Raw genomic sequence first — 144,179 nt, forward strand, 5'->3', positions numbered from 1 at the left:
GCGTTACGGAATGCTTGCTTACGTTGGACACACCACATGACATCAGGGATGCCAGCTGATTGGCCGTGAAGTTTGGCAGCTGATTGTGAGACGGGTCAAAAGGTCAGTCAATCTTAAATCAGCAAAGAGTAGAATTAAAAAAAAAAAAAAAGAGTCACCTACCTTTGCACAAGCATATTCCTCCAGGGTGAAGTCGCAGGGGACGTCCGATGATGTGTCAAAGTGCAATTGAAGCTCAGAGCTGCGAGAATAGCATGTTAGCACAACAACAACAACATGGCATGCAGCATTGAGAAATATGAGTTTTATCTTACCTGTTGATTCCTTTGCAGACGTCAGTAGCTGCGAAATTGCATACAGTTAAAATTATTTTTGTATGGTGGCCAGGTGGTGCGTTTTTTTCAAAGTATTTCTTCAAATTGTGAGTCTTGAGAGTGTTTATTTACCTAACTGCAGATAGTCCTAAGTGCTAATGAGGCACTTTTATTATTGGAAAACATAATCATTATGATTCATTACCTTAATACGCATCCTAATAAATATCTAAAATATATATTTTTAGGACTATCAATATTAACACAAACATTATAGCATTAATTGTGTACAAACGCATGTTAATCACAGAGTTTATTTTGACCGCACAAGCTCCTTTACCTTAACCACGGTTGGTTACCTGAAAGGCAGCGAGGGTTGTTATACAGTCAGTGATCAGGTTAACTCATACAAAGATGAGTGAGGAGACTCTAACTGGTGTGCTAGGTGGCAAATATGACTTCAAAACACACTTTAGATAATTACCTAAATTTGAACCTAAAATGACTAGCATTGAATTTAGCCTTTAAAAATGTTTGTGTATTACCTTCTGACAATACAATTGCTTTTGTGTCAAAATATTGGGGTCTTTTTTAAGTTGATTTAAATTATGCAAGCGAGTAATAACCTGTGATTAATCATGAATAATCCAAATTCAAACGTGTGATTAATCCATCCATCCATTTTCTAAAATATATCATTTGACAGCACTAATGTTAATATATGATTAAAGGGGAACTGCACTTACTTTGGAATTTTGCTTAACGTTCACAATCATTATGAGAGACAAGAACACACATATCTTTTATATTTTTAAGGATTATAAAAATGATTTAAAAAAAACCTTGCAAGATGCGGCTAATGGGAGTCACCGTTGTAGCCTTCAAAGCCCTCTAAAACAACTTCAAAACCTTCCAACTTTTTACATACACACTGCAAATATGTCTACAATGTAGTAACAGACACGTTCATAAAAATATGTAATATGTACAATAATCACCATATTTTGGCCCTTTTAAGCATTACCAGAATGTATTTCATCAGTGCATTTATTTCCGTTCCCATAGTAAAGTACTTCCAACTTTCGGCAACAAAAGTGTGTTCCTACTTCCAGGAAAAAAAACGTGTGTGTGTGTTTAAATCATGGCAGACTTGATAATAGACGACAAAGATGGCTATTTTTTGACAAATTAGGATTCACAACCTTATCTTTTTGAACCTGAATATAAGAACTTCTGGTTATAGAAGCAAGCACGAAGAGAGGTTTAAACTTTGGAGCAGGTGAAAGCCAAGAGAGCTGACTTGAAGTAAGACTTGGAGTCAAGCTCTGTCGACATAAATGGAGTGCCCACCCAAAATAAACCGGAAAAAAACCTCCCTGGTCGCTAAAGCTTGGTTATTGTACAGGTTACAGAACGTAAATGAAGTATTGTATGCGTTTTCTGCATTGCCAGCCACCGAGAACAAGCCGATTATTAAATAAAATTGGAATGCTAAAAAAACAACTAAAAAAAAATGTTGTCTTCTTGTCTCTCATATGGATTGTGAACGATAGGAAAAGTTACAAAAAAGTGCAATTTACCTTTAATGCAATATTTTTATGTAAATAATCTCGTTATTTTTGAGTGCATTTATAAATAATACAAAACATTCAGGCAATACTTGTATTTGAAAGTGTTTCAACTTTGATCCAAAATGTTTCTTCTGTTTAATGAAAAGTTAAATAAAACTGACTAGGAGAATGAAGTTGTAAACTTACAAAAAAGGTATATATATTTTTTGTCAAAAACATTGACACTAAAGGGGAACTGCAAATGTTAGCCTGAACAATTCTGTAGAGCTACAGCGCATTTTAGTGTCTGGTAGGTAGTTAAAACAATTTTCTAGTTGTGGTGTTTTATCATGAAACTCATCATTCGGGTTGTTTAATTTATAATAGAAGAAGTTCACAGCTTACCATTGACGATGTTCAGATTGCACTGTGGATAAAACAATATGGTATCAATTTTACTTAGATTTAGATTTCCATCAGCTAAAGTCACTGTGTTGATGGAGTAAATCTTACCAGAATTTCTTTCGGCAGACAATCTGGAATAAAAACATAAATGTTCAGCTACAGATTACATCACATGGACAAAGATAAGACCTTCTGGAGAAAAGTTCTGTGGTCAAATGAAACAAAAATTGAGCTGTTTGGCCACAATACCCAGCAATATGTTTGGAGGAGAAAAGGTGAGGCCAGTAATCCCAGGAACACAATGCCTACCGTCAAGCATGGTGGTGGTAGTATTTTGCTCTGGGCCTGTTTTGCTGCCAATGGAACTGGTGCTTTACAGAGAGTGAATTGGACAACGAAAAAGCTCAGTCTCAGGCAGCATTACTATATTAGATTAAAAGATTGTAAAGGTGACTTAAGGGTATTATTTCATGCCAAGAGGTCCCTCACAATATGCAAAAACGTATTTAAAAAGTCGTAAATAGATTTTGTATGCTCTTTCTATGAAAATATTTCATTTATAATTTGTGTTTTCTACTTTGTGGAAATTAATTTATCGCGCTCATGTATTTTTTATTCAAAAGTACTATCTATCTAATCCGGTGTTTCCCAAGCATTGTCCCGGGCACATTGTGGGCTGCGAAAAAAATATCTGTTTCTCAGCTGTGGTCCGTATGGGCCGCAGCGGTACTCAGTTGTAATACACTTTTCCACCACATGTGGCAGTAATGACAATCTCAAACAAACAGAAGAAGTCTGGAGCTAAAGTCATACAGACGTTTCTTAAACGCATAAATTATAACTAAAGTGGTGAAGCTGTATTTTCATTTGCACTTTGATTTATTATAATCTAGTTTATGTATTTTAGCACAATACTTGTCAGTCATTTATGAGTCCCTTCTTAAGCAGGATATTTGGTTAGTAATTATTTTTCAGCCTGACCTAAGTCTAAGGTTTACGTGTTAGATAAATATTAACCTTTGGGAGTAACACATGGTTTCATATAATTTCACATGGTTGTAAACAGTAAATAGGTTAGATTAATTGAGTGCAATTACAATCAAGAGTAAGATTACTAATTCAGTCTTAATATTTGTGTGGGCCCCTCAGTAGTGAAACAGTTGGGCTCTCCTGTCAAAAAAGTAAAGAACCCTTGATCTAATCCAATGGTGTCAAACTAATTTTAACTCAAGGGCCGCATGGAAGAAAATCTGTGCACACACTGGCCGGACTATTAAAATCATGGCATTAAAACTAAAAAAATAAAGACAACTTCAGATTGTTTTCTTTGTCTTACTTTGGCCAAAAATAGAACAAACACATTCTGAAAATATAGAAAAAAATACCGGCAGCGGTAAAGTTTAGATCCATTAAAGAAAGAAGAAAGTGAATGAATGTTTATAACTGAATACATTTACAAATGCATAAAAATTGTGTTTTCTTTTGTATTTTTTTTTTTATGAATTAAGTAACATTTATGACAACCTTTTTCCAAAACACAATACAGAATGTGAGATATAACAGGATAATCCATACATTTATCATTTGTTTTCAAAACGGTTACAAAAAAGTGGGACCTTAACAATTTACTGTGGGACCCCAATTTTATGACTTGATGGGATCCCTGGGACCCCATTTTGAAAATTCCTAGCACCAACACTGACGGAGTATTGGTGCATGCAAAACGGCAGCAGGCGGCTGTGGCCTGCGGGCCGCTTCTAATACTAATCAAATATCATCCTGGGGGCCATAGATCATTCCTTCAAGGGCATGACCTGGCCTGCGGGCCTTGACTTTGACACCACTGATCTAATCTAAACATGATAAAAAAAGTATTTTTGTGTTTAAAAAAATATATGTTTTAAAAAGATTATTCAGGTCAATTAAATAACACAAATGTTTGTTGAGCTTTGTTTACCTCGTGGGGCAATTCGGATAAATATGTCCACTGCGGCCCTGATGTGTGGCTCCAAGTCAGGAGGAACGGACCCAATGATGCTTTGAAGACGCTCCAAACTGCACAAACATACCAAAAAAATCCAATAACAATAGCACTTGTTCCTTCAATGTAAAATCCTTTGATTTACATGTTGAAGTAATAACAGCAGCCACTTCCATTTGCTGTAGATTATTCCGATATTTATCAATAATGTATACTCACATAGCTATGTAGGTAGTACAGGGAGGATTGGTCTGCCGAATAAAAAATGTCATAGTTTACCATACTGATGGTTCAATTCTGCCGAGTCATCACCATCGGGCCATCAGAGCAGCAGTTACCATTTCAGCCAATGAGATCATGAATCCAATGACGTGGAGTAGCTTTCTCTCTCTGGGGTACTCCAGCAGGAAGTCAAACACCTCCTCGATGACCACCTCCTTCTCGGGTGGCGTTGGAAGAGGTAGGATCATCATCTGGGCCATCTGTTGCGGAGAAAGGAGATCCAAAACGTCCAGCTAGAAAGGAGAAGAGGTGATGAAGGTTAACTGATGAGCGTTTACTTCATTAAAAGGTCAGATCCGACTCACTCCTGAGAAGTATTGGTTGAGGTTATGGAAGTCTGTCACGTTTGCGAACTGCGAGAAGGAACCGAAATTCTTCAACAGCCACTCTCTGCTGTTATTGGCTGAGAAACAAACATCTGAAACATACATACAAGTCATTCAAATTATAATTAATCTGTTTAGAACAGGGGTTTATATATGATTTAGATTTTTTTTTTATCTTGATGGATTGAAAATGAACACCAATGTGAAAAAAAACAACAACATTATGATTTGTACAATTTCAGAATGTGCTTGTTCTATTTTTAAACAAAGAAAATAATTTGAAGTTGTCTTTATTTGTAAGCTATTGTGCCGTGATTTTACCAGTCCGGCCCACTTGGGAGTACATTTTTCTCCATGTGGACCCCGATATAAAATTAGTTTGACACCCCAGGTTTAGAATGAGAACATTTGTATGTGCTGGTGGCATTGAAAAATGTGGAATAATTACCTCGCGACAATATTAGGAAAACATTGTCTTATTGTTACAAACGTGTATTTGCAATGCTAATTTGCCTCATTGCGCAAATGAAAGCATCATTTTTGAAAAGATGTACATTGGATCAAAGTCGTAATTAGTTGAAGTAGTAATAGTTTCTTAACTGTTGTATTGTTTTTAATGTGTCGTATTGAGGTAAATTCCTACATCTTCACCTTTATCCAGATGCTCACCAACATCGAATACCTTTTTTCCTTGCAGTACTACAAACTTGAATGGAAATTGTCTTTATATCCTTTATCTTATTTTTTACCAATTTCAAATAGATTCATAATTTTCAAAACTCGATTAAAAAATTGTTTTAAACCAAAATTACCATTATTTTTCTTTTTATAAGAATTCATTTTTAAAAAGACATTTTTAAGCCATCTTTATTCAACACAAATGATGACTGTTTTTTCCTGATGAAGCTTAGGTCCTTTAATGTGTGCAGCAATCTGTTGGAGATCTTTTTTCAGTCTGTTGTGGCCAGTGCCCTGTACTTTGCAGTGGTTTGTTGGGGGAGCAGCACCAGCAAAAGGGACTTAAACCGGATTGACAAACTGATCTGGCAAACAGCAAGCTTACACTTGCATCGCATCTCATAAGCTTGACAACACACTGTGTCCAATATTTTCACAAAGATAAAATAAGTTGCAACAGTTGCAGTGATAACATAACATTTATAGTAAACAGGCTGCTTAGCTTCCGAGATCGGATGAGATCGAGTGTGTTCAGGGTAGTATGGCCGAAAGCCGACCAATTTTGCAAAATGTACCTACTTAAATCCAACAGTGGGTAACATTATTGTTTAGCCTACAGCCTAGCACGCATGCGCACACTAATGTTCTGTTGAAGCCGGCCAAACTATTTGCACGCAGTTGGAGGCGTTTGTGTCAGTGAGGGACAGGAGGACACTGGAAAAACTGCTCGCCGTCATGGACAATCCTGCCCACCCACTAATTGAGGGACAGCGGAGCTCATACTCCAACAGGCTCCTTCAGCTTCGTTCCCACAGTGTTTGATTCAAGAACTCGTTCATTCCGCACTCTATCCAGCTGTATAATCACTCACCATACAGCGAATAGATGATATCTGTCTATTACCTGACTGCTTCTGTTAGCTACCTCTCTTTGTTTATAATGTATATTTTCTGCTGGATCTATTCTCTATTTCATGCTGCCCTTTTTTCTTTTTTGCTGCAGTTGTTACATATACTGTAATATTGTACATGGTAATTGGGATTTGTTACATATTGTATATATTATATAGAAATATAATATAATATAATAATATACTATATCAGTATATATTATATGTTACTATATCAGTATATGTTATATGTTATATTTTATAATGCTACTATAGTACATTTTTAGTGTACTTACTACTTGCATTATCCTTTCCATCCTTTGAAACTGAGCTACTGTGTGGAACAATTTCCCTTGTGGATCAATAAAGTTTGTCTAAGTCTAAGTCACAATGGAGCTTTTCTTATCTATAACCGGTTTTGAAATAAGGTTTATTTATTATAATTATTATATGAAATAATACGTTGCGAGAATTGGTTTGAATCCAAAATCGTGTTCAATTGAGAATCGATTCTGAATCGAATCATCACCCCAGGAATCTGAATTGGATGATTCGGATCGAATCGTTAGGTATTCAAAGAGTCACACACACTCCTAATATCCTTTGCATAATCTGTATTGTTCCTGGGTTTTTTTTTTTACCATATCAAAATAAGCACAGAACATTTGTTTTGTTTACCAACCGGACATGTTGTGATGAAGTCCAGAAGATCTCTTCATGAAGCGGTAGATGAAGGTACTGTAGATGTTTTGGCGGTACTCTGAATCGGAATGGTACACTGAATCGGGATGGTACACTGAACTGGATTCCCAGTCACTCATGTGTTGGCTAAGGAGAGCAACACTGCACAAATAGAGCAGAATATTCCACATTATTATTTATTACTAATATTAGTGAGCCATCTATGTACAGTATATTGGATCTGTCCTTGGTCAAGTGTTATCATAGGGCAAATTTTCAAATAGCTCTTCGTCAATGTTTCATCACAGTAAGGAAAAAATCTGTCAACTCACATAGTTTGGTAGGCAGGACACGAGAAGTTCTTGTTGCTGAGGCAGAAAAGCAAGTCATTGGGAATTTTGGGCAGGAGGGGCATCAACTTTACATAGAACCACATGGTAATGAACTCCGGGTCTTCCAGGTTTTCCATGACAGCGTTAGCTTCTTCAAAGATATGCCTGAAGTCATACGACACCTCTGCGAAGTTCTGCAAACACAAAAAGAATCAGTGATATGTCTCATATTTGGCCATAATCTGCATGGAAATCACTTGTATAGAGTTTTTTAGACTCACTGCTGTGGCAAACTCATTGATCAGTAAGTTGAGGCGGTTCGTCAACTCCAAAATCAGCCTCATAATGTTCCCCTCAGTCAGAGTCAGGTTGGTTTTAGCGGCACAGTGCATAATGTGGGCCACGTTTTCTACCGCGTCCGTCATCTGCAGGCGACAATGACGACACAGGGATGAGGAATACAATACAAGAACTTTCGGTTCTGTGACCATTAATACGAGTTAATGAAATGCTACGTAATACGACTGTAGTTGTGCTAACAGATGTCTACTAAAAGCGGCTGTACGCACCACATTAGAGCAAAACCATCACCTCAGACTAGAGCTGTCCTATCTAAGTTTGTAAGCATGAACTGATGAAGCCTGTTCATATGAGAGACAAACGTCTTCTAAAACAATATGAATAGTCCTGTTGCAATCGATTCAATGCCCTGAGAATACAATGGCCTTGATTAATGATACACAGCAGGTACATTCAAATGGCGGCCCACCAAAGCTTTTAATTTGGCCCGCCGAACAACACACAAATATGCTTGATAAAACCATTCAAAATAGGGTTTATCACGTATGCAGTACTCCCGCGACTAAGCATATAACAATAATAATAATAATTAGCTTTATTGTCTCCGGGGAGAAATTTGTCTTGGACATCAAGACACAGCGTTTTACATACATACATACATACATACAGTGACGACAGTGAACAGTGCGCAGGTATATCAGTTAGGTATGAGATCACACATTACACTCCCCCCGTGTTGCACACCTCCCGTATTGCACTATCCCAATATTGCACTATCCCAATATTGCACTCCTTATTATTGCATCCGGTTATTACAGTAGTTCTCTGTTGTGAAGTGCTTTGATTGCCAGCAAGACTAAGGAAAATGTATACCTGTTGAGTTTGTATGTTGCTGTTCTGTACCATTTACCATTTGGCATCAACACAATTTCACTATGAAGTATATGGTGTGGGTCATGGGTGATTTTAAGATCCTGCTTGCTCACGGTCTTGTCGAAAATATTTCTTGAAGGGAACAAGGGGGCATGCCAATTATTTTACCAGCCCTCTTGATAAGGTTGTGAAGTTGGGTTTTGAGTTTGACAGACATATTTCCAAACCAAGTGAGTGGTTGAAGTAGCACGTCATTCAAGATAACGGACAAGTGGTTTATCCAGTCACAAACAATGATTTTTTTTACAAGGCCCCGCCTTCCTTGTCTCCCCTAGAGGGGGGGTGGGGGGTGGGGTGGGGGGGTGGGGGGGGGGGGGGTTACCCACATATGCGGTCCTCTCCAAGGTTTCTCATAGTCATTCACATCGACGTCCCACTGGGGTGACTTTTTCCTTGCCCTTATGTGGGCTCTGTACCAAGGATGTCGTTGTGGCTTGTGCAGCCCTTTGAGACACTTGTGATTTAGGGCTATATAAATAAAAATTGATTGATTGATTGATTGATTGATTCTGAAATACATCTCCTATTGAGAAGTCCCAGATCCTTGTGTGGAGCTCAGCAAACTACAAGGATCTGGCGAGAGTCAGGTTAGAGATGACATAACGGACGACAGATTCAATGCTTGCCTTATAAAACAACATCATGATATTGCGTCACATTGAAGTGGCAGTGGGTGAGTAGAAGATGGCACTATCGACCCTGAAAATCTGACTTTTAACAGTGACTGGACAAGTATGAATCTATTGAAATTGCTGACTTTGTGACGCTTTTGTATTTGTGGTCTTGTTGTTTTTGGCTTTTTAACTCTGGCGATCAAAACTGGTGAATTTGACCAGCAGAGGGCGATAAAGCTACACTTTAGGTTTAATCATGGTAAACCAAATGTGTGCAATGTTTGCTGTGTATATTAACACTAAACCTTCTATTTTATTTATGTCACATACACAATGGACATTATGTATGTAAATACACAATGGACGTTATACTTTTGTAATGTTTATATTTTCAGTCTTACAAACCTAAATAAAGGGTGATGTATAAAGAAATAAAACTGAGGAAGAAAAATATTTCCAAAGAAGGAATATCGATCATCAACAAAAATGTTTCTTCATAGGTCTCGCTGCACACGCTGGAAACAAGTAGCGAGGGCAGAATAATTAATTTATTGACAGTGCAGTGTGAAGGCTGATGTGTTTACCTTGTAAAAAAGTAAACACAGTCTCAAAGGAACATAACCTGCAGAGGCACTTTCTAAAGAAACATCCACATTTTGATGTCTGCCCCCTGAGACTTTGGGCTCTTGAAACCGCGGCCCTCTTCATTATATAGTTGAATAGCCCTGGTATACTGTAAAGTATAATAAGAAAACAATGTTTTACCCCACAAGGATTCCCATTGAGAGTGACACTGCACACATCCTGGACTTCATCAATTTCATAGTCAATATGGTGATCCATTTTGCTGCAAGACAAGATAAAGTATAACTTATTAAAGATACCTTGTGGAGGCCAAAGACCTTATGACACCATTTCAGGTGACTACCTCTTAAAGCTCATCCAGAGAATGCCAAGAGTGTGCAAAGCAGTAATCAGAGCAAAGGGTGGCTATTTTGTAGAAACTAGCGACCCCGCGACCCCAAAGGGAATAAGCGGTAGAAAATGGATGGATGGATAGAATAGACAACATGTTTTCAGTTATTTCAGCTTTTTTTGTAAAGTACATAACTCCACATGTGTTCATTCATAGTTTTGATGCCTTCAGTGACAATCTCCAATGTAAATTGTCATGCAAATAAAGAAAACACATTGAATGAGAATGTGTGTCCAAACTATTGGCCTGTACCTCTAGAATTACAATATACGATCATTTTACAACAGCAAAAATTGCAACATTATTCTTACTATATAGCAAATATTTTTTGACAATAGTCAAAATATGACTAGTAAAGTGTTAATATTTTATGAGAACGCTTTGAAAATACTGCAAAGAGTCACTCATTTTACAAAAATAAAGTCGTATCATAACAAAAATACAGGTGCAATACAAATAAAAAAAGACGTCATTTTACGCGTATGAAATACTGTTACAAGAAAGAAGTCAATATGTTACAAAAGGATATGTTGCAATTTTACAAGAACGGTGTCAGGAAAATTATTAAAAAGGTATAAACTAAATTAAACGTTGCAGTTTAACAGTTTAAAATTCTCTCTAGAATCAAAGATCTAAAAGATAGTTACAATGATTATGTTTCTAGGCTCCAGGTGGCGCTAATAAAAGCTGGACTTACTACATGTAACAGAAGGCGAGCTTGAGGCGGGGACTCCTCAGGGACTGGTCGTCCTTGGAGAACCTCCGCAGAACGGGCATCACCACACGTAGGTACCAGTCCTCTATCTCTGTCGTGTTGCATTCCGGCGTCTCCACGGGATCAAGTGGTTGCGGAGGATCCCTTGGTTTGTAAATACTGGCCATCTCCGCCAGTGTCCAATTGAGAAAGAACTGCGTCATAGTGCTGCCTCTTATTTCAGACACGTTCCTCTGGAAGATGAACATTTATATTTTTGTACGAATGTAGGAATGATACATTTATTGGGTAAGAAAAATCATTGATAACCTTTATTTATTTATTATCATTATTATAAACATTATTGTTATATTCAAATCCGTCATTACAAATAATAATCGTAATAAAGTTACTTAAATACAGTGGTAACTCAATTTAAGCGTTCCCCAACCTAAGAGTGTCTTCAGATAAGAGCTGTCTGTGGGCTAATTGTTGTGCTTTCAGTTGCAAGGAAACATTTGAGATACAAGCATCCCCACCATTAGTTGGCGTGGAAAAAATGTCACAGTGAATACCGTAAGATCTGTCGAAAACATCCACTCTTACTTACATGCGATAGCTTATAGCTAGATATTAACTTTGTTTTCCAACCATGGGAAGGAAGAAAGTGTGTGTGAAGGACAGTGCTGAGAGGAAGAAGCTACGCTGATTTGAGATACAAGGGTTTGAGTTGAGAGCTCTGTTAAGCTTACTAAAAAAGTATTGTTTACCATATATTCTTATCAATACATCCTTTTACTTATTTATTTAATTATTTTGTATTACTTATACGAGTAAGATACGCTATATACAAACCAATACATTCACATCCATAATTTTTTGGGGGGAAATTATAATACTTCAAAATCTTTTTGTGTTTATATGGCCCGAGAAAGTCTGTAAATAATAAGCGTCAATTAAGTACTTCGTCTTCTCTCACTAAATGTACTGCATTTTGACAGTAAAAAAAAAAAACATGGACTGCATGCATTTGCGTAACTTCTGAATATTGCAACAAATATTGTATTATGTTTTTGTTAAGATACAAATAAATGCTTAAATAATTGCTTGACTCGTGATTTTAAAGCAAGATATCCTTTAAATTGTTTACTGTAAATATGACAATAGATTTTACTGTAAAAATAAGTAGCTCAGTTGCCAGAAATACCTTTTTTTTTTAAAGTGTACCTTAAAGGGCAACATTATCACCAGACCTATGTAAGCATCAATATATACTTTGATGTTGCAGAAAAAAGACCATATATTTTTTTAACCGATTTCCGAACTCTAAATGGGTGAATTTTGGCGAATTAAACGCCTTTCTAATATTCGCTCACGGAGCGATGACGTCACAACGTGGTGTCACATCGGGACGCAATCCGCCATTTTCTCAAACACCGAGTCAAATCAGCTCTGTTATTTTCCGTTTTTTCGACTGTTTTCCGTACCTTGGAGACATCATGCCTCGTCGGTGTGTTGTCGGAGGGTGCAACAACACGAACAGGGACGGATTCAAGTTGCACCAGTGGCCCAAAGATGCGAAAGTGGCAAGAAATTGGACGTTTGTTCCGCACACTTTACCGACGAAAGCTATGCTACGACAGAGATGGCAAGAATGTGTGGATATCCTGCGACACTCAAAGCAGATGCATTTCCAACGATAAAGTCAAAGAAATCTGCCGCCAGACCCCCATTGAATCTGCCGGAGTGTGTGAGCAATTCAGGGACAAAGGACCTCGGTAGCACGGCAAGCAATGGCGGCAGTTTGTTCCCGCAGACGATCGAGCTAAACCCCCTATCGACCCTAGCTTCCCTGGCCTGCTGACATCAACTCCAAAACTGGACAGATCAGCTTTCAGGAAAAGAGCGCGGATGAGGGTATGTCTCCAGAATATATTAATTGATGAAAATTGGGCTGTCTGCACTCTCAAAGTGCATGTTGTTGCCAAATGTATTTTATATGCTGTAAACCTAGTTCATAGTTGTTAGTTTCCTTTAATGCCAAACAAACACATACCAATCGTTGGTTAGAAGGCGATCGCCGAATTCGTCCTCGCTTTCTCTCGTGTCGCTGGCTGTCGTGTCGTTTTCGTCGGTTTCGCTTGCATACGGTTCAAACCGATATGGCTCAATAGCTTCAGTTTCTTCTTCAATTTCGTTTTCGCTACCTGCCTCCACACTACAACCATCCGTTTCAATACATTCTTAATCTGTTGAATCGCTTAAGCCGCTGAAATCCGAGTCTGAATCCGAGCTAATGTCGCTACCTGCCTCCACACTACAACCATCCGTTTCAATACATTCGTAATCTGTTTAATCGCTTAAGCCGCTGAAATCCGAGTCTGAATCCGAGCTAATGTCTCTATAGCTTGCTGTTCTTTCCACCATGTTTGTTTGTGTTGGCTTCACTATGTGACGTCACAGGAAAATGGACGGGTGGTTAAAATCGGGCACTTTGAAGCTTTTTTTAGGGATATTGCGTGATGGGTAAAATTTTGAAAAAAACTTCGAAAAATATAATAAGCCACTGGGAACTGATTTTTAATGGTTTTAACAATTCTGAAATTGTGATAATGTTCCCCTTTAAAAAAAAATCAAATGCATAAACAATTTTGTAATACTATCATGGGCAGCCATACAGTAACGGCCCTTAATTAAAAAGCTTTAAAGTTTTGTTATAGTACTTATTACTAAGTAAAGTATCCTGATGTGACTTACTGTATGTATTACTAAAAAAATAGTTTTCAAAATTTAAAATTGAGTATGCTACAATCATAATGAATGAATGTTTGTACCTGTTTGGTGAACCACACAAAATCATGAACGAAGCTGCCGATGGGTTTGACAGCCATCATGATGCCTCTGATCACCTGGTGGTGGGAGAGCATCAACAGTTATGCAAACAAACAGTTTTATTGAGAGTAGCAGTGCTAGACCGTAGTAGAGCAGACCTCCCCCAGGCTGTTGTGAGGGGATGCTGGTAAATATGGGCTGTCAGTGGGCGGGGGAGGATACGAATGCCCGGGCCCGGTCCGGTTGTGGTTTCCTCCATAGATGCCCGGTGGGCCATCTGCCATCAAACTGTGGAATACGAGGTGAAGAGAGCCGTTGCTCAAACCTCCCACCTCGGGCCTCAAAAGCAGCTCGGCCTTCTGCTGCGAGGACAGCAGGTTAAGAACTTCCAGCTGTGTGCAGAAAAGAGATGGAGGCATGAAGGATGGAAATAAGTAAACCCAAAGCGAAAGGACGGACAACAGGACTCACGCCATCGAAGATGATGTTGATTGTCGAGAGGTCGTTCATTCTGGCCATAACACTGAAGGCACCAAAATTCTTCAACAGCCAGTCTTCACTGCTCTCGTTTGGATGTACACAACCTGCATGGAAAGGCAACAAAAACTGATGAAAAAAATCTGCCTTTAAAGGTAACCTGTAATGCAAAACCAATTGTTTGTTGTACCTGCTTTTGTGTATTTGGCATCTGCATAAGTCCCAAAAATGTGAAAATAAACCATGGAGGCATGGTGGAAATATTTATAAAAAAATCTTGCCTTCCTTCATACTTTCTCTAAACGGGTCGTTTGTGATGTTTTTTCCAGTTGTGACGTCAATAGATATCTCCATAAATGAGGATGTCGTTGTGGCTTGTGCAGCCCTTTGAGACACTTGTGATTAAGGGCTATATAAATAAACTTTGATTGATTGATTGAGATACCGCAAAATTGCCACACAGCGTGAAAAACCTTAAAGTTGTCCACCCTTCTACAGGTTGATGCTTTTTAAAAAAAAGAACGTAAAAAAAGTTTTACAGCTTTTACAGATAGTTAAAAGGCCCTCCCACACAGATCACACACAATTTGTACATGCTGTTTGTTAAAAAGCCGAACTTTCTCCACTCCTTTTTCAGTGTTGACACCTTTTTAGACAGAACAATGCAAAGGCAGAAAAACGGTGGCTTTTCCCGACATTCATGGACAGTTTAAACGCTCTTTTTTACAGAGAGATTCCATATCATAGCCGTGACAAAACCACAAACATTTATCTACTTTTGCCTTTGCCTAGCGTGACGTATAAAATACACTGCAGAAAGATTGTTTTTAACACAACAGTAAGAAAAAGTGAGTGTTTATCTTTACACTCCTGCCCCATCTTTGTGGAACACCCTTACACACAGCAGCCATGCTTTGACTGTACCATCTGTGTCAATATTATCTATAGAAGACAGAATAGATGAAAAAAGTTGATAAAATAAAAACATTTTTTAATCTTCTTTAAAATTTTACGTACAATTTATTTTAAATTTAACCTGTTCATGATGCTTGTATTAGGTTAAAGAGAAAGAAGTTAGATCAGGTGTTCTGGCGACATGTATTCCCTCGTGCAGTGGTTCTCAACCTTTTCAGTGATGTACCCCCTGTGAAATGTTTTTAAATTCAAGTACCCCCTAATCAGAGCAAAGCATTTTTGGTTGAAAAAAAGAGATAAAGAAGTAAAATACAGTACTATGTCATCAGTTTCTGATTTATTAAATTGTATAACAGTGCAAAATATTGCTCATTTGTAGTGGTCTTTCTTGAACTATTTGGAAAAAAAGATAGGTTTTTATTTATATTTATAAAGGATTTTTGAATTGTTGCTATTTTTAGAATATTTAAAAAAAATCTCACGTACCCCTTGGCATACCTTCAAGTACCCCCAGGGGTACGCGTACCCCCATTTGAGAACCACTGCCCTAGTGGAATTCATGCATCTGCACATGCATATGAATCCAAGGAATGGGGAACTGTAGTCGCGCATTGAAATAATCTTACATGTGAGTACAATCGTTATGCTAAATAAGGCTACATTTGTTTTTATTTTGCCATTTAACGAACAGTGGAACGTCAATTTACGAACCCATCTAATTGCAAACTTTTCGATTCATGAACTTTTCGATCGAGCCAAATGTGCCTCCGTGTGCAAACCATGTCTCTGTGTACAAAAGTTTCATTCATTTTGTGTCCCGCCGAAAGACAAAAAGCAGGTCGCAGCCAAGTTTGTGGGGAGGCGGCGCCATCTACATTTTGTCCATTTTGCCAACTATGAGTCCCAAAAAGACAACAGACCAGCGTGGAATAAAGAAGGGAATCGCTGTAGCGTTAACAAAAAAATATATATATATATTTGCAAGGAGTACTTGAATGGCGCTCACAAGTATAAAGCAGGCTTCGTGGCACAGCAAGTTTTAATTGTGACGAGACCGGACTTTTCTGGAAAGAAATGCCAAAGCAGACTCATTTTACACAAACAGCCCTTCACCCCTGATCTCTTTTTTCCCCTCTGTCATTCTGCTCCTTTCTCGTCAGCTCCTCCTTTGCCGATGTTAATGTAAGTGGATTTTATTGTAGCAATATGGTTGTTAAAGTTAAGGATTTCTGTGATTTCTGATTGATTGTAAGGGCACCATAGGGACTTATTTGTGTGCGCGCGTGTTGGAAGAGCAGCTCATATGAAGGACAGGGGGGGGGGGGGGGGGGCGAATGTCCCGGCAAGAAATCTGCGTTCAAAGAACTCCGGCTTATTGGTGATTCCCAGAGCCCAAAAAAAGTCTGCGGGCTATAGAGCGTTTTCTATTGGGGCTCCAGTACTATGGAATGCCCTCCTGGTAACAGTTAGAGATGCTACCTCAGTAGAAGCATTTAAGTCCCATCTTAAAACTCATTTGTATACTCTAGCCTTTAAATAGACCCCCTTTTTAGACCAGTTGATCTGCCGTTTCTTTTCTTTTCTCCTCTGCCCCCCTCTCCCTTGTGGAGGGGGGGACACAGGTCCGGTGGCCATGGATGAAGTGCTGGCTGTCCAGAGTCGGGACCCGGGGTGGACTGCTCGCCTGTGCATCGGTTGGGGACATCTCTGCGCTGCTGACCCGTCTCCGCTCGAGATGGTCTCCTGCTGGCCCCACTATGGACTGGACTCTCACTATTATGTTAGATCCACTATGGACTGGACTTTCACAATATTATGTCAGACCCACTCGACGTCCATTTCATCCGGTCTCCCCTAGAGGGGCGGGGGTTACCCACATATGCGGTCCTCTCCAAGGTTTCTCATAGTCATTCACATCGACGTCCCATTGGGGTTGTGAGTTTTTCCTTGCCCTTATGTAGGCTCTGTACCGAGGATGTCGTTGTGGCTTGTGCAGCCCTTTGAGACACTTGTGATTTAGGGCTATATAAATAAACATTGATTGATTGATTGATTGAATGATGGGCGACGGGGGGCGTTGATTGTTATGAATTAATAATAAACGTGAATCCACTGTGTACTTAGCCCATTACGTACATACACAATCACGTGGAAAAATATATAAATGACAAGAACCAGCAATTCCACACTACTTTCTTTATAAATGTTATTTTTCAACAGCTGAAATAAAGTTGCCCTTTTGAAAAATCAGATAAGCCTCCTGCATGTTTGTGTGCCCCAGACTCTCAAGCTCTCCTCTCCCCCCTCTGTTGTCGACCACTGTAACGCTCTCTGATTTTGGTTGCTATGGTAACGTTTACATGCCTTCAAAATAAAATGCAGATACAACATTAAAAAACGAATATAAAGTGCATGAGAAGTTTAACTCACCGTAACGCTAAATCAATGGGAGCCCTGAGCTTGTTTCTCTGCAACGATACGGTCCTAACTGGGGGTAATGGGAGACAAAGACACCCCCAAGTGTGTCGCTTATGTCCAGTCTGCTCCGCTGTTTTGTTTTGGTGGCTGTCAACTGCAGAAAATCCCGCTTTACACAGATGGGATGTCGGAAATGGCAACAGGGTTTTTCAGTGCTGTGGTGGCGATCTCGGGGTATTCTGCCATGACTTTAATCCAGAATATTGTTGTTTTAAACACACTTTTAAGGCTGCCGTCATTTGCGATCTCCAGCAGTTGATCTCCTTCGTGCACAGACACGCTGGATTCACCTGCTTTGTCGACAAATGGGTCGCGGATCCATTCTTTGGCAGTTCGTGGGTCCTTTGAAGTTGGGAAATATAGTGCTCGAACTCTTTTAAAAGCACAGACAGGTGATGGTGCACCAGCTTGGTGAATGAAGGCGCAGGCTCAGTCTCACACAAAATCCCCGCTAATGTTTGCTGAGCGGGCTTGTTCACCTGTTGCGATAAATCCATATTTCAAGTATGGCTCCTGGTATTGTCTATTAAAAGCTTTCTTTTTGTTGGAAGTCGTAGGCTGTTCTTCTCTCTCTTCGCCGTGCCTTTTCCCCTTCGCAAAGAAACTTTCCAAAGACGTCTGTTTTTTACTCATTTTGCTAGCTGGGTTAAATTTTGGCGCTTAAATGACCAAGATATAACTGAGAGAATCCGGTCATTTTTCAAAATAAAAAAGTATTTTCAAAATAAAACATCGTTTTTGATTGATTGATTGAAACTTTGATTAGTAGATTGCACAGTTCAGTACATATTTCGTACAATCGACCACTAAATGGTAACACCCGAATAAGTTTTTCAACTTGTTCAAGTCGGGGTCCACGTAAATCGATTCATGGTAAAAAGTAAGCGTTCCTGGGTGGGCTCGGATAATGAATAAAAAGGAAATAACAAATTATTTCTTGTGCAGCCCAGTACCGATCGATCCACGGACCGGTACCGGGCCGCGGCCTGGGGGTTGGGGACCACTGCTCTAAAGCACTTTATATTGTGTCCAAAGTGTACAAACCTTCACTAAAATAGGAATTTTGTCGAGGCTGGAATCCATTATTCACATTCAGATTCATTTGACATCCTCGCGTGAAACCGTATGCTAATAAATCATACATTCCATCGTTCAAAAGTCTGGAGTGTGAAACATGTACAAACCCCGTTTCCATATGAGTTGGGAAATTGTGTTACATGTAAATATAAACGGAATACAATGATTTGCAAATCATTTTCAACCCATATTCAATTGAATATGCTACAAAGACAACATATTTGATGTTCAAACTGATAAACATTTTTTTTTTTTGCAAATAATCATTAACTTTAGAATTTGATGCCAGCAACACGTGACCAAGAAGTTGGGAAAAGTGGCAATAAATACTGATAAAGTTGAGGAATGCTCATCAAACACTTATTTGGAACATCCCACAGGTGAACAGGCAAATTGGGAACAGGTGGGTGCCATGATTGAGTATAAAAGTAGATTCCATGAAACGCTCAGTCATTCACAAACAAGGATGGGGCGAGGCTCACCACTTTGTCAACAAATGCGTGAGCAAATTGTTGAACAGTTTATGAAAAACCTTTCTCAACCAGCTATTGCAAGGAATGTAGGGATTTCACCATCTACGGTCTGTAATATCATCAAAGGGTTCAGAGAATCTGGAGAAATCACTGCACGTAAGCAGCTAAGCCTGTGACCTTCGATCCCTCAGGCTGTACTGCATCAACAAGCGACATCAGTGTGTAAAGGATATCACCACATGGGCTCAGGAACACTTCAGAAACCCACTGTCATTAACTACAGTTGGTCGCTACATCTGTAAGTGCAAGTTAAAACTCTCCTATACAAGGCGAAAACCGTTTATCAACAACACCCAGAAACGCTGTCGGCTTCGCTGGGCCTGAGCTCATCTAAGATGGACTGATACAAAGTGGAAAAGTGTTCTGTGGTCTGACGAGTCCACATTTCAAATTATTTTTGGAAACTGTGGACGTCGTGTCCTCCGGGCCAAAGAGGAAAAGAACCATCCGGATTGTTATAGGCGCAAAGTTGAAAAGCCAGCATCTGTGATGGTATGGGGGTGTATTAGTGCCCAGGGCATGGGTAACTTACACATCTGTGAAGGCGCCATTAATGCTGAAAGGTACATACAACATATGTTGCCATCCAAGCAACGTTACCATGGACGCCCCTGCTTATTTCAGCAAGACAATGCCAAGCCATCAACGTGGCTTCATAGTAAAAGAGTGCGAGTACTAGACTGGCCTGCCTGTAGACCAGACCTGTCTCTAGTTGAAAATGTGTGGCGCATTATGAAGCCTAAAATACCACAACAGAGACCCCCGGACTGTTGAACAACTTAAGCTGTACATCAAGCAAGAATGGGAAAAAATTCCACCTGAGAAGCTTAAAAAATGTGTCTCCTCAGTTCCCAAACGTTTACTGAGTGTTGTTAAAAGGAAAGGCCATGTAACACAGTGGTGAACATGCCCTTTCCCAACTACTTTGGCACGTGTTGCAGCCATGAAATTCTAAGTTAATTATTGTTTGCAAAAAAAAATAAAGTTTATGAGTTTGAACATCAAATATCTTGTCTTTGTAGTGCATTCAATTGAATATGGGTTGAAAAGGATTTGCAAATCATTGTATTCCGTTTATATTTACATCTAACACAATTTTCCAACTCATGGAAACGGGGTTTGTACATTAATGACAAAATGTAACAATATAGCGTTAGAGAAAGTCCCTAATTGTGCAGTTAAATATCCACATTCCTTGGATGTATAAAGTCATTTATCCATCACTTTAATTGCTTGTTTGTACAAGATTTCCAATGTTTTTTTGTTTTTTTTTAACTCTGACCAGCCTCAGACCAGCTGGTAAGGCAATAGTTTAAGTGGCTGAAAATCATCGAATGCAAATACAATTTTGCAGCTTCAGTTGAAATTTCATTTCGAATTGCACGAACATTTGTGAGATTAAACTTGATTATTTTACACAATTTGCCAATATGGGCTTTAAAAGGAAAGCTCTGGAACTATTATTAACCCAAGATATTTATATTGGCTGACAATTTCCATCAATCAATTAATCAATGTTTATTTATATAGCCCTAAATCACAAGTGTCTCAAAGGGCTGCATAAACCACAACGACATCCTCGGTACAGAGCCCACATAAGGGCAATGAAAAACTCACCCCAGTGGGACGTGGAATTTGTATTCTTTCTCAATTGATATGTATGTTGGGGTCAGATGATATTTTTTTTGTTTTAGTTACATACATGCCTACACTTTTAGAAAGGCTTAGCTACAGACAGCACTCCTGCAAGCAAGTTGTAACATAATCAGGGGCGCCGCTAGGGATTTTGGGCCCCATGAAAATAATCTTTACAGGGCCCCCAACACAGCGGCAACATTTTTTGATGCTATTTTACATACAATTATGCATTTTAATGGTATTTTTGACTATCATTACCATATTTTTGAAAGAAGAACAGCATCACAGTTGACATGTACAGTAGGGGAAGAACTGAGCACTCTGAATACAATGGAATTCATTTTGAGTCATTTATTTGCTGCACCACAGGGGCCGTATTTATCAAGCGTCTTAGAGTGCCATTTTACACTTAAGTCCTGAGAATTTGCTAAATTTAGTCCTACTCTCAAACTTAAGAATAAAAGCTATTTATCAACTTTCTTAAGTCTAAGAATCACTCCTACTCTCCACAATATTTAAAATAATATTAAATAATATTAAAATAAAACAAATAAAGGTATTGTTACCAGGACATGGAAAATAAAACATATGTGATTATAAGTTAGTTAATAACTTAGTGTCATTATTTTTCTGTATTATAATTTCATCATCATTAGGGGCCTCTCTGGGCCCCCCTCCATCATGGGCCCCTAGAATCCGACTCCTTTACCCCCCCTTTTCGGCGCCCCTGATCATAATACATTGTTTTAGTGAGTTTAGCAGCAACAATGTCTTTGGTGTGACCATGAACGAAGAACACTGTGTCATCTGCGTACATTAAGCATTCAGCTTCAGGACAAATAGTGGGCAAATCATTAAAATAGAGGCTAAATAAAAGAGGGCCTAATATTGACCCCTGAGGGACGCCGGAGGTTAGCCTTAGAGAGTCAGATCTGCAATTGTTAACTGATACAGATTGTTTCCGATCATGCAGATTTGATTCAATCCAGCTCACAGCATTTTGAGAGAAGTTACATTTTGAGAGCTTGGTAAGAAGAACAGAATGATTTACTGTATTAAATGCTTTCCTGAAGTCCAAAAACACCGCCCCTACAACTCCACCCTTATCAAGAAATAATTATATTTTCTCAATAAGGAGGCATGTATCCATTTCGGTGGATTGCTTGGATCTGAAACCAAACTGCATGGCGTGGAGAGAGGGGGTGCTGCCGTTTAAGTGATGAACAATCTGCTGTACCGACCATTTTTCAGCGATTTTTGAAATGGACGGAAGAATGAATTTGAATGATTTATGCTTTCATATAACCCCACAGTGGATTAGAAATAAAAACAATCAACATGTTGGAAGTGTGGACTCTCAGCTTAGAGTTGAAAGAAATGAACTAAAAGGCATTACTGTACCAGCTACTCCATTTCCCGACAGGAACGGGTACATGAAGAATGAGTAGACCCATTGTTGTCTCTCAGGAATCATCTCAGAGAAATGGTGGCTGAGCTCCTTCACGCTGCAAGAAAATGCAGATGATTCAGAAGGCAGTCGGCATGAAAGAAGGAGTCACAGCGTGGACGGCGACATACACGGTCTGGTAGGCGGAGCAGCTGAAGTTCTTGGTGCTGAGACAGGCCAGCATGTGCCTGTTAATGGATTTCAACAATGGTTTCATCTTGACCTCCAGCCACATCTTCACCAGGGCCTCGTTATGGAGGGGGTCTGCTTCGGGGTCCAAAGTCATATTTGCCAGCAGGTGGAAAAGTGGCACTCTTTCTGTGCTGGACCTCTGCAAAATGATGATAAAGTTGAAAAGAGATTGGCAGAAAAAAAGAGTAAGGCATATTGGGTGACATTAATTGAAGTCAAGATGGACATTACATAAGGCAGCTGAAGATTGTGATTTATACCAGCCAATCAGAGATCACAGGTAAAGGATCACACAGGAAAAAAATATATACCGTATTTTCAGGACAATAAGCCGCACCAGCTAAATTTTAGATGAAAAAAGTTAAATTAGTTGCATCGGACTATAAGCCTCAGTTATATAAATGTTTATACCTTTATTGTCTCCAAATTGTGCCTTTGGCACGGCAGTAAAACAGCTGATAAAACAGAAAAGTAATTGATGCGTTTATTCATATTTAATGACATCAGTAAGATTTTGTCCTTTTTTAAATAAAGTTCAAAATGTTTATCAGGATTCATCTTCCTTGCACTTTGTGAACACGTCGCGTTTGAACAGTTTGATTTCTTTGGTTAATTCATTCCATAATATTATCCGTTAGAGGAGAAGTATTCATGGATTAGCCGCATTTTTCAATAAACCACAGTTCAAAGCTTGGGAAAAAAGTACTGGATTGTAGTTAGGAAAATACGGTAATAAAATATACTGAAAGCAACTGTATTTTATAGTGGTAACAAACAATTTTAAATAATCTAACAATTATTTGTTGGATTTGTTCCAATGTTTTAAGTATTACAAGAGTGCTCTGTAAGGGTTAAAATGGTAGGTTAGAATTCGGGTCTGGGTTTTGCTTTTTTCCCTTCATGGTTTATTGTTTGGCACTCCAATTTTGTAGTTTCATTCTCCTGTTTTGGACTAAATATGGTAGTTTTACTTTCTCTGTGACCTAAGTGTTATTTGTGATCAGTGCTACTATTTAGTTTTAGTAGAAGGGACTCTACTTTGTAAGTTTTGCTGCTACAGTATGTTGAACTGAATATTCCAGAGTCTTTCCGACTGATCGTCGTTATTTTCAACTGATTTTCAGTGAGGATTTTGCAGATTGACAAACATGTATAGTTCGGGGTCCGTGTACCTTCCGTTCATTCTATTTCCAATTCTTAAATGCAAATCAAACAACAAATTTTGGACCATTTTTTTCTATTTTCATTTCTGAAACAAACGTTATTTAATGACACATTATTAAAACGAAAATAAGACGCCTGCTGAACAAAGATGTTACCGTTATGCTAAAAACATGCACAGATAACCACACATTTTTGCATTTTGGATGAACAATTCTTTTTGATTTTTGTGTCCATCTGGAAAAATGTAAATCCATAAAAGGAAAACAGCACAAAATCCAATTTTATGGCAATATTTTAATGAAAATCAACCTTTTTGTGTTTGTTTTAAAATCTGCCATATAAAATAAAAATCGAAAAACAACCCAAATTTTATTTTTTGATTTGCGTTTCAGAATTGGAAATACAATGACACGGACCGTTTGTGTACCTTCCAGTTATTCATTTTTTCCAAAATTAAACCACAAATAAAAACAAGAAATAGCTAAATGTTTTTTCAATATTTGTTTTCAGACCCAAAATTAAAAAAACAGATAATAAATTATTGTTCAAATTTTTGATTTTGTGCACAATTGGAAATTGGACAAAATGGATATGGGGCATTTTCGTTTTTTGCGTATCCATTTGAGACACAAGTTTACCGGGAAGTAGATATCCGTGGACATTGGCTAATTGCAGGTAAAAAAAAAAAGTACCGCATCGGTGTTTGTCTAGGTTAAAACAAATACGGTCCATGTACCTTCCGTTCATTCTATTTCCAATTCTGAAACGCAAATCAAAAACAAAATTAGGGCCATTTTTTTTTTAAATTATATATGGCAGATTTGAAAACAAACAAAAAAGGGTTGATTTTCATTAAAATATTGCCATAAAATTGGATTTTGTGCTGTTTTACTTTTATGGATTTTTATTTTTCCAGATAAACAAAAACATCGACTATATGTTCATCCAAAATGCCAAAATGCTTGGTTATCTGTGTGATGACAAATTTGCTTTTCCTTTGCATTTAGCATGTTTTTAGCATAACGGTAGCATCTTTGTTCAGAAGGAGTCCTATTGTCGTTTTAAAAAAGTCTCATTAAATAGTTGTCCAACTTTTGTTTCAGAAATGAAAATAGAAAAAATGGCCCAAAATTAGTTTTTTGATTTGCATTTAAGAATGGGAAATACAATGAACAGAAGGTACACGGGCCTAATACATCCCATAACTTAATCTTGATTTAGACTCCATCAATCCTTTTGCTTCCTACCTCAGTAGAAGCATTTAAGTCCCATCTTAAAACTCATTTGTATACGCTTGCCTTTAAATAGACCCCCCTTTTCAGACCAGTTGATCTGCCGTCTCTTTTCTGCTCTGCCCCCCTCTCCTGCGTAGAGAGGAAATTAAGCGACCACAGATGAAGCGCTAGCTGTTCAAAGTCGGGACCCGGGGTGGACCACTCATCTGTGCATCAGTTGGGGACGTCTCTGTGCTGCTGACTTGTTTCCACTCAAGATGATCCCCTGCTGGGCCCACTATGGACTGGACTCTTACACTATTAACTAGATCCACTCGACGTCCATTGCACCGGCCGCCCAGGGGGGAGGGTCCCCACATCTGCGGTCCCCTCCAGGGTATCTCATTGTATCCCATTGGGTTGAGTTTTTCTTGCCCTGATGTGGGATCTGAGCCAAGGATGTCGTTGTGGCTTGTGCAGCCCTTTGAGACACTTGTGATTAAGGGCCATATAAATAAACTTTGGTTGATTGATTGATTGATTGATTGTGTTCTACTCTGTTGACCTACAAGTCAATGTGTACGGATATCTACTTCTGGGCAACCTTGGCATCTTGAAATGGATTTTGAAAACATTTTTATAAACGGACAATGTTTTTTTGGGTCACTGAATTTTCTTTTCATTAATGGAATTGAAAAACATAAAGCGATTTTGAAAATTGAAAAAGTGTTCTTTTTTCATTTCAAAAAGCAGAAACTCGATCAACCAAATGGTTGGATTTTCATTTTTATTTCATTTAACTAAAATGTAAATGACCAGTCATCAGAAACAAAAACAAACCTACCAATATCGTGCATGTTTCTTTCTCTGTCATTGTGGGTTAGCATGAACTACCAAACATACGATCAAAAGAAATCGTTTGCCTGCGCCATGTTATGAAATCGCAATAAAGAACAATGAACTTGTCAAGTCAGAATTTGCAACAACATTCCTTTAGTCATGTACCAAAAATTTGATTGTGCATGGGTGTGATCATTCCAGCCTACCATGAAGGTGAACACGTCCATTGCCGCTTCCAGCATTCCTTTCAGATTTCGCAAGTGATCTCGTCCGGTATCTGATGCAGGTAAGCCCACGCACTGGAGGAAGCCCGACGCTGCATCTGGTACCTAGGAGAAAATAATCATCATCATTGACCAGAAAAGAAAGATGAAACTAACATGGATTGTCCAAAAAGAGCAGATAGTCAGTATGTATTACGTGATTTTGGTCTTATCAAGAATCAAGTGAAAGGGAAAAAAACCAGAAAAGACAGCATTCCACTCAATGTTTCATTACTGCAAAATGCTCTGCTTCACTCACGGAGCAGGGTGCTGTTGAGTTGCAGGTTTCATCTCTGCATCCGTGTTGCAAGGCAATGAACACACAAACAAAAAGGATGATGTAACATTTTAATTATGGAAAAAATAAACATGCAACAGATTAGTTCTCATCTTACCTTTGTTGACTTGATGGCTCTGTTCAGGGTAAACACACAAATACTTGATGAGATGATTATCAATCAGTGCATTTAGGATTCATAGAAAAATATGTATGTACGGTTTGCATGATTAAATCTGTTAGATTTAAAACTTTTGTTGCCATCAATAGAGTGAGCACAAACTCAGCACAGTATACATCCTGTGTCACGATTTATTTGTGTTTTTTATGCTATTGTTTACCCACCAGGTAAAAGAGCAGATACGGCAATGCATTGATCTTAGAGTCTAAGTCGCCAAACCAGTCTCAGTGAATCCACCCAAAACATAGACATTGAAAAACTGCACTATAAAAGTTACGTAAATCAGGTTTTACTTTATACATTTTACTTATGATCATCAACGATTATCATTTTTATACTGTAAACTCAAAAGTGTCTGTATTTGCTTGAAAATCAGTTTTTACCTTGAAAATCAGTTTTTACCTTAAAATTTAGTTTTTACCTTGAAAATAATTTTTTACCTTGAAAATCATCTTTTACCTTCAAAATCATTTTTTACCTTGAAAATCAGTTTTTGCCTTGAAAATCAACTTTTGCCTTAAAAATCAGTTTTTACCTTGAAAATCAGTTTTTACCTTGAAAATCAGTTTTTACCTTGAAATTGTATTCGTATACATGTATAATGTTAAATGTTAACACGCTGCTTAAAAAATACCTTTTTAAAAAGGGTTGAAACAGATTATTTCCATGAGGTTTTATGGGAAACTGTATTAAATTTGAACCAATTGCTCAAATCAGTGTTTATTGAGCAGGAAAAGCAACCGATCACAAAGAAGCTGATCTTCTCTTACCAAAGCAGCCCCACAGGAAGTAGAGGAGCAGGAAAATGTAGAGTGATTTCATGATGCCACTGCTCTCATGAGGATGGCGGGGCGCAAATCTCTGGGGAGAATATCAGAGACGTCAGATGAATCACTCAACATCAAACTTAATTACTGATCAATAAAGTGTATTTACTGTAAATCCATTCTCATCTGCTTATGCTGTCTGTGTTTCATTGAAGTTAGATTGTGTCTAGACTTATAAGATAGTTGGTAATGTGAGCGAGCGGCTGATACTAATCAGGGAGCGGCCAGTCAGATACTTCTCTAGTACCATCCGTGACCTTCATCATGTTGTGACACAAAGAGTTTCAGATATTGTTTTGCATCACTGAGAAGAATGCTGAAATTCAACACTGTCCATTTCTATACAATCAACACAAAGAGTGTGATGCTACTTTTAAACAACAAAATACAGGTCATCAGTGGAAAAACAATTTGTTAGTAAGGGAACATGATGTGTTTTCTGTCTTTTCTGTGTAATGTTAAGCTTTATTCCTCTGTTAAATAGAGCTTAACATTACATTTTGCTGTGTCACCAGCTTCTCAATCTCATCGCCTCTCCTACTTAATAATAATAATAATAATAACTGGAATTTATATAGCGCTTTTCTAAGTACCCAAAGTCGCTTTACATGTAGAACCCATCAATCATTCACACCTGGTGGTGGAAAGCTACTTTCATGGCCACAGCTGCCCTGGGGTAGACTGACGGAACCGTGGCTGCAATTTGCGCCAACGGCCCCTCCGACCACCACCTATCATTCATCATTCAATTTACTGGTGTGACTGGCACCGGGGGCAAAGGGTGAAGTGTCCCGCCCAAGGACACAACGGCAGGGATTTTTGGATGGTAAGAGGCGGGGAGCGAACCTGCAACCCTCAGGTTTCTGGCACGGTTGCTCTACCCACTACGCCATGCCCCAACTTACCCTAAATAACATTTTCATGTAGCAGGCTACTTGAATATTTGTATTTGGTTCAGTCCCTGCATTGTGTTCCATCCGGGTGTCAAATCTGGATCGTCTGGCATGAGAGACGAGAGTGCTATCTACCGATCTAAAAACCTGAACTATCAACCCAATAGCCAGCACAGCTTTTCAGGTTGTCAGGTAGTGCGGTTTACCAACGTACACATGGTCCAGCCATACTGGCTTGTGTGTGTATGTATGTATATATAGAGAGAGTGTATGTATATATATATATACAGTATATATATATATATATATATATATATATAGTTCTGAGTGTGAATGTTGTCTGTCTATCTGTGTTGGCCCCGTAATGAGGTGGCGACTTGTCCAGGGTGTACTCCGCCTTCCGCCCGAATGCAGCTGAGATAGGCTCCAGCACCCCCCGCAAACCCCGAAAGGGAAAAGCGGCAGAAAATGGATGTATGGATGGGTTCTGCCCTATTGCAATGCAAAAGAGCAACCCTTCTGTCAATGCCATCGACATTTGTTAAAATGGAATTTTCCCTCGTAAGCATTGAGGTATTTGATGGCAAAACGATCACTGTGGAATGACCACTTCCTTGCCCAAAATCAGTCGTTTTACATATTTTTTGACTCACACCACCCACATACACAAACTGGGCATAATTAGAACCCTACCACTCAGAGTGGATAACATACCACAGGCCCACAGGCCAAAGAGAAAGAACATAAGTTATGTTTTTAACGTAACCTTGCTGCTGCCCTCTTGGCCAGGTCTCCCTTGGAAAAGAGATCTTAGATCTCAATGGGATTTTACCTGGTTAAATAAAAGCTAATAATAATAATAATAAATAAAAACTTGAGGGAAATCCTCAAAACCTGTGGTTGACCCAGGTGGTCATTTGTGTAAATTATATTCAGTTCGAGAAGGAACATGAACCAATTTTCAACCAACACAACATCTCAGTGCACTTTAAACCGGGTAACACCCTGAGAAAGACTAGTACATCCCAAAGACCGGACACTCCACACCCACAAAAATAATCTGGTGTATGCTGTCCAGTGTAATGATGAATGCACTGATTTATACATTGGGGAAACAAACCAACCACTAGGTCAATGTATGGCACAGCATAAACAGGCAAAGTTTCCAGGCCAAAATTCAGCCGTCTACCTGCACCTCAAGGAGAAACAGCACTCCCTAGAGAACAAAAATGTACAGATTCTGGACAGAGAAGACAGATGGTACGGAAGGGGAATGAGGGAAAACATCAATGTCAAGGTTGAAAAACCATCCCTGAACTGGTCTGCGACACCACCTATCAACTCTGTCCTTTCAATCATTCCAAAAAGACTCAACTGGTTTTTGATTGATTGATTGAGACGTGTATTAGTAGATTGCACAGTACAGTACATATTCCATACAATTGACCACTAAATGGTAACACCCGAATAAGTTTTTCAACTTGTTTAAGTCGGGGTTCACGTTAATCAATTCATGGTAGCCTCCAACAAATAACAGGAGTTAGAAACGTTTCGGTCACAGATGCTCCTTTTGTGCCATTTTTACAACTAAATGGGCCGATATAGCTCGGTTGGTAGAGCGGCCGTGCCAGCAACTTGAGGGTTGCAGGTTCGATCCCCGCTTCCGCCATCCTAGTCCCTGCTGTTGTGTCCTTGGGCAAGACACTTTACCCACCTGCTCCCAGTGCCACCCACACTGGTTTAAATGTAACTTAGATATTGGGTTTCACAATGTAAAGCGCTTTGAGTCACTTGAGAAAAAGCGCTATATAAATGTATTTCACTTCAATGGAATGCAAACATTGGTGATTCCAGTCAAGGCCGTAACCGGGATTTGACAAATACCGTGGTCAAAAGTTGGTGATCCAAGAGGAGCTTTGAAAGGCTAAAACCGTGGGTATACCACAACCATATAAACTATACATCACCTTGAACAACACGATACTATGCTGAAGTTTGACGTGTTTAACAATTTTAACATCATTCAAATATAAGTTTAAAAACTTTACAACATTTCATCTCCGACATGGATTTGAACCGAAGACCTTGTGTTTAGAATTTCAAGTACGAGTGACTCACGCCACGAGAGGGACTGGAAGTTTGACGGGAAATCTGTCTTTGCATTCTGATAAGTAACAGCATGATATGGCCAGGAATACATTTGGGGTACAATTTCATATGAAGCGCCTTTTCATTCAATAATTTCCATTTGACATGCGCTTCTTCACACAAAACGGGGCGCCCCCTGGACAGCGAAGCCCTACACACAGCGCGGGTTCTGCGTTTAGGGCGAGGTGGCACCTGACTAAAATGACATCAAAATACCGACAGTTTCGTATCAATTTCATTCAGGTGACCGTGAAACCAGCATTAGTGACGTCAGTATAATTTCATGTTGACGTTATGTTGACAGCACATTTCCGATCGTATAACGTTTCAAGTAAAACTGGACTTAATTGGGTGACGTCAGGAGTTGTAGCGGGCTGTGCATACCTAAAGATCGTATATAGAGAGAGGATGATCCACCGCATGGTGATGTACAGCGCACACATCAGTCATATCATATTATTTTTGTCACTGAAAAGTTAAGGCCATGATTTCAGTCCAAATATTGATTTTGGGCCGCAAGGGGTCGTTCCACAGCGATAGTTTTGCCACAATGCCAATAAGGGGGAAATTAAATTTTAACAAATGTTCTTGGCATTGACAGAAGGGTTGCTATTTTGCATTGCAACATCTTTTATTTTTATTATACAAAACCCAAAACCAGTGAATTTGGCACGTTGTGTAAATTGTAAATAAAAACAGAATACAATGATTTGCAAATCCTTTTCAACCTATATTCAATTGAATAGACTGCAAAGACAAGATACTTAACTTTGTTATTTTTCGCAAATATTAGCTCATTTGGAATTTGATGCCTGCAACATGTTTAAAAAAAAGCTAGCACAAATGGCAAAAAAGACTGGGAAAGTTGAGGAATGTTCATAAAACACTTATTTGGAACATCCCACTGTGAACAGGCTAATTGGGAACGGGTGGGTGCCATGATTGGGTATAAAAGCAGCTTCTATGAAATGCTCAGTCATTCACAAACAAGGATGGGGCGAGGGTCACCACTTTGTGAAAAAATGCGTCAGCAAATTGTCGAACATTTTAAGAACAACATTTCTCAACGAGCTATTGCAAGGAATTTAGGGATTTCACAATCTACCGTCCGTAGTATCATCAAACGGTTCAGAGAATCTGGAGAAATCACTGCACTTAAGTGATGATATTACAGACCTTCGATCCCTCAGGCGGTACTGCATCAAAAAGCGACATCAGAGTGTGAAGGATATTACCACGTGGGCTCAGGAACACTTCAGGAAGCCACTGTAAGTAATTATAGTTTGTCGCTACATCTGTAAGTGCAATTTAAAACTGTACTATGCAAAGCAAAAGCCATTTATCAACAACACCCAGAAAGGCCGCCGGCCTCACTGGGCCCAAGCTCATCTAAGCAGGACTGATGCAAAGTGTTCTGTGGTCTGACGAGTCCACATTGCAAATTGTTTTTTGGAAACTGTGGACGTCGTGTCCTCCGGAACAAAGAGGAAACGAACCATCCGGATTGTTCTAGGCGCAAAGTTCAATGTTCAAAAGTTTTTATTTACAAATTACACAACGTGCCAACTTCCCTGGTTTTGGGTTTTTTATTACGTTACATTTACATTAGGGTTTTGGCACCAGTTTCTTGACTAGATCCGACCAATCGAAGTCTAAGACTAGATCTGACCAGTCTAAGTCTATGAGCATTAACACATGAAGGCTACATTGATGAAAGGCGAAACATCTTCTAAGACAAACTCCGGTTGTGATTGACTGCCCTGAAAATACAATGACCTGAATGAAAGAGAACATCCATAGACATATAATAATACAAAGGAAAAACATGTAAATGACACCATGCACAGCAGTTTTGCCCTAATTGTAAAAGTTCCCCTATTGCAACATTCATCTATGTGTGGACCAGTCAATAGCAATCTCAAGTGTTTGTTCAAGCTATTTCTAGCAGGATTAAATAAACACAGTATGTGATGTTTACTAAAGCCGGACCTTTGTTGAAGTGCTTTGAAAACGTTCCTGTTCTTTTTCCCCCCCTTTTTGTATTCCTTATTTATTACTGTACTACAGTATCACTTTTGAAACTGGGTTGATCAAACCCTTTTCAGATCAAGACTGGAAATACAAATGTGGTTCTTCCCTAAAACCCAAATGTATGTTAATGTACATATAATTGGGGCTGCAAAAATAATCAATTAAATCGTTTAATTTGATTAGAAAAAAACTTCTTATGCTTCTATTGATAAGTTGATAAGTGTAACTAATACAAATTGATCAAATCCGGACCGCAAGTAGTGCTCGGATAGAGCTTACATGAGAGCGGTGGTGTGCGGGTGCTGTGATCTGTGTGGCAGCAAACACTGGAGTTTATATTTTATTTTTAAAATGAATGCTGACGTGTTAAAATTGCAATTTCAATGTTGATTGTATGCATTTATTGAAAATGAAAAAAGAATGAAGGCTATGGCAAGCAGAAAAATCGTCAGCAATTTCCCCTGAAATACGCATTGAGGTTATAAAGTGTGCTTTATCCGATTATTCGATTAATCGAACAAACTAATCGATAGATTACTAAATACTAAAATTATCGATAGCTGCAGACCTACACATGTTAAAATGTATTCATTCTTTTTTTAAACAATTTTAATCGTAATCATTGATATTTAACAACTTTAAAAAAGTGTAGGTCTCAATACGGTAATAATATTAATAATACTATTACATTAATTGCACACTTTAATGCATTGGTTCAATAAATAGTCAATTGATTGTAAGAAATTAACTGCTACAGTGTATGTACACAATATATTGATATTTATCCAATATTTAAAAGCATATTTCATTATCCATCCATCCATTTTCTACCACTTATTCCCTTTGGGGTCGCGGGGGGCGCTGGAGCCTATCTCAGCTACAATTGGGCGGAAGGCGGGGTACACCCTGGACAAGTCGCCACTTCATCGCAGATATTTCGTTATAATATTTATTGATTCATATTTTGTTAGAACACTTTGATAAATTCCTGACAAATAAAAACGAGGTGCCTCAGTCTGAAAAAGGCGAATTCGATCAAATAATAAACAGTAAATTGCAAAATATTGCCAATGGAATTCAAGCATTATTATTTAAACCAACAACCTGGAAATTAATTATTTACTTTGCTGCAATTTGGGGAATTACGGCCACTTTTTAATGCATTGCAATCACACATAAATATACTTATGTCATACATACAGACATATTATACTGTATACACTTTCATTCAGTACTAAAACAAGCATTGATTTAAATAAAAATAAATGCCTGAATGCAATATATTATGAATCTAAATAACATTGGTCAATTATAATTGTTTGATGATGTTAATAAAGGAACTATTTAATAATAATATGAAACACCACAAATGGTAATAAATTTAAAAAAAAGGCACGGTATAAACAATGCAAATATTTTACAATTGTATTTTTACATGTCGGCGATATACAATAATTCCAAAGACAATAAAAGTGATTGATCACCTTAAACTCCTTCTTCTCACTGCGAATTAACGTTGTTTCCGCTGTTGATTGCAGGAGAAAATGTCCTAATGAGGTACATCACATGTTCAGATCCCCACTGTACAATTTCCCAACAGACATGATGTTGCCAGGGATACGCAACAGGCTCACACAGCAAAAGCATGTTTGGTTCAACTCAATTCTAAAGATGATATTTTTCAATGATCACAATTTTTCACAATAATTCTGACTGTGAGGAGCCATACAAATATGTTGGAAAGTAATGGAATTGGTCTTACCAAATCACGTCGTTGCAAAGTTCAGCGTCTTTGTGTGTGTGTGAGTGTGTGTGTGTGTGTGTGTGGGTGTGTGTGTGTGTATATAAGTGTTGACACCTGAGACACAGGTGTATTAGTGAGGTCTTATGACACATATGTCACCAGTACAATGCAGGGCTTGTCAGGGGCGGTGCTCCGGAGCTTAAGAGTGCTCCAGGAGTGTTGAGATTTGTGTTTGTGCGGCTTTGAAGAGTATTCATTTCTGTATGGTAATTATGAAATATTCAAATTTTTTACAGAAGTGGTTTTCACTGGCTCACTGTTTGTTCTTCTAACTCTACAGCTTTGTTTGCAATAAGGCTGAAACATTATTCAGTGACATAAAAAGCAGATAATAAGACATGCAGACAGACATTTAAAAAAAAAAAGGTAAATAATTAAGGGGGAAGCAAATTCCCTATCTACTAGATGTCATAACCTTATTATACCACACAGTAAAGACATATTGTTTTTGATGTGGATTGCTGAACTAATTATTTACTGGAAGGAAAAATACAACTTCCGCCATATATGACCTAAGCAAAAAATGTAAAAAAAAAAAATGTGTGGGTGGTGTATGTGCACGTGCTTGCTGCTACAGATCTGGTTGAACTGGTTTTCTAGTCATCGGAGGAAATACACTATTGAATAAATATTAACGGGAACAGTTATTGCAGCTGACCATTTAGCTTGATTGTCAGTGGGGTTGCACTGTAGTGCAGCTTAGTCCTAACTTTTTCCACTGAGATGCTGGGGCCATTTTTATTATTCGGCCACATTTTTGGAAAACCTCTGTTATTAGTGGGTTTGTGATAATTAACAAGAACAGATATCTGGTTGGAAATGGCAAATTTTATTTATCTCAGATTGGGCGGAAATTCCCCTAAAGATTAAAACTGTGAATGCCCCCGCGAATGCCCCCGCGACCCGACCTCGGATAAGCGGAAGAAGATGGATGGATGGATGGAAAATATAATTACTTTTTTTTATTCTATCAAAATTACTTTACTTGACAACTAAAATGTTTTTTTATGCAATGTTGCTTATGAAATGTGCCAAATGAATAAAATGGGCTTGTCCTACAACCAGCGTGTCCCACCTAGGCCTTCAGTGATGTCAGACTTCAATGATTACCTCTCAAGATACCATAATTGATGTCACCACATGACCATTGCTGGAGAAATACTAAACAGCAGGGGTCCCCAAACTACGGCCCGCGGGCCGGTTCCGGCCCCCCAGCATCCAAAATCCGGCCCACAGGAAGTCCCAAGTAATTTTATTTTATTTATTTTATTTTTTTCTAATCCATTTTCTACCGCTTGTTACTCTTGGTGTCTCCTAGCCGCTCAGGCAAATCATATCGTCTAATAATTAATTTCCCCATTGATAACGTCCATCCATCCATCCATCTTCTTCCGCTTATCCGAGGTCAGGTCGCGGGGGCAGCAGCTTAAGCAGGGAAGCCCAGACTTCTCTCTCCCCAGCCACTTCGTCCAGCTCCTCCCGGGGGATCCCGAGGCGTTCCCAGGCCAGCCGGGAGAGATAGTCTTCCCAACGTGTCCTGGGTCTTCCCCGTGGCCTCCTACCGGTCGGACGTACCCGAAACACCTTCCTAGGGAGGCGTTCTGGTGGCATCCTGACCAGATGCCCGAACCACCTCATCTGGCTCCTCTCGATGTGGAGGAGCAGCGGCTTTACTTTGAGCTCCCCCCGAATGACAGAGCTTCTCACCCTATCTCTAAGGGAGAGCCCCGCCACTCGGCGGAGGAAACTCATTTTGGCCGCTTGTACCCGTGATCTTGTCCTTTCGGTCATGACCCAAAGCTCATGACCATAGGTGAGGATGGGAACGTAGATCGACCGGTAAATCGAGAGCTTTGCCTTCCGGCTCAGCTCCTTCTTCACCACAACGGATCGATACAGCGTCCGCATTACTGAAGATGCCGCACCGATCCGCCTGTCGATCTCACGATCCACTCTTCCCCCACTCGTGAACAAGACTCCCAGGTACTTGAACTCCTCCACTTGGGGCAAGATCTCCTCCCCAACCCGGAGATGGCACTCCACCCTTTTCCGGGAGAGAACCATGGACTCGGACTTGGAGGTGCTGATTCCCATCCCAGTCGCTTCACACTCGGCTGCGAACCGATCCAGCGAGAGCTGAAGATCTTGGCCAGAGGAAGCCATCAGGACCACATCATCTGCAAATAGCAGAGACCTAATCCTGCAGCCACCAAACCGGATCCCCTCAACACCCTGACTGCGCCTAGAAATTCTGTCCATAAAGGTTATGAACAGAATCGGTGACAAAGGGCAGCCTTGGCGGAGTCCAACCCTCACTGGAAACGTGTCTGACTTACTGCCGGCAATGCGGACCAAGCTCTGGCACTGATTATACAGGGAGCGAACTGCCACAATAAGACAGTCCGTTACCCCATACTCTCTGAGCACTCCCCACAGGACTTCCCGGGGTACACGGTCGAATGCCTTCTCCAAGTCCACAAAGCACATGTAGACTGGTTGGGCAAACTCCCATGCACCCTCAAGGACCCTGCCGAGAGTATAGAGCTGGTCCACAGTTCCACGACCAGGACGAAAACCACACTGTTCCTCCTGAATCCGAGGTTCGACTATCCGGCGTAGCCTCCTCTCCAGTACACCTGAATAGACCTTACCGGGAAGGCTGAGGAGTGTGATCCCACGATAGTTGGAACACACCCTCCGGTTCCCCTTCTTAAAGAGAGGAACCACCACCCCGGTCTGCCAATCCAGAGGTACCGCCCCCGATGTCCACGCGATGTTGCAGAGTCTTGTCAACCAAGACAGCCCCACAACATCCAGAGCCTTAAGGAACTCCGGGCGGATCTCATCCACCCCCGGGGCCTTGCCACCGAGGAGCTTTTTAACTACCTCGGCAACCTCATCCCCAGAAATAGGAGAGCCCACCACAGATTCCCCAGGCTCTGCTTCCTCATAGGAAGACGTGCTGGTAGGATTGAGGAGGTCTTCGAAGTATTCCCTCCACCGATCCACAACATCCGCAGTCGAGGTCAGCAGAGCACCATCCCCACCATACACGGTGTTGACACTGCACTGCTTCCCCTTCCTGAGGCGGCGGATGTAGGTCCAGAAATGCTTTGAAGCCGCCCGGAAGTCTTTTTCCATGGCCTCCCCGAACTCCTCCCATGTCCGAGTTTTTGCCTCCGCGACCGCTGAAGCCGCACACCGCTTGGCCTGTCGGTACCTGTCTGCTGCCTCAGGACCCGTCCCACCACCCGAAGGCGGAGGGAAGCTACCCTCTCGTCCACCGGGTTGAACTCCAACGTGCAGGCTTTGAGCCGAGGGGCAACAAGAATTGCCACTCCAGCCCGTCGCCTCTCACTGCCGGCAACGCCAGAGTGGAAGAGAGTCCAGCCCCTCTCAAGAGAAGTGGTTCCAGAGCCCTTGTTGTGCGTCGAAGTGAGTCCGATTATATCTAGCCGGAACTTCTCCACCTCACGCACTAGCTCAGGCTCCTTCCCCCCCAGCGAAGTGACGTTCCACGTCCCAAGAGCCAGCTTATGTAGCCGAGGATCGGACCGCGTGTCCGAGTTTTTGCCTCCGCGACCGCTGAAGCCGCACACCGCTTGGCCTGTCGGTACCTGTCTGCTGCCTCAGGAGTCCCATGAGCCAAAAGAACCCGATAGGACTCCTTCTTCAGCCTGACGGCATCCCTCACCTAAACATGAGACCGCAAATCCGATGACACAACTACAAAGTCGATCATGGAACTGCGGCCTAGGGTGTCCTGGCCAAGTGCACATATGGACACCCTTATGTTTGAACATGGTGTTTGTTATCGACAATCTGTGACGAGCACAAAAGTCCAATAACAGAACACCACTCGGGTTCAGATCCGGGCGGCCATTCTTCCCAATCACACCTCTACAGGTTTCACTGTCGCTGCCAACATGAGCGTTGAAGTCCCCCAGTAGAACGAGGGAATCACCCGGGGGAGCACTCTCCAGTACTCCCTCGAGTGAATCCAAAAAGGGTGGGTACTCTGAGCTGCCGTTTGGCGCGTAAACGCAAACAACAGTCAGGACCCGTCCCACCACCCGAAGGCGGAGGGAAGCTACCCTCTCGTCCACCGGGTTGAACTCCAACGTGCAGGCTTTGAGCCGAGGGGCAACAAGAATTGCCACTCCAGCCCGTCGCCTCTCACTGCCGGCAACGCCAGAGTGGAAGAGAGTCCAGCCCCTCTCAAGAGAAGTGGTTCCAGAGCCCTTGCTGTGCGTCGAAGTGAGTCCGATTATATCTAGCCGGAACTTCTCCACCTCACGCACTAGCTCAGGCTCCTTCCCCCCCAGCGAAGTGACGTTCCACGTCCCAAGAGCCAGCTTATGTAGCCGAGGATCGGACCGCCAAGCGCCCTGCCCTCGGCTTCCGCCCAGCTCACACTGCACCCGACCTCTATGGCCCCTGCTATGGGTGGTGAGCCCATTGGAGGGGGGACCCACGTTGCCTCTTCGGGCTGTGCCCGGCCGGGCCCCATGGGGACAGGCCCGGCCACCAGGCGCTCGCCATTGACATCGTGCCCCACCTCCGGGCCTGGCTCCAGAGGGGGGCCCCGGTGACCCGCGTCCGGGCGAGGGAAATCTGGGTCCTTTGTTTGTGTTCTTCATCGAGGTCTTCGATGAAGACCATCGATGTTATCCATTGATAACGTGACAATGTTAAATGTTGATGAACATCAAGGTTAATTGATGTTAAATGACAAAACGGATTATAAAGACAATGTATATGTATGTATATATATATATATATATATATATATATATATATATATATATATATATATATATATATATATATATATATATATATATATATATACATACATACATACATACATATATATATACATACATATATATATATATATATATATATATATATATATATATATATATATATATATATATATATATATAGTGGGGCAAAAAAGTATTTAGTCACCCACGATTGTGCAAGTTCTCCCACTTAAAATGATGACAGAGGTCTGTAATTTTCATCATAGGTACACTTCAACTGTGAGAGACAGAATGTGAAAAAAAATCCAAGAATTCACGTTGTAGGATTTTTAAAGAATTTATTTGTAAATTATGGTGGAAAATAAGTATTTGGTCACTTCAAACAAGGAAGATCTCTGGCTCTCACAGACCTGTAACTTCTTCTTTAAGAAGCTCTTCTGTCCTCCACTTGTTACCTGTATTAATGGCACCTGTTTGAACTTGTTATCTGTATAAAAGACACCTGTCCACAGCCTCAAACAGTCAGACTCCAAACTCCACTATGACCAAAACCAAAGAGCTGTCGAAGGACACCAGGAAAAGAATTGTAGACCTGCACCAGACTGTGAAGAGTGAATCTACAATAGGCAAGCAGCTTGGTGTGAAAAAATCAACTGTGGGAGCAATTATCAGAAAATGGAAGACATACAAGACCACTGATAATCTCCCTCGATCTGGGGCTCCACGCAAGATCTCATCCCGTGGGGTCAAAATGATCATGAGAACGGTGAGCAAAAATCCCAGAACCACACGGGGGGACCTGGTGAATGACCTGCAGAGAGCTGGGCCAAAGTAACAAAGGTTATCATCAGTAACACACTACGCCGACAGGGAATCAAATCCTGCAGTGCCAGACGTGTCCCCGTGCTTAAGCCAGTGCATGTCCAGGCCCGTCTGAAGTTTGCCAGAGAGCACATGGATGATACAGCAGAGGATTGGGAGAATGTCATGTGGTCAGATGAAACTAAAATAGAACTTTTTGGTATAAACTCAACTCGTCGTGTTTGGAGGAAGAAGAATACTGAGTTGCATCCCAAGAACACCATACCTACTGTGAAGCATGGGGGTGGAAACATCATGCTTTGGGGCTGTTTTTCTGCTAAGGGGACAGGCCGACTGATCCGTGTTAAGGAAAGAATGAACGGGGCCATGTATCGTGAGATTTTGAGCCAAAACCTCCTTCCATCAGAGAGAGCTTTGAAGATGAAACGTGGCTGGGTCTTCCAGCATGACAATGATCCCAAACACACCGCCCGGGCAACGAAGGAGTGGCTCCGTAAGAAGCATTTGAAAGTCCTGGAGTGGCCTAGCCAGTCTCCAGACCTCAACCCCATAGAGAATCTATGGAGGGAGTTGAAAGTCCATGTTGCTCGGCGACAGCCCCAAAACATCACTGCTCTCGAGAACATCTGCATGGAGGAATGGGCCAAAATACCAGCTGCTGTGTGTGCAAACCTGGTAAAGACCTATAGTAATCGTTTGACCTCTGTTATTGCCAACAAAGGTTATATTACAAAGTATTGAGTAGAATTTTTGTTATTGACCAAATACTTATTTTCCACCATAATTTACAAATAAGTTCTTTAAAAATCCTACAATGTGAATTCCTGGATTTTTTTTTCACATTCTGTCTCTCACAGTTGAAGTGTACCTATGATGAAAATGACAGACCTCTGTCATCATTTTAAGTGGGAGAACTTGCACAATTGGTGGCTGACTAAATACTTTTTTGCCCCACTGTATATATATATATACAGCCTGGCCCCCGGCCAAAATTTTTTAACCCAATGCGGCCCCCGAGTCAAAAGGTATATGGTATACAGGCACACATTTACACCCTACTGGGCATTGGATCACATCAACAGTATACAAAACGGGTTATTTTCTGGCGCATTTAAAAATCAATTAAAACGCATCAGCAATTAAAACATATACCGTAAATTTCTCTGCTTGGCTTATGCAACTTGCGGTCAATAAAGTTTGATTCAAAGTACACACTTCACAAATATATATTAACTGCTCTGACCACATGATAGCGACCAATACACATGTAACAATGTTAATTAAATGACAAGCATGACACACTTTAACAACAAGAGTTTACAACTTTTAGTTGTAGCAGAACAGCGACTGTCTACAACTTGCAATCTGATTGGCTATCGCAAATGTCTCTCAACTCTATGTTCTCAAGTTCATCCTCAAAAAGTATCGAATGCTTAAACCAAAAATAAACAAAAGCATAGTGCCGCTAAGAAAAGCCATTGAAGCTTAGAGATGGCTATGCAAAATGAAACTAAAACTGAACTGGCTGCGAAGTAAACAAAAACAGAATGCTGGACGACAGCAAAGACTTACAGCGTGTGGAGCAGCAGACGGCAACCACAAAGTACATCCGTACATGACATGACAATCAACAACAAAATAGGAGCGCAAGACAAGAACTAAAACACTACACACAGGAAAACACCAAAAAACTCAAAATAAGTCACGGCGTGATGTGACAGTACACCTACCGGTACTTTGAGACGAGCTATAGTGATGCATGGTTGGTTATGGTTTGAATTTATATCCAACAATTGCGAAAACTACTTTTTACTGTCAATACCGGCTGCTGAGTTTCATTTTTTATGTTTTCTACTTGTGGTGTGCCTCGGGATTTTTTCCATGAAAAAAATGTGCCCTGGCTCAAAAAAGGTTGAAAAACACTGGTTTACAGCGCACGGAAGCCCACATTGTTGATCTTGAAGGTGTCTGGCAGATTTGGTACAGCATGGCAACATAAGCTAGCTGAACTCTGATTGGATACAAACTAAAACTAAAAACAACAGCACTGGAAGGACCATAATATGACATGAAGAGAATATGAATAATTTTAGATATTTAGGGAAAGTAAATAAAAAAATATTGTAGCTTTAATTTTGATCATGATTTCTAGTTATGTTAGGCCAGCAGAGAAGGCCTTGCTGGCCCTGACGGCACACCACTGCCTATAACTATGTTTACTATCTCATTTACATACATGTTTATCTTATTTTCGACTGGCCGCTAAACAAAGGTGCATTGAACAACATCATGACCACACTTACATTACACACCAAAGACTATAAAAATGGAACCCATTACCTCCCTGCTTGGCACTCAGCATCAAGGGTTGGAATTGGGGGTTAAATCACCAAAAATGACTCCCGGGCGCGGCCACCGCTGCTGCTCACTGCTCCCCACACCTCCCAGGGGGTGATCAAGGGTGATTGGTCAAATGCAGAGAATAATTTCGCCACACCTGGTGTGTGTGTGACAATCATTGGTAATTTAACTTTAACTTAACTGTTCATCTTAGAATTGATTTTAAAACCTTGCTGTTTGTTTTTAAAGCTTTACACGGACTGGCACCTCAGTATATCTCGGACCTCATCCAAATTTACAATCCTGCGCGCGCTCTGAGGTCCGAGAGCCAGCTCCAGCTCGTAGTGCCCAAGACCAGACTTAAAACCAGGGGAGACAGGGCCTTCTCTGTGGTCGGCCCTAAGCTCTGGAACACTCTGCCCTTCCATGTTCGAACTGCTCCCACAGTGGAGTGTTTTAAGTCTTGTCTTAAGACCCACTTTTATTCTCTGGCTTTTAACACTACGTAAGTTGTGTGGTCCTCTGTTGTCCTCTGTGTTTTTAAAATTTTGATTTCTATTTACTGTTTTAATTGGTTTTACACTTTAAAATCGTTTTTAATCAAATTTATTTTATATTGTTTTTATATTGGTTTTATATGTATTTATTTTTTGTTTTTATTCAGTCATTGGTGGAGCTAAGGATAATATTTAAATATTGTTTTTAATATTGTTGTGCAGCATTTTGGAAGCATTTTGTTGTTTAAATGTGCTATAGTGGATTGGATTGGATTAACATACATGTTTATCTTATTTTCGACTGGCCGCTAAACAAAGCTACATTGAACAACATCATGATCACACTTACACTACACAAACACAAATCAACATGTTTAAAAATGAGTAGGAGGAAGAACGTCATACTCCAGTTTTTGTCCAAACTAGTCTTTCTATTCAGAGTCGTGGGGTGACATTGTTTGTTTAACCGCTAGATGGCAGTGTCTAAACAAAAGGTATTGTATTGTCGTCGAATAAGAACGTTATCCAATCGCATGCTAATATTTCCTCTGTGTATCCGGTATCAAATAGTTTGACATGACAATAAAGAAATGTTATGTTTATAGTCGATGCAATGTTTTATTTGAATATTTTAAAAGAAAATGACGCGTAATATAACCACATTAGTTAGGTAGCTGTTCGTCAAACTAGGTTAAAAAACACAAATCCAGCGTTCTTGGTGGTTAATCATGTCAGGGTCGTGGCTCAGAAGCTGTCGGTGTTACTTTAACTACAATGTGGCCAACCTGCGGGGTTATGTTCGTGCTGCTGCCGCCAGAAGAGTACGGATTACACGCCACCTGGACTCGGACTTCGCCAGACGCTGCTCCACCATGACTGTGGGTGAGGTGCGGGTCAGGTTTGCCCCAAGTCCGACGGGTGAGGACGCTTATGTTCTTTTTAACTGAGGTGCACACAACAACAACATATGTAAGCTCCCCTTGAATAGTGCTGCTGCTCCATACTGTCACTTCCTGAAAAAGCAATTGGCTAGGGATGTCCGATAATATCGGCCGATAAATGCGTTAAAATGTAATAGCGGAAATTATCGGTATCAGTTTTTATTATTATCGGTATCGTTTTTTTGGGGGGGGGGGGGGGGGGGGGGTTATTAAATCAACATAAAAACACAAGATACACTTACAATTAGTGCACCAACCCAAAAAACCTCCCTCCCCCATTTACATTCATTCACACAAAAGGGTTGTTTCTTTCTGTTATTAATATTCTGGTTCCTACATTATATATCAATATATATCAATACAGTCTGCAAGGGATACAGTCCGTAAGCACACATGATTGTGCGTCCATTAATAGTACTAACCTTTAACAGTTAATTTTACCAATTTTCATGAATTACTAGTTTCTATGTAACTGTTTTTATATTGTTTTACTTTCTTTTTTTATTCAAGAAAATGTTTTTAATTTCCATCCATCCATCCATCCATTTTCTACCGCTTATTCCCTTTGGGGTCGCGGGGGGGGGGGCGCTGGAGCCTATCTCAGCTACAATCGGGCGGAAGGCGGTGTACACCCTGGACAAGTCGCCACCTCATTGCAGGGCCAACACAGATAGACAGACAACATTCACACTCACATCCACACACTAGGGCCAATTTAGTATTGCCAATCAACGTATCCCCAGGTGCATGTCTTTGGAGGTGGGAGGAAGCCGGAGTACCGGGAGGGAACCCACGCAGTCACGGGGAGAACATGCAAACTCCACACAGAAAGATCCCGTGCCCGGGATTGAACCCAAGACTACTTAGGACCTTTGTATTGTGAGGCAGATGCACTAAGCCCTCTGCCACCTAAATTTGAAATGTAACCTGTAAATAAAATACATTATATGACATTGAATATTTATTAAAACTTTAATTAAATATTGTAAATAAAATTACATTATATGACATGTTTATGTAATTATTGATTTATGTTTTTTCATAGATCATACTTACCTTAGATTTATCAAAATATTTATTTCAATTCAAATTAAATGTTGAAAATAAAAATATATAATAAAATAAATGATAAATGGGTTATACTTGTATAGCGCTTTTCTACCTTCAAGGTACTCAAAGCGCTTTGACAGTACCACATTCACCCATTCACACACACATTCACACACTGATGGCGGGAGCTGCCATGCAGGAGCAAGGGTGAAGTGTCTTGCCCAAGGACACAACGGACGTGACTAGGATGGTAGAAGGTGGGGATTGAACCCCAGTAACCAGCAACACTCCGATTGCTGGCACGGCCATTCTACCAACTTCAACACGCCGTTCATTAAATATTTATAATTTTTTTTTAAAAGTACCTTATCTTCACCATACCTGGTTGTCCAAATTAGGCATAATAATGTGTTAATTCCACGACTGCATATATCTGTTGATATCGGTATCGGTTGATATCGGTATCGGTAATTAAAGAGTTGGACAATATCGGAATATCGGCAAAAAGCCATTATCGGACATCCCTAATTGATACCGTTGCAAAGACATTGGAAAACACTGTCCAATTGTACTCAAACCATTGTGATAGGTCAAATATTAAGGGAACCGCCATTTTTTGAAGTTTGATGTCTTGGATTATCCATTAAAACAGACTTGGGCAAATTAAGGCCCGGGAACCACATACGGCCCCTTAAGATTTTCAATCTGGCCCGCCGGACATTCCCAAATATTTTTTTTAGATCTTTTAGACAGAAACTGTACGGATCCCTGCACATTATGGTGTGCAGGGATGTTTTTAAATGACCGTAAGTCTTGAACTATACAAAGTAGGGGTGTGGGAAAAAATCGATTCAAAATCGAATCGCGATTCTCACGTTGTGCGATTCAGAATCGATTCTCATTTGTAAAAAATATTATTTTTTTTGTGGATTTTTTTAAAATGATTTTTATTTTTTATTTTTTATTAAACAATCCAACAAAACAATACACAGCAATACCATAACAATGCAATCCAATTCCAAAACCAAACCCGACCCAGCAACACTCAGAACTGCAATAAACAGAGCAATTGAGAGGAGACACAAACACGACACAGAACAAACCAAAAGTAGTGAAACAAAAATGAATATTATCAACAACAGTATCAATATTAGTTACAATTTCAAAATAGCAGTGATTAAAAATCCCTCATTGACATTATCATTAGACATTTATAAAAAAAAAAAAAAAAAAGAACAATAGTGTCACAGTGGCTTACACTTGCATCGCATCTCATAAGCTTGACAACACACTGTGTCCAATATTTTCACAAAGATAAAATAAGTCATATTTTTGGTTCATTTAATAGTTTATACACATCTACATTATTGCAATCAGTTGATAAAACATTGTCCTTTACAATTATAAAAGCTTTTTACAAAAATCTACTACTCTGCTTGCATGTCAGCAGACTGGGGTAGATCCTGCTAAAATCCTATGTATTGAATGAATAGAGAATCCTTTTGAATCGGAAAAAAAATCCTTTTTGAATGGAGAATCGTGTTGAATTGAAAAAAAAAGAAAAGATTTTGAATCGAATCGTGACCCCAAGAATCGATATTGAATCGAATCGTGGGACACCCAAAGATTCACAGCCCTAATACAAAGTATTTCAATGGTTGGAATCTGCGCTTTTGCATGATATACTAAGTTACTATGGTCATCTAATTAGTTACTATGGTAATATCATTAGTTACTATGGTAATGTAAGTGACAGCAGCTCAGACGAGGCACCAAGCAGTGTGGGTGGGGACCGTTTCCACAGAGTGTTTCCAGAGTGGCCAGCCTGAAATGCGGGTGTCAGGGACAGACGTGGAAGGATATTTTTACAACAAAGTTCTAAAGCTTAGTGATATATCAGATGTATCAGATTGTAGTTTTTTTTTTTTTTTTTACCCTTCGCATTCATATTTCGCTGTGTTTGTTGCATTTTTGTTGCGTTTCACTTGATTGTATAATATGTCGCTTGTGACGTTCATATGTTGTCAATATTCAGTGTTTCATCGTTCATAGTTAATATTGTAAATCCCACAGTCTTTATTTTCATGTACAGTCTGGGTGACTCATTCAGTAAAAAAATGAAAAAATTCCATTCCGTTTTTTTAAGGCGGTCTGTCATAACGTTTTTAGCATTCAATCAGACATTATTGTGAGGTTTTGTATTAGTGTTCCTAAAAATAGATATACAGGCCCCCAGACACATTTTTTTCATCTAAATCAGCCCCCCCGAGGCAAAATATTTGCCCAGTCCTGTATTAAGACATTAGAGCAGGGGTGTCAAACTCATTTTAGCTCAGGGGCCGCATGGGGGAAAATCTATTCCTAAAGTGGGCCGGAATGGTAAAATCATGGCACGATAACTTAAAAATAAAGACAACTCCAGGTTGTTTACTTTGTTTTACTGTGGCCAAAAATAGAACAAGCACATTATGAAAACGTACGAATCACAAATAATCCTCTGGACATAACACTTCAAGGTTGTTGAAATTTCTGAGGAAATCGGTGCAGTTTGAAAAACACAATGAAGAACACAATGAGTTTAGACTATCTACAAAACCAGGATTAAACATTAAATCCCAGTCTTTATGGGATCGAACAAAAAACACGACATGTAAACTCTTCGAGGTATCAAATATCTCCTTTGTCATGTCCAGGTATCATTCCAGTGCTATCTCAACAAACTGTACAAAACGGAGGTAAAAACTATAATCGAAAGGGTTAAGTTTTCTCGTTTTTGACAGAGACATTATGGGGGAGTAAGGGTGCCAAATAACGATGCGTTCGAAGCAGAAGACATAAAACGGCAGGTTTTAAGATTCATTTGGGCCGAGGGCTTTACGTTGTACCTCTTGCTAGTCCTAACAGAATTGCTATTGTGACATCCAGTGGACACATTTACAACAGCAGTTTCTTTCATTCCAAAAAAAATGCAGCTCATTTTAGATACGTTTGACACCCCTGCATTAGCGAAATGTGTGACCTATATTTGGGAAAATGAATGGATGGGTGGATGGAACGTCAAAACATCAAAGCTCCCTTATTTGTCATAAATGCATGAATAAAAAAACAAAACAGATGGTTAAGTTCAGCAACCCAAAGAAAATCACCCATCCATCCATCCATCCATTTTCTACCTCTTGTCCCTTTTGGGGTCGCGGGGGGTGCTGGAGCCTTCCTCAGCTGTATTCGGGCGGAAGGCGGGGTACACCCTGGACAAGTCGCCACCTCATCGCAATGAAATTTTTTTTAAAATCTTGATTAATTAATTCATTTATTTATTCAGTTAAGTTATTTAGTGACCTTAAAATTAACAGAAACATTTCTCTAGCTTCCATATTTTCCTGGAATTTTCGACAGATGATAAAAACAGATAATAAAAAATAAATTAATCTAAAAACAAACTATTGGGGGGGTGGGGGGGGGGGGGGGGTGCTGGAGCCTATCTCAGCTGCATTCGGGCGGAAGGCGGGGTACACCCTGGACAGATCGGGAAATTTCAAAGTCAAGACACTTCTGGGAAATTTGAACTACGTCCTAAACTTCTGTGCTCTTCAATTAGTCCCAAAATAACCCCTCCAAGCAGAACGTAATGACGCACATCGCAAGCAATGTGCAATAGGTCAGCGGCCCATTGTCATGTACCTACTTCATGTAGGTGTCTCAGTGCCTTTGGGCATACAGTGTCTTGTTTAAAGTACTTTAATCTCACGCTGCTGCAGGTTTCTTGCACCTGGGTGGTCTCCGAACTGCACTCTACAATTACATCTTTGCCAAGAAGTACAGGGGCTCCTTCATCCTGCGCTTGGAGGACACTGATCAAAGCAGGTTGGTGCCAGGAGCTGCAGAGGCCATTGAGGAGATGCTAGAGTGGGCAGGTAGGACACACGTGGTCCACACTCATCAAACTATGATATGAATATGAAATAATATGAAATCTGCCTCCACAGGTATACCTCCAGATGAGAGTCCAGGCCAAAGCGGGCCAGTGGGTCCTTATTTCCAGTCGAAGAGACTGGACCTTTACAAACAGACTGCTTCTCGGCTTGTTGAAGGTGGCCATGCCTACTACTGTTTCTGCAGCTCCCAGAGACTGGAGCTGCTCAAAAAGGAATTTTTGAGGACGGGACAGACTCCAAGGTAACAGTTTTTTAATTTAGTTTTAGTCACAGTCTTTTGACGAAAATGTTTTTTAGTTGTAGTCATACTTTTCGTCATCTAAATTGATTTGGTTTTAGTCAATTTTTAGTCGACTAAATTATTCAACATTTTAGTGGACTAAAATTACAGTAAATTTCTATCCATCCATTTTTCTACCGCTTGTCCCTTTGGGGTCACAAGCAACGTTCCCTCTAAGGTGCGCGCCTGCGCAATTGTGCACTGCTCAAGCGTCCTCTGCGCACAGCAAATATATGCCGCGCACCAAATCAAATCCCATCTGAATTATAAACAAAATAAACACATTTATTCTGTATAATTTTGCAATGCAACTCTGAGTGACAGTGACAACAAGCGGCCCTAACAGTGTTCGTCAACACCGTTCAATTGAACACCGTTCAATTATTGTAACGTCTATCGAGATGCTTCGAGGACAGGAATTATATTGATCACTTTATTGAGCAAAACTGTTTATATTCGGCCATAACCACACCAAAAACATGAGTAAAAAACTTCTATCTCGAAAAACTATTCATTTTCTGCCGTACAAACCAGGCCAAAACCAACTTGTCATTTGTCACAACACGCATACCACTAAGCTACTGGTGCGTTTATGGCCACACAAAAAGTCGGACAACTCAAACACCACACAAAGTTACACTATGACTCCTCAGTCATACGTGTGCTTATTCTACTGTCATTTATTATTAATGTTAATTTATTTATATTAATCTTGGAATGCTGTTACTAGAGAAAGTTATAGGAATGCACACTTCATCCTATGCTTACATTTCATTGTGCAACATGAGGATGTTTAAGGGGAACTAAATGTGATCTCTGAAAGGGGTAGAAATGATTTCCAAAGCAGGACCCCCACCCAGACATACCGGGTATAGTATAATACTAATCCATAGCTTATGAAAAACAAGATTTCTTTTATTTTCATTACAAGTGGGCCAAATCACTAATATTACAAAATAATCTCATGAAAATGACTCCTCTCATTTGAGTGTTACTATAAAAGATTGGTTTGAGACAGGTGTGCTGCTGGTATTGCCACGCGTGATGTTGCTCACATGTGCTCCACTGAATGCTCAGGGAGTTTTTGTGTTTGCTCAGACACATGAACAATTAGAGGGAACATTGGTCACAAGTGTGGCTGGAGCCTATATTTTGTCGACTAAAATATAAATACGAAGTTGGCCTGACACCACTTTTTTAGGGTTATTGCAGAGCATCTCAAAAACTAAATCAACAACGAGACCTGCACTCCATGAATATATCAATAAGTACATTTCACACTAACCTTACTTTGTTTTATTTTAGCTGAAATTAAGCATTAATACTTTTTTTTTTGAATAACATGACTACAATGGTCATATGAAGAAACACACGTATTCAATATTGTGTATAACTACACCGAGTATGTTTGTATGTCTGCCATTATTAGCTGAACAGTGTGCTGAGAATATCCAATAGAATTTACTGTACGTGTATTTTGCTTATTAAATTGGCGGGCAAGCTGGCCCATGGTGTACTACAAAAGTAGTAATAGAGTGAGCGGTTTTGCTCCTGCTCTACCATCTTAAATAGTATTGTATTCTGGACAATAAAGCGCACAGGTATATTAGCCGCACCTACAAACTTTTAGGGGGAAAAATATTGTTCATTATATTGGTCTGGAACAACATGGCACACAAACAACTATCAGAAATGTAGCCAATATTACGTACAGATAATGTGTCATGAAACATGGAAAAATAAACTAAATACACAAAGAACATAATTAAAGGAAATTAAATGAGCTCAAATATACCGTGCCTACAAACAAGGCATAATGATGCAATATGTACATACAGCTAGCCTAAATAGCATTTTGGCATCGATTAGCTTGCAGTCATGCACTGACCAAATATTCCTGATTAGCAATCCAACAAGTCAATAACATCAACAAAGCTCACCTTTGTGCATACACGCAAAGCATAAAACGTTTGGTGGACAAAGTGAGACAAAGACGGATTGTCATAAAACACGTCTTTCTGTGGCAGCGTCGGAGAAAGTTATACATGTAAACAAACTGTTGAGTCACAGTCCACACAACGGTGAGTTCAAGGGCCGCTGAAATTAGTAGGACAAAACGTAGCTCGCCAAATACTCTCATCAGTGAAGCATAAACACAAACATATTAAACAGTGGGCTTTCTACCAATTAGGAAGGTTTGTGTCGTGTTTGTCCTCCTACAGAAACTATCACAACAAAAAACATATTTTTCACCCCATTTTTTTTCCATTTCCATACATTTTTGAAAAAGCTACATGGAACCACCAGGGCGGTGCCAAAGAGCCGCATGTGGCTCTAGAGCCGCGGGTTGCTGACTTAGACAAAAAAATGTTGTCAACAAAATTAACACTGTTCCTTCCACAAACTCTAATTAAAACCTTCAACTCGTCTTCCTTTTTGTTTCAGGTATGACAACCGGTGTCGACACCTTCGGCCTGAGCAGGTACAGGAGAAGCTGGTGCAGGGTGCGCCTCACGTGATCAGGTTTCGACTCGAGGAGGGAGTGGAGGCCTTTCAGGATCTCATCTTTGGATGGTATCGTCACGAGGTGGCCCAGGTAGCGCTAAGAGAGATTTAAATGCCTTCGGTTTGTTTTATTTTGTGTGTAAATCATTGACTACACATTTCAATCTGGATTATAATTAATTTTAGACTTTTAGAAAGGTCAGAAATTCCTATCCATGTCAAATCCAGGTAAAATAATCCCGTTGAATTTATTGCATAATATAACAAAACAATGGAAAAACAAGTAGTCAATATCAATATCATAAAGCATTAATTAACTGTACAGGTAATGATATAAGTACACATCTAACAGTTATATTAGTGTAAAAATAAGTTCATCTTTGTATAAACAAATACATTTAAGCTACCAACGGGAGGCGATTCTCTAACAGTTATCACTAAACAGAGCTGCCAGTGTTGTGTACGTTCTATTCGTGCTGAGCAGCTGTGACAGAAACCGCTTTCCTGCGTCAGAATAACTCCATCGTTGGTTCTGTGGCTGTCATTATCACACGTTTCCTCTCTGCCATCACCTGAACTAAAATGCAAAAAGCAAAACACAAAACAAAACATAATGTCTTCTGAGGCATGCGACTTGATTTTACCAGAGCTTGCTCTCTTTGGTGCCCATATTTTTTACCATCATTCCTTCTGTTCTCCCCTATAGGTGGAGGGCGACCCTGTGATGATGAAAGCCGACGGTTTTCCTACCTATCACCTTGCCAACATAGTGGACGACCACTACATGAGGGTCAGTCACGTCCTGCGGGGCTCCGAATGGCTCATCTCCACCTCTAAGCACATCCTCATGTACCGCGCTCTCGGATGGCAACCGCCCGTTTTTGGACACCTGCCGCTCTTGACCAACAAGGACGGCAGCAAACTGTCCAAAAGACAGGGGGACATATTCATCCAGAAATTCCAGAGAGACGGTGTGCTGCCAGAGGCTCTGCTGGATATAACCACCAACTGCGGCTCGGGATTCAGCAGTGAGTGATCAGTGCGTACAGTGAGTAACGTGTATGCTTGTAATTCACTAAAAGCAGCGTCTGGTAACACTTTCCTGTCCTCCTGGTAGCCAATCGGATGGGACGGAAAATAGACGAGCTTATTTCAGAGTTTAACCCCTCAAAGATCACAACGCACTCTGCTCTTCTTGACCTGGACAAACTTCCTGAGTTCAACAAGTGAGTCCCTTTTTATTTGGTATTGTTATTGTTGCTTTTATCACTATTAATATTGTTTTTGACTTTATTAACTGTAAACCGTGTTACTTCAAGGGCCGCCAAAAATGTTTCTCCACTGTGGTCCGTATGGGCTGAAGCAGTACTCAGTTGCAATACACTTTCCCACCACTAGTGGCAGTAATGACAATATCAAACAAACAGAAGAAGTCATAGAGAAGTTTCTTAAGCGCAAAAATTATGATTAAAGTGTTGAAGCTGTATTTTCATTTGCACTTTAATTTTATTAACAGTTTATTTAAGAAACATATATATCATTATTATGTATTAATTTAGTGACAATCTATTTATTTTAGCACTATGTAATTGTATATACATTTATTTTTCATCAGTTTTATTTTGCAGTGTAGTTGATTTGTATTTATTTTTGTAAACAGCTTGACCTATAACTTGAGAATAATCTTTGTGAGTAACACATGCTTTCATATCATTTGACAAGGTTGTAAACTGTCTGTAGGTTAGATATAGTTATTGAATATGATTAAAACACTCAGTATTAATATTTGAGTGGGTCCCATGCCCCTCTGTAGTGGAAAAGTTGGGCCCCGAGGTAAAAAAGGTTAAGAACTCCTGACTTAAGCCACCAGAAAGACCTTTATTTGCTTGTATAATTTAGTATTTTGTATTGTTTGTACAATACAATACAATACAATACAATAGAATGGAGTACATTTCAGCAAACATTTAATTACAGTATATCTTCTCAAGGGACTATACTACAGAAATTAGCTTTGGGTATACCTTAGAGCAGGGGTAGGGAACCTATTGCTCTCGAGCCAGATGTGGCTCTTTTGATGACTGCATCTGGCTCTCAGATAAATCTTAGCTAACATTGCTTAACACAATAAGTAATGAATAATTTCGCTGGTAATCACAGTGTTAAAAATAACGTTCAAAATATAAAACATTCTCATGCATTTTAATCCATCCATCCGTTTTCTACCGCGCCTGTTCAAAAAGTTGCATTAATGGTAAGAAGTATTTTATTTACTATTGATTAGCTTCATAATAGCAATGTTATTAAAAAGAATAAGAGACTTATTGTACTGTAAAAATGTTGGTCTTACTTAAAAATGCACACATTTAGTTGTATTCGGTGTTAAAAAATATTATATGGCTCTCACGGAAATACATTTAAAAATATTTGGCTTTCATGGCTCTCTCAGCCAAAAAGGTTCCCGACCCCTGCCTTAGAGTAAATGTCGTTAACAGGGGGTCCGCACAGATACTGTAGGGGGTGGTTACATTTTTGGTTGATTAGACTCAATTTTAATGTATTTTTTTATATCTCCTTGCAATTTTTCCACACATTTAAATGTATTTAAATACACATTAAAATGTATCCAACACATTCTAGTGTAGTTTAGAAATGGCAGTGGCGTGGTCACCCTACTCACTGTACCTGGGTTTAAAATAAAAATTGTTATATTTCTATACTCATGTGAGTATTTAAGTTTAGCACTCTAATTGCCAGCTAGCAGAGTAAGCTGCCAGCTAGCGATTAGCAGCATTATACTGTATTATTTGGTCATCATAGTATTGCACAATAACAAGGTACAATTAGCAGCAGTTCAATTGAAAACCCATCTCAATTATTTACAGCTATATAAAGTAAGTAGGGGGTCTCCGCTATATCTTTCCCTCAGTTTGGGGGTCCTTGGCATGGAAAATGTTGAAGACCCCTGCTTTAAAGTAGTCGGTGTAGAGTTTGTATAGAAATACAGTGTTACGCCCCTTCAGACTGGCAGTCTGACATCAATGTTGTCAACATAACATGACATTATATACTCTTATCAAACAGAGTTGCTGCGGTAGTTGTATGTCTTGACAACAATGAAGCTTACGTTGGAGGTGTGTTTGGGTTAGTTGGAAAACTGCCATGAGTACCAATTTCCCAGGAATGGGATAAAGTACGCACTCATGCAGACACAGGACACAATTATCCTGCTACTCACATGTGTTGACTCATTTTCAGTGCATAGAAAATCCATACTGGTGTACACAGACTACTCCTAAAGTATATCCAAGGTTTATTTCTATTTGTGCCCTGAGAAGAAGATATTTTGTGGGACAATGGTTGCTGAAATGTGAGGGTTGTCATTTATGTATACACCTTTAAGGCTTGAGTTCTCTGCCATGATTGAGCAAACTGCACGTAATATCTCAAATTGTCTCCCCCGCAGAATCCACCTGCAGCACCGTATTGAAAGTGAGCAGCAGTGCAATTTTCTGATAAAGGAACTGCAGGGACAAATCCAGGAGGCCTATGCGGGCGAGGTGCAGCAGGATGGAGACGTCCTGCGTGAGGATTATATTAGGAGGGTTCTGCACTTACGTAAGGTAGATAGTGAAATGTAATTCAATTCAATGTATTTATTTATACAGGACTTTTAAAAACAACCCCAGGTGACCAAAGTGCTGTACAGACTATGGATGTAACGATAAGAAAGTTTCATATCTCACTTATTGTGAGCAAAATTATTACAGGTATAATTACTTTCACGGTATTGTTGAATGTGCTCAAAAAGTAGTTTTTAACCAAGTTTTATTAAAAAAAAAAAAAAAAATACACACAATATACTTTTTTTAACTATTAAATATTGTTCTTCTTAAGGGGAACAGGACTTTAAAAAAAATGTTGCTTATTTTTTACAATTGTTATGAGAGACAAGCACACATATTTTTCTTTTTATATGCATTGATTGCATTCCAACTCGTAAATAAGCGCTGGCAAGAGTCCGCTAACAATGGAGGTAATTCCATCTATTCTGCCTCTAAAGCCCTTTTAAAAACATCCAAATATCTCTATCAATTTTTATATACATCGGGGGTGTCCAAACTTTTGACTTAAGGGTCGCATTGGGCTAAAAAAATTCATGCAAAGTAACCATTTAAATATATATATATATATATATATATATATATATATATATATATATATATATATATATATATACATAGTCAAGGTTTCTGTGATTTATCCGTTATACAGTGCCCGGGTAGAGCGTAATATAAGTTAGGTCAGGAAAAAACACAGAGGCTATATCATACCTACAAGCCTGTTTCGCAGGTTTCCCTGCTCGTCATCATATAGCCTCTGTGCTTTTCCCTGACCTAACTTATATATATATATATATATATGTATGTATGTATGTATGTATGTATGTATGTATGTATGTATGTATGTATGTATGTGTGTGTATATATATATATATATATATATATATATATATATATATATATATATATATATATTTATTTATATATAGTGCTGCGATGAGGTGGCGACTTGTCCAAGGTGTACACCGCCTTCCGCCCGATTGTAGCTGAGATAGGCTCCAGCGCCCCCCCGCGACCCCGAAGGGAATAAGCGGTAGAAAATGGATGGATGGATGGATGTATATAGTGTGTGTTTACAAATTATAATCACATAATAGATATATAATTATTATTATAATTGAATATTAAGAGTTAAGTTACTCCTACTTGGTTTACACCTGTGATGACCTCTTTAAAGTTTTGTAATCAATCAGATTCAAATATGTTTAAGTGTGGAGAGAGTGCTTTTCATTTTCCCATCATGCCTTGCAGTGCATTTAAATGGTTGTAATTTAGATTTTTTTGTTATGATGATGGGACGTTTTTTTTTAAAATTATCCACAAAGTTCAGTGAGCAGGGTGTGAAATGTGTGACCATGTGTGTTGACTTTTTCTGCTGGTCGAATTTTGTTTTCTGCACCATGACTAGGAAAGGTTGTTTGGATTGGGTCAACAAGTAATTGTTGTGCTTGTAATTTAATGAAAGTACACATCGTGGTCACTGACCTGAGTTTCTCACGTTGTTCACAAATTAGTCCCACTTTTCTACCTGTAAGGCCCCTGGTTATTTACATTTAATATAAACTTGTGCCGTCGTCTCGCGGGCCTGTGTTTGGACACCCCTGATGTACATGCTGTACATATGTAATGTAATGTAACAGGCACAATCATAATAACATGTAATATTTACGTATTTTGGTAATTTTAAGCATTACGGCAGCACATTGATTTCACAGGCACATCACAACGTTTGCTATTTCATTTCAACAACAACAACCACCACTAATCACGGCAGACTTCATAAGAGCCAACGACTACTACTTTGGGACGAATGATGATCCAGAACCTTATAATTTTAGCCTAAATATACAGAGAATGAGCTACAAGGTTTAGACGCTGAGTGATAAGCAGATCCAGCTCCAATGAAACTCTAAACTTCATGTAGCAGCTTTGCTAAGTGCTAAAAAGAAATACAAACTACGAACATAAAGAAACAATCACTTACTGTACAATGTCTGCTCTCACTGGGATGCCGACTGATTGGATGTTTATATATTCCCGTTTAGATGAACAATTTATCATAATCCTAATGCAGAAAAAAAAGTTGACTAACTTTTCGGTTTATGACAACAACCTTCTACTAAACAAGTGAGGGACATTATTTATTGTACATAATTTACTTTCACCAACTCAGAGGCGATGCAGTAGTTCAGTCTGTCAATAGCTGCATTAGCTAGTTACCTCTGTGATCATGGCGCCGCTAAAAGTGGTTCCTTTGCATTTGCGCAATAACAATATCGCTAATACTTGGTTAAGATGCGGTTGATGACATTTAAGTGAAGTATTGTTGGTGCTTTTTGGATGTTGTTTTAGAGGGCTTAATGGGCGCAATAGAGTACTCCCATTTGTTGCATTGTTAGCCACCTTGTACTTGCCGCATATTACAAATTAGAATGCATAACAAAAGAAAAATATGTGTATTCTTGTCTTACATAGGGATTGTGGATGATAGGCAGCATTAAAAAAAGTACAGTTCTCCTATAAGAGCTACCGGTATATTTTTTTAGTATTAGAATACGTTTATCTTTTTCCTTTTTAATTTGTAAAGGTTTCACAATGTTTTGTATTTATAAAGAGAAAACTAGAGTTCACTTCCTGTCGTAGACACCTCCGTGTCATATTCATCTGTGTAAAAAAAAAAAAAAAAATCAGTCTGTCTTAAGAGAGAGCACACCTTGTAGGTTCAATGCTCACATCTGAATATCTAAGTTGCTCAGATAGCTATGTGTTTGTGCAAGTGTACATTGGGGTATGTCGTTTAATAGGGAAATACATTGATTTCTCATGCATTCATGTTAGCATGTATGCCATCTAGCCAGCTGAAGACCTCAAGGTTCTGTGCGGGAGAGTAAAAGGCTGCAGCAGCTCAGTTAGATAGGGCTGTTCCACTTGGTGCAAGCACTTAAAATCAGTAATTACAATTTTTAATTGAACTGGGAGCCAGTAAAGGCAGGCCAGTATGGGCATAAAGTGCTCAAGTTGCTTAGTTTTTGTTAAAAATAACATGCTGCAGTTGCCTTAGAGAGCCCTGGTCCAGCCTTACATACACAAAATTAAAGTAATTCAGATGTGACATAGCAAATGGATATATCTTTCAAAATCAGCCTTCAGAAGATACTTTTTAATTTTTGCAAGGTGTCATAGCTGAAAGAAACAAGATTTAACGACAGAAGTAATCTGTGGAGGTAAAGCAAGCCATCAAAAATTACCCCAAGGCTCCTTCCATCAGGGTGGCACTAAGAAGTTGGAGGACCAATAGCACTATAATGTCTGTGCAGAGTTTGTTTGACCCAATACCACAATTTCTGTTTTTTTGTTGCAGATTTTTTAAATCACATGGATTCTTGATGCTGAACTAGCAACAGTCATTACATTTTACAGAAGTGGTTAAATAAGAGAACATGTCTCAAGTGTGTTGTTTTTAAACCACAGGTAGACTCTGTTTGGATGCTTTAATATTGAATCAAAACTATTTTCAACCCCTCCTCAGGGTCACATATCCTCACTGAGGGAGCTTGTGAGTGCCGCCTACTCATACCTGTGGGTGCGCCCTTCCTTCTCCAGCCAACAGGTGGCAGCGCTCTCCACGGAGTCCCAACACATTGCCTCGCTGGCTCTGAGGTATTCCATTTTAATAAATACATTTTGCAAAAACACCTGAAAAGGAACATAGCTGTATTATGTATATGCACTGTAGATTAATAAAAGAACATGGAGAGGCCCCAGCAGTGGATGAGCTCAGCAGAGATTTGAAGACGCTGGCCAAGCAAACCAAATCCACCAAGTACAGAGAAGTGATGAAGCTCATTCGGCTAACTCTCAGCGGATTGCAGGTCAATGACAGCACTTGTTTACATGACAGCTTGGTTTTCTGGCATAACTCAAATAGCATGTTTAATGATGACAATAATATAACTCACATGCTGACTCAGCCACCAAATTGGCAATGTGTAATATAGAAAGAGGAAATGTGCATTTTTTTTATTCTGTACTAACTTCTTCCACTCATCCTTTGCTCTTCTTCTGGCTTTCAGCAAGGGCCCAGTGTTGGAGAAATGATGGTGGCATTGGGGCCCGCAGAAACCAGCCATCGATTCCAGAAGCTTCTGTCGCTCTCTGAGACCAGTTCAGAGATGCCATCTTCCTCGGTGTTCTTGAAAGGCTCCCAAAAAATCAGTACAACTCCTGGAATGACAGACGTCTTATAGATCCTTCCTATGGACACTAACCAATACGAGTAAAACCAACAAATCCATCCATTTTCTACCGCTTGTCCCGTTTGGGGTCGCGGGGGTGCTGGAGCCTATTCCAGCTGCACTCGGGCGGAAGGCGGGTTACACCTTGGACAAGATGCCACCTCATCACAGGGCCAACACAGATAGACCGACAACATCCACACTCATAATCACACACTAGGGCCCATATATTGTTGCCAATCAACCTATCCCCAGGTGCATGTCTATGGAGGTGGGAGGAAGCCGGAGTACCCGGAGGCAACCCACGCAGTCACGGGGAGAACATGCAAACTCCACACAGGATCGAACCCAGGACCTTCGTATTGTAAGGCACACACACTAGCCCCTGTATCACCGTGCTGCCAGTATGTATAAATATAGCACAAAAATGCAATATGCAATTAAAATCGTATATATTGTCTAATTTACCAATCATTAATCGATCAATAATGGTATAAACTTGCTAGCAGATTTTAATATTTCCAGTAAAATGTTGGCTGTCTTAGACTTTAAACAATGGCGTGCATGCAGTGTTTATTGTAAAGCGTCCCAACAGAGACGTTGATGCGCTAATGCTTTCTAAAAGGTTTATTGACAAACCGTAACAAGTCATAATCCAAGGCAGAAACAGCACACAAGCCCTAAGCAATTACGATATAATAAAAATTTTTTGGGGGGTTATTTTTATTCTCTAAAGCAGTTAAATAGAAAACAATTATTTATTGAAAACAAATATAATTTATTGGTGTGTGAAAAAGGATATTTTATATTAAATGTATCAAATATTGTTAGTCACAAAATCATGTGTTATTTAAAAAAGACTCAACTCTAAGAGATACAAATCACATATCAGATCGCCTTTGCAATATTAAGGGGAATAAAAAATTCATTGTTTTAACAAGTTAACAATCATTAACAGTGAGCTTGGAAACACTCATGTGGCAATGACGACATTCTGTGCAATCATCTAGTTGTCCAACTATTTGCAAGAATCAACCCTCTGTGTTTTTGTGTCCACGTGACTAGAGCATTTTGAAAACATGAAAATAAAACCCCTGACTTTGATTGTCAGAAGTTGGCATCTCTGCTTTAGTTGCTGTGATCATTTCACCAAGTACTCTTGCTGAAGTTCTGCTGAAGTTAACAAGCAAAAAGAAACGCTGTCATAAAAACTGTAAATATTAAACTAAAGTGTGTTGTACACTATAGCCAGTGAGTGCCATAATGAGTAGGTTTGTTTATGTCATGAGTGTGACAAGTTGATTAGTGATCTGTGTAAATAGTGTACATTACCTGCTCAGTGGCCTAGTGGTTAGAGTGTCCGCCCCGAGATTGGTAGGCCGAGTCATACCAAAGACTATAAAAATGGGACCTATTACCTCCCTGCTTGGCACTCCGCATTAAGGGTTGGAATTGGGTGTTGAATCACCAAATATGATTCCCGGGCGCAGGCACCGCTGCTGCTCACTGCTCCCCTCACCTCCCAGGGGGTGAGGGTGATGGGTCAAATGCAAAGGATAATCTCACCACACCTAGTGTGTGTGTGTGACAACCATTGGTACTTTAACTTTTAACTTTTACTTGTGTACTTGGAAGTCAGACTTTTGTATAAACAGGATTAATAGTGTAAAAGTTGCTTACAGTAAGTGTCGATGGTTAACGAGTATGACTGCGCAATTACGGTGCAAGGAGCATGACCATTGAACGCAGCATGAGTGTCACATGTTACCAACGGAAGGAGACAGTTTGACAGCCGTCCACCGACACGCCAGCCCCCTCTAAAAAAACACCCCCGGACGTGTCGCTGAAGACAGTTAGGAGCGACAATGGCGACTGATGACAACCAGGCAACTCTGGAGTCATGGCTGAGTGAGTATTGGCGGCAGCAATTTCAAAGTTATTTTTCCTTTATACTTAGCGTTTCAGTTTTGACGCAATGTCAGCGAACGCATCTCCAAATGTGCTTTTGTTGCGGTATTTAGCTTCGCGGCTCGTACGTCTTTCATATATAGGATTTTTTTGTTTGTTGACAATTTAATCCCAACTAAAACGTAAATTACTGGATTTGTTTCATCAATTTGAGCTTCACAACAAAAAATATTTGGCTAAACATGACACGTTTGTATACCAGGAAGTATGTCTCGCGCTCGCGAAAGATGACAGCAAAGTAAGTACCAAAATTATATAACTTTTTTATTTTTGAAGTATACCATATTTGTACATGGAATTATTGTACTGTGGATGATGGCAGGAAACTTAAAGTTTACAGCATAGTTGATTTAAAAGGGACATATTAATAGCCATTGGCTATATTTACATGTTAAATGTCCATTATTCCATCAAACTGATGTTAAAATTAAGCCAAGACCATTCAAAACCTAGTACACAGATTAACAATAATAAAACGTAAAATTCCAAAGTTTAGGTGCCAAATGTGCTCTTGTAGACATCACTGCCACACATTTACCTTCTACATGGCACGGCCCATCCCATCCATCCAATTGATTCCGCTTATCTGAGGTCGGGTCGCGGGTGCAGCAGCCTAAGCAGAGAAGCCCAGACGTCCCTCTCCCCAGCCACTTCGTCCAGCTCCTCCCGGGGGACCCCGAGGCGTTCCCAGGCCAGTCGGTAGACATAGTCTTCCCAACGTGTCCTGGGTCTTCCCCGTGGCCTCCTGCCGGTCGGACGTGCCCTAAACACTTCCCTGGGGAGGCGTTCGGGTGGCATCCTAACCAGATGCCTGAACCACCTCATCTGGCTCCTCTCCATGTGGAGGAGCAGCGGCTTTAGTTTGAGCTCCTCCCGGATGACAGAGCTTCTCACCCTATCTCTAAGGGAGAGCCACGCCACCCGGCGGAGGAAACTCATTTTGGCCGCTTGTACGCGTGATCTTGTCCTTTTGGTTATAACCCAAAGCTCATGACCATAGGTGAGGATGGGAACGTAGATCGACTGGTAAATTGAGAGCTTTGCCTTCCGGCTCAGCTCCTTCTTCACCACAACGGATCGATACAGCGTCCACATTACTGAAGACGCCGCACCGATCCACTCACTCATGAACAAGGCCACGCTGTCCCGTCCCAATAGTGGTTCTTTTGTCAAAACTTTGCATAGATTAAATTTTACAGACAGTTTTCAAGCCGATTTTTGACCGTCTCTTAATTCAGTATGCACTGTTTAGTGGTTGGTCTTATTTACGTGCCTCCACTTCGACTGGACGAAGGTCCTGGGTTCGATCCTGGGCTCGGAATCTTTCTGTGTGGAGTTTGCATGTTCTCCCCGTGACTGCGTGGGTTCCCTCTGGGTACTCCGGCTTCCTCCCACCTCCAAAGACATGCACCTGGGGATAGGTTGATTAACAACACTAAATGGGCCCTAGTGTGTGAATGTGAGTGTGAATGTTGTCTGTCTATCTGTGTTGGCCCTGTGATGAGGTGGCGACTTTGTCCAGGGTGTACCCCGCTTTCCGCCCGTGTGCAGCTGAGATAGGCTCCAGCACCCCCCGCAAATCCAAAAGGGACAAGCGGTAGAAAATGGATGGATGGATTACACGAATACATAAAACCATCAATAATATACATATTTCATAATATACATTTCAATACTTCCACTTTATACCAGTAGCCTATGATTACACTTCTGACTCTCAAGCCGCCTTGTTTTTTATTAAAATAATGTGTATCGTGTAACTACTCCATACATAATATGAAATACATACAGTCATGGTTCAGCATGTTAATCATGTTTGTCATATGAATCATTGTTTTGCCTAATTAACTGAGAACTGTTATTGTAATGCTTTGTAAACAACAGAAACAAATACTTTTGGAAACAAACAGTGGGCCTGGCCTATACAATGGATATTGTCATAAAACATAATTATGAAAAGTACATACTACTACATATTTCAGATGTCTTAACTATTAGTGATCTAGTTTGTTTAATTTTACAATTGCAGCATTTTCCAGAAGAAATAAGTGTGTAATTCTCAGACTCCATAGCAGAAATCTCACTGCTGTATGTGTTTTATAACTTTACCACTGTGCTCTTTTATTTTCACTTCCCTCATTGTTTTGTTTTTTTAACAATAATCAATTTTTAGTTTAGTTATTATTGCTACTTCCTCCCTGTGGTTGACACTTCCCCCCACCCCACATCTAATGTCTCAGATGGTGCCACAGACCAAAAGAACCAGGAAGACAGATGGGACTGCATCCAGGGCTTCTATCAGCTGGTCAACAAGGAGGCTGATGGGTGAGTGCGGAATTATATCATCTTTACATGCTTTAGGTTTATGGGCTTTAAGTCAACTCAAGTTTTTAGTGGAAGCGTGCTTGCGAACGTTGTTGCTTCACATCCATGTTGTGTTATTGCTGAACATCCTTTCAAACGTGTGGAGCATCCACTTCTATTATTCACTTTTGTTTTGGTTATATTAGTACAGTGGTACATCAACTTACGAACTCATTGCATTCCACGACCGAACTTGTAACTCAAAACATTCATATCTCAAAGCATTGAAATGAAAACAGCACAATTTCAACATATAACATGCCTTTCAAAATGAAAAACTAACTTTTAGACAATAAATATTGTTTGAAAAAACATTAAAATAGCATGTACTACAAACAACAGTAAGTTTATGAAATAATTAAAAACTAATTGTTCAATATTTACCTTGGGCACCAGACTAATTCGCGCCGCTTCTCTGTCCAGTGTTGCCAAGTCAGTTTATTATCCGCTTATTATAAGTGAGTTGTTTTCATAGAGTTGCTTGCTTGTTTCTCGCGTGACATCTAGCAACACTGTCTCCATCGTGTAACAACAGGAAATAGGACATTTATTTCCACACGTACGTATTTTTGTGACGAACCCGCTAAGTCAGAGTTGACAACAATCGATACGAATGTCTGTGTGCCAAAGGCCATACTCGACCGTCCAGTTTGTTGAGTCAAGACCAGACAAAACAAACTGAAACATGTCAAACACAGCATCTGCAGCTTCTCAATATTTTTATGGATAAATGTTTGTCGTGCAGCAGAGGCTACCTGCAGCTTGTATGATGTAGACTATTGCTACGGCGGGGCTTGACTCGCCAGAATAGCTGCTAACAGGTAGAAGATGTTTTTAATAGTTTGTTTCTCTGATTTGGTCGCCCGCTTCCTCTCCTTCGCACTAACTTTCTTATTTCCGATGGTTGTGGGCATAATGTCAATCTATGAGCTGTGCCCATCAACTGTTTAATCAAAACATATGTTTGTTTTTTGTGTAAACAAAGCAGGAACAACATGTAACAATATATTAACTCCTTATTGCAGTACAACCCTGTTACTAATATTACTTCAACTGACAGTGAAACTGCTCATAACTCATATTTTGCTTTCAACTTATTGCATTACAAAAAGCAGAGAGACAGCTCATATCTCAAATTACTCATTAGTTGAGGCACCACTTGAAGTTTAGCAAGGTTTCGCTCAAATTTTTTTCCAAGTTTTCAATCGTGCTTGAATTTGATCATGTAAAAATTTTTATAAGGTGTGCAAAAACCTTTCCCAACATGTCAAATTCTTCTTTTATATCTTAACTTGTGTCAGTCCACAGGTGGCGCTTAGTCTTCTTGTACATAAAATCCAGTCTCCCCAGGAAAAAGAAGCGTTGCAAGCTCTGACTGTAAGTAACTTCATATCCTCTCTGTCTGATGCACAGGTTCTTAGACTGTTGCCAAAATCTTGTTATATAATCTGAGTTTTAAGTTAATTCACATATTGTATGCACACAAGAGATCAACATTATTGGCTCCAGCTTCTCTGTGCCCCAGAAAAAGATGAGAATATAAAATGTACGGATCAACATGTATTATTAAAGGCCTACTGAAACCCACTACTACCGACCACGCAGTCTGATAGTTTATATATCAATGATGAAATCTTAACATTGCAACACATGCCAATACGGCCGGGTTAACTTATAAAGTGCAATTTTAAATTTCCCGGGAAACTTCCGGTTGAAAATGTCTCTGTATGATGACGTATGCGCGTGACGTCAATAGTTGAATCAGACATTTTGGTATAGGTCGGTCGCCAGCTTAAATCGTCTTTTTTCATCGCTAAATTCCACAGTATTCTGGACGTCTGTGTTGGTGAATCTTTTGCAATTTGTTCAATTAACAATGGAGACTGCAAAGAAGAAACCTGTAGGCGGGATCGTGTATTAGCGCGGCGGCTGCAGCAACACAACCAGGAGAACTTTGAGTTGGCTAGCAGACGCGCTACCGTGACTACAGCTTTGTCTTTCAAACATTTGATCGCTTGCCCGTACGTGCGTGCCGCTATGTGCATGTCAAGTACGTAACTTTGGGGAAATACATGTTTCTTGCCGACTCTGATGGCGGCCGGGGTGTCGTCGAAAGCTACAACGCCCGCCGCCGCACCGCTGTCCTCACCTGTCTGGGTTGACTTCCTCCTTCTCCGGGCCGCCGACCGCATCGATGATCGGGTGAAGCCCTTCGTCGCGCCGTCGATCGCTGGAACGCAGGGGAGCTCCGGTGTTGATGAGCAGATGAGAGCTGGCGTAGGTGGAGAGCTAATGTTTTTAGCATAGCTCTGTCGATGTCCCGTAGCCAAGATAGCTTCAATGGCGTCGTTAGCAACAGCATTATTAACCGTGTGGTTACAGGTCCAGAGTTTGGTAGTATTGTTGATCTTAATTCTGTCTATCCTTCCAGTCAGGGGTTTATTTCTTTTGTTTCTATCTGCATTTAAGCACGATGCTATCACGTTAGCTCCGAAGCTAAAGTGCTTCCCCGATGTATTGTCGTGGAGATAAAAGTCACTGTGAATGTCCATTTCGCGTTCTCGACTCTCATTTTCAAGAGGATATAGTATCCGAGGTGGTTTAAAATACAAATCCGTGATCCACAATAGAAAAAGGAGAGAGTGTGGAATCCAATGAGCCCTTGTACCTAAGTTACGGTCAGAGCGAAAAAAGATGTGTCCTGCACTGCACTCTTAATACTTCACTCTCACGTTCCTCATCCACGAATCTTTCATCCTGGCTCAAATTAATGGGGTAATCGTCGCTTTCTCAGTCCGAATCGCTCTCGCTGCTAGTGTAAACAATGGGGAAAAGGGAATAAGCGGTAGAAAATGGATGGATGGATGGATTTCAACTTATGACGTCACGCTACTTCCGGTACAGGTAAGGCTTTTTTTTATCAGCGACCAAAAGTTGCGAACTTTATCGTCGTTGTTCTATACTAAATCCTTTCAGCAAAAATATGGCAATATCGCGAAATTATCAATTATGACACATAGAATGGATCTGCTATCCCCGTTTAAATAAAAAAATTTCATTTCAGTAGGCCTTTAACTCATAGTAAAGTGTTAGGACACATTGTCTTTTGTTTTCTCACAGCGCGGGGCCGTAAATAATATCCGCAACTAACCTTCATCACATGCCGGCAAGAAATCACTGCATTTAAATGGAATCTATCTGGAGTCCACATTGTTGTCATTTGCGGGGTCGTCTGACATCTCATGTGATATCAAACCACACGTGCCTATGACTTGTCCCAGATTTTTGCCACGGAACATTCGCTTGCTACGCACCGCTTGTGGATGAACTGTGTGCTGAGAGCGCTTTGTTCCCAGGTTCTGGAGGCGTGCATGAGTAACTGCGGCAAAAGGTTCCACGGAGAAGCGGCAAAGTTTCGGTTCCTCAATGAACTCATCAAAGTCTTGACGCCAAAGGTAAGAATTAATGACAGTGCTCATTTTACAAAATGCACATTTTTTCAGCTCTAATTACTTGAGTGTAGTTTGAAAAAAAAAAAAGTCCTCATAAATGCATTCAGCCGCTGTCTTTGCTGCATTTTGGCCAATCAGAGGCCTAAAAAATGTTTATCAATACAGAGATATATTACGTGTACTGTACAATGGTGTGTGAAAATCGTTAAAGCTTTATTAACTCAGGAAATGTTTTTATGAATTTAAGTTGCACACATTTGTTAAAAAAAAATCCCACTCTTAAATTAATGTGAAAACAATCAAGATCCCTGATATTGAGTGATGATGCTTATGGTGATGCTGTAGTCTTCGGGCTGCTCCTTCTTTTGGCGTATTTGGCACAAACAGTTGACCAAATGAACAAAAGTTGTGTTTATGTTGCATCTCCTCTGTGCAGTACTTTGGCTCATGGACATCCCAGAAGGTTAAAGATCGACTGACTGAGGTTCTGTACGGCTGGACGCTCTGGCTGAAAGAGGAAACCAAGATTCAGGAAGCCTACTCCATGCTGAAGAAACAAGGTGCAACAGGATGTAAACTGTTTGAAACATCTCAGACACTTCACTATACTGTAAATTCTCCCAAGTCAATTAACTAGGTCTATTGTGTATGGTAAAAAAATATTGCCATTAACAGCTATGGCTGTAGGCAACCTCCTGATGTATTTTTACTTATTAACTCACCAGGTGGGCAGGAACTGTCATTGTCATCAATTGTCTGCATCCAGCAGCTTATTCTGCCTCGGTGTGTGCTTCAAAATGTTGATTGCGCTACTCAGCTGTTGATTTGAAACTTGTGTGTTTTACTTACCATGCATATACAGATGTGTTTGCATTTTCAATGTAATCTTCTTATTTAAGGCTTCATAAAGAAAGATCCAGAACGACCAGAAACTGTCATAATGGCTCCTCCACCGCAAAGAAGTACAGATTCTGTCTTTGACCAAGGAGAGAAAGCCACGGTGTGTATCTGAATGTGTGTGTGTGTGTGTGTGTGTGTGTGTGTGTGTGTCTTTAAGAAGAGGGTACCACCATCACAGCAGTAGACGTTGTACTTATTTCTGTTTTCTTTTGTAGATGTTAGCCAGGTTATTAAAAAGTGGACACCCTGAAGACCTGGAGACAGCCAACAGCCTCATAAAAAGCACAATGAAAGAGGTGAGGCCTGGTATGAAGAACACCATGCAGCACTCAGCTTATTCATGTTTAAATGTTGTGTGTGTGTGTGCGTGTGCGTGCGCGTTCGCTTCAGGAACAGGAGAAAGCTGAGAAAGTGTCCAAGCGGGAATCCATCCTGAAGGCAGTTGAAAGCAGTACTAAGCAGCTCAGAGAGATGTTGGACCAACATGCAGTCACTGGATCGTCCTTACAGCCTAGTGATGATTTAAAGGTTGTAACTTTTAGTGTTTTGTTTATTTTATTTACAAGAAAATGTGCATTTACATAAAAAAATATGGCTGCATCAGATTTAGGACCATGCTAATTTCCATATTTAGTCATTTTAAGGCACATTCAACATCCACAATTAAAATTACACTACAAGATTAAAAATACATAACAAGATTGAAATTACATGATAAAAATCTATTTAAGATACAAGTGCAGTATATACGAATATACAAAGTGCTAGTTACAAATTAGTATGCAATGTCGTAAAGTTACAGTATTTTAGCAGGATCATTTAAAGTGCAGAAGTATATAAAATGCAACAGTTTTTTTTTTTTTATCAAATTCAACCATAGAGTGTGGTAGCCATTAGATGGTACCCACAAAGGTATCATCCAATAGCTATATATCCCATAATATACATTAAATGATCCAGTACAAGAGCTATATAATGATTTCTGCTTTTACAAAGGTAATAATTATCATTGATGCTTTTTGTGCTGTGCATTGTGATCCTTTTGAAAGATTTTTTTTGATACACTTTTCTTAATGGATCTCATTAGATTGTGAAAGTGTACTTAATAAAGTGGCTGGTTAGGGTATGGTTGCATCCAAGAGGGTTCTTAAGTCAATTTTAAGTGTGACAGGGCGCTGCATGTCTCACTATATGGCAGTGGATTACTTCCAGCCAATCAACATACACTAAGAACTAGAAAGTCAATGATAATCTATTATTAAATCTAATGGAAAACATATTTATTCTAAATTGTCATTAGAACAAAAAAATTAATTAAAGTTACCTAAAAAAAGACTTAGATTGGTCAGATCGAGTCTAGCGGCTAGTGCCAAAACCCCAAATATTTATACTCCAAAACCAGGAAGGTGTGCCTGGGCAAGGATGGTTTCGCCCTATCGTAGTGAGGAAAAACAACTGTTTTAATGCAAACGAGCAATCCTACTGTCAAAGTAAACAACAGTCTTTGAAGTGTAATTTCCCCTTTTGACTTTTGCTAGAACTTTGCCTTAACACTACATACTTTCAATTCATGGGAACGTTTTACCGACAAAAACATGGTTGTGCCATGGAATTACCGTTATCATCAATTGTAGCAAACCTTTACATGGAGGACATAGAAAATGGAGCTTTGAGCTCTTTTAAGGGAACAGCGCCAAGTCATTGGTACAGATATGTGGATGACGCATGGGTAAAAATCAGAAACCAAGAAGTGCAAACCTTCGCCGAGCACATTAACTCAGTGGACAAAAACATCAAGTTCACACGTGAAGATGTCAAAGACAGTAAGTTGCCTTTTTTGGACTGTGATGTCCATATTTGAGAAATCAGGGGCCTCCATGTCGGGGTTAACCAAAAACCCACACATACCGATCAATACCGGTACGTACTTTTTGACTCACACCACCCACTGGAACCCAAAATGGGCGTTATCAAAACCCTACAACACATAGCTGATAATGTTCATACCAGCCCACAGGCCAAAGAGAAAGAGCATAGGCATTTAAGGGAAGCCCTCAAAACCTGGGTTACCCCAACTGGTCTTTTGTGAAAAGTGCATCTAGTTCCAGAAATAACAAGAACAGAGTGGATGAGGAGGAAAAAATATTGTCATTCCAAGTATCCATTTATCTTGATACATTCCATGTATCAGGTCTATCTGAGAAAATCAGAAGAATTTTTAACCAACATAACACTTCAAGATTCAAGATGATTTATTGTCAATTGTTAACATGCACAAGACTCATAAGAACTGAAAAGTATATTTTCGGCACAGTCCCACTAAGAGCAGACATACGTTACAGGGAGACAAGACAAGACCGCCGACGGAGCAGCCATTTTTACGGCGCTCCTTAAAAAAAGGTGAGAAAAAGGTGATATTGGGAAAGGGGGGAGAGTAAAAAAATATCAGTCAAAGGCTGGATCCGCAAGAGGGGGTCCAGACTGAGTCCAAGGGAAAAAAGCTCATTTGCAATGCAAACATAAACACGTTGCATTTAGTCGCAACAGAGGGAGGGGGAGTTGGAGCAAACAAGCGGTGGTGAAGGCGGTGGTTGGGGAAGGGGCGGGTAAAAGTTCAGACAGACAAAACGAAGAGAGCAAGCTGGGAAGGAGGGAGCGGAGAAAAATGCGACTGCCCTCACCAGAGGCAAGACAGAAACCTGGCAATACCCTGAGAGAGAGACTGGCTCATCCTAAAGAATGGACACCCCACACCCACAAAAACAATTTTGTGTCTGCTATCCAGTGTAATGATGATTACACTGGTATGAATTACAATATATGAATCCACTGATTCATATATTGGGGAAACAAAACAACCAAACAGAACTCCTTTGAGAACAAAAATGTACAGATTCTGGACAGGTAGGACGGATGGTACGAAAGAATAGTGAGGGCAGCCATCTGTGTCAAGGTTGAAAAAACATACATAAACACAGGAGGTGGTCTGCGACGCCACCTGTCTCCAACATACAACACCGTCCTTTCAACCATTTCTAAAAGACTCTGCAATATAGCCTCCAACAAATAACATGAGTTAAAAACATTTTGGTCACGGAAAGTGACCAGAATGCCATTTGTTTACAACTGAATGGAATGCTTACGTGGGGGATTTAGACTATTTTGGACTGGTAGTAGTTAATCAACAGCGATCATTCTGCCACATAATACCTCAATGCTAACGAGGGGAAATTACACTTCAAAGGCTGTCGTCGGCTTTGACGGTTAGGATTGCTCTTTTTGCATCAAAGCAGTTGTTTTTCTCACTGCGATAGGACAACACCATCCTTGTCCAGGCACACCCTCTTGGTTTTGGAGTATAAATATTTGGGGTTTTGGCACCAGCTGCTAGACTACATTTGACCAATCTAAGTTTATGAGCACGAACTGATGAAGGTTTCCAAGACAAACCAAACACTCGAGTTGCAATCGATTGAATACTCTGAGATGACAATGACCTGAATGACACAATTCTAGCAGTAATAATACTATAATATTTTTCTGATGTTTCCTGTGAAATTCCGTATTTTGACATGTGCAGTCTTAAAAGTTATAGTAGTTGGCCATTGATCACAAACATTTGTCATTTAATCAACAGAATACCAACTGCTGCTACATACATCAGACAATTCCATAATTCCCCATAACACCTGGACTAAACTTTTCTATTATAGGTCTTGTACGATAGCTGTGAGCGACTCAGGCCAAAGCTTTTTCGCCTGGCAAGCGACACGGTGGATGACGACGACGCTCTGACACAAATCCTGTCCGCCAACGACGATCTCACACTTGTCGTCAGTGCCTACAAAGAGCAATTGGGAAAAGGGCAGTGTAATGGAAGGAGCAAAAGTGAAGAAGCAGCGACGAATAAAAGTGAGACCACTGAACGTCCACATAGTGAATTGGCGATCTTATGTTATGTATCGTGCATTATTGTTAATGTACTGTATATGACTGAGTGCTGCTCTTGTAGCTCCTACAAGTCCCAGAGAGATTAAGAGCTACCACCTCATCGACCTCTCGGCTTTCGACTCGCCGCAGACGGACAGAAAAGCTGACTCGCCTTCTTTGTCGGAGTCTTCCTCACCCGTCTTCTTCGCTCATCTGGAAAGCACTTGCAACTCTGTGACTGAGCAGAGCGCTCCGGAATCAGGCAGTACTACACCTTCTCATTTTGAATAATTTCTCATCAAGGATGCATGAAGAAGATGTGGTCAGATGTCATTTCAATTCTTTTTTTTTTAACTTTGAGTTATTTTTCTATATTATAGAAAATACATATTGTAATATCATTGTTTTATTAGTGCATTATTTAACCATATCCACCTCAATGTATGAGCTAGCTGGGGTCAAGGGTCCTACCAGAGCGCTATTTTTAACTTGTAATGTTTAAGGCTCTGTCAAAGCAAGAACCCTGCAAATTGTGCATAATTTGTAGTCTGAGATGCATGAGAAAAAATGGCATCAAGGGTCTCATAAGTGCATTATTTCTTTTTTTTAAACTTTCAGACAGAGATTTTGTTCTGTTACAGCCTTATAGCAAGAACCTTACTGGTTTGGAATGATATCCAATTCAAACCATCTTTGGTGAAAATATCAATGCATTTATCTGCCTTTGAACATTTGGGGATTTCCATCCATCCATTTTCTACCGCTTGTCCCGTTCGGTGTCGCGGGGGGTGCTGGAGCCTATCTCCGCTGCTTCGGGCGGAAGGCGGTGTACACCCTGGACAAGTCGACACCTCATCGCAGGGCCAACACAGACAGACAGACAACATTCACACTCACATTCACACACTAGGGCCAATTTAGAGTTGCCAATCAACCTATCATTTGGGGATTTGTGTGTATTAAAACAAGAGCCCCATGCATTTTTAAAGTTCACCTTACGCTGATGAATGTACAATGGTACCTCAATTTACGAGCTTAATTGGTTCTGTAATGGAGCTCTTAACTCAAAACACTTGTATCCTAAACCAACATTAAAATCTCCATCTCCAAGGTCAGCACAATTAAAAAATGTAACATGCCTTTTTTTTTAAAACTTTTGGATAAGAAATAATGTATAAAAACAATGCAATAAAAATAGTGTAGACAACTACAGTAGTTTTATGAAGTAATGTAATGATAGTGTACAGCATTTACCTTGAAGAATAGACTTCCACAGCATCTCCTTCCAGCTGATTCTCTGTCAAATACACCATCAGCAGCTTTCCCAGATTTTCATGAACACTTGTCTGCCATTTAAATATTATTTTAACATTCTTGGCTGGCCTTATCAACTAATTCTGCTTCAGGATGGTGCAGACTAGCAGTGATTCACTCGAATTGTTTCTCCAAGTTACCAACACGCTTGGTCATGTTTTTGATGATTTTGTTCTTTAATTGATATCATCCGCTTCTTCTCAGCATTGTCCATCACACTCACTTTATGTTTGGAACAACAAAGTTATGCTATGCTATAACCTAATGCTCGCGAGTAAGACCGGATGTTTTGGGCGTATCTTACGGGCTTCACTGTGACATTTGCTAAAACTTAAAGCATAATAATTAGCCTAGAGGCAGCTCTTATCTCAAAACACTCTTAAGTTTAGGTACCACTATGATTGATTGTGTAATGTCGTGTTTTCCTTTGATTCCAGAATTGCTTCTTCTCTCTCCAAAATCATATTTTGACGACCTGGTGCAGGTAAGAATTTTTATGTGGTTTATATTAGAAACATTTCATAAAATAAAAAGTCAATATCAATTTTTGTGCCCAGTTGAACGGAGGAGTCGATGGAGAGAGTACAGAGCAGAGTGTGGAGAGTGGCCCCTCGCTGATAGCCCGTGGTTGTGGGGGTAGCAGTTGTTCATCAAATGGGACAGACATTCGGTGATCACAGCAAACCAACCCAAAAAAATGTGTCTTTTGTGTACTTAGCTGGTCTAATGTCCCTTTTTGGCCTCCTGTCAGGTCACACAATCTGACATTTACAAGCTTGGGATCATCTTCCAGTCACTGTCAACCTCCGGGACATTCAGAGGAAAGCATTTGTCCGCAGAATGTGCTTGAAAACGTCTTAGTTCCAATGGAGAGCATCAAGTCAAGTATGTGTGCATACGAGTGTGTTCTCTCTCCTGAATGGTCGCCAACATGTTGTCTTCTTCCTCCCAAGGTCAGTTGGAACCCATCACCATATACGACCAAGGTGGGGTCCACGTCTCGCTCCATTTTGCGAGAGACTCACCGCGCGGTCATCCCAGTGTTGCTGTGGTCGTCCTCTCCACTGTGAACACGTCCTCCCTGGAGGTGAAAGATTTTTTGTTTCAAGCTGCTGTGCCAAAGGTAAAAACAAACACTCACACAGTGTATGCAGTGTAAGGAGAGAAGGGTCTGTCTTAGCGTCATTTTTTGTCCTTCAGACCATGTCAGTGAAACTTCAAACTGCATCAACAACATACATGCCTTCGTACAGCCCCCTCTCGCCCCCACCTGCCATTGCACAGGTGCTCCTGTTAGCTAATCCACAGACGGTGAGTTTAAGTTTTTTTTTTAGTTATCTGATCGGTCATCTTTGTAATTTTCTTGTGTTGTGTGGACACTAGGAAGAATAGTGATGCATGGTGTAGTTAATGGGCATTAATATGTACTGATCAAATATAAAACAGGACTATTTTATGTCTTTGATTTTGTCTTAGAAATATTTGCCTAAAAACAGGTTTTGAAAGAGATTAATCAATTAATCTTCAAAGTCGAACAAAATATGATCAGAGATGCTGATTAACTTTTTTTTAGTTCTAATAAAACATGTTCGTATAGCAAATCATGTTAAGTGAACGTATTTATTTCAAGTTCAAACTGTCATCGTCATTAAAATTTAGTTTACTTTACCGGAAATGTTTTAATATGTCTTACCTTTCCGTCATTTATGTTAAAATCAAGTAAAACTATTACCCTTTTATGACTGGGAATAATTTCAGGGATAATTTCCCTTAGTGGCATAACTGGTATTTACTGTGAGCGTAATGTGTATAATAAGTGTATTTATGTTAGAATCTACTTGGTAAACAACATTTGTATACAGTATGCAACTTTATTGATCATATTGTACTGAGCAAGCAGCCCCTTTCTAATATGGCAGAACATTTTATTTTCTGTCCAATGGTTATCGTCACACTGTCCCTCTTCTTTGGCTACAGTGTAAATGAACGATACCTTTTTGATGGACCTTTTGTTGATTCATTTCAATATTATATCTTTGCTTCTCTTCAGCGTAAAGTTCGCCTTCGCTACAAACTCACACTGACACATGGACGCCAACAGTTGAACAAGACCGGAGAGATACAAAACTTCCCTGACTGGACGGCTATGATTGGCTGAAGAAAACACTCCTATACACACACACAGACACACACACATTCCTCTACATAGACACTCATGGACATTATTTTCTGTGGATAAAAATCTTTTGGCTTTGTCCCTTATTGGGCTTGTGTTGTTGTTTTCAAGTTATTGTGTTTTCACTGGCCAAGGAAAAGTATTTAATTTAATGCATTTCTGACATTCCATATTTTCTAACATGTCCCAAGGAGAATGTTTTTTTTATTAATACATAACTAAATAATTGTCGTTGGTGGTATTTTAATGCATCATGATTCAAATTTGTCAATTTTATATTTTTTTGCCGGATGATACCTTAATTAAATCTGAAGGCTGACCTGCCACAGTCAATCTGAATTAAAAAAAACCAAATGTGTTTCTTATTTGAAACGGTATGTGTCCATATGTTAACTAACAACTGTTTATAGCACTAGATAATTGTATTTGTTGGGGACGGGAGCATTCTCAGTCAATTAAGTTAAAAATAAAAAGTAAACAACTTTCATTATTTATGTCAACCAGTTTCGCACGTTCACATTTTATTGTGTGAACTTTTTTTGGTGGTTTTTTTTTTTTTTTCCAAACAAAATACAGTTGGAACTAGATGACAATAAAATAAAATCAAAGCAGTGGCTGGAAAGTGAATTACACTCAATAACCTTCAAGTTACAATTTGCAGATTGACTGATAGAAACAAAGAAAACCATCATGATTGATCATATTTATTATGACATCAGAGAAGATTAAAATACATGTTTGTTATGTACATATATGTAACAGTGGGTGATAAAGTGCCAAACCTGCCCTTTTTAAGTTTTTTTTTTAATTTTTTTTTTTACAAAAAACAGTTGATTTGTGGAAGACCATCACACCTTTAGCCTTGACCCACAATGCATTGTTTCCCTTGTTGCTGCTCGTGGCTCACTTTGGCACTGTTTGCCCTGTCACTCGACTTGGGGGTGAGTACAGGGGGTTGTCTACTTGCCTGCAAATTATTATTATTTTTGTACACTTTTCCTCTTTACAGTACTGCTTGACTTTCAAGTGTAAAAATAAGACGACAGATTTCACTGGTGTTTTTTTGCTTTTTCTTTCAGGACAAACAGAACAAGTTTTGTGGTGTGGACTGGATGTCTCGTGTGGAATCTTCCTCATAGGACGACACAGAAGACAATGGGAAATAACGTCAGTGAGCTCGGGAGAACAGGCACAAACTTATTTGCATGTTATTTTGTCACCCTGTGAAAAGGTCAATATAACGTGTTGAACCCTTTTCCTGCCTCTGCCTGCTGAGGTTCCGCCCGAGCGTCCGCTCCACTGCAGTCTGTCTGAGGCGAGCGCAAACGTCACTTTCCCCTCTCACCACGCATGGTCACAGGTGGGTGGAGCATGTGATTGACAGGCCGACTGTCCTAGTGCATCTTGACATCTTCTCTTTTCGCCCTCGTAGGCTTGGATGTCACTAACTCTCTTCTGCTTCGTTTCCTTCCCCATCCTCTTCATCTTCTTCCAACTCTTTCTCCTCAACTTCCTCTCCTTCCACTTGCTTCTCAGTCTCTGCCTCCTCTCCCTCCTCAACCTCATCTACCTTCATATCTTCTTCCACATTCTCGTCTTCCTCCTCCTCATTGTTTCCCTCAACCTCATCTACCTTCATCTCTTCTTCATCTTCCTCCTCCACGTTCCCATCTGCCTCATCATCATTCCCTTCTTCTTCAGGCTCTTTCACGTTCCCCTCTGCCTGCTCTTCATCCTCCACATTCCCTTCTGTCTCATACTCATTCAGATCCTCCTGTGCCTCCAAATTCCCTTCTGTCTCATCTTCCTCCACATTCACCGCTTCTGCTTCACTTATTTCGCCATCTACATTTTCCTCTCCTTCCTTTCCCTCCTCCTGTATCCCATCTTCAGTCCCACCTTCATCATCCTTCTCTCCCTTTGCCTCCTCATCCTCTTCTTCCTGTTCCTTTTCTCCACCGCCATTATCTCCACTTTCTTCATCTTCTAGCTGCTCCTCTGCAGTTTCTACACTCGCCTCTTCCTCCACCTTTTCTCCATCGTCACCATCATACTCATCGCAAACTCCATTCTGCTCGCTGTTGTGGTTCTTCTCATCTTCCCTCTCAGCCGGGTCGTCGTAGCTGGGGGTTCCCTCACATCCAGTGCTGCTCCCGGTGTGCACATGGTTGTGGTTGTTGTGCTCCAGGTCTTCCAGTGTGAGCTCAAACTGGAAGCGGTCGTGCTGCAGGTGTCTGTCCGGGGGCGGCGATGGCGACTGAGGCATGGTGTTTAGGTACCACTCCCGGTTCTCCTCCAATGTGTCCAGAAGTTCCTGGGCATCCGGGTGCACCAGGTCGGCCCACGTCTCCCACAACGGGTGGACAATGTAGTCAATGAAACCCACCTGCAAGGACGAGGAATGACTGTAAATACCAAGTACGCCCCTCCGGTACATTTCATCAACCATTTTTCTTGCAGTATGTTTTCTCAAGGGACAATATTACCGAAATAAAACTGGGTATACTTTACAATAGTCTGTGTACAGCATATATTTAAAATGACTCAACATGCAGTCATTATTATCCAAATCAGGGGTGTCTAACTTACAGAAAAAAGTTCAGAATGTGGGGGACGCTTTCATACATTTTGTATATGAAAAATACTAAACCCAATACAATTTATCTGAAATAAAAATAATCAAAATCTTAGCTTTGTTTTATAAGTAACAAAGCAAATTCATATTTATGTTAATAGTGCTCTAAAGTTAACTTGCCTCACCTTGCCTAATCGAACCCCCTTAAGATATTACATTACTTCTCATTATAATATTTACTAATATTGTTATTATACCGTTGACTAAAACACCTAATAAGGCTCTAGCACGCTCGAAAACATACCATATCTTGCAAGAAATTTGTACACTTTTTTTTTATCATGATAGGATGCACAGAAATCATTTAAGACTATATACAGTAAGACACGCAGGTCGTCGGCCATTCTGGTGTTCAGGTTCCATTTTTGGGAGAATTTAGTCCAGTTTAATTTTTTCATAGTTGTTTTGTGTAATTTTCTAATGTAATCCGTTACATGTTTAATTTGTCTTAAGAATGTGTTGCTGGGCATTAAAAATTGAGCTGCGCCACACTTTAGACATCCCTGGTTTAAATAGATGCCAACACAATACAAGGATAAGCTTGTCTTGACTAAAGTCAAGCATGATGTGGAGATGCATGAAAGGAAGCTGTGGCTCATTGAAGGAGACGTGAATTCCATGCTCAAGAGGATACTAAATATCAATGGTGCTCAAAATGAATATGACGTTCGCTATGAGGGGTACTCTTTTTTTTTTTTTTGCTTTGTCTTCAGCTACTTAGACAATAAGGCCGTGTGTTGACTAATTATATCTACACTGATATACAAGCTGGACACAGACTTTTCTCAAATACATCAAAGTTTCATTTTTATAGCATTGTCCTTTGGGGAAATGTACTGTAATAAAATGTTTGCTGAAAGAAATTGTATCATGATACAATAGCTAGTGACAATACCAATGCTACACCACATCATGTTACGTCAGAATAGCAGATCTTTCAAAATAAGACTGGACATTGAGCTCCACCTGGCTTTTCTCCACAGAGGCAGTGTGTTTGTCGCACATGGCGCTGATCTCCATGCCGCGCTCCCTCTCCTTGTCGCCCTGGCGAAAGAACTCCTCCATGATCCTCTCCGTCCACTGCCGGTACAGCATTAAGGTCTTGGTGGGGTTGCTCAAGTCGGCGCAGTGCACCATGTTTCTTAGGACCTGCAGCACATGAGGGCAATGGTATTTAAACCAAAAAGAAAATAGGGCAATTGTGGTTTATCAATGATGTTTTTCTTTTAGAAATTGCACACAGAAGAAATAGCCAATAATGCTTAATTCAATATCAAACGTAATGCCAGCTATTCACAGTAACATGTCCAACAACATAGGTCAACAGAATTAGTAAGTGCAACTGCAACCGGCTGCTAATTCTGTCAACTGGCTCCCAATTATCATTGAACGATTACCATACTATATGCTGGCTCATTGAAAACTACACAACAGAGTAGAGAATGGATTGGGAGAGTCCTCACACAATCACCAATCCTCACAAATGACACCAAAACTACACATGTTTTTCACAGCTTCATCTTGTGTTCCACAATCTGCTGAAAACATCACACTCTGGCAAATATGGGTGTCGAGGCGGTGGCGAAAGTGGAAATGTTGATCTAAAATAAATACAGCTGTGGAAGTTAAGAATGTCTAACACTACCAACACCCCATTTTTGAACATTTCACTCAGGAGATGGGATTTATGGCTCCCTAGAAAAACTGCTCCATTCAAAGAGCCGTTCAAAAGACTTGACGGTTATATATATATATATATATATATATATATATATATATATATATATATATATATATATATTTTTTTTTTTAGAAGTTACTCGTTTTTATGAAGGAAATAATCACTACCAGAGGTCACCGATTTATACTCTTATTTGTGGGAAATATTTAAAAATAGTATTTTATTGTACATTATGTTTTCATAGAAAAGTTTCATAAGGTTGTACCTTCTCCCAATAATTTTAAAGTGTGATCATTATTTTGAACTTTCTCCCGCTTAAGAAACTTTGTGGCACAATAAAAACTACACAGGCAACCGATAACCTTCCCAGCAGGCACAAGACATTGATACAACGTTGACTATACATACATGTCCTTTAAATATGTAAAGTATTTGAGACAAAGTTGGATCCACGTTGTTGGTTGGGAAATTTCAATGGTGAAATCAACATCACAATCTAACATTGAATAAACGTCAAAAAGCATGTTGTTTCAACGTTGCATTTGTGTTGTAAAATGACCAAAATTGGTCAAAACAAAGTCAGAACCCAACATTGATTAAACGTCGTCAAAGAGAATGTTGTTCCAACATTAGGTTTAAGTTGCTAAACGTCAGGACCTAATTCAACAAGTTCTCAACGTTGTTTTAATGTCTTGTGCCTGCTGGGTTCATGCAAATTAACTTTACAGGAACATTTTCCACACGACTATTTTAACAACGCACGGGAAAAAAATGCATGCAAATAATACATATAAAAAAATTTATAAAAATGTGCACAATCTATAAATAAAGTGCATACACCATTGTACTCCCCTTAGGTGTGTACACCTAAACGAGGCTACTTAACAAAACAATCAACCAGGAAAGTTAATCCAAATGTTGTTATTTTGCTCAGTTGTTAGGTTTTCAGGCAGTGTGACTCCAGTCCAGTCAGGTGGCACACTTTTGAAGGCAGTTTGCATTTAAAAACGACTGGCAACTGCAAATCAACTTGTTTGTTAATGTCACATCGCTGCTTCAATCAACACATATGTCATCAAAGCTCACTTTTAAGCATTCCAAATTTTTAAAACAAGAATGAGGGGGATAAAAAAAAAGGTAAACAAATAGTGCTGTCGAATGATTACCTTTGTAAATCAGATTAATCACACTTTTGAATGTGGATTAATCATGATTAATCACAGGTTATTACTCACTTGTATACTTTAAAATAACTTTAAAAATACTGGAATATTTCAACACAAATGCAATTTTATCATCAGAATGTCATACAGGAACGTTTTTTTCATGTTTAACTTCAATGTATGGTAACAGTTTTAGCTTAAAAACTGTGTGGGTGTATGTTAATGGAGTCTCCTGACTCATCTTTGCACGTATGCATTGGCCTGATCACTCTTGTCGCCTTTCCTTAAGGCAAAGGAGCATGTATAGTAAAAGTAAATTGCGACAATTTCTTGTGATTAATCACACGAATAACTCTTTATTTTTGATAACCTCAGTAAAAATATACTAAATCACTTAAAGTAGCAGCATAGGAGAAAGTCATGTTTAAGTTTCACTTTTTTATCCCATTTCCCATAACTGTGGTGCATTCAAAGACCCTCGATTAAAGTTAGAAACAGAGGTGTCACTATTTTTTTAAAGACAGGGGGAGACTTAACCCACAAGAGATGCACAAATAATAATAATAGTATTGTATTATTATAATTTGTATTATCTACTGATGACAATCTTATGTGTATCAGCTCATTTCTACTTTACACTTTGAAGTAAAGGAAAACTTGACATATTTATAATCCTATTTAAGGGAAAAATGACAGGTTATGTGATTATTTTGATTTATAATCTGGCCACTTTATATTCAATTTGTTGGCACTTTTTTGTGAAAAAACAAATTTTTTTTTTTAATTATTTTGGGGGGAGTTATCTCGATATGTATTGGATATGTAAATCCTATATTTAAAAAGTAAACAACATAATTAAGGTTTTAACATGTATTTTAAAAGGCTGGTTTCAACCAAATTAATGCAATAATTAGATTTATGGTATCAGTGGCAGGTCGTGCGCTTCCCACCTAAGCCTTCAGTGATGTCCGACTTCAATGATTACCTCTCAAAATACCATAATTGGTGTCCCCACATGACCATTGCTGGAGAAATACTAAACAGGAACACATTTACACCTTACTGCGCATTGAATCACATCAACAGTATACAAAACGGGTTATTTTCTGGCGGATTTAAAAATGTATTAAAACGCATCAGCAAATAAAACATATACCGTAATTTTCTCTGCTTGGCTTATGCAACTTCCGGTCAATAAAGTTTGATTCAAAGTACACACTTCTCAAATATACATTAAGTGCGCTGACCACATGATGGCGACAAATATACATGTAACAATGTTAATTAAATGACAAGCATGACACACTTTAACAACAAGAGTTAAGCTACAGCTACTGACAACAACTCGTGATCTGATTGGCTATCGCAACTGTCTATCAACTGTATGTGTCCCTTCACTTACAGTACACGGATGCCTGCATTGTTGAATCTGAATGCGTCTGGCAGATTTCCTACGGCATGGCAACATAAGCTAGCTGAAATCTGATTGGATACAAACTAAAACTGAAAACAACAGCACTAGAAGGAGCATAATATTAAATGAAGAGAATATGAATAAGTTTAGATATTTAGGGAAAGTAAATGAAATATTTTTTCAATCTTTTATTATGATCATGATTTCTGGTTATGTTAGGCCAGCAGAGAAGGCCTTGCTGGCCCTGACGGCACACCACTGGTATGTATACTTACCAAGTGTGTGTGTGTATGAAGCGGTGATGTTTGATTTATGGTGCGATGGGGCCCCTTTTGGAGTCTGTTTCGTAGGGACTTTGGTGCTACACCCCTGCTAGCAACTCACCTGCATGCGCTCATTGTAGTGATCCAGCAGCAACACACCAGAGCTGGTCACCTTCTTCGTTTCAACCATAGTCTTCAGGTCGGCCAGTAGGGTCATGTGTTTGGACATGTCTGTTGCCAAAACCTGAAAACAGGAAGAACATACGCTCTGTTTCTTTTCGCTCATATAACCATGATTCCTGTTTTTTTTTTCATGTCTGCCACTTAGGAATGATGAACTTACGATATCGATAACGAGCTTGCGAAGGCTTTGCCGCTGTCGCTTGGTAAGGTTCTGGAAGATGTCACAGTTGTCCTGGTGTAAGAGCTTGAAGCCCACAGCCAGGTGGTGATTCTCTAGGACCGACTCGTCATTGTACATCAGAGCCAGCTCGGAGTCTGGGCACAAGGAGGCAAGTGTAAGTAGTAGAGTTGCTGCAGACAACAACATTAACGTTTAGTTAAATTGTACACGCACTGGTGTTGATGAGAAACTGATTGGAAACTCCAGGGTGGTCGACATCGTGGATAGCGGCAGCAAAGAGGGCGGCTAAGATCTCGAGATCGGTGAAGACAGCCTAAGGACAAAGAGAGAACAAGTGAGCAGCAGAGACCTTCAAAACAAACCGCATTACTTTAGTGTGTGAATGTGTGTGTGCCATACATACATCAAGAGCAGGTGTGGAGAGCAGCACATTTGTAGACTGTGTGACATCTGCAGCATGGAGGCTGTTGTGGTAGGCCACGTTGCCATGGTAATGGTCCTCCAGGGTCATCACATAAGTGACAAACGTGTCGATGGGGATGCGAAAGGTCTTCAGCAACTCTCGTTCCTGAGGAAGTAAGGCAAAAAAAGAGGTAGTGGAGTTTCATAAATAGTCAAAAAAAAAAAAAAAACTTTCTTCATAAAGTCATTTGAGTACCTGGAAGATGGAATACATGATGCAGCTCAGAGGTCTGTTGTTGGACAATTCGGCAATTTGGAATATGTTGAAGCTCCACTTGTCCAAGTCTTCCAACTCCTGCTTCAGAATGAACACACACACAAATACACACAAAATATGAAGTTTTATTTAACAAAATAATCATTAATATAAGTCTTCTGCATTTTTTCCCTGCAAGTAAAAAATGGTAAGTTTGAGACGTCTAAGTCAAAATTGACCATGTTTATCACAAATGCTAACATATTGTAGCATTGTCTTGCCTTGATTTGATTTATTTCCAGCATTTTTAAATAAAATGCAAAACAATAATAATAATATAAATAATAAGTAATCAAATGTTTTATTTTGAATATATTAAATGTTATATGTTCAATGTTTAGAGATCAGTGTTTATGGTTTTAAGCGTTCTTTTTTGTTATCCACAAAACCCAAAACCGGTGAAGTTAGCACGTTGTGTAAATCGTAAATAAAAACAGAATACAACCTATATTCAATTGAATACATTGCAAAAAGAAGATACGTAATGTTCAAACTGGTAAACTTTGTTATATTTTGCAAATATTAGCTCATTTGGAATTTGATGCCTGCAACATGTTTCAAAAAAGCTGGAAAAAGTGGCAAAAAAGACGGAGAACGTTTAGGAATGCTCATCAAACACTTATTTGGAACATCCCACAGGTGAACAGGCTAATTGGGAACAGGTGGGTGCCATGATTGGGTATAAAAGCAGCTTCCATGAAATGCTTAGTCATTCCCAAACAAGGATGGGGTGAGGGTCACCACTTTGTGAACAAATTTGTGAGCAAATTGTCAAACAGTTTAAAAGAACAACATTTCTCAACAAGTTGTTGCAAGGAATTTAGGGATTTCACCATCTATGGTCTGTAATATCATCAAAAGGTTCAGAGAATCTGGAGAAGTCACTGCACGTAACGGCAAGCCCGTGACCTTCGATCCCGCAGGCGGTACTGCATCAAAAACCAACATCAGTGTGTAAAGGATATCACCACATGGGCTCAGGAACACTTCAGAAAACCACTGTCAGTAACTACAGTTTGTCGCTACATTTGTAAGTGCAAGTTAAAACTCTACTATGCAAAGTGAAAGCCGTTTATCAACAACACCCAGAAACGCCGCCGGCTTCGCAGGGCCTGAGCTCATCTAAGATGGACTGATGCAAAGTGGAAAAGTGTTCTGTGGTCTGACGAGTCCACATTTCAAATTGTTTTGGAAACTGTGGGCGTTGTGTCCTCCGGACCAAAGAGAAAAATAACCATCCGGACTGCCATAGGCGTAAAGTAGAAAAGCCAGCATCTGTGATGGTATGGGGGTGTATTGGTGCCCAAAGCATGGGTAACTTACACATCTATGAAGGCACCATTAATGCTGAAAGGTACATACAGGTTTGGGAGCAACATATGTTGCCATCCAAGCAACGTTAACATGGACGCCCCTGCTTATTTCAGCAAGACAATGCCAAGCCACGTGTTACAACAGCGTGGCTTTGTAGTAAAAGAGTGCGGGTACTAGACTGGCCTGCCTGTAGTCCAGACCTGTCTTCCATTGAAAATGTGTGGCCCAATATGAAGCCTAAAATACCCCAACGGAGACCCCGGAGTGTTGAACAACTTAAGCTGTACATCAAGCAAGAATGGGAAAGAATTCCACCTGAAAAGCTTAAAAAATGTGTCTCCTCAGTTCCCAAATGTTTACTGAGTGTTGTTAAAAGGAAAGGCCATGTAACACAGTGGTAAAAATGCCCCTGTGACAACTTTTTTGCAATGTGTTGCTGCCATTCTTAAGTTAATGATTATTTGCAAAAAAATATTAATTTTCTCAGTTCGAACATTAAATATCTTGTCTTTGCAGTCTATTCAATTGAATATACATTGGAAAGGATTTGCAAATCATTGTATTCTGTTTTTATTTACCATTTACACAACGTGCCAACTTCACTGGTTTTGGGTTTTGTATTTGGTAAGGTATATCTGTTTTTGTTGTTTTGTTAGTTAGCAACATAGCTCAAAAAGTTATGGGCAGATATTGATAAAACTTTTCAGGAAATGTTAGAAGAGAATAGAACAAGCTTTCTTGTCATTGCACATTAAGAACAACAAAATTGTGGAATACTGATGGAGGAAGCTGCCATGCAGTGCGCTAAACCACGACCAATCAGGAGCAGTTAGGGGTTCTGTGTCTTGCTCAAGGACACCTCAACAAGAGCTCGCTAGGCCGGGATCGAATCAGTAACCCTCCAGTTACAAGACGGCCGCTCTTTACACTTAACCTTGCCGCCCCAATGGGATAAAGAACAAGTAATTAGATTTTGTGGTTAATCCAGATCGTTTCTACCTTGTTACTTACCCTACATTTACATTTCGAGGCTGTACTTTTCTGTGACCCCACCTCCACCCACAGACACAAAGAGAGTGGATCATTCTGTTAATTTCATTACGCTATAAAACGTGCCCAGCTGCAGACAATGCTGCAAGGCGTGAACACACTTGCAGCTTGTTTGAAAGACAAACAAAACAAACATGCTCAGACATGCCAATTTAATTTACACTTAAATGGCGGAGCTAATTAATCGATTTAGTTCGTTTTTGTGTGTGTTTATTACTTAGCAACATAGTAAACAGGTTATGGGCATATTTTATTTAAACTTTTTAGGAAATGTCAGAAATGGGATAAGGACCACGTGCATCGATTTTGGGAGTGATCTGGATCAATATAAATGCAGAATTTTTTTTAAAAGATTCTGGAACGCATGATTTGAATAAATAAAAAAGTTGTAAGGTATGTTGTTGTCGTCTACAACAGTGCATTCTTTTCTTGTTATCGTTGTAAAGGCAGGATGTTTGATACAGCACTTGTACTGTGCAGCTGCGATTGTATAACTGTGTTTTACATCAAGTATCTCTCCCACAGGAAGCTTCCAAGAGCATTTAAGTGACACTTTTCTCCCCACTAAGCGGACAATGACTGAATGTACTGAACAAACGGGCGGCAAGACCTTGGCGAGCTCATCCTCGTGGTCCGTGTTGACCCCGAAGCGAGGCATGGAGGAGCTGGAGAGGCTGGAGCTGTGGGACAGCTTCCGCACGCCGCTGATATGACTCATCGGCTTGTCCTTCAGCGTCGGAGATGGGATGTCCACTTCGTCCTGCTTGTCTACAGATTTGACACAATCAGTGACTCATGGCTCGCATTGGGATGCAACGTGGCAGGATTGGTGCTGCACTCACCCAGGAAGGTGCTGGAGATGTACTCCGACACCTGGTTGCCTGAGCGACTCATCTCGGACAGGTGGGACAGCTCTCTGTTTAACATCCTCTTGAACTGTAGGACACAGCGAAGGTGCTCAAAAACACTCTTTCTTAAATAAGGTCAAGCAAGGCCCGGCTCCTACCTTGTTGGATGCCATCTCGCTGACCGAGCGGTGCGTCTGGATGGTTTCCAGCTGGTCCAAACACCAGTCCAGTTCTTCCAGCGTGTCCAAGGCGAGCTGTTGATGCTGTTGGTCCGACAGCTTGGCTCTGGGACTGACACACACGCCACTCAGCGGTGACCTCCTGAGTTCACAGAAAAAAGGTTAGCTAACAATTGTGCTTATTGTTTTTATTCTTGCCAATTACCGGTAGTCTTCAAGGTGCGCAACAATATCTTTCTTCAACTATCATATTAGAAACATGCTGGAGGGTAGAAATAAAAATATAATGATACATCATTTTAATAATAACAATATAATAGTAATAATGTAATAATAATAATAAATAATAATAATAAATGATGCAATCATTTGGTGTGTAAGGAAATAAAACAAATTTCACATGAAGTTAAATAATTGGCATGACATAAAAAAATGTGTGTAATTAATATTGTACATTAGAGCAACTGACAATAAATTAAAGAATAATACATTTTGTAATTATATTGAGCATCCATCCATCCATCCATTTTCTACCGCTTATTCCCTTTGGGGTCGCGGGGGGCGCTGGAGCCTATCTCAGCTACAATCGGGCGGAAGGCGGGGTACACCCTGGACAAGTCGCCACCTCATCGCAGGGCCAACACAGATAGACAGACAACATTCACACTCACATCCACACACTAGGGCCAATTTAGTGTTGCCAATCAACTTATCCCCAGGTGCATGTCTTTGGAGGTGGGAGGAAGCCGGAGTACCCGGAGGGAACCCACGCAGTCACGGGGAGGACATGCAAACTCCACACAGAAAGATCCCGAGCCCGGGATTGAACCCAAGACTACTCAGGACCTTCGTATTGTGAGGCAGATGCACTAACCCCTCTGCCACCGTGAAGCCATGCATAAGACATACAAATAAAATATAATTTTTTTTCTAAATGACTTCCATCCATCCATCCATTTTCCACCGCTTATTCCCTTGGGGGTCGCGGGGGGCGCTGGAACCTATCTCAGCTACAATCGGGCGGAAGGCGGGGTACACCCTGGACAAGTCGCCACCTCATCGCAGGGCCAACACAGATAGACAGACAACATTCACACTCACATTCACACACTAGGGCCAATTTTAGTGTTGCCAATCAACCTATCCCCAGGTGCATGTCTTTGGAGGTGGGAGGAAGCCGGAGTACCCGGAGGGAACCCACGCAGTCACGGGGAGAACATGCAAACTCCACACAGAAAGATCCAGAGGCCGGGATTGAACTCACGACTACTCAGGACCTTCATATTGTGAGGCAGACGCACTAACCCCTCTTCCACCGTGCTGCCCCTTTCTAAATGACTTAAGAAATAAAATAAAATACATTTTGATAAAATAAATGAGTTTAAGAATAATAAAAGTTATATCTATAGACACAAATACCGCAATATAAAACGATTAATACAATTTATAATACTATAATTTCAAAATTTGGAGCATAAGAAATACAATAAAACATCCATCCATCCATTTTCTACCACTTGTCCCTTTTTGGGGTCGCGGGGGGTGCTGGAGCCTATCTCAGCTGCATTCGGGCGGAAGGCGGGGTACACCCTGGACAAGTCGCTACCTCATCACAGGGCCAACACAGATAGACAGACAACATTCACACTCACATTCACACACTAGGGACTATTTAGTGTTGCCAATATCAAACAAAATTAATGAATAGAAGGAATACAGACATCTGGACATAACGAATTTTACATAAGCAATAAAGTTAGCATATTACAATAACATTAAAAATTAATTGTGAGAGCAAAAAATACAATTAGATAAAGCAGTATGTAAAAATAAATAAATAAATAATGGTCATTACATAATATACTGACTTGACTGTCGGAGTGGAGACGTTGGCGAGGAGGGTGAAGTTGCTTCGCACTGATCGCAGACTGGCCAGGACCTTTAATCATCATCCCATAAAATCAGTTTTAAAGTCAGATTTTTGCGTTTTTACCCCAGTGAGAACTACATTTCCACCAAGCAGTTTAGTTCCATGATCCAAATGTGTAAGCGGTACCAAAATGGCTTATTTGTACGCAGTTTGGCCTCTTCTGCAGTGGCACGAGCTAGACACATTGTAGTCTGTTGATTGGTTAAAAGAAACAACACAAATTAATTGATTGGCGAGTATTCACTATAAAAATACACACGAGCCACTGCCAGGTGGAAAAGTGTCTTATGTGGAATAAAAACAGTGGTGGTGTTCTGACCTGAGCAAAAGGAGTAACGATGAAGTCCTCTGCAGTGTGCCTAAAAAAGGAGAACCCACATGGGGACACATAGTATACAGTATGTATATTACTACAGTGTGTATCGTTCTACAGTACAGTAAGGATTCATATGGCCCCATTCGTCACGGTTTACCAGACACATGAAACGTGAAATGTGTTTTGTTGCATTTCCAACTTTAACAACAGCGTCAGTTGCTATGTGGAGTGGCACTTTCCATCGTTTTCAGCAGATTGCATTTAAATGATTAACCCCCCACTTCCTCTCACGCGAGATCCACCTAAGAATGGGGCCGTACGAATCCCTTCCCTACTGTGTGTCGTTCATCCCCTCACCCTTCGCTGGCCAAAGAGGAGTTCCGCGAGACCGTTTTGGGCGACATGTCGTAGTCCGAGTCTGAGCGGTAGAGGAAGGACTCCCTCCTCTGGCTCTGAGGGAAGGACGTGTGCAGGGTGAGCCCCGGACTCTGCGAGCCCAGTGGTGTGTGAGCGGGGGAGACGCCATTTTCTCCTTCATAACTGCAAGGTGACAAGACGCCACAGAGTCTGATCAAGGAAAGTGCATACAGAGACTCGGGGGGGCCCTGAAGTGGGCGCGCAAACCTGTCGGCGTCGGCTTGCGTGATGGAGATGCGCGGCGGGATGCGGAGGGGGAGCGTTGTGGGGCGCGGCATGTTGCCAAGGACCTCTGGCGAGCGAGTACGGTCGCGAGGGCGGAGCCAGCAGGGAACCTGTAGATGATAGACATCAGTCACTAATGCAACCATTAAGTGTAGCTTTCTAATTATGTTTAATTACTACAAACGCCTCAATTCAATTAACCGCTGAGTCTCCTATCGTGCCAAGTGTGTGTTCCACAAAAGCAAATAACTACCAAAAAAAATGATCGCTGAGGCTGTAGGTAACCTCCTGGAGTCATTTATATTATCATTAGTATCTGCATTTACCGTATTTTTCGGACTATAAGTCGCAGTTTTTTTCATAGTTTGGCCGGGCTCCAGTGCGACTTATATATGTTTTTTTCCTTTTTTATTATGCATTTTCGGCAGGTGCGACTTATACTCCGGTGCGACTTATACTCCGAAAAATACGGTAAGTGTCTTGTGTGGTCAGCTTATTTACCTCTCCATGCGCTTTATAAGGGATTGCGCTACTCAGCTGTTAATGTAAAACTCATGTGTGTTGCATTTGTCGTACTGTTGTTTACTAACTAAATACTATTCATGCTGACTGAGCATTTGTCTCTTTACCACTATTACATCATTGGTTCTGTTGCTACTACATACAATAAATGATGCTACATACATATGCTACATGTTCCTTTCCACTTTCTTCAACTGAAAATTATTACATTTAGAAAATTAAGTAATATTTTCATATTTTGGACATAACATTCAATATAACAAGCTGTCTCTAAGTGGTGGTCAATATAATTAGTGATTGTGACAAAATAAACGGTTAGTTATTAGAGCTGCGAATCTTTGGGTGTCCCGCGATTCGATTCAATATCGATTCTTGGGGTCACGATTCGATTCAAAATCGATTTTTTTCGATTCAATGCGATTCTCGATTCAAAAACGATATTTCCCCGATTCAAAACAATTCTCTATTCATTCAATACATAGGATTTCAGCAGGATCTACCCCAGTCTGCTGACATGCAAGCAGAGTAGTAGATTTTTGTAAAAAGCTTTTATAATTGTAAAGGACAATGTTTTATCAACTGATTGCAATAATGTAAATTTGTTTTAACTATTAAATGAACCAAAAATATGACTTATTTTATCTTTGTGAAAATATTAGACACAGTGTGTTGTCAAGCTTATGAGATGCGATGCAAGTGTAAGCCACTGTGACACTGTTGTTCATTTATTTTTATTTTTATAAATGTCTAATGATAATGTCAATGAAGGATTTTTAATCACTGCTATGTTGAAATTGTAACTAATATTGATACTGTTGTTGATAATATTCATTTTTGTTTCACTACTTTTGGATTGTTCTGTGTCGTGTTTGTGTCTCCTCTCAATTGCTCTGTTTATTGCAGTTCTGAGTGTTGCTGGGTCGGGTTTGGTTTTGGAATTGGATTGCATTGTTATGGTATTGCTGTTTATTGTTTTGTTGGATTGATTAATTAAAAAAATAAAAAATAGTTTTTTGAAAAATGATAATCGATTCTTAATCGCAATTCGAATTCGAATCGATTTTTTCCCACACCCCTATTAGTTATGTAAGCAAGCCGGTGGTGTTCTTGTTTTGTTTTTTGGTTTGTAAAATCTAATTGTGAGCAAGTTTCCAAAAGCCCTTTTAATTAAAGGTGGTGTTTGCAGAGGACAGGTGGCTGCCTAGAGGGCGCTCATGTTCAAACTGGCATCATGTATTAGATCCCACCCTCTTCTTGGTCTGACTATGTAAGCTACGCCCCACTGATAAAAACGGGCACACAAAAATAATAGCATGATATTAAAAAAGCGGTGTTTTGAAAAACGTATGATTTCACTCAGGGTGTACCCCGCCTTCCGCCCGATTGTAGCTGAGATAGGCTCCAGCGCTCCCCGCGACCCCGAAGGGAATAAGCGGTAGAAAATGGATGGATGGATGATTTCACTCACCAGTTCAACAGCAATATAACAACCTGCTCGTCTACATTCATTTTGTGATTTGTTTAACGTTTGACTATGACAAAGACGGACATTTATTTGTAAAATTTCTCCTCTTAAACCACTTTTGGTAACACATGATAGCCGTTAGTAGTGTTTGTATATTTTTTTTGTTTAAAAAATTAATTCTTGATCTCACTGCAAACTACATCTTTAAAGGGGAACTGCACTTTTTTGTTTTTTATTTTGCCTATCATTCGCAATCCTTATGAGAGAGACAAGAAGACAAACTTTTTTCTTTCCGTTCTAAATTGTTAAAAATCGCTCGTTCTTGGTGGCTAGCAATGCAGCTAATGGGAGTAATCCATACTGCCACTAAATCGTTTTAAAAATTGCATCCAAAAACTGCCAACAATACCGTATTTTTCGGAGTATAAGTCGCACCGGAGTATAAGTCGCACCTGCCGAAAATGCATAATAAAGAAGGACAAAAACATATATAAGTCGCACTGGAGCCCGGCCAAACTATGAAAAAAAACTGCGACTTATAGTCCGAAAAATACGGTACTTCATTTACGTCCAGTAACCAGTATAATAACCAAGCTGTAGCAACATTGTTATTGTAATAGCAAACACTGAGGAACTCTTTTTTTTTAGCGTAGTAATACATCATCTTGAGATGGCATGCTAAGGCATTAGCCGTGAGCTCGCAACGGCAAGAAATACGCTCGCTTTTGCGTTAGCAGCTGAATCGTTTTTGAGTTTGTGATACACAACACAAAGCGATAGGACACCAATCTGTACTGACTGAAAAACATGAACAATCATATTACAGTATCTGTAAAGTATTACTTCGTGTTTATATATATAGGTATAACTCGGTTGGTAGAGTGGCCGTGCCAGCAACTTGAGGGTTCCAGGTTCGATCCCCGCTTCCGCCATCCTAGTCGCTGCCGTTGTGTCCTTGGGCAAGACACTTTACCCACCTGCTCCCAGTGCCACCCATACTGGTTTAAATGTAACTGAGATATTGGGTTTCACTATGTAAAAGCGCTTTGAGTCACTAGAGAAAAGCGCTATATAAATATAATTCACTTCATTTCACTTCACTTTACTTTGTACACAGCTAGCTCAACAGTATATGTATTGTAGTTGTAATAACATGCATATTGTGGTGTGTGTATCATGATCAATACTATAGTGATTCACTGTTCGGTCCAACTGGCCGGGGAAGTTTTTACAAGTTGACTTTGGGTAAGCACGCCATATATTTTGCATAGCTTGGCTCCAAGTTCCACATTTATACTCACGAGTCACGCCAACCTCACTCTCTTGGCTTCCGTCTGCTCTACCATTTCACCCTCTCCCCATGCTTGCTTCAAGAAACAGTTCGTCCTCTGTATATTCAGCTTCGAAAAAGATAAGGTTGTGAATCTTCATTTGGCCAAAAATAGTCGTCTTCGTTGTCTGTTACAAAGTCTGCCATGATTTCAACACACTCGTGTTTGTTTACGGAAGTAGGAACACAGTTGCTGCCAGATGTTGGAAGTGCGCTGCTATGGAAACGGAAATAAATGTGCTAAGGAAAGAAGTTCCGGTAGTGTTTAAAATGACCAAACTACGGTAAATATTGTACATATTACATATTGTTATGAACATGTCTGTTACTACATTATGTATAGACTTGCGAATGTGTATACAAAACGTTGATGGAGGGTTTTTAAGTTGTTTTAGAGGGCTTTGAAGGCTACAACGGTGACTTCCATTAGCCGCATTTTGCAAGCGTTTTTTTTTAATCATCTTTACGATCTTTAAAAAAAAAAAAGACGTGTTCTTGTCTCTCATATTGATTGTGAACGATAGCCAAAATTCCCCAAAAACTGCAGTGACCCTTTAAAACTTAAAGGGGTTCAGCTCAGGATCATATCTTCCAGTAGAACTTAGTCAAACTGCACTTTTTGGGGGGAATTTTGTATATCGTACACAATCTTTATACTGTAGAACAATAACGCATATGTCTTCTTTTTTTTAATGCACTATAATTTGTAAAATATAGCAAGTACTAGGTGGCTAGCAATGCAGCTACTGTGATAGGAGTACTTTACTGCACCAATAAAGCCTTATATAATAAACCACCAACAATATTCCATTTACATGTCGAGACATGAATATTAACCAAGTAGTAGCGATATTGTTATAAGCGCTAACGCTGTGGAACTAGGTAACTAGCTTATGCAGCTATTGACATGGTGAGCTGCTGCATCGCCTCTGAGTTGGTAAAAGTTATTTCTAGATTATAAATCATGTCTCTCACTTGTATAGTAGAAAGTTGTGGCCATAAACCGAGAAGTTGGTCAACTTTGACATTTAATTTGGACCCGGACATGGCAAGAAAGACACGAAAAGATGCTCGTTATACACCCACCTTTTAATTTATTTTTTTTTACCTGCGTGAAAATTATGATACATTTTTCTCCTAAACAATAAGATATATACATTCCCTCAATCGGCATCCCACTGACAGCAGACATTGTTTTGTGATTGGTGTATTATGTTCGTAGTTTTATTTTTTGTTTAGCACTTAGCAATACTGCTGCTTGCTATATCACTCAGCATCTAATATTTGTAGCTCACCCTCCTTATATTCAGGTTAAAAATATAAGGTTGTGGATCAGCATTTGTCCCAAAGTAGTCTGTGTTTGCTCTTGTGAGGTCTGCCATGATTGGTAGTGTGGTTGTTGAAGGAATTAGCGAACGTTGTAATGTGTCGTTCAAATTAATACGCGCCGTATACAGGCCTATTCAATTTGGCCCACCGAACAACACCCAAATAGGCTTGATGAAACCATTCAAACCAGGGTTATCATGTATGCAGTATGTGTGTCACAATAAAACGACAGTGGGTCGAAGATGGCACTATCAACCTTGAAAAAAATCAAAATAAATTGCGAAAATCTGCCTTTTAACAGCGATTGGATAACAAAGTATTAATGTATTGAAATTGCTGACTTTGTGATGTATTTTGTATTCGTGGTTGTGTTGTTTTTGGCTTTTTACCTCTGGCGATCAAAACTGGTTAAATACATCCATCCATTTTCTACCGCTTGTCCCTATCGGGGAAACGGGGGGTGCTGGAGCCTATCTCAGCCGCAATTGGGCGGTAGGCGGGGTTACACCCTAGATGAGTCGCTGCCTCCGTTAAATACATGTAGCGCTGAATTTGACCAGCACAGGGCGATAAAGCTACACATTAGGTTTAATTGTGTTAAACCACATGTGTGCAATGTTTGCTGTGTGTATTAACATGCAACCTTCTATTTTATTTATGTAACATACAAAATGGAAATACACAATGGAGGTACTTTTGTCATGTTTATATTTTCAGTCTTACAAACCTAAATAAAGGAAGACTTATAAAGAAGTAAAACTGAGTAAGAAAAGTAATTCAAAAGAAGGAACATCAATCATCAACAAAACTTAGCTTCTGTTTCTTCATGCTGTTAACTATCTGTCTCGCTGCACTCGCTGGAAACGAGTAGCGATGATGGAATAATGAATTTATTGACAGGGCATTGTGAAAGCTAATGTCTTTACTTTGTAAATAAGTAAACACAGTCTCAGAGGAATACAACCTGCGGAGGCACTTTTTAAAAAAACAGATACATTTTGATGTCTGGCCCCTGAGACCTTTATGCTCTTGAAACTGCGGCCCTCTTCGTTATGTAGTTGAATAGCCCTAGCTTAAAATGACCAAACTACGTAAATATTACATGTTATTATGAATGTCCATGTTACTACGTCACATATAGGCTAGGAGCATGTATATACAGTAAAACGATGGAGTTTAAAAAAAAAAAAAAAAAAAAAAGTTTTTTAGAGCGCTTAATACATGGAATAGAGCGAATCCCATTACCTCTATTGTTAGCTGACTTTTGCAAGTGTTTTTTCCGAGTTAGAATGCATTAAAAAAAAAGAAAAACACATGTGCTTGTCTCACATAAGGATTGTGAATGATAGACAATATTTTGAAAAAGTTTAAATCCATAATGTTGAAAATAAAGTGTTTTAAACAATGCTTCCAATTGTCAGAAATTACCAAAAAATATTAGGAAAGTAGTTTTTACAATGACGACAGTATCATCCCAGCAGGTACAAGACATTGAAACAACGTTGAGAACTGGTTGAATTAGGTCCTGACGTTGAGCAACTCAAACCTAACGGTGGACCAACAAGCTAATCTAATCAATGTCGGACTGTGACGTTGATTTGACCATTGAATTTTGGTTATTTTCCAGCCAATATTCTACAACACAAATACAACGTTGAAACAACATGCTTTTTGATGACATTTATTCAATGTCAGACTGTGACGTTGATTTGACCTTTGAAATTTCCCAACCAACAACGTGGATCCAACGTTAGACGCCAACGTTGTCTCAATTTACAAATACAACTATTTTGCAAAGTTGTTTAGAAGTCAGTTTGAAAGGACATGTATGTTTAAACAACGTTGTATCAATGTCTTGTGCCCGCTGGGATGTGTTTTATTATAAAATTGTGATATTTTCGTGATTCATCTTTATAATACAATACTATGACCTCATACGATACCAAAGATACTGAGTATGGTTTTATACGCCTTTCTTCCCATTGTCAAAGATTTGTTATTTCAAAGCAACTCAAATTATTGCACGTTTACCGTATTTTTCGGACTATAAGTCGCAGTTTTTTTCATAGTTTGGCCGGGGGTGCGACTTATAGTCAGGAGCGACTCATGTGTGAAATTATTAACACATTACCGTAAAATATCAAATAATATTATTTAGCTCATTCACGTAAGAGACTAGACGTATAAGATTTCATGGGATTTAGCGATCAGGAGTGACAGATTGTTTGGTAAACATATAGCATGTTCTATATGTTATAGTTATTTGAATGACTCTTACCATAATATGTTACGTTAACATACCAGGCACGTTCTCAGTTGGTTATTTATGCCTCATATAACGTACACTTATTCAGCCTGTTGTTCACTATTCTTTATTTATTTTAAATTGCCTTTCAAATGTCTATTCTTGGTGTTGGGTTTTATCAAATAAATTTCCCCAAAAAATGCGACTTATACTCCAGTGCGACTTATGTATGTTTTTTTCCTTCTTTATTATGCATTTTCGGCCGGTGCGGCTTATACTCCGGAGCGACTTATACTCCGGAGCGACTTATACTCCGAAAAATACGGTAAATATTGGCAAGCATTCATACATTTCTAGTGTTTAGTGTCAGCGAAATATGCATTATCCTGAAGCCTGATTAATAGCATGTACATAATAAACAAGCCACATCCTTATTCTATAGGAGTGTGTGACTGCTATGTTGGCTCACTACCTGGAGACTGGATGACAGTCTCCTGCTCCTGCCCCTGCGTAGCTCCGCCCCCAGCGTGGCCCCGGACGTGTAAGATCGGCTGTAGCGCGGTGACTCTGCCTTCTCCCCGGCAACCGCTATGTCCGTGTCATCGCCCTGTGAGAATGTGAGGGCAAACAAGAGGAGCTTCATCTTTGTCTCTTCTGGAGTTCCACATCCACGCCTGCATATGTGCATCCCATGCAACAAAAGCGTAACAGTCAAATGTGTGTGTTTGTGTGTCTGGGATAAGGCCTCTACAGACGGAGGAGCTCTTGGATCTGCACTGCAGTGCCGTAGCAACAAAACACTGGGGGAACAGTACCAGTTGCTAGGCAACAGTGCCGTGTTGCTCCCATGCTGTGCTGAATGTTGTCGTCCAGACCAGATGTGGAAAGATGCTTACACATAACATAAATGTGTGTATATATATATAAATATATATATACACACTCTCACACAAACACTAACAGAAAGGCTCAGTATGATCAATAAAAAGCTGTTTGAATAATGCATGCTATCATCATGTCCTTCATCCAGGATGAAAGCATCTCAAAGGAAACGTCCTCTTCTAAGTGGATTCATGTGCACAGACCTTTGAGGACATGAACAAAGGAAGGCGGGAATGTTGTGTGTGTGTTTTGTCATGGCGGCCCTTCAACGCAAGCCAAACACGGCGGCGGCGTTTCGACGGACGTGCTCCTCACCTCTTCTCCTGTCACCGACAGCACACTGCGGCTCTTCTTCATCCTGATTGGCTCGTTCTGCGCTCCAGGGCGGAGCGTTCCGGAACCCAGGCAGCAGAGCAGGTGGAGAGCCAGGACCGGAGAGGTCAAAGGTCACTGCAAGGTCAAACCTGGGACGGCGGGGTCAGGGCAGGACGCGGTCAGACCGGGTAACCGGCGTCCATTGAGGCCGACCCAACCGACACCTCAGTGTTCAAAGTGGACCCCGCCCACAATGCATTTAGGTGTCAGGCTTCTTGTTATTGTTGTTGTTTTGATTGCTTATTTTCCACACAAGCCCCAGATAAGAGAGACAAATAGTTCACTCCATTTTGGATAAAACAAACAGTCCAGAGGGGGAAGGTCCAGGTGGTCCTGCTTGGACCAGGTGAGCCAACAGCACATCCCTGTCAGGGTCCATGACGCCAGTGCGAGGGGACGCTCGGTAAAAACATATTACCAAATCCTCTAATCCAACACGGAATCTTCTTTGCATATTTCCAACCTTGTCAATGTGTTCCTATTCCAATGTAGGAACCCAGAAGCATCATCTGTGGTCATCCTTTCAGAATGTTGAGCACCACTGGAAAGTAATCCTAGAAGGCCTGCAGTGTCTCCTCTTGTCACACCTGCAAGGACACCAAAAAAACAAGGTCAATTCATTTTTTGGTTCATTTTTAAAATTCACAGAACTCTACAACTGTGACGTAGAAGATATTATACGAACACATTAATATGGCATATTGTGGGGAGGGACATTCTGTAGAAAAACATGCAGTGTCAATGAGTCTAATTTAAGGGCCACACTGAAAATGTAAATAAAATCATTAAATTATAAGAAAAAGTAGAAATTTTACCAGAAAAAAATGTAATATGAGAATAAAGTTGTAATTTACAAGAAAAAATCCATAACATTATACAATTAAACTTAGTTTTACAGAATTCATATGTGATATTTTGAGGGGAAAAAAGGAGTAGATGGTGAGGGGCGTCATTTTTTGACAGGTCAAAGATGAAAGATGTAACAATGCAAAAATACATTAGTAAAATTATGAAAATAAAGCTTCATTTACAATTAAGTCATATTGTTTTGACAATAGAGTCATATTTTTGGCAAGAAAAAAGTTGCAACATAAGACTGCAATAAAGAAATAATATTAAAAAAATTAAGTGGGAATAATCAAAGGGAATTGAATTGTGATATGAGGAAAGAAAAGACATATTTTTATTTTATACGATGAAGTCGAAATATGAGGATGATGATGTAACATTACAAAAATACATTGGTCAAACTTTACAAATAAAGCTTTATTTACAATTCAGTCTTAATGTTTCGACAATATCCATCCATCCATATTCTACCGCTTGTACCGTTCGGGATCGCGGGTGGTGCCGGAGCCTATGTTTCGACAATAAAGTAAACTTTTGGCAAGAATAGAGTTGTAACATTGTGAGTAGACTGAATAAATCTGAGTAGACTGAATAAATCAAGTATATTACACAAATAAAGTTACAGTTTTAAATAAATAAAATTTGTGATATTGTGAAGAAAGAAAATACATCTATTTTATTTTATAGAATAACGTCAAAATATAAGGATACATATTTACCATTACAAAAATGTATTAGAAAAATTATGACAATAAATCTTATACATAATGAAGTCATAACATGGAAGATATAAAGTTGCAACATTACGGGACTAAAGTTATAGCCTGACCACAATAAAGTTGGACTCTTTCAAGCATAGATTCATAGTCTTACACAGTTGCTCCGATTGTAACTTCATTCTCTTAATAAATACGTAAAAAAATAAGTGTTAATTCTTTAGATAGAAATAGAGTAGGAATTATTCTCATAACAATACGACTTTATTCTCATATTATTATGAGAACAAAGAATATGAGAAAAAAGTAATGGTTTTACAAAACGATGCCAACATGTTCTTTCCCCAAAAACATTATTTCCCCCCCCAAAAAGGATAAGCATTTTTTATTTCTTTAATGTGATTTTTCCTGACACATTATGATTTGTATTACATTGAAACTTAAATTGTGATTATCTGATTTTATTACTGTAACATTACAGAAAAAAATTCCCATAATATTTCACCTTTACTTTTTTTGATATGACAACTTTATTCTCATAATATTTAAGGATTCAAGGAGCTTTATTGTAATATACCAGCACACATGAGATGGCATGACATTTGACTAAGATTTCTTTTAAAGACAACTAATTATTGCATCCTTATTTGCAATATTTACCTAATTCACTTTCATATTTCTAGTTGTATTTTGCTCATCTATCAAGCCAACCATGTGGCCGGATGTCTGTTTGTTATGAAAGAAATGGTTAAACATGTTGGGAACTTCAAAGCATTTTTAACTTTCATGACCAGTTGGAACCAGCCTGAACTCCAACAAACCGTTTTGCTGTTGAATTTCCCCTTTGAGGGCTCTTCACTGTGCTTTCGTACCATGAACATGAGACTCATGCACACCACAAATCACACCTAAATCAGCCATTTACGAGGGACAAAATGACAAGAGATGGCTAAAACGCCTCTAGCACAACCGTAAATATTGTTGTCATTGCGGTGGCCTTGCTCAGCTAATTCTCAGCTCATATACTGCAACACCAAATTTTTTCCTCATCTTATATAATTACTCGTAGTCGTCCGAGATGACCCATTTTTTTTTTGCATTGGGAGGGACTCGACAGTGTTTTCTGATCAGCTGGCAATCACACACACACACACACACACACACACACACACACACACACACACACAGATAGGGTCAAACAGTCTGCTTGCACACACACAAGGGTAACAAATGAACACATGCATGGTGACACAGTGACTTACTGTACATGCACAGACAATAAGCAGAGAGCAGCTCAATATGAAGATGCGGTGTGATTAAAAAAAACATGAGGGATGCTCGAGTGCACAAGAGGGACGTCTCTCTCTTACACTCACACACAGACACACACAAGTAGATGACACACGTCAGGCTGCAGCAATTCTCTCCCCCCCCCCACCCAAACAACAACACACTCACCTTGATAGCATCCACATGAAGGCGGTGGGCCGGGCCTCCTCTTCCTCTTCCTCCCCCTCCTCCTCCTCCTCCTGCTGCTTGCTGGCCGTGGTCGCTCCCTGCAGACGAGTCGTGCATGTGTCACAAACACTCTGCGTCTTCATGAAGACCAGCTTCCCGCCCGCCCTGTCTCTCTCCTCGCTCTCTCTCCTCCTCCCCTTTACCCGCCTCAGTGGTCCTAACCAACCAGCCAAGGAGCCCACCTCCTCCTCCTCCCGCACTCTGTCAAATAATCATCTCCTCCTCCCCTCCTTTTTGTGGATTAATTGGTGGTGCCCTTTTCTTTCACGTTCCAAGAGGATGATAATTCTTCATGTTTACTCATATTAGACCATTCTTCATGTTTACTCATATTAGACCATCCAAGGACATACAGTACAGTTGATTACGTAAAATAGGAATTAGCTATTCTCCTTTTTATGTTTACATATGTGCATATTCAATTGTATTATTATATATTAATATCAATCAATATATATATTGTAATTATGCATATAGTTGACATTTTTGTATCAAACTTTTATTGCAGAATCCAACGTCCAAGTAGACATACAATCACATACAGTACATTAAACAAACAAAATACAGTATAAAAGGCATTATCACATAACATTAAAAACAGTGCTTGTGTATATTCAGTAAAGGCATCTAATAAATAAATACAAGCAGCAATAATATGTTTATATATTTTTCATACTGCATGTTATGTTTGGTACAGGGGGTAATTAAGCCAATAAAACCAATAATAATTTATCAATTTTTTTTATCACTTTTCAAATGAATAAAAAAAATATTTATTTAAACTAATAAAAAGTTGAAAGTCAGTTTAATTTTTTAATTTTTATAAAATAGCATTTACATTAAATTCCAATATTAAATTTTTAAAGCAATTACTTATTGTGGGTATATATATATGTTTGGGGTAAATAGAGAAGTTATAAATACCGAATCGTTAATCGATTATAATAGTATTTAACTGTAATGAAATTAATTAATTATCTACATCTCATTGAGTTTAAATATACTATTAGCGCACCTGGTTTATATATAAATATTAATTATATAAATCACTACAGTAATCATTTATATATAAAATAAAAGTAAATAATAATGGGATGTAACTTTGTTGTTGAACTATAAATTCCATCCATCCATCTTCTTCCGCTTATCCGAGGTCGGGTCGCGGGGGCAGCACCCTAAGCAGGGAAGCCCAGACTTCCCTCTCCCCAGCCACTTCGTCCAGCTCTTCCTGTGGGACCCCGAGGCGTTCCCAGGCCAGCCGGGAGACATAGTCTTCCCAACGTGTCCTGGGTCTTCCCCGCGGCCTCCTACCGGTCGGACGTGCCCTAAACACCTCCCTAGGGAGGTGTTCGGGTGGCATCCTGACCAGATGCCCGAACCACCTCATCTGGCTCCTCTCGATGTGGAGGAGCAGCGGCTTTACTTTGAGCTCCCCCCGGATGGCAGAGCTTCTCACCCTATCTCTAAGGGAGAGCCCCGCCACCCGGCGGAGGAAACTCATTTCGGCCGCTTGTACCCGTGATCTTGTCCTTTCGGTCATAACCCAAAGCTCATGACCATAGGTGTGAGAACTATAAATTAACATAACTTAAAAATTATTATTTTATTTGGTTTTTATGTGCTGTGATGTAAACTGTTTCCAACAGTGTACCTTTTAGTTATTTTTTTTAGTTTTGATATATTATAAACGTAGGTTAAATAAGGAATTTTTTTCACCTTTGCAAAGATAATAATGCTTAATTTCCACTGTATGATCCTGACTGACAGCTTTCAACAATATGTTTAGGATAGGATCGACTTTATACATCCCACAACGAGGAAATATTGTGGTTGCAGTGCAGACACAGCAAGTCCACAAAAAAGTAAAAAGACATGAAAACAAGAGGGAAACGTCAAAGAACACAAAGGAAATAAAAGACATTAAAAGAGCAAAGAGCTGATGCAACCAGCTGCCACTTCAGCCACTGTCAATAAATTCATTCATCTGCCCTCGCTACTATTTTTAATTTATTTTTTTCGATCTTGATTCTGTACACAGCTGCTGGAATTTAAATTTTCCTGAAGGCACTCTCCTGAAGGAATCATTTAAGTACTATCTATCTATCTACTCGTTTCCAGCGTGTGCAGCTAGACCGATAGTTAACAGCATTAAGAAACAGTTTTGTTGCAGATTGATGTTTTTTCTTTTGAATTTTTTTTCTTCCTCAGTTTTATTTCTTTATACGTCTTCCTTTATTTAGGTTTGTCCATCCATCCATTTTCTACCGCTTGTCCCATTCGGGGTCGCGGGGGTGCTGGAGCCTATCTCAGCTACAATCGGGCGGAAGGCGGGGTACACCCTGGACAAGTCGCCACCTCATCGCAGGGCCAACACAGATAGACAGACAACATTCACACTCACATTCACACACTAGGGCCAATTTAGTGTTGCCAATCAACCTATACCCAGGTGCATGTTTTTGGCGGTGGGAGGAAGCCGGAGTGCCCGGAGGGAACTCACGCAGTCACGGGGAGAACATTTGTAAGAAAGAAAATATAAACATGAGAAAAGTAAAACATCCATTGTGTATTTTTCCATAAATAATGTCCAGTGTGTATGTTACATAAATAAAACGGAAGGTTTAGTGTTAATACACACAGCAAACATTGCACACATGTGGTTTAAGACAATTAAACCTAAGGTGTAGCTTTATCGTCCTCTGCTGGTCAAATTCAGTGCTACATGTATTTAACCAGTTTTGATCGCCAGAGTTAAAACAGCTGAAAAAAACCCGACCACGAATACAAAAGACATAACAAAGTCGGCAATTTCAATACCGGTACATTCATACTTTGTTGTCCAGTCGCTGTTGAAAGTCTGATTTTCGCGATTTATTTTGATTTTTTTCAGGGTCAATAGTGCCATCTTCTTCTACTCACCCACTGCCGCTTTATTGTGACACATATGCTTCGCTGTTGCCCCCTGCCGGGTGGTAGGAGTACTGCATACATTAGCAACCCTGTTTTGAATGGTTTCATCAAGCCTATTTGGGTGCTGTTAGGCGGGCCGAATTAAAAGCTTTGGTGGGCCGGATGTGGCCTGGAGGCCGCCAGTTGAATAGAAATGCTTTACATTATGTAATTTTTTTAGCTATCAGTAGTGCAAATCACAGTTCAAACTACGCCTGAATGCAGTAGAAGACAACCTGCTGCTAGACATGACAGCAATGCAATTACATCAACTAGCCGACAATACACACACACACACACACGCACACACGCACAGACACATTCTTGTATTTGTTACCTTCTCAAGACCTCTGAAAAATGCTTACTTCTTTAGGACCACCCTTTCTAGATATATAAAGATTTGTATCCACAACATTAATAATATATATATATATATATATATATATATATATATACTATACAAATGTAAAAAAGGTAAGCTTTCATTTCAGTGTTTCCCACACATTCATTTATATGTGGCGGCCCGCCACGAAAGAATTACGTCCGCCACAAATGGATTTTTCGGCTTTTGACTCGCTCGACCGCTCATAAAAGCAATGGGACTCTGTCTGTGAATGTACCTTGTAGTTACAACTCTGGTGCAGTAGGTGGCGGTAGCCTACTATGCATTGTAACTCCGCCAATAGCACTTAATTCACCTGGTGGGCCAGAAGAAGAAGAAGAAGAAGATGTAAAAAAGGTAAGCTTTCATTTCAGTGTTTCCCACACATTCATTTATTTGTGGCGGCCCACCACGAAAGAATTACGTCCGCTACAAATGGATTTTTCGGCTTTTGACTCGCTCGACCGCTCATAAAAGCAATGGGACTCTGTCTGTGAATGCACCTTGTAGTTACAACTCCGGTGCAGTAGGTGGCGGTAGCCTACTATGCATTGTAACTCCGCCAATAGCACTTAATTCACCTGGTGGGCCAGAAGAAGAAGAAGAAGAAGACGGCGGAGTAAAAGAACGGACCGACCGGATCAAAATACGAGGGTAATATAGGTTGTAGGTAGATAAGTTATAGCTGCATCGCTCGCGGCTCGTCATATATTTAACGTTAATCCGCGATTTCACCGAGCGTTTCACTCACGGTGAGCAGCCTGACGCTGCTTCATTAACACCGCCGCTGTTGTCACGTCACGTGTTGCCATACCGACGAGCTAACGTGTCCAGGTTATAACCCTGTTGTCAATAAACACACGTGGAGACGGTGCTTCAGATACTGCATTAATAATGAAGCTAAATTGTACACTGTCCACTGCAGCATGTGAATGCAATGAAAAGAATAAAATCTGAGCCAACCAGCTGTTAAAATGTTGTCCAGGTTAATGTTTTGGCCATTAAAGGCCCTTCATTTCAAGATTTCAACTGTGATCGGGCTTTAAACACGTGGCTGACCTGTTCAGATGGGTGTAACTCAGGGGTGCTCACACTTTTTCTGCAGGCGAGCTACTTTTCAATTGATCAAGTCGTGGGGATCTACCTCATTCATATATATAATTTATATTTAGTTATTTATGAAATATATGTTTTTGTTAACAAGTTAAAGGTGTTTAATGATAATGCAAGCATATTTAACACATATAGTTAATATTGTTAATAAATTAAAGGTGTTTAATGATAATACAAGTATGTTTAATACATATAGTTAATATTGTTAACAAGTTAAAGGTGTTTAAAGATAATACAAGCATGTTTAACACATATAGTTAATATTGTTAACAAGTTAAAGGTGTTTAAAGATAATACAAGCATGTTTAACACATATAGTTAATATTGTTAACAAGTTAAAGGTGTTTAAAGATAATACAAGCATGTTTAACACATATAGTTAATATTGTTAACAAGTTAAAGGTGGTTAAAAATAATACAAGTATGTTTAACACATATAGATTCCTTTCTTTCATGAAGACAAGAATATAAGTTGGTGTATTAACTGATTGTGATGACTTGCATTGATAGGAATCAGACAGTGGTGCTGATAACGTCCGCATTTTCGAATGGAGGAGAAAAAAAGTCCTCCTTTCTGTCCAATACCACATGAAAGTGGTTGGTTTTTGGCATCTTATTTGTCCAGCTTCTGTACTCCTTTGTATACACTTTACAAGAAATACATTGTCGGCAAACTCCGTAGCTTGCTAGCTTGTGCACGCCAGCTTTCTGAGACTCTTATTTTGTTAGTGCAACTGTGCAGTCGGTCTTTGGAGTTTTGACGACAGGTACGGCGCCAAAGTCTGTTGAAATAAAGTGTTTCTCGCCTTCCTGTCGGTAATTTTAATGAGCTAAATATGTACATAAAGTGTTGTACTTATATTCCAACTCCGCGTTCTTCTTGGTCATCGCCGCTGCCGCCGTCACCCCCCGCCCCCTGACCACACCACCACAAATAGATGCCTGTCCTGTGGGAAACACTGCATTTATTTATTTATTTTTTGTTTGTAATTGGTTTTTAATCCTCATTATTTACTTCAAGTTATTACAGTATGTCTCTATATAAATTTTTTTTATTTTATTTTTTTTATTAATTTTGGCCAAAGGGGGCACATTTCAATTTCTTACACACACTTGTTATTACATATGTTGGCCAGAGGGGGAGCACTGTTAGAATAATTATGTATAAGTTATCACACAACTCTTATGCTTAAAGGCCGTTGCTATAGTTATTATCAATTGTGCTGAAGTTGTACTTTTCTATCTGTGCAAAGGCACACAACGGGTAGTCTTGCTTTGCGAGTTGTCTCGTGTCAGCGGTTTGTTTCCAGACCCTGCCTGCTGACAACCAAGGACGGACATCGAGTACTTCGGCATGGACAGGACAGAGACAAGGCGAGATCACAAGTGTCAGCACATTTCCATTCTGAATAATCATGTATTGTGTCTACTGGGGCTGCTTGATGTTAACGAGGGACCTCCCGAATAAATAGAGGAACACGTGGGACTGTACCTTAGAGCGTAGGAGGAAACTGTAACTGAGTGTACAGCCCAATATGTCTCTCCTCGTGAGTAAAATTCAACTCTGTCTCTGCTTGATTCCTTCTTCTTGTCTTGTGTAATAGATAGTTCAGTGTTTGAACCTGACAGCACTTAAAATCTTTACACACACTTGTCATTTCATATGTTGACCAGAGGGGGAGCACTTTTAAAACCGACACACAGTCAATTTGAAAAATCCCTCTTTTTTCAGTGGTATTTTTAACTTTAACTTTTGGGACCACCCCAATTTTGATAGATTTCACCACCAGGGGTGCAAATGAGACATTCTCTACCAGATGCAATGGTTTTCCTTATTGGGACCCTGATTTCGGTTCTAACTTGTTCACCGGTCCTAATACGTAAGGAACTTTACCATGAATTGATCAACGTGGACCCCGACTTAAACAAGTTGAAAAACGTATTCGGGTGTTTCCATTTAGTGGTCAATTGTACGGAATATTTACTGTACTGTGCAATCTACTAATAAAAGTTTCAATCAATCAAAAAAACTTTTCCTTGTTGGTGTCCCAAGAAGGGTACCAATACAAGAACACACACACACACACACACACACACACACACACACACACACACACACACACACACACACACACACACTCCTGTTGGTCTTTCCATTATCTAAATTTGATTTACGCTTCGGGGGCTTGCACTGATTGTTTTCTATTTGCTGAAAGTGACTGCACAAAGAAGCTTTGCCTGAAAAATCCTGCGCAGACCACTAAATCAAACCCAGCAATTAATTTTGAAGGTGCAGTAAGAGGGAAGGAGAGAGCCAGCAATTAATTACAAAACTACAAGAAAAAAGTCTACACAATCATCTTGCTGCCATGTTGTTCATTCCCCTTCCTCGTCTTCTTTTTATCATCCCCTGCCTCAGGCACCCAGAGTCCAGAGTCGACACACCTGGCCAGGTGATACTTGCCCTCCATGCGAGACATGCACACACCTGGTGAGTAATGTCATGACACCATGTGACCTCACCATCATCATCATCATCGACATGTTGACTCACATCGGGTTGCAGTTTGCTGATGGCCTTGTGGAGAATCCCAATGTTTTTCTCATCGATGCTCTGTATGTCCTACCGGAGGAACAATGTAGTGTGTGTGTGTGTGCGTGTGTTTACAGTAGTCTGCACCACAAGATCAATATGATGTGTGTAAACAGAGAAACCGGAAACTCCATGAAGAGGCTCACGGGCAGGGGAAACCGCTCACTTTTAGCTGCAGTCCTACTTAGTGCCACAAGGGAGCGTCAAAGTTGTTTGTAATTCCCAACACCCCCTGGAACTTAGTTTTGAAACCTCCATTTGTTGTGGCTTGTGCAGCCCTTTGAGACAATTGTGATTTATGGCTATATAAATACAATTTGATTGATTGATTGATTGAAATTGTCAGTGGTTGTTGTTTTTTAATTACAAAAACCACTATTATTTAAATTTAAAAAAAAAAAAAAAAAAATTATAATATTTTTGACTATTATTAATAATACTGAACTACTGTTACTCAATATACCCAGTCGTCCCTCGCCACATCGAGCTTCAAATGTTCATCACATTGTAGATTTTCTTTGATATTTAAAAACGACGGGGCTCCTCCATCATCTTCTCCAACGTCTTTTTGTCCTTTTTCAGTTTGCTCACCTCAGCTCGAAGCTTGGTCAGCTGGGCCTCCTCTTCCTCCTCCACGCTCCTGCTTTCATCTTGCAGCGCTTGGAGTCGTCCCTGGGTTTCCTCCAGGAGCCTGCTGCATTCTGTGAGGTTCATCTCCAGGTCTTCTCTTCTCTTCTGGAACTCTGCCATTTTCCCCAGGCGGGTCTGTCGGGGTGAGTCCCACCACCAATGCATGAAAGACAGAATGAATGACTTGGACACAACACAAAGTATTTTGCTGTGGACTTAGAACACTGTTATTGAGTTTTGGCATTGAAGATGGGTTAGGGCAGGGGTCGGCAACCCAAAATGTTGAAGGAGCCATAATGAACCAAAAATACAAAAAAATATTTGTCTGGAGCCGCAAAAAATTAAAAAACACATGATGTAAGTGTCTATATTAGCTATATTAGCCTACTATCACAAGCTGATGCTAATATTCGTTGACAAAAATGTTATATTTTAATTTTTATTACACACATTTTTGCAACATTGGAAATCATTAGTAAAATGGAGGCTTCTCACAGGATGAGATAACTTCTGGAAATTACTGGTTCAGAATGGCCAAAAGTAAAGATGTGTGTCCAAGTTTAAGGAAATGGCAGGCTGTCTTCTAATGGATTTATTACAAGATTTGCAAGCTGGGTAACGTTTGCTGTGGTCTGGAACAACATGGCGCACAAACAACAATGAGAAATGCAGCCAATATTACATGCAGATAATGTGTCATTAAGACATGTAAATATAAATTAAATACACAGAGGACATACAGTAAGTAAAGAAAATTTAAAATATACCTACAAACGAGGCATAATGATGCAATATGAACATACAGATAGCCTAAATAGCATGTTAGCATCGATTAGCTTGCAGTCATGCACTGACCATATATGTCTGATAAGCACTCCAGCGTATCAATAAAGTCAACAAAGCTCACCTTTGTGCATTCACGCACAGCATAAAATGTTTGGTGGACAAAATGAGACAAAGAAGGAGTGGCATAAAACGCGTCTTTCTGTGGCAGCGTCACAGAAAGTTGTACATGTAAACAAACTACGTGGGCGGAATAGCTCGGTTGGTAGAGCGGCCGTGCCAGCAACTTGAGGGTTTCAGGTTCGATTCCCGCTTCCGCCATCCTAGTCACTGCCGTTGTGTCCTTGGGCAAGACACTTTACCCATCTGCTCCCAGTGCCACCCACACTGGTTTAAATGTAACTTAGATATTGGGTTTCACTATGTAAAGCGCTTTGAGTCACTAGAGAAAAGCGCTATATAAATATAATTCACTTCACTTCACGTTGAGTTCAAAGATTGTTGAAATTAGTAGGACAAAACGGTGCTCGCCAAATACTCTCATCAGTGAAGCATGTATAACATAAACAGTGGGATTTCTAACACTTAGGAAGGTTTGTGTCATGTTTGTTTTCCTACAGAAAATATATTGAAACAAAAAAAATATTTTTTTTTCTTCATCTTTTTCCATTTTCACACATCTCTGAAACAGGTCCAGGGAGCCACTAAGGTGGCGCTAAAGAGCCGTATGCGGCTCTAGAGCCGCGGGTTGCTGACCCCGGATTAGGGTTACAATGTATTGACACTGAGTCCATTCAAAAATAGTTTATTTACATATATTGGAAATTTTGAGATACTGCTGTACTGTGATGATTTTCCAGTCATTTTCAAATACATTAAGATTGATAAACTGTGATGCATCAACCAAATTAAAGTGACTGTTTGCCACTTGCTCAAAGTTAAATTTTTCAAACCAATAGAATACAACAAGAACACCACTGGCTATTTTGCTCTATGCCAGGGGTGTCCAAAGTTTTTCCACTGAGGGCCGCACACTGCAACATGAAAGCATGCGGGGTCCATTTTGATATTTTTCATTTTCAAAACCAATACAATGTATATTGTAACCCTTAGGCCTTTCCTCAATTTTGGTTAATGTTAAAGATCGCAAGGACCCAAAAGGGTCTCAGTCAATAAAGTGTTAAAAATAGGCTACATATTTTTTTTTTTTTACTTTCAACGCTTTAAATATATTAGATATCCGTTCACAAGAAGTTGGAATTCGTTTACGTTTTATGCCCTTTTCGTCAAAGAAAACCCTGTTTTTTTCATCACAAAATATGCAATATTTTACCCAAAAAATGATCGTGGTGGAATATTTGATATTAATTAATTGGAGCCTTAAATACAAAAATAATTCATAACAACATTGCTTTTAGTTCATTACTAATTTTTGGGCAATGACAGTTTAAAAAATAAATCATCAGACTAAAAGGTCTCAGGGATCCAAAAGGCCCCCACTCACACATAAAATAGTTAAAATAAGTCAAACATCAATATATATTATTTTTACATTAAATGCTTAAATCTCTAGATCAATTTCAGATCCAACCATTGATTATAAGGTTTTTTTTGTTTTGTTTTGTTTTTTTAGCAATTACAGTTTGAAAGTAAACAAACTGAATACATCAATCAATCAATCAATGTTTACTTATATAGCCCTAAATCACGAGTGTCTCATAGGGCTGCACAAGCCACAAAGACACCCTCGGCTCAGATCCCACATCAGGGCAAGAAAAAACTCAACCCAATGGGATGACAATGAGAAACCTCGTAGGGGACCGCCCATGAGTTTGTGTTATTAGTGCAACATGTTCTCTTCACATTACACCTGTTCACATTTTTTAAATGTTTTCTTTTGTAATATATTTTTAGAAATGTGTCGTGGGCCGTTACAAAATTAGCTGCGGGACGTAAATGGCCCCCGGTCTGCCCTTTGCACGCCCATACTCTACGTTTGCTGCAATGGTTGCCAACCCTAATCCACACCAAGTAACAACACATAATAAATATTTTACTTTACAAATACCACTGTTTATGCTATCTTTGCTTGCCATCATCACGTTTTAGCTTCAAAATATATAATTTAAATGAAATTGTACAGAATCTTTATTAGATTTGTTTCATTTTGTACAAATGTTTTATATGTGTTCTGAACAGTGTTTCTATAATTAATTGTATGTATGTGATGTATACATATATGTTTTATCTGATAATGATGAGTACCACAAGGTGACGCCACAGTTCATCACTTTGACAACAACATTATCAGATGAAGTCTAAGCACTTATGTTGGCGTTGATGTCATCCATTCACACTGCAAAAAGTAAGTGTTCAAAAACAAGAACAAAAAATTAGGAGTATTTTATTTGAACTAAGCAAAATTATCTGCCAATAGAACAAGAAAATTTGGCTTGTCAAGACTTTCCAAAACAAGTAAAATTAGCTAACTTCAATGAACCCAAAAATGCCTTCAAATAAGTATATTCTGACTAATAACAACTGTACTACTATATGAGAACGTATTTTCATTGAAAATAAAAACATCAAAGTCCATTTGGCCGTCATCCATTTTAATTATGAGACACAATTGTGTCAAAGTCATGATTTTTTTTTTTCATGCTTGAAATAAGAAATTATTACTTTAAAAAAAGTAGTTTTATACTTGTGAGTGTTGATAACAAAGTTTTGCAACAGTTGATATTCTAATTTCAAGCATGTTTTACTCAATATAGGTCATAAAATCTCAGCAACAAGCTGTAATATCTTACTGAGATCATTTAGGACCAAAACCCTTAAAACAAGTAAAACACTCATAAAATCTGCTTAGTGAGAAGAATTATCTTATCAGACAGAAAATAAGCAAATATCACCCTTATTTGAGATATTTAATCTTACTTAGATTTCATTTTTTGCAGTGTACTGCTAAGGACTTAAGCTGTGATGTATTGTATCTTAAGTCACAATAGTAGATCCTGACCAGACTTTTAAATGTTTTTGACATTAGAATCCAATTTGAAAATGGCGCAGTGGAAGAGTGGCTGTGCGCGACCCGAGGGTCCCTGGTTCAATCCCCACCTAGTACCAACCTCGTCATGTCCGTTGTGTCCTGAGCAAGACACTTCACCCTTGCTCCTGATGGGTGCTGGTTAGCGCCTTGCATGGCAGCTCCCTCCATCAGTGTGTGAATGGGTAAATGTGGAAGTAGTGTCAAAGCGCTTTGTGTACCTTGAAGGTAGAAAAGCGCTATACAAGTACAACCCATTTATCATTTATTATTTATTTTACTTTGCACCCACTTGCAACACAGGGGATAGAACATTTCTGCATAGAACATTGTTTTTATGGAAATAATAGTTGATAGAAAATAGAAAATACATTCAATAAAGTCACATGTTTGAAAATATAGTATATATGTAAGTCACATAAAAGTGTTCACAACATTATTATTATTAATATAATATAACATGTGTTTATTCATCACTTTGACCTCAGGCCACAAATAAACTGAAAAACACGGAAACACTAACTGCCCTAACGACAGGATGTACAGATGGTTCCAGGCCGAGTCATTTTAAAAAAGGGGGACATTGTGGACATATATTGATGGTACAAGTGTTGTGTTACAGTTACACCATAAATGAAGAGAGCAGCAGTTGAATATTGCACACTACTTGCACCTGAGGGACCTTACAGTTATTTGATGCAATCTAATCAAAGTTACGCCCCCTTTGACAAAACAAATTAAGCACATTACTTTTTCTTTGAACACATGATCTGCCATCAAGTCCAAAAAGCTCCTTGATGGCGTTGTGGTGGTGGTAAACAAAATACACAAATGGCTGTGCCTATTTGGGAATTCAGCTTTACAGTTCAAAGGCAGGTCAGTCATTTCACAACAAATTAAGAGTCTATATTACAGTAACTGACAAAGACTCACTGAAATTTACTGTGAGTTTAAACACTGGTTTTATTTACCGTACATATATAATTGTTTTCATTTAAATATCCCAGAGTCTTTACAAAAGTTGATTTGACCTCAAAGATTCTGATACAAGATAACGTAAAACAATAAAAATGTGACATTTATCCTATGAAGTTAAGTGGATTCCCATCAAAATTTCATGGACTTATCTTTAAAAGTATACCTCGTAGGAGTGGAACGGTGAAAAAAATCCACGGTTCGGATCTTATTACGGGTTTAAGACATGGTGTTCGGTTCATTTCGGTTTACACTGTTGTTCTTTTTAACACCCAAGAACACCATATACCCCGATAATCACTTTTTATCAGTTGTGGTTCTTGCAAAACTACCTTGGAAAATAAAACTTAAAAATGGCCCCTAAAGCTCTGAACCTTGAATGAAAAGCAATGATCCTTACATTGTTGGACAATTTTGCCCAGAATTTTAAATTAAAGCCTAATCATGTTGTAACATAATAACCTTGGAGACATGGGGGAGATATTTATAAAAAAAAATCTTGCCTTCTTCCAAACTTGCTCCAAACGAGAGGTTTGGAATCTGAGACTTGAGCTACGACATTTGTCATAGTTTCGTCAGGCGATATGTCCATATATGGCAGAGGTTTACCCAGGGCCACTCCAGGCTAAAGTGGGGTTTTAAACAGAATTTTTTTTCACATTTTTTTTGGTTCTCAAAAAATATTTGTATACTTGCCTTATTTAAACTTAAATTAAAATTGTTGCATGCTTTGTACTAAAACAAATGTATGGGAAATTAACAGTTCAATAATATTTTTTACTGAAAAATAAAAATATATCAACCTTACAACAGGCACTTTAACCTGGTTTTGAGCCCAATGTCTATTATTTTGCAAGACAAGCACTATTCCACTGCGCCACAGAGACAAAATGGGGAAATTTGCCACTGTATTCTTGTCAGTGACAACGCAGCAAGCGGCTAAGAATACTTTTGCTGTAAAAGTTCATAAGACGCTTTTAGTCATTCCTTAATTGACATTTTACACGTGCTTTTTTACGCAATATGGGGCCACCTACAGATTGTGCATGTTTAGGGTGGGGTCCATCAGTTTACTCAAAGACCTTTGCGACATACAGTTGTAGTCCAAAGTTGTAGTCAGAATCAGAATCGCCTTTATTGGCTAAGTATGCAACAAAAGGAATTCGACCTGGCACTGTTCTTTGTTCAATGCAAGAAACAAGAAAAACCGCAATAAGTTTTTTTTTCTTTCTATTCTCTTGTTGGAGGATAGACTGGCTAAGTACGAGCCATGTTCAAGTGCACATGCATGCTAAAATCTTCCACCGTTGCCATTTCTAATATAAAGTAGCGCATAGTTCTAACTTTTATCTGTCAGTAGACTCCATATGGAATCGCTAAAAACTACAAAATAGCTGAGGGGGAGAAGATACAGTCGAAGTGGAGGCACGTAAATAAGGCCGCCCACAAAACGGCGCATCCTGAAGAGGATCAGAAGGCGGTTTGAATATGATCTGGAAAACATAATCTATACAAATATTTAACCAAAGAACCACAAGTACATATTATGTAGACCAGTGTTTTTCAACCACTGGAGATTATGCAGTTTCACCTATTTGGGTTAAAAATATTTTTTGCAAACCAGTAATCATAATCTGCAAATAATGTGCCGTTGTTGAGTGTCGGTGCTGTCTAGAGCTTGGCAGAGTAACCATGTTATACCATATCAGTAGGTGGAAGCCGGTAGCTAATTGCTTTGAAGATGTCGGGAACACGTCGTGTGAGACGACGATGGTTTGTTGTGATCACAATATGCAGGAGGCAGTGTGCAGGTAAAAAGGTATCAAACGCTTAAACCAAAAATAAACAAAAAGTGAGTGCCCCTAAGAAAAGGCATTAAAGCTTAGTGATGGCTATGTAGAACGAAATTAAAACTGAACTGGCTACAAAGTAAACTAAAACAGAATACTGGACGACAACAAAAACTTACAGCGTGTGGAGCAGAGATGGCGTCCACAAAATACATCTGTACATGACATGACAACAATGTCCACACAAAAGAAGATAGCAACAACTTAAATATTCTTGATTGCTAACCAAGCAGGTGCGGGGAATAGCGCTCAAAGGAACAAGAAAAGCCACCAAAATAGAAGCGCAAGACAAGAAGTAAAACACTACACACGGGAAAACAGCAAAAAACTCAAAATAAGTCACGGCGTGATGTGACAGGTGGTGACAGTACACCTACTTTGACACAAGAGCTATATTGATGCATGGTTCGTTATGGTTTAAATTCCTACCAACAATTGTGACAATGACTTTTTATTGTCTACTGAGTTTCATTTTTTAATGATTTCTGCTGGTGGTGTGCCTCCAAAAAAATGCACCTTGGCTCAAAAAAGGTTGAAAAATACTGATGTAGAGTGTAGACCACAAGGAAGTGTTTTCAATTTAGGGAAACAATCACAATTTGACCCCTTTAAGATACTACAATCCCTGGCATCGGTGGTCAACAGCAGATGGCTAACATTGCACTGGCATTGCACTTTTCACTCTTCTTTTGGACGACAAATGGTAAAAAAAATGGCCTATCACCTGACACAAAGAAGTCTTTTGGTAACTGTTCGGCTCTTTCAGGTAAGAGATGAGTTTTGTAGTTTTTTCGCACACTTGTTTTTGAGGTGGCTCCTTTGAGGCAGGCAGGGAGCTTGCCCAAAAAGAGGCAGGCGGAAGTGCTGGCGTAGATCTATTGTGGTGAGTAAAAAGTGGGAGTGGTTGAATGTTTGTGAGGACGCGCACTTGTCACCGTTAACACAATTACTCCTCACGATGACAGCATTTCAGTCACCTTACGTCATTTTCCACGATTTTCCGCGTTAAGTAGTAGATTCCGTTTTTATTGGCCAATTCCGTGATTCCGTCCGCCGTTCCGTTAACGTGGAAATCGTAGGGTGCTATTCTCCAGACTGATTAGCAACACAAAGAAAAAAAACGGGATCCGAACAACGCCCGTGCTCTGAACCGTGTGAGGTCAACCGAACGGTTATACATTTTTTCATAAACCCTTTCATCCCTAATACCTAGGTATCCTTTGACATTTCCAGTGGATTTATATTTAAAAAAATGCAGGCAAACATCCCGCGTGCAGACTATTACTATGTTTGATCAAAGTGTGCTCTTGTGCCATATTCTTAACACAGAAAACAAAAATCACTCATGCAAAACCACTCTTAGTAAAATTTCAGTATGGACGATGATTGAAAGTGATTTGTGCCTTAATTGTCTTCTGTACTTTAAATTACATAACTCACAGAGCAATAACAACACAGTGAGAGAGACAGCCACACATTTGTTCACACATTACTTTTCCGTCTTACAACTCCCCGGTGGGCAAGGCGACGTGTGGTTGGCGCAAACGCAACACGTCTTTCAGGTTGTACTTCCCAGTCTTGTTAAGTCGGTAGCAATGGATGTACACGACGATGAAGGCGAGGACCACAAGCACGACAACCGCTGCTGCCACCGCTAAAATAATATACATGTAGTTGGCTGCAAACAGAAAGAACAGAGTCAACGTGTATTGTAGAACGGGAAATTCTAGCACATATAGACTCACCCTGTACTTCCACGTTAAAGTGAGCAGTGGTTGACCCCATGCTGTTGCTGACACTGCAGATGTACTGTCCTGTATGCGCCGTGGTTACAGAGTCCACAGCGAAAACATCGCCAGTGAAAGGGGATTGAGCGGATGCCAATGATGGGAGAGTCCAATTGTACGAGGGTCTTGGGTTGCCCTCGGCGGAGCAGTTGAGGCGAAGCGAATCTCCAGTCGAAAGTGTGATTAGTCCCAAATTGGACGGACCACTCAACTGAGGCTTATCTGTATGATTAGAGACAGGAGAACGTGGTATCAATTTAAATCCAAATGTTCCCAATTTTGGAAGCCTTTTGTCCTACACCCCAAAATGTCGACTCTGGTGGGACTCGAACCCACAACCTTTGAATTGCCTACTGTGCCTAGAAGTCCAACGCGCTATCCATTGCGCCACAGAGCCTGTTAGGTAGCATTGTTCCATGCATGTGACTCATAGACACTCTATCCCACAATTACGTACAATGTCTCTTAAACAGGAAAAAACATTTCTTAAGCGCAAAGATTATGACTAAAGTAGTGAAGCTCTATTTTCATTTGCTCTTTAATTTTATTGACAGTTTAGTTAAGAGACTTATTCATTATTGATTTAATTCCTTCATTTGTGCACAACATATTTGTATGTAAATTATTTGTTCTTCAGTTATTTGTAAGTCCCTTTCTTAAGCAGTATATTTAGTTCTTATTTTTCTAATTCGCCTGACTTTGTCAGGGTTGTCCCTGACAGTTTGGTCATGTTTTAGTTTTTCCTCTGTGTCTGTCTTTATTTCCTGTTAGCGCTCTTATTTTGTCTTTATTTCCTGCTTGTATCCCTGAGTGTTTTTTCCCCTCGGCTGTGGCTGATTGGCACCGGGCCACATCTGATGTCAATCAGCCAGCTGCTATTTAGATCTGCTTTGTCCTCCAGTCAGGGCTGGATTATTGTCGCTTCTACCTGTCATTTATTCTTCATTGTAGCTGTGTCTATTTCTGTTCACTCTGCTCATGTCATAGTTTCTTCGTGTCACAGTAAGTGTTTTTGTTTCTTGTCATACTTGCCAACCTTGAGACCTCCGATTTCGGGAGGTGGGGCGTGGTTGGGGCGGGGGGCGTGGTTGGGGGCGTGGTTCAGAGGGGAGGAGTACATTTACAGCTAGAATTCACCAAGTCAAGTATTTCATATATCCATCCATCCATTTTCTACCGCTTATTCCCTTTGGGGTCGCGGGGGGCGCTGGAGCCTATCTCAGCTACAATCGGGCAGAAGGCGGGGTACACCCTGGACAAGTCGCCACTTCATCGCAGGGCCAACACAGATAGACAGACAACATTCACACTCACATCCACACACTAGGGCCAATTTAGTGTTGCCAATCAATATATATACTGTATATATATATATATATATATATATATATATATATATATATATATATATATACTCAAGTATTTTATACATATATGTATATATATATATGAAATACTTGACTTTTAGTGAATTCTAGCTATATATATATATATATATATATATATATATATATATATATTTATTTATTTTATTATATATATATATATATATATATTAGTATAGCAGTTGTGCACTGCACTCTCTAAAAGCCGTAGATGTTGTTGTCACATATGCATGTACAGTAGATGGCAGTATTGTCCTGTTTAAGAGTGTCACAACATTGCTGTTTACGGCAGACGAACTGCTTTACGGTAGACGAAAACGTGACTGCTGTTGTTGTGTGTTGTTACCGCGCTGGGAGGACGTTAATGAAATTGCCTAACAATAAACCCACATAAACCAAGAACTCGCCCTCGATCATTCTACAGTTATAACGTGATTGGGCAGGCATGCTGTTTATATTGTGGGAAAGCAGACGTGAAAACAGGCTGTCGACACGTCACTCAGGTCCGCATGGAGCTGGAGGGGGCGTGGCCTCCAGCTCCGCCTGAATTTCGGGAGATTTTCGGGAGAAAATTTGTCCCGGGAGGTTTTCGGGAGAGGCGCTGAATTTCGGGAGTCTCCTGGAAGATCCGGGAGGGTTGGCAAGTATGTTTCTTGTCCACAGTTAGCCTTTGTGCTAGTTTTTGTTCATAGCCAAGTTTGTTCTCCGCCTTGTGCGCGCCTTTTGTTTGTTCTTGTTTTAGTGTTAAATTAAATCATGTTTTCCTGCTCAATGCCTGCCGCCATCTCTGCATCTTGGGGTTCGTCACCTACACACTCTGACAGACCTAAGCCTAAGGATTATGTGTTAAATAAATAATAACCTTTGTGATTAACACATGATTTCATATCATTTGACAAGGGTTGTAAACTGTGAGTAGGCAACATATAATTATTGAATACTATTATAATTTTGAGTATGATTGCTAATTTAGTGTTGATGTAGTGAAAAAGTTTGGCCCAGAGTTCAAAAAGGTTAAGAACTCCCACTTTAAAGTAATCGCTTTTCCACTAATTACAAATGAGGTGCAGACATGCACATTACAGTACAATAATTGTCGGAGAAACACTGTACCTGTATACATGTATGTTAGCATATTTTGCAAAACCTTTTGGAAACTTTTAGTCCTACACCCCAAAATGTGGACTCTGATGGGACTTGAATCCACAACCTTTAAATCACTTCCTGTGTTTAGAAGTGCAATATGCTTTCCATTGCGCCACAGAGCCTATTAGGTAGCGATGTTCGTAGCTGTCCTTAGTATGGCCTGCAGATGTACTCAGTTGTAATACACTTTTCCACCACATGTGGCAGTAATGAAGATCTCAAACAAACAAAAGAAATCTGGAGCAAAAGTCATAGACTCTCCCAAGTTTCTTAAGCGCAAAGATTATAACTAAAGTGGTGAAGCTGTATTTTCATTTGCTCTTTAATTTTATTGACATTTTAGTTAAGAAACATCTTCAATATTAATGTAGTGAAAACATTTGGCCAGAGGTCAAAAAGGTTAAGAACCCCTACTTTAATGTAATCGCTCCTCTATAGTTACACATGAGGTGCAGACATGCACATTACAGTGTAATAATGGTCGGAGAAACACTGTATCTGTATTACATGTATGTTAGCATATCTTGCAGAGCCTTTTGAGCACAACTCATAGGGGGTGCCACAAATATTAAAGGGGAACTGCCCTTTGGAATTTTGCCCATCATTCAAAGTCCTTATGTGAGATAAGAACACGTCTTTCTTTTTTTCCTGTGCATTCTGAGTAGTGAAAAACATTAGCAAAGGTGGATTACGAGGGGATTGACCTAGTTTGCCTCCAAAGACATGTCAAAAAAACCTCCATTAATACTTTATACATAGTGCATGCTCTAAGTATATATGTGATGTAGTAACAGGCACATTCATGATAACATGTAATATTTACAGTATTTTGATAATTTAAAGCTTTACCGGAACTTCTTTCCTGAATGCACTGATTTCACAGAACGCACAACAACTAAGGCTACTTTTGTCAACAACAGCAGCATCAAGAGCATGTTCTGTGTTTGCTACCACTAATAATGGCAGACTTTGTGAGAGGCAGCAACTACTTTGGGACAAATGACTATCCAGAACCCTATCTTTTTGAGCCTGAATATGCGGAGGATGACATGCTGGTTATAGAAGCTGAGAGGGTGTCGGCGCAGACTGGAACCGATAGAGTCAAGACCGCCATGACTTGATGGTGTAAATGTGAAGTTTGCCAATTTGAAATTAAATTGAGTACTTCTGCTGCACTGAGTGGCACATAGTTTTACAACGATGGAAAGGTTTTGTGTATCTGGTGAGGAGGACACTGCTCCAACAGACTACATCACAAGGAATGAAGAATTGCATGACATAAAAAAAACACCTAACCAACAACAAGTGGAAAAGAGGCCCCCAGACTAGCAACTGTACATTGAGTAAGTCATCATGACATTGATTTTGATACATGGAGCAAATAGTGTTACGTTGCAGCATTGTAGCACTAACTTATGACTTTTTTGCGGACACAGGAGACAGCGTGCCAAAAAATAAAAAACTAGAGTGCAGCAGGAAGTACCCACAAAACCAAAAACAAGTGCAGCATGGAAGTGCACCGGCTGCAGGGAAAGCTAAGCAAAGCTAGAACTAGCAACCACAGACAAGCAATGTTTCAGCAGCAAGAGGTAGGTGAAGCTTGCACACAAACTCAGCGATCAGGGACCGGTGAGTCCACTGATGTCCAATCAGGAGCAGGTGAGGGAAATGGTGCTCAGAGGCAGGGAATAAAGTCACTGCAAGGCAACACACGTAAAACAGGAAGTCAAGATTAGAAAAAAAAGGCGCTACACAGGAACTAAAACTTCAAACGTACGTAAATACAAACCAAAACAAAGTAGGACCTTTGGTGACGGGTCATGACACATAGTGCTTGATATCATAGCTGTTTATACACATTAAGCTAGACGTGTACAAACAAAACATAAAACTTGGGCTAATACTTATAGATAACTTTGTTGTTTTATTGTTTAAAACGGATGCCTATTAGTTTCTACAAAGTGTCCACTAGTCTTCCTAGGGTCCATGACAGAAGACAATAACAACATCTAAATAAAAACTTAAGAATACTTAGAAAAGACACTCAAGAACAAAGTCTAACTGTCAAACTACTTCCTTAACGTAAATAACCGCCATAACCACAACACCAGGGGGAGTTCCCCAAACCACGTTAAACCCAGATTCCGATCTAACAACGGTCTAAACTCATTCTCCTTCTATGCCACGTCAATATGCAATGCACTCCCAACAGGTGTAAAAGAAATTCCCCTTCCACATCCTTCCTCCCCAGATTGTAAATAACCAAATGTATTTCTAATGTATATACTTGTTCTTATGCTATCTGAACTCACTATGTTCACTGCTCGCTGTACATATCCTACCAAGTCAGTCCTACACTGTTTCAATGCCCATTTCTCTGATGATGCAATTGTTGATGACTGAAGTGCTGTTATCAACCAAACCGTCCTCATCCCACACCCCGGATTGTAAATAATGTAAATAATTCAATGTATATACTCTGATGATTAACTTGTGTGATGACTGTATTATGATGATAGTATATATTTGTACCATGAATTGATTACGTGGACCCCGACTTAAACAAGTTGAAAAACTTATTCGGGTGTTACCATTTAGTGGTCAATTGTACGGAATATGTACTGAACTGTGCTGAAATAAAAGTTTCAATCAATCAAAAAAACAATCAAGTGTCTGCATATAAAATGCTATACATAAACAGTACTACAATACCTCAATTAGAAACAGGTTATATATTAAAAAAGAATAAAAAGTCAATAAAATAACAGCATCCCTTTAAGCTTATGTTGAAGAGGTTCATTAAGCCTACTAATGTGTATTTATAAGTGGTTGATTTATATAGGCTAGTAAGGTAAAGTTTTGTACCAGGGGACACCGCCATCCCACCACTTCAGGTGGGATGGAACAATCCATATAACACGTCACAGATGACGTCACGCTAACATCAAGTGACACCTCTGATGAAGGCTGCAGAAGCAAGATAGCCGAAACTTGTCAGGTACAAAACCTTACCTTACTAGCCTATATAAATCAACCACTTATAAATAAATCCCTTTAAGCTTGTTTTTAAAACCCCTTACATTATTGGACTCATTTAATACCAAGGCATTAGAACATAACATAACATATCCTACCAAGTCAGACCTACACTGTTCCAATATCCATTTCTCTGTTCTCAATTGTTGATGACTGATGATAACAACCAAACCCACCCCCCGCCCCCCCCCCACACCCCGGATTGTAAATAATGTAAATAATTCAATGTGATTATCTTGTGTGATGACTGTATTATGATGATAGTATATATCTGATAGTATATATCTGTATCATGAATCAATTTAAGTGGACCCTGACTTAAACAAGTTGAAAAACGTATTGGGGTGTTACCATTTAGTGGTCAATTGTACGGAATATGTACTTCACTGTGCAACCTACTAATAAAAGTCTCAATCAATCAATCAATCAAACACCGAAGCATCTGACAGTGTCCCTTTTGCTCGTGTTTGTCGCTCTTGTTTGGTCCAATGCCGTCTTTTGTAAAAGGGATGAGGCTTATTCCGTCTGCTCGAGTGTTCGAACAACAGCCTGCCACACAACCAGCAGGCATAATGTGAAAAAAATACAAAGAAAAGGAAATCAACAAAAAATGCACAAAAACTATCCGAAAATACATCGTACCATATAATCTATGGCACTAAGGATGAAGGACACATGACGCCTAAGAGGCGTCCATACTGGAGAATATTTAAAAAAATTAACGCCTTAAAAAATATATTAAATAATTATTTTTAACTAAAACATTTAAAACAATTTTTGTTTTAATTAAAATATATGTAAAAAATAAATATAGATGATAGAATAGTGAGAATAATTTTAGCAATAACATAACAGAATGAAAATTAAGAACAGTGTGAAATGATCAGTAAAAAGCCTGACTAAAAAGGTGTGCCTATAATTTCTTATGCAAAGTAAGTCACCCAACTCTATTGGCTTATGTTTCTTAAGCCAGCATCAAGTTGACATTTTTTAAACGTGAAAGTGAAAGGGCTTGAGGCGTGACTCACAGTGAACTGTTGATAAGAGCGTGCCAGATTTCACCACACGTTGGAGTGGCCCCTCAGGTCCTAAATCCAGCTTGGCTTGACAGCTGTAATACCCGCCATTAATATCTTTGCTGGCAGTGATGTTGTGCATGAACACCTTGTCAGACGGCTTCTTCTCTCTGCTGTTCTTTATATCGTACTTAGCCAACAATCTGGACCCTTCCAGGAATTCCACAATCAGATTTTTAACTGGAGCCACTTTCTCCACTGCACAGGACAGCGTGTACTGTTGACCCTCCAACAGCGGTCCGTCTTGACGGATCCATTCTAAATGGACCTTTTGTGGGTACTCTGGGGGGGGAAGGTTAACGATATTAATGGCATCCGTGTTATTGATGATTCATGGTGAGCGTTTCCTTACGATAAACAATCACTGGCAGGATGCTACAGCACTGGGGGCCATTTACGATGGTGTAGTAGCACATGGCGGATGAAGACCACTGGTCCATTCTGTCGATGGTCCATGAAATGGTGGTCCCGTTACGGTTTTCGGTCCCGACTGATTTTTCCAGGCCAAACTTCTTGTCGTGGCAAGCGCTCTGACACACGGAGCAGCTGGCGGACGCTGCCGCGCCGAACTCCACCACCAATCTGGGCAGACTGAAGACAGGCTTGTCTGCACAGTCCTCATCTGGAAACCAGATAAGAGGTCAAAGGTCAAATTTGACGATAACCTGCTTGTTAAAAGACGTCACGGATTGTTGTTTCTTCTGTAGCGCCTCATTATTTTAGCCACTTGTTGTATTACTCTTATTCCTCTGAAGAGACAACACTATAGAAATGAAACGAGGATATACTTTAGAGTAGTCAGTGTACGGTTTGTAAAAAGTACTGAAAATGAGTCAAATAGTCAAATATAATATTGTTTAGATTTAGTGAGGTCCTGCTCTTGATAGTCTTGACCAGGCCTGGGCAATTATTTTGACTCGGGGGGCCAAATTTAGAGAAAAAAATGTGTCTGGGGGCTGGTGTATCTATTTTTAGGAACACTAATACAAAACCTCACAATGTCTGATTGAAAGCTAAAAACGTTATGACAGATCGCCTTAAAAAAACGGAATAGAATTATAAATTTTTTTACTGAATGAGACACCCAGAATGTACATGAAAATAAAGAATGTGGGATTTACAATATTAACTATGAAGGATAAAACACTGAATATTGACAACATATGACCGTCACACCCCCTCTCCATTCACATATTTTACAAACAAGTGAAACGCAACAAAAATGTAACAAACAGCGAAATATGAACGCGATGGGTAAAAAAATAAACCCACCTACTATCTGATATATGTGACATATCACTAAGCTTTAGAACTTTGTTGTAAAAATCTCCTTCCTCGTCTGTCCCTGACACCCACATTTCAGGCTCTGGAAACACATAGTATAGCTCGGTTGGTAGAGCGGCCGTGCCAGCGACTTGAGGGTTCCAGGTTCGATTCCTGCTTCCGCCATCCTAGTTACTGCCGTTGTGTCCTTGGGCAAGACACTTTACCCACCTGCTCCCAGTGCCACCCACACTGGTTTAAATGTAACTTAGATATTGTGTTTCACTATGTAAAAGCGGTTTGAGTCACTAGAGAAAAGTGCTATATAAATATAATTCACTTATCATATAACCCACACTGCTTGGTGCCTTGTCTGAGCTGCTGTGACTTAGATGACCATAGTAACTAATTAGATGACCATATTAACTAATTAGATTACCATAGTAACTGGTATATCATGCAAAAGTGCAGATTCCAACCATTGAAATACTTAGTATAGTTCAAGACTTACGGTCATTAGAACACATCATAATCGCGGCTACACTTTCCATCTTAAACATCTAAAAAAATTATTTGGGAATGTCCGGCGGGCCAGATTGAAAAGATTAACGAGCCGCATGTGGCCCCCGGGCCTTAAGTTGCCCAGGTCTGGTCTTGACTATAGTGCGCAGGGGTGCCCAAAGTGGGGCACAGGGTGCAAATTGGGCCCGTTGAGTGGTTCGATGTGGCCCACCAAATGTGATACATATTCATACTGACCTTTTTAGTTCGTCCAGAATGGCACAATCCGATATTGATATCACGTATTGGTCCAATATCGGCATAACAACAAGTATCTGATTATATTGGCTTGCATCTAAACTGTCCAATAATAGTTTTACCACAAGAATAGAATAGAATGGACTTTATTGTCATTATATTTGCATATAACGAGATTAAGGACTCCAATTTAAGGTGCGGTAGTGGGAACAAATATGGGGTAAAAATAAATTACACGAGAGGTAATAAAGAAAAAACTAACAATTGAAATAAACAGACTACTATCAAATACAAATAATAAGCAATCCTGTACAATATACAAAACACTACAGAAATACAAAATACTGTACAATATACAGAACAAGACAAGAGTAATGAATAAATAAATAACAATCAGTGTCGGACTTATTGCACTCGAAGGGTAATATTGCACAGTAGGGTATTTATACAAGCAATCCTGCATTGTGTTTACTTGTGCAAAGCTAGACAGCCAGTTAACATCTAATGAAGTCGTTGTCATTTAAGTCTGACCGCCCCTACCCTGCTCGCCCTCCAGTCCGTGCTTGTGTTGTTCACACAGAACTACATCACGAGAAAAGGGTTGTGTTAAATATTTTCATAAAAACTGTGAAGTAACCTTTTCATACTTGAAAGGGTCGAGAAGTGTCATGCAAGGTCGAAAGTATGATGATGACCATAGAACAGCAGATGGATGTTGTTATGTTAGAATAATGCGCCGACATTAACTTGACTTTTTTTGTATACATAAAACAAGAATAATTGAATGCACATTCATTTATAAATCACCTGTTACGTGTGAAGAGAATCACCTCATATGCTCACCATCACATCAAATCCTGCTTACACTGCACACCAAATCACATTTTTTTGCCCACAAGTGCCCGTCTTAACGCTCCAAAGTAAAAATAATAATAATAATAATAATAACTGGGATTTATATAGCACTTTTCTAAGTACCCAAAGTCGCTTTACATGTGGAACCCATCATTCATTCACACCTGGTGGTGGTAAGCTACTTTCATAGCCACAGCTGCCCTGGGGTAGACTGACAGAAGCGTGGCTGCAATTTGCGCCAACGGCCCCTCCGACCACCACCTATCATTCATCATTCAGTTCACCGGTGTGAGTGGCACCGGGGGCAAAGGGTGAAGTGTCCCGCCCAAGGACACAACGGCAGCGATTTTTGGATGGTAAGAGGCGGGGAGCGAACCTGCAACCCTCAGGTTTCTGGCACGGTTGCTCTACCCACTACGCCATGCAAGTGCTTCAAATCTGATTGTTTCCCATCAGGAGGTAGTCCAAATCCGATTGGAATCTGATCTTTTCAAATGTGACTTCATTGTAAACGCAATGCGGCGTGAATGGGACTCTTTCGCCAGCTTTGGGCAAGCTACGTCATTTGTGTGCGTGGGTAAGACACAAACTCAACATCCAGTTTTGGTGAGCCAAGTCTTCTTTTTACGGCAGAATTTGTGGTGCATCACTTGTCAATAGCGCACAAATTATAGGCTATATGTAATATAACAATATATATTTTGATTCCGAAGAATTCGTGATTTTCCAAGGACCGGATATGACGCTGTAGCGTATTTGCTTAATTGGTAAGTACATTTCGTAAGTTGTTTACGTAAGTGAGTTGCAAAATAACATAGATGCACGCTGATATACTGTATGCGTCTCCTTACTTAACAGCCATAAAAATATTACAACCCTCCCAAATATATAAAACTATACATATATATACAGTATGTATGTATGTATGTATGTATATATACAGTATGTATATATATATATATATATATCTATATATATAGATATATATATGTATGTATGTATGTATGTATGTATGTATGTATGTATATATATATATTTATATATATATATATATATATATATATATATATATATATATATATATAGATATATATAGATATATATATGTATGTATGTATGTATATATATATATTTATATATATATATATATATAGATATATATATATACAGGTAAAAGCCAGTAAATTAGAATATTTTGAAAAACTTGATTTATTTCAGTAATTGCATTCAAAAGGTGTAACTTGTACATTATATTTATTCATTGCACACAGACTGATGCATTCAAATGTTTATTTCATTTAATTTTGATGATTTGAAGTGGCAACAAATGAAAATCCAAAATTCCGTGTGTCACAAAATTAGAATATTACTTAAGGCTAATACAAAAAAGGGATTTTTAGAAATGTTGGCCAACTGAAAAGTATGAAAATGAAAAATATGAGCATGTACAATACTCAGTACTTGGTTGGAGCTCCTTTTGCCTCAATTACTGCGTTAATGCGGCGTGGCATGGAGTCGATGAGTTTCTGGCACTGCTCAGGTGTTAGGAGAGCCCAGGTTGCTCTGATAGTGGCCTTCAACTCTTCTGTGTTTTTGGGTCTGGCATTCTGCATCTTCCTTTTCACAATACCCCACAGATTTTCTATGGGGCTAAGGTCAGGGGAGTTGGCGGGCCAATTTAGAACAGAAATACCATGGTCCGTAAACCAGGCACGGGTAGATTTTGCGCTGTGTGCAGGCGCCAAGTCCTGTTGGAACTTGAAATCTCCATCTCCATAGAGCAGGTCAGCAGCAGGAAGCATGAAGTGCTCTAAAACTTGCTGGTAGACGGCTGCGTTGACCCTGGATCTCAGGAAACAGAGTGGACCGACACCAGCAGATGACATGGCACCCCAAACCATCACCCAACCATGCAAATTTTGCATTTCCTTTGGAAATCGAGGTCCCAGAGTCTGGAGGAAGACAGGAGAGGCACAGGATCCACGTTGCCTGAAGTCTAGTGTAAAGTTTCCACCATCAGTGATGGTTTGGGGTGCCATGTCATCTGCTGGTGTCGGTCCACTCTGTTTCCTGAGATCCAGGGTCAACGCAGCCGTCTACCAGCAAGTTTTAGAGCACTTACTGCTTCCTGCTGCTGACCTGCTCTATGGAGATGGAGATTTCAAGTTCCAACAGGACTTGGCGCCTGCACACAGCGCAAAATCTACCCGTGCCTGGTTTACGGACCATGGTATTTCTGTTCTAAATTGGCCCGCCAACTCCCCTGACCTTAGCCCCATAGAAAATCTGTGGGGTATTGTGAAAAGGAAGATGCAGAATGCCAGACCCAAAAACGCAGAAGAGTTGAAGGCCACTATCAGAGCAACCTGGGCTCTCATAACACCTGAGCAGTGCCAGAAACTCATCGACTCCATGCCACGCCGCATTAACGCAGTAATTGAGGCAAAAGGAGCTCCAACCAAGTATTGAGTATTGTACATGCTCATATTTTTCATTTTCATACTTTTCAGTTGGCCAACATTTCTAAAAATCCCTTTTTTGTATTAGCCTTAAGTAATATTCTAATTTTGTGACACACGGAATTTTGGATTTTCATTTGTTGCCACTTCAAATCATCAAAATTAAATGAAATAAACATTTGAATGCATCAGTCTGTGTGCAATGAATAAATATAATGTACAAGTTACACCTTTTGAATGCAATTACTGAAATAAATCAAGTTTTTCAAAAATATTCTAATTTACTGGCTTTTACCTGTATATATATATATAGATATATAGATATATAGATATATAGATAGGTACAGTACAGGCCAAAAGTTAGGACACACCTTCTCTTTCACAACATGACAGATGGTCCCAACCCCATTGATAAAGAAGAAATTCCACTAATCAACCCTGATAAGGCACACCTGTAAAGTGAAAACCATTTCAGGTGACTACCTCTTGAAGCTCATTGAGAGAATACCAAGAGTATGCAAAGCAGTAATCAGAGCAAAGGGTGGCTATTTTGAAGAAACTAGAATATAAAACATGTTTTCAGTTATCTCACCTTTTTTTTGTTAAGTACATAACTCCACGTGTTCCTTCATAGTTTTGATGCCTTCAGCGACTTCCTTGTTCGTTTACGAAATCCGGTCAATTTTCTTTGTTTTCACTTTATCGAACTGCGCATGCAAGTGAGTCGAGGTCACATTAGGGCCACATTGGGGCCGCATTGGGGCCTGTGTGCGCTTACCCTGGAGTCTTAAAATTATCACATTTTACTTGCACTGTAAACATCCATCCATTCCTCCATTTTCTACTGCTTGTCCCTCTCGGGGTCGCGGTGGTGGCTGGAGTCTATCCCAGCTGCATTCGTCAGCTGGAAAAAAATCAGATTTCGAAAAAATCCAATTTGGGCCCCTTTGGCCTGCAGTGCAAACCTAGTCTAAGTTAACATTTAATACATCCTTTTTGTTATTGTTTATATACTTTTATATTGACAGATTAGTTTTACATCTGCTCTCTGCTCTTCCCTTAATGAAATATTAGATATTGACATTTATTACAAAACTCCACTGCGTGCATGCTGACGAGGACCAGAGAGCGGGAGCACATTACACCAGTTCGCTTCAGGGTTGATTTTAAAAGTTTAATTATTTGTTTTTAAATGTCCTAATGGCCTTGCATCTTCTTATTGAATCTATCAATCCTCGCGGATCCTGAAGTCCTCTTTTTATCTTTACCAAATACTTGACCAAAAACTTACAGTAAGGCAGCATTTAGCCACTATGGCCCCCACACTGCAAAAAGTAAGTGTTCAAAAACAAGAAAAAAGAATACAAAAATGGGGGGTATTTTACTTGAACTAAGCAAAATTATCTGCCAATAGAACAAGAAAATTCGGCTTGTCAAGACTTTCCAAAACAAGTAAAATTGGCTAACCTCAATGAACCCAAAAATACCTTTTAAAATAAGTATATTCTCACTAATAACAACTGTACTACTATATGAGTGCATATTTTTTCTATTGTTTCATTGAAAATAAAACAGCAAAGTCCATTTGGCTGTCGTCTGTTTTAATATGAGACACAATTGTGTCAAAGTCAGAAAAGTGAGAAAAGTTGGTAAAATGTTCAAAAATCACACCCATGTGGGACTCGAACCTGGGTAGGTATTTTGAACATTTTTGGGACTTTTGCCGACTTTTCCAACTTTTATCCCCCCTCCCAGTGGGACTCGGCTGGGTGTGTTATGGACATTTTAGGCATCCCGGGACCTGCGCAGTGGGACTTGTGGGACTCGAACCTGGGTGGGTATTTTGAACATTTTTGGGGACTTTTGACGACTTTTCTCACTTTTCTCCCCCACTTCCCGTGGGACTTTGCTGGGTACGCTTTGGACATTTTTTGCATCCCGGGACTTGTGCGGCCGGCGGCGGTACTCGTGGGACTGGAACCCGGGGAGGTATTTTTGACCATTTTGGCCGCCTTTTCTCCCTCTTCTTCCCCGCCTTCCTGTGCACCATTGCTGGGTGTGTTTTGGACATTTGGACAAAAATTGTTTCAAGCATGTTTTACTCAATATAGGTCATAAAATCTCAGCAACAAGCTGTAGTATCTTACTGAGATCAAAACACTTAAAACAAGTAAAACACTCAAAAAAAAATCTGCTTAGTGAGAAGAATTATCTTATCAGACAGAAAATAAGCAAATATCACCCTTATTTGAGATATTTAATCTTACTTAACTTTCAGTTTTTGCAGTGCACCTGTAGAAAAGCCTGCCGAAGCCTCTCAAGACTGTAAAAAATCTTTATTTTTTTCCAAAAAGTTTAAAGACACTCCTTTTTAATTTTACATTTTTTTAAACATGTTTTTTTATTTATTCATTATTTAATTTAATGCTATTATTACCGCTATTATTCTCTCAATGTTATGTTTTTATTAACTCATTTATGCATTGTTTAAATATTGTTTTTACTGTATTTTATAGTAAGTTTCATACTATTTTTTTTTTTTTTTTTTTTGGCATTAATTTAAGTTATTCTTCACTGTGGACGCCTCTGAGGTGGCGTTTTTAATCCATGCCGTGTTTTGTTATTGTCAACAGTGCTATATATGCTATATATGTATCTGTTTCACAATTCTTGATACGCCATCTATATTCATGAATCATCATAATTAAGAGCGTATACACAGCTTATTGATTCTATGTTGCATCATGTAGCTGTTAACTTCTTTTTTTACACTTGTATTCCAGTTTCCTATACATCACATGTCTATCATGAGTCATCATAATGAAGGGTGAATAATACACATCTCATTGTGTTATACAGAGGTTAACTTCCTTTTATTCTCGACTGTTAGGAATGTTAATGTTTACTGATTGTTGCTATCAATGTGATCGCCAATGAAAAAAACACTTTGACAGTTGTTTGACCCCAAGAGGTTACACTTCTAAAAGCGAAGCCATGCTTGATTTAATCATATATTTGACAAAAACTGCTCACTTCACACTCCCCCCCCCTTTTTTTTTACAATACATTTCTTACTTTAGCGACAATCGTGGCTCTCGCTGGCATTTTCATTTGATTTGAAAACTTTACACGCAACTTTCACTTGGTAAACTGCCCCTACTCACCACAGCAGGACACACCGAAGTCGCTTAGGAAGCCCAAAAAAGAAAGAGAAAAAAGCATGCGAGAGAAAAACATTATTTCCAGTTTCTTTAAAAAGCACAAGGGGTCGCCTGGTGAAACAAAAGACTATTGCGCAGTGCAGTTGAGAGCGGTCTGGTAAATAGTTGCAAAACGAAAGAAAGACCACCCTCCCCTCTTTCGGTTCCCCCCCCTGAGAGAGGAAACAACATCAAAATGGTGAAAGAATGTTTCTGCAGGTCGTCACCATCACATGAATGAGGGGATCTTTTGGGAATTTCTAGCTCTTCTCAGCACAGGATGACTCACACAGTTACTAAACTTTGCCCAAAGACTGAACCCACAACACACACACACACACACACACACACACACACACACACACACACACACACACACACACACACACACACACACACACACACACACACACACACACACACACACATTCTTGTATTTCTTACCTTCTTGAGACCTCTGAAAAATGCCTCCCTCTTTAGGACCACCCTTTCTAGATATATAAAGACTTGTATTTACATTAATAATATATACATACTGTGTAAATATAAAAACAATTGTTGTGAAAAATGAGTTGGAATTTCACAAGAAAAAGGTCACAATTTCACAAGAAAAACTTTGAATTTTGGCAGTATTATAATAAAAGTCCTAATTTTACTCAACGCAAGTCAAAATTTTACAAGAAAAACTGGACATTTGTGCAATATTATCATAAAAGTTGGAATTTTACTCAATAACATTCGCAATTTTAGAAGAAAAGCTTAACATTTTTGGCAATTTTCTGAAAAAAGTCGTGATTTTACTCCACGAAAGTCACAATTTAATAAGAAAACTTTAAAATTTTGGCAACATTATAATAATAATCGGAACTTTACTTGGCAAAATGATGACAAAAGTCATCATTTTACCCAACAAATGTCACTATTTTACAAGCACAACAAAACAATTGGCAATATTGTGATACAAGTCAGAATTTTATGACAAATGTCACCATTTTGCATTAAAAAGTAATAATTTAACATGAAAAAGTAATAGTTTTACGAGAAAATATTGCAATATTACGGAAACAGAAAGATTATGAGAAATTGTTCCGAATTTTATAAGAAACAAGTTGACACATTATGAGAGAGACACTGCTTTTAGTTATTTGTTTTTTATATTTTGTTTGTACTTGGTTTTTAATATTCATTATTTACTTCAAGTTATTACAGTATGTCTCTGTATACATATTTATTTTATTAATTTTGGCCAAAGGGGGCACATTTCAATTTGTTACCCACACTTGTTATTACATATGTTGGCCAGAGGGGGAGCGCTTCAAATTTTTACACACACTTGTTATTTCATATGTTGACCAGAGGGAGAGCACTTTTAAAACCGAAACACAGGAGGGGACCACCCTCATTTTGATAGAATTCACCACCAGGGGTGCAAATGAGACATTCTCTATTAGATGCAGTGCTTTTCCGTATCGGGACCATGATTTATGTCCTAACTTGTTCACCGGTCCTCATATGGAAGGTACTTTTCCTTGTTGATGTCTCAAGAAGGGTAGAAATACATGAACACACACACACACACACACACACACACACACACACACACACACACACACACACACACACACACACACACACACACACACACACACACTTTGGAATGGTAGTGCTTCGCAAATGTCAGGAAGCCAGCTTCCCTTATCACATTCCTGAGAACCCCCCTCCCACTAACCGGACGTTGGCATGAAACCCACTCTCCTTTGAGGGTCCACCCCCGCCCACCACCACCACCACCACAAACACAAATGCAGGCAAAGAAAGGCATTTCCACAGAGCGCTGAAATCCAAAAACACTTTAGTGCAGCAATACATATATTCAATGGTGTAGTCTGAAAGAAAGAAAGAAGCTGAGAGAAACAAGATCAGAATAATATATTCAGCATACACAGTCATGTGGTTTTTTGTGTGACTGCATATAAAGGCAAAACACAGATGGATAAGTAAGTATACACACTAAAAAAAATGCTGGGTTATTTTGATAACCCAATTAATGAGTTGCTAGTGTTGGGTTCAATTTTGGAGTTATTTTTATGAAGAGCAATCCATTTGTTTGGTTATAAGGGTATTATTTTAACTTCATTTCTGGGTTTTCAAAATTATGAACCATTTTTGGTTGTTTTTCAACGAGTAACGCATTTTTGGGTAAAAGGTTTTTGTGTTTTTTTTTCATTAAAAAGTTACTTTTTTCTTGAAGGGAATTTTATTATGGATTAATCTCATTAACATTATTTACAATCACCCAACATTGAGTTAACACAACTCAACCTTTGGGTTAAATAATTAAACCCAATAGTTTGGTTGAGAATAACCCAACATTAAGTTATCATAACTCAACTTTTTGGTTAAAAAATTCTACGCAAAAGTTGGGTTGAAAAAATTAACCCAAAATGTTGAGTTAAAATAACTCATATAAGGGGTTAGTCCTTTTCTGAAACAGCAGTTGGGTTAAGATGGGGTTATTTTTTAACCCAACATTTTTAGTGTGTAGTCATGTTACGGCAGGGGTGTGAAACTCGTTTTCATTGAGGGCCACATCGCACTAATGGCTGCTTTTTTTAAGTCATTAAAATGATGCATGAGGTCAATAACCTGTGATTAATCAAAATTCTAATTTAGCTGATTAAAAAGAAATAAATATCATTTGACAGCATTGATATAAATGTGTACCAGTAATCACCCCATATTATTACATTAATGCCTATGCACTCAATTATTTGATTTTTTCATGTACAAACTAATGAATACATCATACGTAAAGGTGACAAGTAAATATTCTGTTTATTTTTATCTTTACTAACATATTTTTGTAATACACTATATAATAATGTAATATTTAGCATGATTAGATAATAACGGTTAACATATACACATTTTTTCCTGTCAAAATTGAAATAATTATTTGCATTCAGTAAAAAAATGAAGTATTTTATTAACACACATTATTCCCAGCCTTTCGCGGGCCACATACAATGATGGGGCGGGCCAGATCTGGACCCCGGGCCTTGAGATTGACACTTGTGTGTGTGTGTATATAAATAAATAAATAAATAAATATATATATATATATATATATATATATATATATATATATATATATATATATATATATATATATATATATATATATATTATTCCGAGCGCGATGATGTCACCTTATCGATGGGAAAATGCATTTTTAGACAATATGATTTGCCTGAGCGGCTAGGAGACACCGAAAGTAACAAGCGGTAGAAAATGGATTAGAAAGGACAGATAAAAAAATAAAAATAATATATGTATATGTATATATAATATCAAATAAAAATAGTTTTTTTACTTGGGACTTCCTGCTGGCCAAATTCTGGACGCTGGTGTGCCGAATGCGGTCCGCGGGCCGTGGTTTGGAAACCCGTGGTTTACATAAAGAATATATGTTTTTTTTTATTTCTGGAAGAGTGATTAACTTTAAATCTTTTTATGTTTGGGACTAAAAACAAGTTATTTTTGTTGTAGGTCTATCAAAATAATTTGTTCTATTTCGTTCTTTGTTGTTTTCTTTAATGTTAATAAGGATACACTGTCATACCGAGCCTGGTGTACCTCAAACACTTTTATAGACATATAAAATTTATAGTCGCGGTCATGAAATACTTTTCTTGTTCCCTGGGGTCGCAACAGGAAATAATTGAGAAGCAATGAAGCACAAATTGAACTGAAAGTGAATTGAAAACATTTTTTTTTACCGCAACACATGTAAAACAGCGCCCTCTGCTGTGAGTGTGCCGCAAGTGTAAAACGCTTACAGCACCTGCTTTACCAAGCCTAGCACGCATGCGCACACTAATGTTCTGTTTGTTGTGGCTATGTGACTGTTGTCTTCTTTTGCTGCGGTTCACACTGAGGCCATGTCAGGAACAAACACGATTTAACCAGCTAATCACCTGTGTGACGTTCCAAAAATGTGTCGTAGTTAAATATTAGTCAGGTGAGTGAAATAGAAATGCTATGTAATTAATGGCAATTAATACTGACAATTGTACACACACACACGACAATCCGTGATTGGTTTATTTTTAAATGTGCAAATTTCACACTTTGGGGAAATGAACCAATCAGCATAAGGTAACCCCCGACTTAAAAAAGTTGAAAAACCTATTCGGGTGTTACCATTTAGTGGTCAATTGTACGGAATATGTACTGTACTGTGTAATCTACTAATACAAGTCTCAAAATAAAGTCTCATTACTCAGGTCACGGGACAATACCGGAACTATTGTAGGGGGAACTTAAGGGCGGGAGACACAGGATATGACGACATGTGTTATGGTTGGACACCAGGAAGTGAAGGAAGGAAGCGCGGGAATAAAAAAGCAGAAAAGACAATAAGATTTATTTGTGTATGATTAATCTAGAGTGCACTAACTAATAAGTGACAAGTTGGGCACTCAACTATTAGCATATTTAAGAATTCGCCGATAACGGACTTTTTTGGAGTTGCTGTGAGCAAACACGTTAAATTGCTATTAAAGGGCATAGTCTTTAATTTCCTCTAACCTGACTAATACATATTTATCCACAGGTTACTTATGGTACGTCACACCGGTTTGTTGGATGCCAAGGGGCGGGACTAACGGCAGTTTGAGACTTGTGATTGGCTGAGCAAAGCGTGTTTGTTCCTGACATGGCCTCACGTTGAACCGCAGCAAAGGAAGACAACAGTCACATAGCCACAAAAGAACTGAACATTAATGTGTGCACACGCCATTTGTGAGGCATTTTCATAAAAGGGTCATTTTTGCAGCTCCTTTGCAGGTTCAGGCCTGGTTAGTACTAAGTAGGTGATGTAAACATTTTACACTTGCGGCACTCTCACAGCAGAGGGCGCTGTTTCTAACTTGCTGAGAAAATTATACTTTCAATTCAATTCTTGGCTATTATCTATTTTATGGGCAGTTTTTTTTTTTTTACATTTGACTCAGCCACACAGACTTGCTGTGTGCTGAATATGCTATTTTTGACCTCTTTTCTTTCTCCATCCTTTTCCCCCTTTTCTTCCCCATTTTTGACAGATTGTTGTTCCCCAAAAAATGAGTTTGTATACAGTAAACCCACTCCCAGTCCCAATAACGCATGCCAAGAATCAAATATTATTTTTGTGTATTCAGGTCTACTCTCTCCACCAACATGTCAAACTAACCAGCAAGACATCGTCCTCATCACCAGTCAATCAAATCATGCACGTGGTCTGGCACTTCTTTCCATGTTTACGACAAGTCACGGTCATTGTTTGCATGTCAGGGGTCACAACTTTAGGAACCGCTGCGTAATCCAACACCAATAAAGATATGAACATTTCATATCACGATTATCGTGACCAAGATGATTACACTCATTATTATTACATTATTAGAAGAAATTACTAAAACAAATAGACACACTATATACTTTGTGGGAATAAGAAACAATAAACATTGCCATATTATTTTATAATGTGTATATTATATAACAATAATGTGTATAAAAGTTTAGATTGGTGTATGTCATTTTTCGAGGAAAAAAGTTATTGTCTCTGGTTTTTGTATTAGAATTTAAGCTACCAAGCAAGTTAGCGATAATCGCTTTGTGAGTTTATCAACGTGCGGTTATCAATCACGGTTTTACGATAACTTCAATTTAAAACGGTAATACTAACCATCTGGATTTTTATTGTGGTTATCATTAATACGGTGTGTATCGCTACATCCCGAGTTAACTACTTGGTATGTAGTCCCCGTGAAAAACCGAATCGGCTCATTTTTAGAAAGAAAAGACACGTTCCATATTGAGTTATCAGGGGATGTACTTTGTCCTGTATCTTTATTATAAATGATAAATGGGTTATACTTGTATAGCGCTTTTCTACCTTTAAGGTAATCAAAGCGCTTTGACCATACTTGCCAACCCTCCCGGATTTTCTGGGACACTCCCAAAATTTAGCGCCTCTCCCGAAAACCTCCCGGGACAAATTTTCTCCCGAAAAACTCCCGAAATTCAGGCGGACCTGAGTGACGTGTTGACAACACACAACAACAGTGTCTACCGTAAAGCAGTTCGTCTGCCGTAAACAGCAATGTTGTGACACTTTTAAACAGGACAATACTGCCATCTACTGTACATGCATATGTGACCCACCCATAATGTGTCACATTTTTGTGTTGATTTATTTATTTTATTTTGTGGTTTGAATTCGTTTTTGGAGCTGTCATTACACATTTATCAGTATTCACATTGGTCAGTAGGGGGCAGTAGGGCGTTTCTTCCCAATTGAATGCTATCACCTGCAGACCGGATGTGTCTTGTCATTCTGATGAGCGCGACCAGTCTGTGAACAATTGAAACGTCCTGTGTGCTTTTCCTCCTGTATAACAGGTTAGTTTTGGTGAATCAACTCACTGAATAATATCCATGTGATCTTTATAAGTTTAAGTACACATTCTGATGGTGGAGCCTAACTCTAAAGTGTTTGTGAGTTGTAGTTTGTAAATGAACACTGAAATTCAAGTATTTATTTTATGTATATATATATATATATATATATATATATATATATATATATATATATATATATATATATATATATATATATATATATATATATATAGCTAGAATTCACTGAAAGTCAAGTATTTCTTATATATATATATATATATATATATATATATATATATATATCTTAACCACGCCCCCAACCACGCCCCTCGCATGTAATTTTTTAATTTAAGAAATAATTTGTACAAAAAACATTTTTAAGCCACCTTTACGCAACCAGAAGGAGCTTAAAACATATTTTTAACAATTTATTTTCCAAAAAAATATATTTAAAAAAAAAAAAAAAAAAAAAGGTTATTTATGTATTTTTGCTATTTATTAATCGATTTAGAATTAGGGCTGCAACTAACAACCAACTTGACAACCAACTTGATAATCGATTATTACCGTGGGATTAAAGAATAGTCGGTAAACTATCAATAGATTCCATAGAATGACACCAGCTTTGACAAGATAGTTTGCTGCAGACTAAGGCTAAGCTAACGGCGTGTCATTTTCCTCAACTGCCGTACTAACATCATGTGGTTTATTATGCACACATGTAGCATCATCTACAACACAACCTGTGAATTTGGACTCATTTCAATAATCACACATGAAGTTCAAAGGAGATACTTATTATTTTATTAGAAAATGTGTCCTCAGTCTAAGTACAACCTGAAATGTACAGTTGATGAAAAGTACTCATTGGTGTAAACATGTCACAGGTTACATTACCAACAATATATTTGACGATCAAGGCATGACCGTAACAATCCACATTTTGGATGCTATCACTAATAAACAGCATAAGTACGTAGTGGCTGTAATGATAGTGTTTGACCACATGGTGGTAGTAAGAGTCTACAAATGACTAGGAACCAATATATAGTATGTGTCAGGTAGGACTCTTCAGGGAGGTACACACCTTGTACGCACGAGTGTTGAAGTAGCGTTGGTAATATGTGATCGTGATTAAAAGACAGTTCTGCAAGTCATCCAACGATGTGTTATTTAAAACAATAACATAACATGGTACCAGGAGTGAACGAAAATTGAAGTGGTGTATTGTGAAAAGCGACATGGATTTGAATCCACCTGAAAAGCTGAAGCTAAGTGGAAATGTCGACAGCAATTGGCGCACCTTCAAGCAGCAGTTCCAGCTGTACATGGCGGCTATGGCACTGCAGGATAAGCCGGATGCAAGGAAGGTAGCGTTACTGCTTACAATAGCAGGCCCACATGCCATTGAAGTTTACAACACTTTTGTGTTTGACAATCCAGATGAAAAAAACAAGTTGGATGTTGTCATTGAAAAGTTTGATGCGCATTGCTCTCCCAAGAAGAATGAGACATATGAGAGATATGTGTTCCGTTCAAAAGTGCAAGCTCATGGAGAAAGTTTTGACAGTTTTGTGACTGATTTGAGGCTGAAAGTACAAACTTGCAACTTTGCTACACTGAAGGACTCTATGATAAGGGACCAGATTGTATGTGGCATAGAAGACAAAAAAGTCAGAGAAAGACTGTTGAGAGAGACAGAATTGTCGTTGGAGAATGCCATTAAAATTTGTCATGCAGCAGAATTGTCACAGATGCACGTCAAGACGTTTGGTGAAATGGCGTCCACCGCAGCCATCAGCGTGGGAGGCGACAATGTGCATGTCGTGTCAAGGGGATGGAAGTCGCAGCCTGCACAGCAGAAGAGTGACGTCATGTTCCAATGCAAGCGCTGTGGATCGCAGCACAAGCCAAAGCAGTGTCCAGCATTTGGTAAGCAGTGTTCCAAATGCTATGGAAAAAATCACTTTGCCAAACAATGTTTTGCTAAAGGAAAACCATGCGCTAAAAAGGAAAAATCTGTCAATGTAGTGGAGGACACTGATCTGGGTGAAACATTCTTTGTTGGCCTAGTGAACAGTGAAAATAAAACTGAAGAAGTAGTCAATGCTGTTGAAAAAGACAAGTGGATTGCACCGCTACAAATAAATGGAACTCGAGTTAACATGAAACTAGATACTGGTGCAAAGGCAAATTTGATCAACATGTCAGACATCAAGGAATTGAGAGAAAAACCGAAAATCCACAAAACAACAGTTGTACTGAAAGACTACAATGGTCGTAGCATTGACAGTCTGGGCACATGCAAATTGAGAGTCACTGTAAAAGGAAAAGTGCACTACCTGCTATTTTCAGTTGTCACTGAGGAACGAGAGTCAATATTGGGTGACAAAGCATGTGAAGTTTTAGGACTGGTGAAAAGAGTGTATCTTGTGAACACAGATGTGAGCGCTCAAAAAATTGAAACTGATTCAATAGTGCAGAACTACGCTGGTGTGTTCACTGGTTTTGGTGCTTTACCTTTTACATACAAAATACAGCTTAAAGAGCAGGCACGTCCAGTTGTCCATGCAGCGCGAAGAGTTCCAGCAGCACTTAAAGAGCGTCTCAAAAAGGAACTGGACCGGATGACAACACTGGGTGTAATAAAGAAAATTGAGGAACCAACAGATTGGGTAAACTCCATGGTCTGTGTGAAAAAGAAAAATGGCGATCTAAGAATATGCATGGATCCAAAAGACTTGAATGAAAACATAAAACGTGAGCACTACCAAATACCAAAACGTGAAGAAATAGCCAGTGAGATGGCTGGGGCAAAATATTTCTCAAAATTGGATGCGTCAAATGGCTTTTGGCAAATCAAACTAGACGAAAACAGTAGCAAATACTGCACTTTCAACACGCCTTTTGGTCGCTACTGCTTCCAACGCCTACCATTTGGGATCAAATCTGCATCAGAAATATTCCATAGAGCAATGGAACATATCATTGAAGGCTTGGAAGGCGTGCGAGCGTACATCGACGACATTGCTGTGTGGGGAAGAACAGCAAAAGAACACAACGAAAGGCTGACCAAAGTGTTGGAAAGAGTACAACAATATGGACTCAAAGTAAACAAAAAGAAGTGTCAGTTTGGAGTGTCAGAGATAATTTTTCTGGGAGACAAGCTCAGTGCACATGGCGTTCAACCTGATGATGAAAAAATACACGCCATACAAAGAATGCCGAGTCCCACAGACAAGACAGGTGTACAGCGTATATTGGGCGTGGTCAACTATATTGGCAAGTTCATCCCAAACCTTGCTGTGAAAACATCTTGCATTCGTGAACTCCTTCACAATGACACAGAGTTCAAGTGGACGTCCAGGCACGAGAATGAGTGGCAGAGACTGAAGGAAACACTCACTACTGCACCTGTGCTGACGTTCTTTGACCCTACAAAGAAAACAAAGGTGTCAACAGATGCTTCAAAAGATGGACTGGGTGGAGTTTTACTACAGGCTGATGATGAACACTGGAAACCAGTAGCCTATGCATCACGATCCATGACACAGGCTGAATGTAGGTATGCTCAAATAGAAAAGGAATGTCTAGGGTTAGCATATGGCCTGCAGAGCTTCCACAACTATGTTTATGGTCTCCCTACCTTCACTGTAGAAACAGACCATCGCCCACTAGTTTCCATCATCAAGAAAAACTTGAATGACATGACACCACGAATACAACGTTTCATGATGAAGATGCAGCCATATGATTTTCAGCTCATCTACACACCTGGAAAGCACTTGATACTGGCTGATGCACTCTCAAGAGCACCCATGAAAATCAGCGTCAGTGCTACTGAAGAGGATGTACAAAACCATGTGAATATGGTGTCAGCTACACTTCCAGTGTCAGACATAAAATCACAACAAATCGCTGAGGAAACGGCAAAAGATGAAGAGTTGCAGCGTGTTATTACCAACATGCAGAATGGATGGCCTCCACGTTCCAGCCCACGGTTCTTCCATGTTAGAGGTGAACTAAGTGTTGTGGATGGACTTTTACTGAAGCGAAACCGAATAGTCATTCCACAAACATTGAGGCAGGATATACTACAAAGAATCCATGAAGGTCATCTAGGGATTGAAAAGTGCAAGAGACGAGCACGCGACACTGTATACTGGCCTGGAATCAACAAAGACATTGACAACATGATTGGTAGATGTGCAACATGTCAAAAATACAGAAACAAACAAACCAAAGAACCCATGATATTGCCTGAAGTTCTTACTGCACCATGGCAGAAAGTGGGAATGGACTTGTTTTATTTGAAGGGCAAAGAGTATGTTGTTGTAATTGACTACTATTCTAATTTCCCTGAAATGGCTTTGCTATCAAGCACATCATCAAACTGTGTGATCACGCATGTCAAATCTATATTTGCTAGACATGGTATACCGCATACTGTGGTGAGTGACAATGGACCATGTTTCAACAGTAAAGAGTGGCAGCAATTTGCAAAACACTATGATTTTAGACACGTGACGTCAAGCCCTCTGTACGCACAGTCAAATGGAAAGGCTGAGAAAGGAGTACATATTCTCAAACAACTTTTGAAGAAAGCAGTGGATAGTAACTCTGATCCATACCTAGCACTACTTAGCTACAGAGCGACACCTCTTGAGTGTGGCTTGTCACCCTCTGAACTACTGATGAACAGAAAGCTTCGTACTACACTACCAAGTATGTCTACACCAACGCAGAGTCAAAAAGTACAACGGAAGCTAAAGCAACAAAAGCTAAAGCAGAAGTCGTTTTATGACAAAGCAGCCAAATCGCTCCCACTACTATCACCAAGTGACACAGTGAGAATTGAAAGTCCTGTTGGTTGGAAAACCAAAGCTACTGTTCTTCAAGAAACATCACCACGATCATATACTGTGAGGAGTGAAGAAGGACAGATACTACGTCGCAATCGTCGCAGTTTGCTGAGGGTTCCAGAGACTGTTCCAAACCAAGAAACAGCCGAGTCCGAGGTTTCATCTACACCGACTGTTTCAAACCAAGCAACAGCTGAGTCCGAGGTTTCATCTACACCTACTGACTGTGAAACAATGCCAATGCAGCACATGAATGAAGATGTGACTGACGATCCTGAACCTGTGTTGAGAAGATCTACAAGGCAGATCAAGAAACCTGTGAATGATGACTACGTGTATTATTGAACTCGTATAATATCAAACTGATTGACAAGCTAAAGAGTTCATGTTTTTTAAAATATTTTAAATGTTTTGTAATACTGTGGTGCATGGATAGTTTTTGAAAAGATTGCATATTCATGTGGTCAAGATAGAAAAACAAGTTATTTGTTTAATACAAACATTGTATTAGCAATGGGTGCTTAGTTTAGAAAGGGGGATGTAATGATAGT

General features: G+C 39.4%; 5 protein-coding genes, 1 long non-coding RNA gene and 1 other non-coding gene across 10 annotated transcripts in view; 3 read left to right on the forward strand and 4 right to left on the reverse strand.

Annotated features, from left to right (window-relative positions):
• LOC133570131 (uncharacterized) overlaps nucleotides 1-34,270 on the reverse strand; it is a 79,571-nt gene extending 45,301 nt beyond the window's left edge. Inside the window, exons 1-25 of one of the 3 annotated variants that reach the window (XM_061922822.2) lie at nucleotides 34,145-34,256; nucleotides 33,867-33,931; nucleotides 27,254-27,344; nucleotides 26,421-26,439; nucleotides 26,285-26,318; nucleotides 25,969-26,091; nucleotides 22,484-22,683; nucleotides 22,307-22,410; nucleotides 14,259-14,371; nucleotides 13,946-14,179; nucleotides 13,790-13,864; nucleotides 10,959-11,209; nucleotides 10,051-10,132; nucleotides 7,720-7,863; nucleotides 7,439-7,632; nucleotides 7,108-7,268; nucleotides 4,838-4,950; nucleotides 4,589-4,765; nucleotides 4,470-4,501; nucleotides 4,227-4,324; nucleotides 2,378-2,400; nucleotides 2,270-2,291; nucleotides 315-342; nucleotides 163-241; nucleotides 1-79 (exon numbers count right to left, since the gene is read on the reverse strand). The exon at nucleotides 1-79 is cut by the window's left edge and continues 68 nt beyond it. In XM_061922822.2, the coding sequence (XP_061778806.2) occupies nucleotides 1-79; nucleotides 163-241; nucleotides 315-342; nucleotides 2,270-2,291; nucleotides 2,378-2,400; nucleotides 4,227-4,324; nucleotides 4,470-4,501; nucleotides 4,589-4,765; nucleotides 4,838-4,950; nucleotides 7,108-7,268; nucleotides 7,439-7,632; nucleotides 7,720-7,863; nucleotides 10,051-10,132; nucleotides 10,959-11,209; nucleotides 13,790-13,864; nucleotides 13,946-14,179; nucleotides 14,259-14,371; nucleotides 22,307-22,410; nucleotides 22,484-22,683; nucleotides 25,969-26,091; nucleotides 26,285-26,318; nucleotides 26,421-26,439; nucleotides 27,254-27,305 (2,437 nt within the window). In that variant the 5' untranslated portion in view covers nucleotides 27,306-27,344; nucleotides 33,867-33,931; nucleotides 34,145-34,256. Of the gene's footprint in view, nucleotides 80-162; nucleotides 242-314; nucleotides 343-2,269; nucleotides 2,292-2,377; nucleotides 2,401-4,226; nucleotides 4,325-4,469; nucleotides 4,502-4,588; nucleotides 4,766-4,837; nucleotides 4,951-7,107; nucleotides 7,269-7,438; nucleotides 7,633-7,719; nucleotides 7,864-10,050; nucleotides 10,133-10,958; nucleotides 11,210-13,789; nucleotides 13,865-13,945; nucleotides 14,180-14,258; nucleotides 14,372-22,306; nucleotides 22,411-22,483; nucleotides 22,684-25,968; nucleotides 26,092-26,284; nucleotides 26,319-26,420; nucleotides 26,440-27,253; nucleotides 27,345-33,866; nucleotides 33,932-34,144 lie in introns of all 3 variants that reach the window. The other 2 variants (XM_061922823.2, XM_061922821.2) reach the window with 2 other exon arrangements.
• Nucleotides 34,271-43,176: 8,906 nt separating this feature from the next.
• Nucleotides 43,177-60,307, forward strand: ears2 (glutamyl-tRNA synthetase 2, mitochondrial). The gene is made up of 10 exons (XM_061987858.2): nucleotides 43,177-43,532; nucleotides 48,364-48,519; nucleotides 48,592-48,781; nucleotides 51,266-51,416; nucleotides 52,032-52,353; nucleotides 52,443-52,551; nucleotides 54,792-54,948; nucleotides 58,478-58,608; nucleotides 58,685-58,820; nucleotides 59,022-60,307. Exons 1-10 carry the CDS (start codon nucleotides 43,343-43,345, stop codon nucleotides 59,193-59,195), a joined length of 1,716 nt encoding a protein of 571 aa, XP_061843842.2. The 5' UTR covers nucleotides 43,177-43,342; the 3' UTR covers nucleotides 59,196-60,307.
• A 520-nt stretch (nucleotides 60,308-60,827) lies between these two features.
• Nucleotides 60,828-75,840, forward strand: LOC133570128 (ADP-ribosylation factor-binding protein GGA2-like). Its single transcript, XM_061922820.2, has 16 exons — nucleotides 60,828-61,091; nucleotides 63,392-63,476; nucleotides 64,817-64,892; nucleotides 66,872-66,970; nucleotides 67,404-67,527; nucleotides 67,867-67,967; nucleotides 68,083-68,163; nucleotides 68,258-68,395; nucleotides 71,581-71,779; nucleotides 71,880-72,059; nucleotides 73,549-73,595; nucleotides 73,669-73,781; nucleotides 73,863-73,996; nucleotides 74,065-74,234; nucleotides 74,312-74,422; nucleotides 75,162-75,840. Exons 1-16 carry the CDS (start codon nucleotides 61,049-61,051, stop codon nucleotides 75,267-75,269), a joined length of 1,809 nt encoding a protein of 602 aa, XP_061778804.2. The 5' UTR covers nucleotides 60,828-61,048; the 3' UTR covers nucleotides 75,270-75,840.
• Nucleotides 75,841-75,975: 135 nt separating this feature from the next.
• On the reverse strand, nucleotides 75,976-101,107 carry LOC133570127 (3',5'-cyclic-AMP phosphodiesterase 4C-like). Of its 2 annotated transcripts, XM_061922818.2 has the most exons (17): nucleotides 100,976-101,107; nucleotides 97,893-98,539; nucleotides 97,168-97,302; nucleotides 89,787-89,914; nucleotides 89,520-89,702; nucleotides 89,166-89,205; nucleotides 88,785-88,855; nucleotides 86,896-87,058; nucleotides 86,732-86,825; nucleotides 86,500-86,657; nucleotides 83,466-83,564; nucleotides 83,211-83,375; nucleotides 83,021-83,120; nucleotides 82,787-82,941; nucleotides 82,565-82,687; nucleotides 78,889-79,071; nucleotides 75,976-77,673 (listed from the first exon to the last, which is right to left on the reverse strand). In XM_061922818.2, the coding sequence occupies exons 2-17, from the start codon at nucleotides 97,932-97,934 to the stop codon at nucleotides 76,732-76,734; spliced, it is 2,781 nt and encodes a 926-aa protein (XP_061778802.2). In that variant the 5' UTR covers nucleotides 97,935-98,539; nucleotides 100,976-101,107; the 3' UTR covers nucleotides 75,976-76,731. The 2 variants fall into 2 exon arrangements, with proteins under 2 accessions (XP_061778802.2, XP_061778803.2); XM_061922819.2 differs by lacking the exons at nucleotides 97,893-98,539; nucleotides 100,976-101,107 and having other exon boundaries at nucleotides 88,772-88,855; nucleotides 97,168-97,181.
• On the forward strand, nucleotides 82,824-97,306 carry LOC133570130 (uncharacterized). Its single transcript, XR_009810053.2, has 5 exons — nucleotides 82,824-82,961; nucleotides 83,054-83,141; nucleotides 86,415-86,792; nucleotides 86,873-87,077; nucleotides 97,138-97,306. It is a non-coding gene; the product is annotated as an uncharacterized lncRNA (long non-coding RNA).
• An 11,860-nt stretch (nucleotides 101,108-112,967) lies between the features above and the next one.
• LOC133570126 (vascular cell adhesion protein 1-like) lies at nucleotides 112,968-132,543 on the reverse strand. Its single transcript, XM_061922817.2, has 5 exons — nucleotides 132,287-132,543; nucleotides 124,139-124,408; nucleotides 123,739-124,068; nucleotides 117,102-117,365; nucleotides 112,968-117,034 (listed from the first exon to the last, which is right to left on the reverse strand). The coding sequence occupies exons 1-5, from the start codon at nucleotides 132,357-132,359 to the stop codon at nucleotides 116,859-116,861; spliced, it is 1,113 nt and encodes a 370-aa protein (XP_061778801.1). The 5' UTR covers nucleotides 132,360-132,543; the 3' UTR covers nucleotides 112,968-116,858.
• Nucleotides 117,455-117,540, reverse strand: trnar-ucu (transfer RNA arginine (anticodon UCU)). The gene is given in 2 exon segments: nucleotides 117,455-117,490; nucleotides 117,504-117,540. It is a non-coding gene; the product is annotated as a tRNA-Arg (tRNA).
• Nucleotides 132,544-144,179: the final 11,636 nt, after the last annotated feature.

Source organism: Nerophis lumbriciformis, linkage group LG27 (genome assembly GCF_033978685.3).
Source record: "Nerophis lumbriciformis linkage group LG27, RoL_Nlum_v2.1, whole genome shotgun sequence".
In the NCBI taxonomy this organism is placed as follows: Eukaryota; Metazoa; Chordata; class Actinopteri; order Syngnathiformes; family Syngnathidae; genus Nerophis; species Nerophis lumbriciformis.

What these genes read in the sequence shown, in the direction of transcription:
- LOC133570128 (XM_061922820.2), top strand. Translation starts at nt 61,049, where the DNA reads ATGGCGACTGATGACAACCAGGCAACTCTGGAGTCATGGCTGA. An exon ending in TAAAAAGCACAATGAAAGAG is followed by an intron (nt 68,164 to 68,257) that starts GTGAGGCCTGGT and finishes CGTTCGCTTCAG; the next exon opens with GAACAGGAGAAAGCTGAGAA. An exon ending in GCAGAGCGCTCCGGAATCAG is followed by an intron (nt 72,060 to 73,548) that starts GCAGTACTACAC and finishes CTTTGATTCCAG; the next exon opens with AATTGCTTCTTCTCTCTCCA.
- LOC133570127 (XM_061922818.2), bottom strand. Translation starts at nt 97,934, where the DNA reads ATGAAGAAGAGCCGCAGTGTGCTGTCGGTGACAGGAGAAGAG. An exon ending in TGTCGGTGACAGGAGAAGAG is followed by an intron (nt 97,303 to 97,892) that starts GTGAGGAGCACG and finishes ACATTCTCACAG; the next exon opens with GGCGATGACACGGACATAGC. An exon ending in TCTCCACACCTGCTCTTGAT is followed by an intron (nt 83,121 to 83,210) that starts GTATGTATGGCA and finishes CTTTGTCCTTAG; the next exon opens with GCTGTCTTCACCGATCTCGA.
- ears2 (XM_061987858.2), top strand. Translation starts at nt 43,343, where the DNA reads ATGTCAGGGTCGTGGCTCAGAAGCTGTCGGTGTTACTTTAACTACAAT. An exon ending in GTTTGCCCCAAGTCCGACGG is followed by an intron (nt 43,533 to 48,363) that starts GTGAGGACGCTT and finishes ACGCTGCTGCAG; the next exon opens with GTTTCTTGCACCTGGGTGGT. An exon ending in GGGTTCTGCACTTACGTAAG is followed by an intron (nt 54,949 to 58,477) that starts GTAGATAGTGAA and finishes ACCCCTCCTCAG; the next exon opens with GGTCACATATCCTCACTGAG.
- LOC133570126 (XM_061922817.2), bottom strand. Translation starts at nt 132,359, where the DNA reads ATGTTTTTCTCTCGCATGCTTTTTTCTCTTTCTTTTTTGGGCTTCCTA. An exon ending in CCTGCCAGTGATTGTTTATC is followed by an intron (nt 124,069 to 124,138) that starts GTAAGGAAACGC and finishes TTCCCCCCCCAG; the next exon opens with AGTACCCACAAAAGGTCCAT. An exon ending in GCTCTTATCAACAGTTCACT is followed by an intron (nt 117,366 to 123,738) that starts GTGAGTCACGCC and finishes CTAATCATACAG; the next exon opens with ATAAGCCTCAGTTGAGTGGT.